General features: G+C 41.1%; 1 protein-coding gene across 2 annotated transcripts; it reads right to left on the bottom strand.

The window, feature by feature from the left end:
* Positions 1 to 8,467: 8,467 nt before the first annotated feature.
* SV2C (synaptic vesicle glycoprotein 2C) lies at positions 8,468 to 86,350 on the bottom strand. Of its 2 annotated transcripts, none has more exons than XM_044446478.1 (12): positions 85,771 to 86,350; positions 69,088 to 69,268; positions 63,999 to 64,150; positions 31,594 to 31,727; positions 30,214 to 30,303; positions 29,680 to 29,769; positions 24,459 to 24,565; positions 23,451 to 23,615; positions 20,856 to 20,989; positions 18,929 to 19,132; positions 17,111 to 17,270; positions 8,468 to 8,651 (listed from the first exon to the last, which is right to left on the bottom strand). In XM_044446478.1, the coding sequence occupies exons 1-12, from the start codon at positions 86,348 to 86,350 to the stop codon at positions 8,468 to 8,470; spliced, it is 2,181 nt and encodes a 726-aa protein (XP_044302413.1). The 2 variants fall into 2 exon arrangements, with proteins under 2 accessions (XP_044302413.1, XP_044302412.1); XM_044446477.1 differs by having other exon boundaries at positions 24,459 to 24,547; positions 29,659 to 29,769.
* Between the last annotated feature and the right edge of the window lie 57,829 nt (positions 86,351 to 144,179).

Here is a 144,179-nt window from a genome sequence, read left to right on the forward strand (position 1 = left end):
AAGGTGTATCCTGTGGATCCAAAGCCTCCCTCAATCTACCTGTGATGCACCTCCCGGCCCACCTTACCTCTATCAATATCCAAATTCAAAAGGTTTCCAAGTCAGGTTTTGCCTGTCAAATGTACACACAGAGATACAGGACTGCATGTATCACTCAAGGGGAATCTCTAGCCCACAGGATACATTTTGCCAGCCCATGTGAGTTTAAGACGAGATTCCTCCTTTTTGCCCTCCTCCACCACCCAAAAGGGGCAGCAGGCAAAAGAATAACTTAGCTGCTGTGTGCTTTTGTCACGCAGTGGATCCTGCCGGGATGGGATGAGGGTGAAGGGAAAAGTTTCTTTCTGCTTCAGAGCTTGAAAAGCCCCAAACTCTGGTAAAAAGGCAGAAGAATGCTTCTGAACAAATTAGGCAACAAAGCTAGCTAAAAGCATCCAATCAGCAAAAACAGCAAGTGCCATGTTGAGAATTATACTGAAAGCAACAGTAAAGTGAAATGGTAAGCATCATAATAATAGGTCTATGGAACATCCAGGATTTGAATATGGCATGCAATTCTGTTCTACTTGTATTTTTAAATAAGCAAAGAAAAACGCACAAGAAAACATGCAATAAGGCAGGAAAGAAATCTTCCTTATGAAGGAAGTATTTCTTTGCACAATTTACAATCAGCCCATGGCATTCATTACCACAGGAAACCGTGATTGCCACTAATGAGTGTCAAAATGAATTAGAATGATTCTAATGATTTAGAATTATGAATTAGAATGATTAGAATTAGCATGGTCCAGGATCCAGAGAGAGACCAAGGCCTATATGTGGGCTTGTATCAATTGCAACTTTCCCCCCATTTGAGGGATTCTTTTGCACAAAGTGCTTTTGAAATTCAGTTAGCAGAGTAGCCGCTGTTCCCATGGGTGTATGCAACTGGTCACATGAGTCTCTGGATCCTACCCATGGTGAAAAGATCTGTGGCTACTAATGCAACAGAATATTGTCTCATCACTAAAATATGTGGCTATACACGCCTAGGGAAAGAGATTAATTATCATCGTAACATCCTTCTAAACTCTGACACCCAATCATTACTGGAAGATCAAACTGCACTACTGCAGTAACAGTGTCACATCAGCTACTTTCTTATATTCATAAACTGCAAGTAAGCACACAGAAATCATGGGATAGGAGGAAAAGTTCAAGGAAGACTGCTAGTAAATATGTAACAGTGTTTCCTGCTGTGTTTCCTGCCTGACACGAACAGGGACCATTAATATGAAGCAAGAACCTGAATTTTGATAGAGGATTGGTGAACAGGAAGACAGGAAATTCAAAAGAAAAGGATATGAGCAGCTTGTTTATCGTGGGTTTAAATGCTGACTTTCCCTACCCAGCAGAACAGCAACCTTTCTTGTACTTTCTCTGCCTTTTGTAATGTTCAGAGCTTTTAGAAAAACATTGTTTACATATGCATATTTTATGTATTTGCTACATTTGAAGAGCACATGGGGAAATAATGGAGAGTATTATTTGCACACATGACTCGCCTAAAGATGGAAATGATAACAGAACTAGAATGTGTAGACTTTCCTTGCAAAGGCAGAGGGGATCTGTTGCTGTGCTTGTGGTTTTCAGCCAACACTGGCAATCAACCAACATGAAACATGTCACTGCAGTGGGAGCAATGCTCCATTGACTGTCCCATTCTAGAAGAGGTTGTTGCACTCGGTGCACTGGCCAACGTCAGCTAGTTGCACTAGTGGTTGTTTGCAACAGCACAGGGGTAGCACTGGATACTGTCCAAAGGTCGACCAGTATCACGGAGATGGAATGTGGATGAAACAAACAATCTAATTCCCCTTCTTCTTCCAGGGAGTAATGAACGAATCATTTAGAATAACTGCAACAGAATGCATTATTGTCTGTCTGTGTGTACATGAGTGAGAGAAAGGGAGAACAAATTGCAGAGATATGAGCCAGAAGACAGAATTATTCATGACTTAGCTGGTAATCCAAAGCCACATTTGTCCTGGGCTAAGAAATACTGAATTCCATGGGGCATACCTTTGAACAGACCTATATAGGAATATAGTAGACTCGTGGCTAACTTAAGTGACCAGCACTCTCAGGCAACCAGCATGCATGCATGCATAAACAAACTAACTTTACATGCAAATTAAAGTAAAACCACTTTCCAAGTTTAAACTTGGTGCACCACACACTGTGATTAAGCCCACATTTGTCTCCTACTCCTGCCAATTCACCATTTGTAAAAATACAGATTACTGGGATCTATTGTTATTCAAATTTTGTGTTCTCGCCCAACCTTAAGTATACCAAAACAGATCCCAAGATGGAAATGTGCAAGAGGCTTGAGAAAGGTGAGTCCTGCAGTGCCTATGGAGGAATTTAATGTTGATTCATCAACAATCTATAACATTAAGGCTCAGTGTCAGAAGATAGAAGTTCGTCTTTGTCTCAATTTCAATTACTGTATTTCAATATTAATATCCAATCAATACAGACTTTATGGTACAAGATATAGTATTAGTTAGGCTTATTTTTAACAGTAACTCTCAAAGCAACCAGAAACTACATTTATCTGGCATCTACCAACCCCCATAGGTGCTGGTTAACTGAGAGTCTACCGTACATAGATAGCACTGTGATAGATAATTTAACTGGGCATTTCAGGGTGCTGATGATGGGAATTGGAAGCACTCATTTCAGTGAAACATTAGACTAATGTGATTCAAATGTGATTTAAAAGCAGTATGATAGATTTCAGATGTGATATTTAACATGACTTTGGAACACTTTCCTATGAATGTGCAAATGAGAAGGACAGAAATAAGGATTTCAGTATATTCGAATCTTTAAAAATGTGTGATCCTTTCAAGAAGATATCTTTATTATTACACTGCAACCTTCCTGTGGTTTCTGTGACTTCATCTCTGATACATTTTTAATGTTCCATCCCTCAACATTTTCCACAGAATTGTGCACACTTCCTATTTTTTCACATTTTAATTTATCCTGCCCAAATGAAACAATGCAGAGAAAGGCATCAGTTTCACTGGTGCAGATTTACTTCATTGTCCCAGTTCTCTGCTGCTCGTAGAACTACTAAGTTTGGGAAAGTGATGCCTAAATAATCTGTATTTTTCTTTCAAGATGAGCATATGTACAGAATTTTATTAAAAAGAAATCTTGAGAAAACATAGGTAGAAGAGTCCCCCCTTCCAACTCTATCACTTTAATTGGAGAAGGAAATAATAGCAGGTTGGACTTGAAAAAATTGTGTGAGAATGGATTTGAGTCCAGTCATAGAGCAGTATGGACCAGTATGCAAAGTAGGCATCTCAGTTAGTGCTTTCCCAATAATGTCTCATTCCCCCATCCCTATCAGCAGTCTCAAAATGAGAATTGGGCTTCTTGTTTCTTAGATCAGCACTTCACTGAATTAGTGTGTGTATGGAGAGGCCACAAAACGAAGAAGGGGGTGGACAAGTGTGCAACAGAGCCGAAAGAATATCTTCTTCTCCCACAGAGAAGGAAGAGTAGGCAGCTGAAGACACAAAGGGGGCAGGGGAAGAAAAGCTTCCTGCTCTTCTGGTGAAGATGCAGGTTGTCTAGTATGGGGGATGCTTCCATGGGAGTGGAGATGGGAGGTGGAGGGGCTGGAAGGCCAAAGAGACAGAACTGAGCTAAGCCACAGCCTCCACGAGTGAAACATGGGGCTTCATGGCAAACTCTGAAATGTTTCCCAGCTGTTACAACAGCTGAGGCAGGAAGACCATGCAGAAGTCAGGACAAGATGGAGGATAGCAGGGATACTTGGGAAAGCACACACATGTTCTGGCCACAAAGAAGACCATAAGAAAAAAGCCGCTGCTGTAACAGCAACAGACTTGGGGGTGGGGGCTGCTGATGTAATGGCAACATACCTGACTCTGCTGCAAAGACTCCTGGGATATACACCATTGCCTATTGGAGATCTGAGGGCAAAGAACTGAAGATGGGAAAGTGCACCCTGAGGGAAACTCAATCATCTCTTGCACGCTGCCACAAAGAAACCACAGTCCATGGCTAATAAGCCCCAAAGACTTAACAGTTATGCAAACCTGCCCTATGGTTTTTCTTGCACCAGATGGAAAGGTGGGCATGTCATTTAAAGTGAGAAAATTTTAATTTGTAAGCAATGGAAGTGCGCATCAACTTAAGTGGAATGATAATTACCGAACTGTACATGTAATTTCAGTCAAAGTAAATGCTTTGTATTATAGTAACATTTGAACATCTGGTACTTGAACAGGCCATTAGTTGGAGCTAACAGCGTGGCTGCTCTGTTTTTATGCAGTTCTAAATCAAATGAAAGGCTAGAATTGATACTAGTACTTCCAAGGATTAAACACAGCAGTGCTTCACCCAAAGATAACAAATCTGTAACTATGCATGCTGAAAACTGTGTGTTGAACCCATAACTAGCACAGCGTAAGTCAGAGGGAACACAGACTAGACAGCAGTAGTATTGCAAAAGACTGAGATGCAATGTGTGAAAGAATGGGCATGAATCTGAAATAAAATGCCCAAAGGATAAAAAACGCTATAGGTTGCATTTGCAGAATTGTCATTTCTGATGTTGAATGCAGTCTGGAGAAAAATGTAGCTAATACATGACTCCTCTTTTTCATTTCCTATTTAACATGCACAATAGCAAGTTACACATCTCTTTTGCAGTATGATGTATGTTCCACATATTCTGGGAGAAATCCTTCTTTGTACAGGATTCAAATCCATTATTCATTATAACTCTGCATGTTACACAGGAAAGGTGGATAGCAGCAGTAACCATTTGTCCCATCTTCTCTCCCAACTTGTTTATATCATGTGCACCTCCCTAAGAGCATATCATAAGATCGCCAGTGAAAGGACAACACATGTGAATTATGAACTGCAGCAGAGACATAAGCAGCTCTAACTATTCAATTTTTATGTGAAAGCTGGACAAGAACTACATGAAAGTGGAAATCATAGCTCAAGCAAATTTAGTTTTCCTTATGACCTGTGTGCGCATGTGTGTGCATGCACATGTGCGTGTGTGTATAGCATCTAGGTAATTAAAGGACTAATATAGCAGTAAAACATCTGGATTTATACCATAGGTTGCCATCTGGTCAGATTATGTGTTACAAATATCTTGCAGCAGTGCATTCTCTTTTTCCTTGAGTTTTCCAAGCCTTCCTCTGCCAACTCACATTACAAGTTCTTCTGTGTTCCCTTTGATTCATTAAACACTGCTGTTCCCCATTCATGTAAGAAAGCAGGGAAACATGGCCCCAGCAACATAGTTGATCTGCCAGTAACATGCGTCACACACTTTAAACAAGACAATACTTCTGTCTTTGGTAATTTTTATGCATTCTCTTCTTTGTACCTTAGAACTGTATTTTCTTTTATTGACTGCATTATGTCACAGCTACATGATGCGTGAGAGCTCAGCCTGGATTCACAATATTTTTAGATTCTTAGACAGTAACACAATGATTACAATAACGAGATTTTACCATGGAACTGTTGTTTGCGTTCCTTTTAAAGTTTAGTTATGGCTCTGGATTTTTCAGTGATTACATTCATGAAGGAAGCAGACAAAACACCACATCAACCTAAATGGACACCAAATATCAAAAGCATGGTTTACAGTGGCCGATTTATCACCATTCCCAATCAGTACAGAGGCTTCAGATTTAATACTCAGGAAAAAAAATAGCAAGTGTTCTACAAGACTAAGAGCAGATTAAAAAGTTCTTCCCCTCAAAATGAAAGAAAAGCTGTAGAAGTCCAAATGTCAAATGTAGCACTGATCACAAAAGGCCACTTTTACAAATTAAAGTAGCTTTAAGAATTCTGCCACGCTGGCAAAATTCAGAGAAGTCAACAAGAATGTTGCAACTCTCTGGGAAACAGTCTAACAATAATAGAGCTTAAATACTATGACATGAATAGCTACATTTTAAGAAATACTGGAAATCTAAACTTCATGGGCTCAGACCAAAGAATGTTAGCAACTCTTACCTTTTTTTAGATTGTGCCTTACATATTTCTTTCAGAAAATCTGAATTTAGACAGTGTAGGTAATTGAGCCAAGGGTATTCTAAAATGGAGTGAGGAAAGCAGAGCAATTTTTTTAGTGGTGCACCTGCTCATTTTTGCCTCTTTTCACTGATTTAATTTGTATGTCCTAGAATGACCACACCTTTATCAGGACAGAGGTGCAGCAACTGATGGAGAAAACTTACTCAGCCTGACAGTAAAGACTGTCCATAAATTTTATCTCTTGCAACTTTATCTAGTGACCCCACCCAACCTGATGTTCTCCAAACAGGGTGGATTACTGCACCAAATCTACTACCAGACGTGATGCTTCTCCCTTTTCAAAGTAAACTGTAGAATCTCCTGGCTAAAAGAAAAAGCCACACAATATGTATTCCAAATATTGCAATTATTTCCTTTATACATCAGTTCTTTTTTCAAAAATATCTATTTTTATCAAAACAGGAAAGGGGCTACTATTATTCTGCACTGTAATTTTATAGAAAATTTAACATATAATGGGGAGCATGGCATGACTTAAAAACATTCCTATTATGCTTTTACTTTGATATTAGCATTAGAAGCTTGGCAGCAATGGTTTAAGTTATTTAATTGTAAAACAAATTCAACTTCAAAAGGCAAGCTGCAGCAAAGATGAAAGACAATGCCCCCACATTTTTTTTTCTTAAGAAAGCAGGAAATCTACATTTAAGTACGCTCATGCAGACTACTCTGTTTTATGCTGTACCTCATGATGTATGTTAGATTATGATATGTTACTAAGAAAGTTCTCGCTGATGCTACTTTTAGTAGTTTAATGTTCAGTTCTTGATCTTCCAGGTACAAGATGGGACTAAAGCAACAGAATAGTTTTACATACTGTAGTTTATTTAAGTTGATATATGGCTAAAAGCGGGTTTAGATGTGTAGGAGTTCCCTCACAGCCCTGTATTCCTGATAAAACAAAAGAAGGGTGGCTACAAGGAGAAAGGGCTTCTCTGAAGTGGCACCCAACTCTAGAATCAGCTTTCCAAAGAGGTTTGCCTAGCACCTTCTCTTCATTCTTTCTGGTGCCAGGTGAAGACCTTTTTATTTACCTGATATCTTAACTGTTAGGATAATCATTAAAGTTTTATAGTATTTTATGGTATTTATGACATCTTAATGCTATTGTGCCTTTTACTGTGTTTTCTCGTAAGGACTGAGGTTACTGTGATATTTTATTGCAGGGTTTTGATGTTTGTTGTGATTTTTAGTGTTTTATATTTATTAATATTATTTGATATATTAGGTATATTATTATTTCCTGTAACCCACCCAGAGAGCCATTTTGGCTAAACAAGTGGCATATAAATCTAATAAATAAATAAAATACTCAGGCCACATTTAAGGAACAGCTTGGGCACATGGATGATCTCCACAAAAGGAAATGCAGCCATTATTTTGTTTCAACAACCATGTTTTTTCCTTAGAACACTTAAACTGTAAAAGCAAGGAACACTTTAAGGGGGCAATTCACAGAATTCCTACCCTAGCATAAACCAGATGAAGCCAGCAAGACGATGCCTGTTGAATTTAGTACTCAACGGACCTTTTAACCTGAAGCAGAAGGGACAATGTAGAAGGTCCTCTAAGGCGTCAACGACAGCCCTCTTCAGAAGTGCCTCCATGGATTCACTGAATGCCCATGGCTATGCTTGCTCGCTCAACCCCCAGTGCATGGAGGCAGATGGCCCCGGTCTGGCAATGTATTCATTCTAGCTTGTAGGTTGAACTTTAATGGAGATGTCCATGTAGCTGAATCCTGTCCTCCAAGTTAAGTACAGCACCATGGCTACCTCCTTAAAAGTTCAGACTACAAGCCAGAGTGGAAACACTGCCCTACTGGTGTTGCAGCCCCTCCCCCCTCCACTGCTTCAGTGTCAATAGGGTGTCCTGGGTTCCATCCCCTCCTTTCCACACATTTAAGACAAACTAAAGCAGAAACCCACTCACACACAAATGTATGCACATGGGCTCTTCCATGCAACTAAGCCTCCACCAGGGTTTTCAACTGAATGGAGATGGTTTGCCCCTTCAAGCTTTCACTGAATGCATAATAATCAGGAGATGGAACTGATAGGATATGCAACACTGGGAGTTGGGCCAGCAGGCACTGTTCCTCCCCCCTCCCCATAATGTGTTCAATGAATGCATAGTACCCCTCTGAGGGGGGCTTATATCAGTTTACTAGTTTTCCATAACAGGACTTCTGCTATACAGGCACCTTCCATGCAATGTGAATCTGAAACCTTTGCCAATCCAGCCAGGAGATCTGACACTTGGAAAGAGAGGAAAACAAATAATAAATGGCTTTTTATCCACAATCCTTCCCAAGTTACATCAGCACTTGGGTTCTGGTGTCAGGGAGTCGAAGTCCTACCAAACCTCCACATACTAGAACTGTAGATGCCAAAAGTATTGGGATTGATATGGCAAGGACAACAAAGGAACCAAATATTAAATTTCCAAGAACAGCTGCTGCTTTGCATAGTGCATTTAAAAAGCCAAAGCCTGTTGCCCTGGAAGAGAGAGAGAGAAAGAGAGAAGTTAAAACCAGTGGAAATAAGCAAATCAGGGGGAAAAAAGCAGAGTGACGATAGAAACAACATATTAGTTTATATGCAATTTCTGGAAAGGGCCAGTATGCAAAGATGTTCAAATCCTTTCAACTAACATAATTGGTGAAATATGCTTCTTGGAGATTTTGAACGTTACAAAGTAATTTTTACTTGAGGCTGGAAGCAATTTTTTTTAAAGAAAGGTTGTAGATATAGCAAGGATTGGGGAATTATTGGGCAAAGCCAGTAATTGGAGACTTTCTGCACCATGACCTTCCAGAATGATGGCAAAGGACCCTGATACATTCATTCACCCTCAAGTTCCCCAATCCACTCCAGGTTTGCATCCTCCTTTATGCAATAGCTAGAAACTAGTGGAAGTGTAAAAATTATAGAGGGCAGTGAGGATTGTCCATTCAACATTTAAAAAACGAAGTTGCCACCCCTTTTGGTGCACCTACTTTTGCTGCTTTTCAAAGACATCCATGGGGCCCAGTCTCCCTCCTGCCTGTGGGGATGAAGTAGACAAAGGATGGGAGGGAGGAGATTTGGAATGGGCAGTCTCTTGGATGGAGAACACCAGCCTCCTGAAGACATGGATCCAAGGGTCTGTCAGCACAGATGCAGGCTGGACCAATTAGGGGCTCAGAGTGCAGAACACAGGTATGCCCGGTTCCACAGTGCCCCTCTTTCCAGAGACAGGCTCTGAAGAGTTCATAAGCAAAGCTTTGGGTGAAGGGGGGCAGACAGTGGTCAACACTTCTCCTTGTGTATGCTCAGACGCTTGTGAATGCTTAGAGTTTTCTGTGTAGAATAAAGACTCTTACAAGAAGTGCTGGAGAGACTGTCTTGCTTGGAAGGGAACTCATGACACTTCTTTTTGAAAGTTGAAACTTATAAAGTCATTGACAAAAGTATACCTATCGGGCAGCAACCTGTAAAAGTGCATACTTGGTTTCCGTGAAAGATCTTTCCCACCCAAAAGGAGAAGCAAGGAAATGACAGCAATTCCATGAGCACTGGTGAGGATGCTACCCCCTGGCAACAACATGGGCAAGACCGTAAAGCCCAGCAAGGGCTTTTGCTGCTTTTGTCAAGTGGTGTGCTAGCCGCTCCCCACAATCTGATGGAATTACGTCTCCTGGACTTACACTGCACAACAACCAATAGTGGGTCAAACTACCTCCAGAACAAGTCATGGGATGTCAGAGTAACCTGTTCAAAAATAAATCACCTGTGAGAAGCAATCCTAAATCAGATTAGGATTTGGCTACTTATCATGGGCTCTATCATGAGAACACAGTCCACACACAAGGAGGGAAACAAGAATGAAACTTAAATAGGTTGACTACATTTAGTCTAGCTGGCCCTACCTCCACACTGACAGAAGCTTCATCTGTTCAAGGTGTCTGATCTGTTTTAGTAATCTCAGGCTGTGACAATGTGCAGTGGCTGGAGTAAACTAGTTTCCTCATGGTCCATCAGAAAATAATAATGCAACCTCCCCTGGATGCAAGGGAGCCAACCCCTAGGATCTTTCTGGAGAACTGTGCCCTGGGGAGGTGAAAGCCCTGTGCTATCTTTCCATAGCAAAGTCATCTTCCTAAACCATCTGGAGCCTCTTCTGAGGACCAGAAGTCATGATCTTCTGAGGACAAGAGTCCAGGGTCCTGCACTGTAACAGGGCAAGGCATTACAGTAGTCCAAACAGCATATAAGTAAGGCATGGGTGAACATGGCAAGGTTGTACATCTTTAAGAATGGGCAAATAGGCATAGTAGTCTCATGGTACAGTTAAGAGCAGCCATGGTTCAGTGGTAAATACTCAGCCAATCAGTGTGGACAGCACTGGATGGACCAATGGTATGACTCAGTATAAGGCAACTTCCTGTGTCGCTAAAATACTCTCAGCCACAGCAGAAACCTGCCACTTAAGTTCAGGGTTATCATACCAAGTGTGAGTCAGAGTCTTCGGGGAAGTGCAACCTCATCCAACACAGATCGTGTCTCTATTCCCTGATATGCTTTTCACCTAATCAGGGCCACCTCTGCCTCGGCATCCAACCCAGGAGTCTGCAAGTTAAGCTGAATACAGCCAGCAATTTTGTCCTCAAGTGGAAAACTTATCACAGCAGGAGTAAGATGATTCGGTCATCGGGGCAGATTACATGAGAGAGGCTATTTAATGAGGAGAACACAGCTGATCAAGAGTGTGTCTGTGTTCTTACTTGCAGCAATGGAAGGATGCCATGGGCATGATTTTATGACATGGAAGGACTTCTATAGAGGAAAGTTGTCCTATAAAATGCCCACATAGGGAGCCACAGATAATAGGAGTCGTAGAGATTTTGCATGTGCAGAAGCATCAGAAATTCCAACACATGCCAATCTATATGCAGTCTTTATGCATTTTCCATACAGAAATGCCTGATGTATGAAGCATCTCTAAGGCACAAGTTCTGTCAGGTCAAACTATTTGTAGCCCAGTATTGCCTGCTCTGCCTGGCAGCAGTTGCTTAGGACCTCAAATAAAGGTTCTGGATGTCTCCAAAACTGAATGAAGGTCAGAAATGAGATAGTTTTCAACACTTTTATGTTTTCTGGCTTGGCTGAGTCCCTTGCAATGAAATGCTCTGGAAAGTTGGTATGATGGGAATTAGTTGGTTCTCATTTTAATATTAATTAATTTCACACTTTCAAACTGTATGTGAACTTAATTATCCTTTGAAATCACACTTCTCCAAGCAAAATATGCATACAAAATAACTATATTAGCGAAAAATAACATTGAAAATGTATTAAGAAAACTGCTTGCAAAAATGTGTCTATTAAGCAAAATGGTGCACTCAAATTATTAGTATTTGCTTCATTTCTGTACCAACCAATAGCCAAAACTCTGGGTGGTTTACAACAGTTCCTAAAACAGGCCCATAGTAAAACAAAACACTGTATTTTTCCCACAATTAAACAGCTAAAACAGTATTTGATACAAAGTAGATCTGTTAAAAACACTTGACATTGGTGTGCCCATCAAAGCATTAACTATCTTTAGAAGTCTTTAAACATTTTGGCATAGAGGGCTGTTTTAATCTGGCATTGATGAGAGAACTGGCACCATCTGAGCCTCAGTGGAAGATCATTTCACAGCTGGGGGGCTGTCACTCAGAAAGACCCACCCTTGCGGCCCTCTGAATCTTCCAAGTATACTGCAGATGAGAGAGCCACTCCAAGTATTATGACCCCAAGCCACGAAAGGTTAAAACCAACACGCTGCATTGGTCTTGGATGTATAGAGGCTGCTGATGCAAGCAAGTTAGAACTGGTCTTATATTTCCAGGCCTCCTGGTCCAGATTATTATGCTGGGGGCCACATTTTTCACAAGCTGAAGATTGACATGAGATGAGTTGACATGGAGAAGCCCAGGTAGAATTCACTGAAGCTTGGAGATTACCAGAGTGTAGTTTACAAAGGCCAGACTCTCTCTGTCCAGGAAGCAGCTTAGTGGGCCACCTGGGCCTCAAGTGACAAAAATGGATCCAGGAGGATCTCCAAGCTATGAAGCTGGGCCTGCTTCTCCCAACACCCAGCACTCTAAATCCAAACTGGAAGAAGAGGTACAGTCAGAATTCTTAGCTGAAATGCCAAGGCCAGGGAGAGAGTCTCTCTCCTGCCTGGCCTCTCTCCTTTTCCCTTCCCTGCAGATCAAAACAGAGGATTTTAAATAGTCTTTTATGTTAATGTTGCATCCCTCCCCCTATAGCTGTCCTTGTTCCACAATGTCTCCTCACAGACCACCTGGCTCATCTTGAAGCTCACAGGCTTTGGGATTTCAGCTAAGAATTCCAACCCCACCTCTTCTTCCAGAGTTTAAGGCAGAAGTCCTCAAACTTTTTAAACAGGTGGCCAGTTCACTGTCCCTCAGACTGTTGGGGGGGCAGACTATAGCTTGAAAAAATATGAACAAATTCCTATGCACACTGCACATTAAAAATTAAAATTAAAATTCATTAACAAATTAAAAATAATTAAAAATTAAAAAATGTTTGCTCCGCTCCCTCAGGCTGCAGCAGAAGCCCAAGATGAGGTGGGGAAGAGCATGTCCATATTCAAGGGACATAGCTACAATGTCTGCAATTGTGCTGGGGGTTAGACAGGCGCAATCACGGGCGCACTCGGGGGGGAGATGGGAATGCTCGTGCAGGGAAGGCGGGCACGATCACGGCCATCTCCCCCCACAAGCACGACTGCGATCGCACCTGCCTTCACTGCATGAGTGTGCCCGTGATCGCAGGCATCTCCCCACTGAGTATGCCTGCAGAGCTTTTGGACTCGCTCAGAGATTGTGTTCTCCAAGCCAGTCCAAAAGCTCTGAGGCAGGCCAGATAAATCAGCATGGTGGGCTGGATCCAACCCGTGGGGTGTAGTTTGAGGATCCATGGTTTAAGGTATCCACCTTGGAATGCTGTATTAGGGACAAGTAGGCTCAGTTCCTATAGAACCTGCTCTTTAAAGGAAAGCATAACCTCATCCTCAGCAGGCTGAACACCACCCATGCTTGTGTTAGGAGAGCTGTACACAAAACTGCATGTCCAAGTCTCAGAGTTTTGTGGGAATTTAAGACTGAAAAAGGAGAAATTTAACCTGACAGATTTGCCCATCTATAGTTGGAAGTTATCATGGTGATTCTTATGTAATCTACACACAGTTGGTCAAAACTGCCTTCTAGGGCACTTGATGAATGTTTATTTAGATCCCAAGACTTTGGACTGGGATTGTGTTACAATTTATAAAAATCTAATCTTTGTGAATTGTTTCTTTGAAAAAGATTTATTAGAGAGGTTTCTGGCTCCTCAATTAAAAGACTAGAGCAGACAAATTAATAAAATTAAAGTTTCTTGTATTTTAAAGCCTAAAAACCCTGTACCTGCCAAGCTTATCTGCAATCAGCTCTTGCAGAGTGCAAGTTGGAGGCAACAGACTGAAATAATCAGGATTATATTACATATAAGTCTTTCTTGAGATCCTATCTGAAGTAAAATATACTGCAGTAGCCTACAGATAAAGACAGCCAGAAAGATTAGGGAGAGCAGTGGCTAGATAAGCTGAGTAAAATTCCAAACTCAGCCTGCTTAGGCAAAAGGTGAATGTAATTAAAAAAGAAGGAAAGCAAAAGGGTACAATGTGGTATGATAATTTTTTTTAGTACCAGTTCTGCAACCACAGATGAGGAAAAGTAGAAAATCGGGCATAGTTCCAACCTGAGAAAGCCTAGGCTATTGGCCATTATAGAAATGAATTAAATAAATTAAACAAAACAAGTATAACTCTACGGTTTTCAAGACACCAGGAGGTGAAATGTAGAATAAATGGTGGAAAACTTAAAAAATGTTGTAATGTAGTAATGTAATGTAGTAATGCTGGCAAGGGTTTAAATGCATCCAGTTAAAAGCTATGGCCAACAGAACTTCTGGAATGTATATTAGAGCTCATCTCACAGAAGAACGTGATTTGAAAGTAAAGAGGCTGAATAAAACAACAAAGGAGATACCAGTGTTGTCTCTGGGTCGCTTAAATACATGCCAAGGCTGAAAAATAGCACTGGAAAGTTAATCAAACTGTTGAATAAATTGTTAATATTCTTTCCACAGGGTGGCAGTAGAAACTTGCTAAGCTTATAACTATAAAATTATAATATTAGACCATTCTTTTTCTGATAGAATTGAACACAAGGACCATAAGCAGTAATTATAACTTAGCAGAAAGATTTCATTAAAAAACCCTAAGAAGCAGGTATTGGAGGAAACCCAGCAACAATTAGAATTTTTTTTTTTTTAAATTGGGTGGAAGAGTGTGGTAGCCAAGGGCATGATGTCTGAAGCATGGCTAGTTGTGACATGCTGGAAGTTAGAGGCCCTTTTCTGTACTCTTAGGCTGCCATCCTATGGTTCCTGGATCTTTCTGAGGTTAGATGGAGAAGTATGGTCCACCCTCGGAGTGAGAGATCTGACCTTAGACGTCTCCTCCATGCAGCTGCAGGAAGGTCCCTCAGTCAATGCTCCTCATAAGCCAGAGCTCAGCTGCCAGAGAGGGCAAAACCAGAAGAACTCCTCCTGTTCTTCTGACGTGATCCCAGAATAGGGAGAACGTATGGCTGAATTTCCCAGAGCTGGGATAATTTATTTTCCTTGCCCTGGAATCAATGTGAAGAAAACTGTCTGTTTTGTTTTTTAAGCAAAACTTTAAAATAGGAAGGAAAAAGTCTCATGACCATCACTTCCCTCTTTCTGTCAGGAGTTTTCCTCAATCTATGCTCAAATTTTCTCTCTGTCTGTTCCATTGCACTCAGCTTGTGGAGCTGTATAAACCCTGCAAATCTGCAGGAGGCATTCAGAAACTACTGTGTCAGCTGCATCTGGATCTGACAGATTGACCAGGTCTTCAATAGGGGAACCAGCCTTACTGTCTTGAAAAATCCCTCTAGCCCATCAGAAACCACCCAGATCATTAGCCTCTGAGGTGGACTATCCTAATAGGTCCCCCAGACCTGACCACAAGCAAGGGACCAGTTCCAAGCCTCACATGTTGAGATCCCCTCTCCACAGTCAGCTGGAAAAACCAAGTCTACACTGGCTCTGATCCATGAATCAGGTCACTGACACATTTATGTATTTGACATGCAGCAAGAAAAAGAACACTCACGTGCCTGGACCTTTACTCAAACACAGCAGTTTAGAAACATAGATAAATGTTTCTACAAATACATAACAAGTATGGCATCCATCTTAACACACTGGCCAATATGCCAGAGGCCTGCTTTAATGAAAAGAACTCTCTACCTGCTGACAGAAGGAAATCAAGAGGGAACAAAGCAGTCTCCCTTGTCAGGGAATTCCGTACATTGGGACAGTCAGCAAATCAGCCAGATTTTAGAGAAGTGACTCATGCTTTTGCATGATCTGGGCAATGGCTTTCTAACTGAAAGGCTTTATTAAGTTAATGCTGACCAGCTAGGCTGGATTTGAAGTATAAATGAAGAATATTGCAGAAGTCAATTTAAAAAAACAAGCAAAGTTAGGTCATATGATGTTATCTATTATTGTTTTATCTATTTTATCTAATTATTAATTGCTTCATTGTATTCTGTGTATGTTTTTATGCTGTTTTAAACCACCCAGAGAACCTTTGGATTATGAGGCAGCATAGAAATGGAATGAAATGGAATGTAAATTACCAAATGCGCAAGTAAGGGCCTTCCCCAAGAAAAAAAACAGTTTGCTCAGGTTATCAGTTAGCCTGGAAAGGCTCTTTGCTCTTCACTATGCCAGCACCCCCACAACAACGGAAGTAGCCTGACAGTGGAAGGAAAGAATGCAGAGCAGGATGCCAGATGGTCAGACTCAGTTCACTGGCTCAGCATAATGCCTTGCCCATTATTTCAGGCTTGATTTCGGAAAGACCAGTAAAGATAAAGACCTTCTCTAACAATAAAGCACAGCTGGTTTAATGTGTGTATTCAGCATCATGTTCATAAAAATCTAAAATAAAAAAGGTGGATTTTAAGGTCTTTGCTACATGGGGTGTAATTTCTACATGTGCTCCAAATTTCCTACTCACAGTTGTTTGCACTGTGAACCTTCAATTTCACTTGGGTGTCTAATGAGCACTTTTGGCAAATCTTTTCTAGAGTAGGGAAAATGCAATATTTAATTGTAAAACTGAAAGAAAATGGTTTGTGTATTTGCAATATCTGCTATACCACAGTGCCACCTATGGGTTAGGTAGTGAAAAAGCAGAAAAAGAGTGTTTTTGGTGTAGTGCCTGGACCTGGATCCTGCAACAAAAGGGAAAGTAGGTAGCAGCTGATTAACAGTCTTGTGTAGAAAATCCCTGAGAGAGCTTATTTTAATTATCCATTAAACCTTGGTAGTGGGACAACTGTTATCAAAAAGATACTTTTTTGAAACATAATAAAAGCATAGTGCCATAAATGCAAAGTGCTCTGGGTTTATAAATAACCATGGCAAGAGAAAACATTGTTCATGCGAAAGCAAAAGGTCAACGTTTGTTGCTTGCTACGCTGCTGACTTAAACAATAGCTGCTCTGGGGTTCATCCAAGTAGACAAATGCCTACTTTAGTACATTGTCTCTGACAGTGGCCAATGTCAGATGAAAGTCGTAGGAAATATTCCTTGCTGTTCACCCCCATGCCCAGATTCATAAAATAAATTAAATAGCAGCAGTCCTGATGCTGACTGCTGGGGACTCTTATGCCTGATGAAAACTGTTTATTCCTTTAAAACACACCCAAATCCATTTAGTAATGAATAGGAGGATCTGTTCTTCTCATCAATAATTGTCAGGTTTTCTAAATTATGCGTTGGAAAGGAAGTAAAGCACAGCAAGAATATAAGCGCATACCTCCTGTCTGTAGGATATAGCTCCACGGTAATAACATCAAGTGAGTTCCATGCCGAGATGGTGAGGCCATTGTATAGACACAGCATGCCTATCATCATAGATTCACTTGTACCAAACCACAGAAAAAAGCAACTAATTCCAGAAAGAATCATGGAACCACCTGTAAGTAAAGCAAACAATAAGAATTACCTCTGATTTTTTCCCAGGGGCTTTGCAGAGCAGTGCCATGCCACCTTACTGCAATCCCAGCCACAAGGAGGGATCTGGACACCAGCACAAACGGTTCAGGCACATTGAGTGTCCCAGTTGCAGAAGCTGCAAAAACCCTGGACCTGGGTCCTGACAATAAGACTGAACAATACCTGAACTAGATTCCTCTCAGGTACAAGCACTCAAATGGACCCCAAAGGAATGCATTACCTGCTGAGATCAGTCCAGAATGCTGGATGACCTGTCTCTGACAACACTTTCCCCTGGTCCACAGATTCCAGACCTGGGCTGGTTTAAGTTGGGCCTGGGCTGCCCTGTTAACAGCAAGGGGTTGGACCCAATGACCTTCATGGCCCCATCCAACTCTACTATTCTATGAAGTACCTGCATTCCTATCGAGTGTTCTTACCATCAACCTGAAACCTCTGCTTGGCTCTGGCTCCTCTAAGTCCTTCTAGGTCTTACCAGAAAAAGATAGGTGTCTTTGGTAGATTATACCCTTGAAAAAGTGACAAAGGACTCATACAGAGGGTCAAACTGGATATATACAGCAGATGTTTTAAAACCCCTTTCTTCTGGCCATTTCCCCATTCTACATGCCGCCCCACAAACTGCTTTTCTACCTGCAAAACGACAGGCATTCTCAAATCATTCCAACTGTGGAAAGAAAAGTGAGGGGGGTTGCATTAAAAAGGGCTGATTCAGACTAGAAGACAAATGGAAAATAAATAGTAAAGCTGTAGTCCTATGCCACTCCCCTGGCAGCAAGCCCAAATAAAAGAAAACAAAAGGGCAAGTAAGTAAGTGGAAGCAAAATTATGCATGGTGTGGAAAGAGTGAATCGGGAGACCTTTTTCTTCTCTCTTTATACTAGAACCTGTGGACATCCCATGAAGCGGATTGGTGAGAGATTCAGCAGAGGTCAAAGAATGTACTTCTTCACATAGCATAGTCCAACTATGGAATTCATTTTAACAAGATGTAGTGTGTGACACCAGTTTGGATAGCTTTAAAAGGAGAGCAGACAAATTCATGGAGGAAAAGGCTCTTAATGGCTACCAGTCATAATGACTATATGACAGTATCAGAGACAGCATACCTATGTATACCAGTTGCTGGGGAAAATAGGCAGGAGGGTGCCTTACCGCTCATGATTGTGGCAGGAGGCTGGTTGGCCACCATGTGAACAGATTGCTGGACCGGATGGAAATCTGGCTTGACCCACCATGTTTCTTATTTTCTTAAGCCCATTAAACATAGTGGAATTTACCTCGGAGTAGACATGCTTAGAATTGTGCTATTAGTAATTCTTGCCCCATTCAAGATGACCATTATGGCAGTTATTTTTCACTTCAACAAGCAAAGCCAATGGAAGATTTGTTATGTGCATGTGATGTATATCATCAAAGCTGGCTGTGAACTTGTAAAAAGAATTGGCTAAAGCTTCTTTCCATCTACTTGCACAGTTGACAGATAATTTCTAAAGTAAAAAACGAAACTTCTCAAACCCCCTCCCACACAACCACCAACTGCAAACCCTAAAAAAGAAAAAGGAGATAAGACTGTTTAATGTATTTTTAAAAATCCATTTTAACACAAAGTTCATACCTAACATTGTTAAACGCCCAATTCTGTCCATCAAAAGAGCTGAAACGATATTCCCTGGTAATACTGCAAGAGTCCCCAGGAAATTAACAAAGTAAATCCAATAGGCACTGTAATCATCATCAAAGGAAATTTGACATCCTGTCTTGTTGTGAAAGAATCTGGGGTTTATAAATTCACTGCCAGGGCATTTAGATGGTTCAATATCTAAGGAAACAGAAAAAGTGACAGAACAATACCAAGAGGAACTCATGACAGTATCTGATTTTAAAACATATCAAATACTGATAGTCTCAATGATAACTGATTCTTCAACATATTACTTTCAAAAAGCATAGGGAGAAAGCAAAATAAATATTCACACTGACTTCAGTGTTCTGTATTTTAAACATCTGATGAGGCTATATTACATTTCATGAATGTTAACATGAATCCCCCTTTCCATTTAAAAAGAACATGAATATTATATTATCCCTTTACACTGGAAATATTAACATAGTTTTTAATGTTTTCGACTGCTGGGGTGAAAAAATGGGGCAACCTGAATCAATAAATCAAACAACTATTTCTTCAGTAGGATAACAAATCAAGTATACTTATCAATGTGTTTCAACAAATGTTATATACGAAACTCAGTGGACTGAATCTGCAACATTACTGCACACAACCCATTGTTAGAAAGCAGCTTGGTTCTAGATAGAATCAAACAAACCCCATCTTGACTACAGAACAATAACCTTGGTTTTTGTCATCCTTGACCGTGGTGATGCAAGAAAACACAGATCCAGGCCACTGCAGCTAAATCACACACATAAGGCTACTCTGGACACCATCAGAAGCTGAGCAAACTTGCAAATATGCATATGTCCCAAAGGGAAAGGATAACATCTTTCCCTGGTTTTGCTGATAGAAAAGACTGCAGCTGAACTCCCCTTCTGTGGTTTTCCTTTTTTCCCTTTCTTTCAGAATTTGATGGTCTTATAATACACTCTGTCTCCTAACAATTAAGTACTATGGTTAAGTAAAGTTGATGGCAATATGGACTCAAGTGAAATAAAGGCGAATGTGCAAGATACATTCAGAGTGAAGGCTACAAACTCCAGTGAATGAATGCCAGTTGTAGCTGGAATCCTATTAAGTCTAGCTTCTTTCCAACCTATACATTTCTATTTCACTCTCATATTCCTTTCTTCTTCTGCCCCCATGAACACTGCATCAGGGACTCTTGCATTACTGAATCCCTTCTTCCTTGTGCTATAATGCCAATCCACCCATCTCTCTACAGAAGAGACTGTGCGTGACCAGTCATGACCGAAATGACTTATTTCGGATTTTAGCTAATTTAGCTAGTTAGATAGAAACCTAGCCAATTCCTTCATGCAGAGAACAGTTGTAAATGGAGGCTTGTAGATTTATTACCATATTTTTGCCTGATGTTGCTCTATCGAATTAATTCCCCCCAAATCAATTTGTGAATGTTGCCTGGGTTCAACGTATGTGCTAAATTGAATGCTCTCCCAGCCCTCTCTCCGTGTGTGTGTGTGTGTGTGTGTGTGTGTGTGTATCCTTGGGTGGGAAGGTCTCCTCTTAACCGCAGATACTCTATGAACAAGGCCTAAAGGTCTTTGTTAGGTTTAATGAATGTGTGTCCATGAAAACATGGACAAGGAATATACTCATCTGCACAAACAGAGAGCACATTAGGTAACAGCATACATTTGCTATTTTCTAATCTTTTACTAGATTTATTATTTAATGATTTAGAAACAGCATTTTCTCAAACAAGTGTGAGGAGAGGGGGTTACAATGACTCTAAACTCATCTTAGATTCTACTGTAGCTGTCTATAACTGCAGCAGTCAAGAAATGCTTGATAAAATGGGACATGCATGGAATTGGATAGCAAAACAATGAATTTCCTTCTAGTATACCTGTGTTCCTGAAGGTGGTATTCAGGAAAGTGCAGTTCCTAAAATACGTGTTCAGTGTGGTAACATCTTCAAAATTACAGTTTTCAAAGAGAGTGTCTTGAAAAGTAACTGTTTTGAATTTCATCATAGTAAACCTGAGCAATAGAAATAAATATGAAGAGTCAACTGAAAGCAGAAGGAATAAAAAGAGGCCTAATCATACAATCTTACATTGGGTTAGTGCAGTAGTTCCCAAATTGTGTTCCAAGAACCCTAGACTTCTGCAAAAGCCTTGCAAGGGTTCTGTGAAAAATCTGAAAAACCAAATGTAAAACAGATTTTAAAATGAAACCACATGAAGCCAACCATTTGATTGTCAGTTGGCATCCAAGGGGCAAACAAGAAAATGCATCACATCATTTGGTTCCTAGGACTCTATTGCGTAGTGTTGGGAATAATCAAAATAATTCATTTGGGTTATTACCATATATTTGCTTTATTCATTCATTATATTTAAACTGTTTTATCTTTATTTCTAAACCTACTACGTTATGCAAAGCACTCAGGCAACAGAATCAGATGAAAGAAGGAAGAACATTGTGGGTTCACACTGCTTAGTAAAAATTAGGGATACCGGTAGGGTTCCGCAGGGAAAAAAAAGTCTTCAGAAAGTTTAGGAACCGCTGGGTTAGTGTGCTGTCCAAATCTGGGCTTTTCCCACAAGGTGGCTAGTCTGTGGCAGTAATGACCCATGACTTCTTCTAGGGATTACTGGACCCACAGAGAATGTTTGTGTTGTCTCAACCCAAGTGACTCTCCCCACTATGGATCCAGAAGTGGTAAGTGAACAATAAATTTTCCTGTCAAAAATAAATGCAGAAATTTGCTAGAGTTTTTAAAAGATAGACCTTTCTTTTGATGGCTATCAAAAGAATTGTTTGGAGACTTGGAAAAGTGAGGTACAGATGGAAGCACTGGGAACTACAAGGGGAACACTAAAAGCCCTGAGAATTACATTAATGTTTAACAGGTTCTTTTGCTCAATGTCTATGGTTGATACTTGCTGACACTTAATAATGCAAGCCTCCCCCTTTGTGCAACTCTGGAAAACTTAAAAAAAGAAACATTATGAAAATAGTGTCACATAATCAGTTGTTCACAAAACCTGTAATAAAAATAAGCAGAGAACCATTGGCATCCCCTTGAGTATGCTGCCTGGGCACTTTAGAAGGACTGTCAGTTGCTGTCATCTCAGAGATAGTGACAAGCAATCTTTGGGGGGCAGAAGAACTGCAGAGAATGCAAAATGGCTTTTGATTGTGGGATAAGATAGTTTCACCCACTGTGTCCCTTGGGATATCTCCTGGGGAAAGGATGGAGGGGCAACCCAAGTGATCCCAACTGGCAGATGCATCTTTGGTTGATCCACAGATACCTCACACTGTATAGCTCATTCACAGAGTAGGTTGCCATGTCATGGAAATTTATCCCTAGTTTGAAAGTATTTTTCAACCAATGCTGCAATAGTATGATTCAATACAATTGTAATGTGACATTCCAATCATCCAAACCCTGTCACAATATCTTCAAAGTCACCAGTGTTAAACTAAACATTATTTGGCTTGCTGCAGGCTTACACATTCATCTTTTCCCTCTTACATCTAAAGTTCCTCCTTCCTTTCCTGGTCTGGAAAACCAGCAACATATTCATGTAGAAACATATTCATATAGAAACAAGAGCACGTTAGAAGGAGCCTTCTGGGCCATCTAGTCTCCGGGCAGCTCTACTCATGACATGCCTACCATGTGCATGTCCAGCCTATCCTTGAATACCCTCACCCATGGGGCTTCAACCGTATGTCACATTATGGTTAGCATTAACAATGAATGGCCTCCAGACCATGATTTAAAACCAGTGTTGACTAACATTTATCTTATTTTATACAAGTTGGAAATCAGGGGAACCTATGGTTATTTTAAACCTGGAAAGGAGAGAAGGTATTCTAAGAGAAATATGGAAGAGAGGGGCTGTGAACTTGTGGCAGATTCTCAATCCTGCTATATTGAACCTATATCCTTGAGACCCAAACCTTCAAAAAGAAAACCCAGTAAGAAAAAAGGCAAGGCTACATTATACAATGCAAGTATCTCATTTTCAGTTCAACCAACTCAAAGGGTTGCTAGGCACATAAAATGTGATAAACCAGTGAACACTGCCCTGTGTTTTTTAGACAAAGGATAATAAATAGGCAGGAGAAGTGAATAGCAGTGTAGCTCCAAAGACAGATCGTATGATGAACTCAAGTTGGACCGGTGTCCAAGTCCTAAGTCAGTAATGACCTGAGGTAACCATGACGTCATTGTCTCTCAGGCTGAGATTCTGACTCTTACATGAATTTATTCCCACATCAGAGCTAAATCTGTCTTTTGGTCTCTACACAGTGCTGAGGAATTGTTTATGGACATGGATACATTATTAAGAATAAACTTCCCCAAAACAAACATATCAACTATTAAGAATGAAGACCATGGGGGATGAGGAAGAGGCCTGGATTTTAAAACAATGCACACTACCACTAATTTATTTCCAAAAGTAAACTGATTGTTTCTCTCAACCTGTCATTCAGGAATGTTCCATTGAAGTGCATCTGATTTTCCAAAGTAAAGTTAAATTCGAAGTCTGCAATCGTCTGATTATAAAAATTCTTCCTTCTAGAAGCATATTCATCTGCTTGTAGTTGCTTAATGACATCTGGAAACCAGACTGACAATCCATAGTAGCTGTAGAAAGGAAAAGGTATAAATAACTTCAACAGTTTAATCTCAAAAAAGTATGTCCAAATTATCGTAAAGGCAACTAAAATCCATGACACAGAACTCTGAACCGTAACGCAGCCAAACTATTTTTTGAAAATCCAATGATAAAAAAATGAACATTTTAAAATGCAGTGGCTCCATTTCAACATAATGCTAGTATTACAGGAATAAACCTAGATTTCTTCTAGATCTATGTGTCCTCTCGCATTTCTTAAGGAGCAGCTGTGAAATTTGTAGCTGTTGCTTTTATCTTAGATTAACCACAGCTAATGGTTAACAGTAACTACAGTTTTGTCTGAACTGTAGTTACTCTTAACTGTGGTTATTAAAAACTAGTTAGTTTCATAAAATTGGTATAAAGCCAGCTTGGTTCCACCAACTACAGTTAAGACTTATTGTAGTTTGTCTGGGTTCAAACCTCACAGCTGAAAAAATGTGCTGTAAAATGGAAGTGAACACACTGAACTCAACGTGAAAGAAAAATTAGGAGAATGCATGAGCCAGGGAGAGGCTAAGCTTATCATTATAGTGTTAAAACCACAGTTTTGTATAAAGTTATTGTATTTATTTTGGCTGCCTTTCTTAATGGTCCCTAAAGCATGGGATTCCTTCTGTGGTTCAGTGAGTAAAAGCAGTACCGTACTCACCCAGATATAGCAACTTGAGAATTTCACCTGTCTGGAAGTCTCTTCACCAGGTAAAACTAGGCAAGTACAAACCACTTTACCATGTACTGATGTGTAAGATGTATGTGCAACAAGTCTAATGCAAAGACATTTAACTTGATGTCTGTCTTGTACACCTTACCCAAAAGAAAGAGTGAACCACACTGCTGCAAGTTTGGTCGTATTGTCCTTTACTGGATAGGTGAAACATCTCATAAACGTTAACCAAATCTGTGATAAAGGAAGAAAAATAGCATTTATTTCAAAAATTCCACTTAGATCAATATGCAAAAGACTTCTAGGCCTAGTGCTTAGAGTGACAGGCCATTAACCTGCTACTGGTTCTGTGAATGATCATCCGCAAACTCACACACATGTTATGTGCCTGTGCAGAACAGTCATTTGAAACAATACAGACTGAGCTCGATAGGCAGGAGCCCGCCTACCTCCCCTGCACACACTCTAGGCCAGGGGTCTCAAACTCGTGGCCCGCGGGCCAATTGCCAGGACGGGTGGGGCACAGGGGAGGGGCCCTGCGGCCTTCAAAGCGCCGGTGGCGCCCGGGCCGGCTTCCAGGAGCGATGCGGGATGAGCAGCCCCCCACCACCGTGGTGGTGGAATACTTGATGCAGCCCAGCCTCACCCAGACTCTACTTTCAGTGGCCCCCAGGTAAGTTGAGTTTGAGACCCCTGCTCTAGGCACAGTTGCCACCTGCCTCTCGGTTCTGACTTCACCTCAATGGAGGAATAAAAAAGGCAAGGAACAAAAGCAGGAAGGATAGTGGATTGTGACTTCACAGAAGATGATCTGAAGAACCACTCTTATAGGTAAATAACCTGCTCTCCTTCCTGGTCTCTGTGATTCACACATATGGGTACCCAAAATGCAAGTTGAGGAGAAAGATGTCAAGCCACAGCTGAAGAAATTGCCACTCTGTTAAATGTCACTTCAGTATACGCTCAGATATTCAGACAATAATGTTTGATAGAGGTGGAAGTCTAAGCCTCTGTGTTCAATTCTACAACTGTGCTGCACAGTGGAAAAGGCTGCTATGGCTCTGGTTGAGTGACCCAGTCCTTGTAGAAGGGATGGTAGACGTGCCAGTCAGTAGGTATGGCTGACACCACCCATCTGGCAAAGCACTATGATGACACAAGCTGACCCTTTTTTGGTGCTGAATGACAGATCAATAAATGGGTTGATTTTCTAAAGGACAATATAGAAGAAAGTGCCCTTCTGAGTTCATCAGGGAAGTAGGCTGAGGAAGGTAAACTGGTAGTACAGTAACTTCAGCTGAATAGAATTGTGAGACAACCTTTGGAAGGAAAAAGTCAGACTGGGCGTAGCAGTACTTTGTCCCTATGAAAAGAAAAGAATGGTTAGTCAGAGTGCCTTATAACTGCCTTGTTCTTTGTGCCGACATGATAGCAACAAGAAAAAACACTTTCACCATGTGTTCCTAAGGTTGGCTGTGGCCACAGGTTGGAAGTATTTGACTGTTATCTGAACCAGTGCCACTGATAGACTCCACGCTAGGACCAGAGTGGGGCTGGTTGACACAGGATAGGAAGTCCTTTAAAGAACTGTTTAATGTGAGGTTGTGAGAAGAAAAGACATTTATAACAGTGCAATGACTGGCCAATACAGCAAAATAAACTCGCATAGAGGAAAGAGTTAACCTCTAGATTTGGTAGACCAGAGGATTTGGGGTCCTGTTTTGCTGGAGTGAAACATGTCAGGAAAGCTTTCTACTTGGCAGTGAGTGAGGTCCAGGAGAAAAGTCTGTATGAAGCAGGGATTACTTCTAGGAGCTCACTGGAGGTTCTCCACATTCCATGCAGCGAAACACCGAGCCTCCAGGAGCCTGATCTGCACACTGTGAAGTGATTTGGGGAGCAAGAGAGATGGAGAAAAGTTTGCTTGTACAGGAGAGGAAATGCGGCAAACCATGTTTGCCTCAACCACCATGGTGTTACTGAAATGCAATGAGCCCATGGTGTCTTACTAGAAAGGAAGGGGCAAACATATATATTAAAGAGTCTCCACAATGAAGAAGGGAAGTATCTCTCAAAAGCTCTGGATTGTGACCATTCTGTTGCAGAAAGACTGGCATTTTGTAATCATTTTTTTTATCAAAGAGGACAATAGCTGGGATGTTCCAAACAACAAGAAGTTTTAGCATGCCTGTAGGAGAGAACTTCCACTCATGACCTGCTGAGTGAGTTATCAGTGAGTTACAGCACTGGATATTTCTGTAAAGTGTATGACAATTTGGCAACATGCCAAGGAAACACTGAATGCTGCTTGTCTGGCATTGGGGGACAGTCTTCTCGCGCAGGGTCATAGAGTGTCTGCTCTGTCCCCTGGTAGGAAAGCACAGACTTAAGTGGAGTTGAGAGGTGACGTTATGAATTGCTATATCTGCAATGGGATGTTTCTTTGTGAACCTGTAAGCACAGATGCAATAGATACTATTGATCTTGGTAGTAAGGCAGTGGGGAGATGCAGCTATGAAAAGCCAGTTATGTATGCAAGAAAAAATGGTAATTCCTTAAAGTATCAGGTGTACCACCACGAACGCTGCACACTTCAAAAACAACCTTGAAGCTATGACTCAGAAAGCTTGAACTGGAAGAGTTTATTGCTTTAGGGGAATCTGAGAAAAAGATAAGAAACAGGTTCTAAAGCAATGTGGAAGTAAGCAACATGATCTATTGTGAACCAATCCCCGCAATGTAGGAGAGGAAGACTGGATGATAGTGTAGACATCTTGAATTTCTTTGGAAAATGCAACCATTTACATTCTCACGTCACATCTAAATTGAAAAGCACTGTCTTTTAGGGGCTCTGTAAAGTACTCAGAAAAGAAGCAAGTAGTCCCTTGAGCAGTAGTCCTTTAAGAATGTTCTGTGCTCAACATGGGAGTCATTCTTCTCTTAGCACTAAGTAGGGTTACTAGAGCAGAAATTCACCAAAAGATGGGGTTGGTATCTTGAATTCAGTGCAATAGCCTTGGGTAATGTTAGAAAGCACACATTTGTAAGGGATGGACTTGCAAATGCGGAAAAAGAGTTTGGGTCTGTTCTGGTGAAAAGGTTGGGCTCCACTGCAGAAACTAGGCAGATGTCTTCATTTTCTAGATGCAGTCAAGAGTGTCATCTGTGAGCCCTTCACTGTCAAATGAAAGAGCCTCTACTCTTGATCTGGCATCCTGGTTGAATCCTGCAGTGAGATGACAGGTATGAACTCTCAAAGACACAGAGGTTTCTATAGCTTTGTAGCTGCAGTTGGCCATGTTGATATGGTGACTAGGCTTCAGCCTTGAAAATCATCAAGGATTTTTTAAAGAAGACTTTTAGGAAGAAGTTTCTGAAGCCAGACCCAGTTCTTTTCCCACAAGAACTGCTTACATGCTGTGCTAAGGCTGCAGTGGAATGTATCTTGCATCCCACTGAATCAAGCTCAGAATGGAGAAAGCAAGGCAATCACAATCTGGCTTCAATATTATTAGTTAAAAATTATGTTACTTGGAATAACTCATTTTGAGGGCTTTGTTATATTTGCAGATAAGGACCCATGAAGTACCTCTCTGCGCAGAGACTGGGTGCCTCAAAATGCCAGATACTGGTAAGAATTCACAGCATTTGTGCAAAGTGTGCCACTACCAGATATGGACTTGTATGCTCTTTCCTGAATTCCACAATGTTGTAGCTGCTGCCTGGCCTCAATCAGGGGAATATCTCATCAATACCAGGGTTCAGAAGGACCTCAGAAACTACAATGCAGTGACTGCATCCATTCTGCTACTCTTAGAACACAGCTTCTAATTAAAAAGCAAACAAAACAAAAGCAGGTCATTCATCAAGAGCACTGAGAGAGAGCCCTCAATTGCAGCACGTTCTGGTATAGATGAAAGGTTCCACAGAAATTGACCCATAGTCAACCAAGGGACCTCAATCAGGATACTACATATTTTTGACATACACAATGTACAGTAATCTACCCATTTCTCTTTCTGGGGAGTGCTGATGGTGTTACTCCCTCTTTCAGCAGTACATGCAAGAAAGGGAACAAGTCTCAGGAGTCCAAGTTTTTCCTCTTCCCCTTGCAATGTGCGAAATATTACCTTGCAGGAAATTAGAAGAAGCTCATGCCCTGTTTTCTGAATTAGCTGTCGTGTTGCACCTAGAACTAGACCTCCGGGTGCAAGTTCAGTTTCCCACAGCTCAGAAGCCTGCCAAATTCAGGGAGTGGCAAGGAATGGGGGCCATGAACATCACCAGCACCTCGGCCGGCCTAGGAGTGTTGAATCTATTAGGCTGTTGCTGACCACCACAGACTTTCTTCTTATTAAAATGAAAAAGAGTAATAACAGAAGTGGTTGGCTGAGCATGCACATTGTTAGGTGTGTTCATTTTACTATTTTTACTTTAGAACACTTTTTCTTCCTGCTGGAAAGAGTCTTATTTCCAAGTAAATATTTTTAGCACCAGGGCATTAGTAACAATCTCCATTTTATTCTTGTAGTCATAATGGTGCTATGATTTAAGTGCATTTAAAATGCAAAACTGCACATGTTTGGAGCATTGCTACATTTTTTAAAATCAGGATTGAGAAAGTTCCCTCTTTTTTTCTTTTCTATAATGTACTGGTAATACAGAAATAATTGTAAAGCTTGAGGGGGTTAGTGAGTTGTGTACTTCACAACTGAAATGATATGTAATGTTGTCTCAAGGCTGCTCCCTCTTTCCCAAAATGATACTAAGTCATTTTGCCAAGCCATAAAGTCATAAAGTCATAAAGCCAAGCATTTATCATTAAGTCATAAAGCCAAGCATTATCTAGCTGTACCACTGCTTGGCGGATCTGCTGTATGCAATCATTCATTACTCAGATATACAAAGATAAAGAAAAACTGCAGTATCTCAGCCTGTTGTATCTACAGGACTACCTCACAGAAAAGTAATCTATCTTTTCCTGGAATATTCCCTAAATTTCACTGAATGTGCTTCTGTGTTCAACCTACACTGAAAAGACCTGGGTTCAAACCATAATTTATCTATAAAGTTCCTAAGGTGACTTTGGGCCATCTGCTTTCTCTCGACCTAAAGTGTTACAATGATAAAATCGGGATAGCACCACCTTAATTACATTTTTGGAGAAAGGGCAGGAAAAAGCAATGTAAGAAATACGATGTGATCATCTGGAAACTTCTACGTAACACAGGCACAGAATATTCCCTCCTTCCTTTTAAAAAATATGAAACAGCATTAAATGTTTACTTTTTACAGTTCTGCTCGAATTTCAGCCTAAATAACGCTATTAAGAGAATGCTACTTACACCATCCAGCTCTGTGCGCACTCTGACATAACATCTCCTGTACCAGGTTCCTGTATCACTTTCGATTTCTATAAGTTCATCTATCTGCTTGGGTGTTTTGATCCTGTTAACCTTTGCAGAACACAAGAAGATGTTTTTATGTTCTTTTCTTATCAGAAAGAGGAAAATATTTCATTGTAAAGGCAAGAAAACAACTTTTAGGACTTTAAAGAAGCAACAGCACCTCGAATTGGGCTCAGATGCTAACAGGTAGCAAGGAATAAGAGTCTGCGTGGCTGGACTGGTTGCAATTCTGTCCAATCCATTCTGCACTAGCAAAGGCTTCCAAAACAGTTTAATGTGTAATACTGCACAGAGCATATTTCAGTAATCCAACTGAAAGGTTACCAGGGCATTGAAGCTGTATTAAACATCTACCCAGTTTATTGTCAAAAATATTCTTAATATGTTTGTTTTCCTCAAGAAAAATGAATACTTTCCATACTCCTGGCAATTATCTATCCTTAGTGTGACTGGGGCTGGAGTAAGGAGGCATACCTTGATAAAAATACTTACTGTGAAAACTTTTTCAGGCTGACCACGAGCTCGCATATTTGTATCATGAATTTGTTTGAGAATCATCCAAGCTTCATCATGTTTCCCAGCCTATACATAAGAAATTTGGTAAAATATATACAATTATTACATAAAACCTATAGGAACAAAATATTGTAGGAATCCAGAGTGCTAAGAATTTATATTATTAATACTTCCTATTTGTTTCCCACCCCCATGATTCTTCCACTCGTATGCTGATAAGCAAATCTCTGTTGCCAGAATTCATCAGCCATCTATCTCAACCCAATGTCAACATTAAGTTGTAGTAAACTGATTACATGCCGCAGGTACTTGTCCCCAGGTGGCCTTGAGCAAGTCACCATCTCTCAGTACTAACCAATTGTTGAAAGGCTGTTATTAAGATAAAGTAATATCCCTATGCACACTATTTGGATCTCTTTAGAGTTTCTGGAATTTATATATTAAATTATTTTATTTACTTGGTTATTTTTATCCTGACATTTGAGGCCAAGCCCACACAAAATAAGTTTACAAAATAAGAAATAATATTAAAAATTATTCAGTTCAGTGTTATCATTTAAAACCCCCAGAGAAAAAATGTTCAATATATCATAGAAGTAAAAGTGGGCATTAAATAAGACAAAATGAGAATAATATAGTACTAACAAACTTAACAATAAAAACTGATTAGAAATATTTCGATAAAAACAATCCAGCATCAAATAAAACGTATGGATCAGATTAAAAGATCTAGAAAAAAACATAGTAGAATAAAATTATCTGTATGGAACAATCCCATGGTACCTAGTTATGACCTGGGTCGCAAAAGGACACTTTAGATTTCTGGATGTGAAGTCAAAGATTACATTCTCTCTTCCCTCCAGAGCAGGGAATCCAGGGAATCCAGTCAGGCTGGCTGTTTCTCCAAAGTCAATGGGTGAAGAAGGCTGCAGAGGTCTGAGCAAGACATACACTGCAGCCTCCATAGCTTCCTTCCTCCTACCCCAAAGCACCCTACCTACATGGCCAAAAGTGACCATCAAATGAAAATGCCGTGGGCAGGGTAGGCAAAATCACCTCTACCTGTCCTCCCGTTCCACACGGGTTGCTTGCAAGCCTCTGAGTTCAACGGCTTACATGCATCACGGGTTGCTCTAGCATCCAATGGGTTGCACCTTGGTGTCTTTTCAAAAACCACCAAAGAAGGGGTCAACTTTCTCAAGAGAGAGAACTGCAAAGGTATGGGGCCCGCACACAAAGGTCCTTCTCCATTCCCCACAACCTGATCCATTTTAACAGCAGAAAGAGCTCAGACCCTCCAAGGCTAACCTTAGGGCCCATGCAGATCGAACTGCCCCAATGATCAAGGCATTTTACCTCAAGCAAGAACCTTGGGCTTTCTGGCATGAAAGTAAGAGCCACGACCGCAGAAACACAGGGGAGGGCGCACATAACAACAAATACTCGCCAGCTGTGGAACTGATAGGCAGATCCCATGCTGAAACTCCATCCTGAATAAGGAGAAACACACACATAAAGATTATGTCTTAAAACATGACATAGTTTGGACGGTTGCTTTTCTGCATTGGATGTATACTGATATTCTGATCTGACCTAAGAAGTATCATCTTTCAGAGTATTTGCCTATTCCAGTAATTGCAGAGGCCACATAGTAGAAACTTTTTGCTGTAAACAATAAAATTATAGCTGGAAATCAAACAAAATGGAAAATTTACAAAGTATAGTCTTTTATCTAAAAATACTAGAATGCTCACTTATGTGCAACAAACAAGCACTGAACTAATACATCATGCAATTTACTGATTGCCTGCAGTTGGTAACCAGCCCTGAGGAATCAGAAAAGTAGCAATCTGCAGCACTGCTTGATTCTCCTAGCTGGTTTCTCTTTTCCCTGCCTCTTTCCCTTCTAAGACAAAAGAACAGAGTGTACAAAGTTCACTGCACACCAACCTGAAAGTTCAGCACACACAGAAATTATATTATATATAGGTTGATCAGGAGTTATATACCTATGACTGTATTTCTATGAATAACATGAACCCTTCTGAATTGATTATAGCAAAATTGCCAAGAGAATTCTTCATTTAATATTTTGATTCAAAATATAGTCTTCTTTAACATCTTATTAGAAGCTTGTGAACCTCTTTTTTAAAGAGAGTTAGTAACCTTGCTAAATATGAGAAATGTTCCATCAAATTCTGTATTTTCCTTGTAGTTTTTATAACAGCAATTAATCTATGAATCAACCATTATTTTTGATTCATCTGTAAGGGTGAAGCCCTGATATTGGACATCAGTGTTACAAACAAAACAAACAAAGTTCCAACATCTGAAGCAGGATTTTCTCAAAGGAAAAAGGACAAGCTGATGGGTAGAGATGGAAGAACAGTCATGAATCTGCTCACAGACCCACAAGGAGCTAAGCTCTGAGGCCAGAGGACCATTTGCTCAAATTACAACAAAGGAGGCTGTAAAACTGTTGCTACTCCCTCCTTCTCATCTAGAAGCTATCTTCAAAGCTTGTAATTACCTCTGCTATTAATTGCTTAATCATATGTTCACAAAAAGTTTTAAAGTCATTATTCTAATGTTAAACATACTGCTATAAAAAGGATCATGTTGATCTCAACACAAAGGATTGAATGCAAGGAACCCTTGTAGGTTTGCTCCTACAATGGGACTTCCCCATTCTTTCCTCTTCCCTGCAGGCTTCACCTCCATAAACCAAATCTGGTTTGTAAGGTTCCTGAACCCTCTAGACCACCCTTTAAAGGGCTCCGGGGGTTTATGAAAATCTGTTCCACCAGTGGTATCCTCTCGCAGGTGGACAACCAAATGTGAAACAAGCCACTATAGATGGACTTGTAATCATTGACACCAATAATTTAATTACTGATTTCAAAGAAAACCATCTAAGATCAAATTACTGAACTGCGAATAAGAGCTAAAATGAGCCAATGTCTTAGCTTTAATCCAGCATATTACAGTGGTACCTTGGCTCACAAACTTAATCCATTCCATGACTCTGGTCGTGACCCAAACTGGTCATGAGCCAAGTCAAATTTCCACATAAGGTTCAATGTAAATAAGGTTAATCCGTTCTGTAACTATTTTTTTTTTTTAAATCACAAAACTTTGAAGCAAAGTGACAAAGAACAACGAAGATTATGGCCATCCCCCCCCCCCCCCCACGCCAGCATGAGCACGGCCATCTCCCCACCAGCACGGGTGCGCCCACGATCATAGACAGGCAATCGCAATCATCACCCAATGCGGTGTTTGCAATCCAAGTAAATTTTTTTCTTAAAATTTTGTTCGTGACCCGATTTGGTCATGAACTGAGGAATTCGTGAGCCGAGGTAACACTGTACTATGTATCTGTATGAAATCTATTATGTAGGTGTCCACAAGCTAGCAAATCTGTTTGTTCTCATAACGTATGATCAATGCTACCTGTAGACACATTCTTATGAAAGTTCTAAAACTGTGAAATCCATATTTAAAGCATTTATCTCTATTACACAGTGAAGTTATAGCAGTAAAATGGAGGCCCTGCTTAAAATGTCTATTTTGGGCCTATATTTCCAGATTCACAGAATCAATGGATTAGATAGCACTGCCACAGGAATTAGTTACAGCAAAGTATCTAAGTCAGGATTATATTTAAGTAATGTCTATCCCTACTTTCATTTATATCCTTTGTCATCCTTTTTTATATTCAGTCGCTTCTTACAAGGGGGAGAAAGTATTAAACCTGTCATGGTTGTTACTAAAAATGCCATTCCTGTTGCATGTATTGCTTGCTTGCTCTCACTTTGCAATGCCGCATTGGTAAGCTGGGAGTTCCCAGGCACTCAGTATACATCTTTGGTTGCCCTCAGCCAGAAAACTCATGAAAGCATGAAGCTATAATACTGTAATTTTACCTGAACATTATGGGAACAAACACACCACTTACATTCCTCCAATATTGACACACTCACTCAGCATAGAAAAACACACTGTGCTGCTCCAGTACAGTTGTCTATACATCCTGACACTAACATTGCAGTACTTCTAAAGCCAACAAAATTATTTTCACTGTTTCACAAAATGCATTCTACATTCCTCTGGATCACAGTGGGGCTGCACAGGGACTGAGGAAGCAATTATGTATTTTTTCCAGACATATCCACTTCTTCATGCACACTTGCCGTTCCAGAAAGCTTCATCTTCCATTAAGCAGTATGTAATGTAATCAGCCCATGTAGACTTGAATCCAAACTGAAACTTCTGCTCCTTCTCTCACTTTCAGGGTGGCTCCTACTGCTTACAGACTAGACAGTGGGAATGCCTGACACTTTGTTTACCTAACTTTACTCGGTAACTTTGAAACTGTCAATTCCCCTACCTCCCTTGCTTCTCCTTGTCCTCCTCAGAATGGGATAAAGTCATCTGAGCAGACTGTAAAGTGTGAGAGACAGACCCCTCTCTTAATATTTAATTCAATCCTTCCTTTGGTTATTTCTACTGCTTAGAAGACCCCCATACACATTTCTATAGCTTCATGATCAAGCTTACTCCACAATGCATTTATCTTTTATGAAACCTCAAGATCACCTCCTCTGGCTGCGGTCATTTTAGAATTAGTTCTAAAAATGCATTATGAACAGCTTTAAGATAAGCTCTGATGCCAATGTAGGAATGTTCTTGGCTTTTGACCAATTTGCATATACCATCCCTTCCCTGTGAGGGAACACAAAGATGTATGCGTTCTTTGTCTGATCCATTCAGATGGGCAACAGAGCTCTGCAGAGTTAAACTTCTCTGCAAATGCTAAAATCCAAAGTCATTAATCTTGAAAACAGCAAGTTCCAGGGGGCGACAGGTTGCTAAAACAATAGGCCCAAGTGCATCTTGGGAACTGTTTTCTCAGGCTGTGGTGTAAAATAAAACCTACAGTAACCACATTTTTCAGTCTCTGCAGCAGCTTCACATTGAATATCACCTTCTCACTCTACTGATTACAAGAAATGACCAAATGAATCATCCAACCTGCAGTGACAGATTACAAAATGGTATTAGCGTAGGACAAATCAATGACAAAATATACAAAAAATCCAATTTATATAGCACCACATATTTAAATATCAAGATGCAGCCAGAGTAAACTGCTTCCCCTTCTCCCAAAACTATGCCTTTCATTTTCAGCATTTTGGGGGGCTACTTGTGGGGCTATAAGAGCTTAGCAGAGTCACTTTGGGCAGGCGCAAGGCAAATGTTAAATAGGAAATAAAAAACACTATTGAATTTACATCCTGAGATATTGCTTAAGATAAAGGGAAGCTTTTCTCAAATTGGCCATTTCAAGGCAGCAACTCTACAGCCATGCCACCATCTGCTACTGCTCATTTCTCTCTCATCCCGACTACAACTTTCTTGCCATGAAAGAGTGAGCAAGCAAGTTGGTAACAGCGCCTGCTCTTCCTCCTCATCACCAAATCTGAGCCAGAGTGAGAGTTAGGCAAACATGCTGTTTGCAATGGCAAAGAGGTGGAGAGCAACACCAGAGAGACCAGTTGGAGTGGGGGCCCTTGGCAGGTGCCCAAACTTGCCTATCTTTGACACTATCCTTTACCAAAGGTGGTAGAGAAAGGTCTCCACTTAGAGTGTGGCTGATTCAACCACACAAAACTATACACTCCCAAGTAATTATTTATATTAAGGCTATTTGCCTTAAAATTTAAAAAAGCAGGTTGCTTACCTGTAACTGATGTTCTTCGAGTGGCCATCTGTGCAGTCACACATATGGGTGCTGCGCCTGTGCAGTGCCTTTGGCCGGAAGATTGCAAGCTAACGGTTTCTGGCGGGAAAGCTCCGCTCCCCCTCCCCCATAGCCTATAAAGAGCAGAGCATCCGCCATTTTGTTCAGTCTTTGACGACTGAACGTATGCCCCCACGTGGAAAAAAATTGCCACTATGAGATAGGAAAAAAGATCGGTACCATGAAAAAAGGGAAAACTTTCGGTACCGACGAATATGTCCACTCACCAACACCGAGCGGGGCCGGTGGGTGGGTTGTGTGACTGCACAGATGGCCACTCGAAGAACATCAGTTACAGGTAAGCAACCTGCTTTTCTTCATCGTGGCCTCTGTGCATCACACATATGGGTAGATTAATAAGCTTACCATAATGGAGGAGGGGAGGTGTCCTCAAGAAGAACAGATGAAAGAACGACTCTGCCAAAGGAGCAATCTTGCCGAGCCCGAACATCTAGACGATAATGTCTGGCGAAAGTACAAGGGTTCGCCCAAGTAGCAGGTCGGCATACATCATCAATTGGGACCCCCAATGCAAAGGCAGATGAGGCTGCAACAGCCCTAGTCGAATGGCTTCGAGGGGCTGTAGGTAATTCAATCTTAGCCAGTTGATAGGATAAAGTGATAGTATGGACTAGCCACTTGGAAAGTCTCTGCGGAGTGACTGGATCGCCTTGATCTCTGGTGGAATATTTAACGAATAGTCTATTTGAGCGTCGAGTAGATTCAGTCCTTGATATGTAGAAGGCTAAGCAGTGCCGAACGTCAAGTGAGTGCAACGATCTTTCTAACGGTAGTCTACGGCGACGGAAAAAAGGCAGGTAAGATAATATCCTGTCCCATATGAAAAGATGTAGCCACCTTAGGAAGAAAAGATGGATCGAGGCGCAAAACGACCTTTTCTCTGTGAAAATTCAGGTAAGGAGGGTCTATGTGGAGAGCGCAGAGCTCACTGGCCCTTCGGGCTGAAGTGACCGCAACAAGAAACACTGTCTTCCATGAAACCAGACGTAAATCAACTGTTGCCAATGGTTCGAAAGGAGCTTTCGTAAGTGCTTGCAGAACAACAGAGAGACTCCATGCAGGCATTACTGGCCTGATTGATGGATTAAGATTATGAAGTCCTTTAAGAAACCTCTCAACAGTAGGTTGAGAGAAGATGGTTGATCCGTCAACCAAGCCACGATGGTAGGCTATTGCTGCCGTATACACTTTAACTGAAGACGGTTTCAATCCAGAATGGTGCAGTTCTAATAGGAACTGAAGGATTTGATGTATCGATGATGTAAATGGAGAGAACGAACGAGACTCGGCAAAGGTAGAAAATCGTCTCCATTTAGCCACGTAGGACTTCCGTGTGGACGGCTTCAAAGCAGAATCAAGGATGTGTTGGATATCAGGATGAAAGGCTGTCGGATTCGACGAATCAATCCTTGAATCCGATGGTACGGAAGAAAGAAATGAAGAGGAAACGCCGAACCCACTGGATTCGACGGCAGGATTCGATTCAATTGAAGTTGTTGTCGATACCGCTGGCGCAATGGTAGCTATCAGATTCGCCACGCTGTTAAGTTCAATGACAGTAAATCTGGATGGCGAAGTGTACCGCCCTGTTGGGTTATGAGGTACGGAAGCAGTGGTAGATGGAGGCATTCCCCGTGAGAGATGTCAAGTAGTGTCGCAAACCAAGCTTGGCGTGGCCACCAAGGGGCAATTAGTATCCCCGAGGCTCAATTGTATACTATCTTCGCTATTACTCTCATCATAAGAGGGATTGGAGGGAAGGCATAAAAGATCAGGTTGTTCCAGGGGATCATGAATGTATCCCCTAGGGATCCGTCCCCGATTCCCGCTCTCGAACAGTAAGCATTGCACACCTTGTTCTGTTGGGTGGTGAATAAGTCCACATCGGGGAACCCCCAGTGATGAAAGAGATGGTCGTGTGTCCGAGGATCTAGTTCCCATTTGTGAGAGATGAACATGTGCCTGCTGAGGAGGTCTGCTTGCACATTGTCCGTACCAGCCAGATGGACTGCCATCAGTGTAATGTCTCTCGAAATGCACCAGTCCCAAATTTTCATTGAAAGTCTGGCCAAAGTCGGGGACTTTGTTCCACCTTGTTTGTTCAGATAGAAGACGGTGGCTATGTTGTCCGAAGTTATCTGAACGACCCGATGTTGGAGAACATCCTCGAAAGAGCGTAGGGCCTTGAATACTGCCAGCAGCTCCAAGAAGTTGATATGATTCGTGGATTCTCAATGATTCCACGTACCTTGGGTGTATAGGCCGGAGCATATCACTTCCCATCCCAGAAGAGATGTATCGGTACCGAGGGTTATCAAAGGACATCATGGCCTGAAGGGAACCCCAACAGTCAGATTGGCTGGTAAAGACCACCAGAGCAGAGAATGGAGCACCGAGGATGGGATTTGAATCAATTTCGATGGTGGGTCTCTTTGTGGGTGGAACATCTTGTTGAAGAGTTGTTGTAATGGACGGAGTCAAAGTCTTGCATGTGGCACCACAGCAACCGAGGAAGCCATATGTCCCAGGATCCTCTGGATGGACTTTGCCGGGACCATCCCGTCTCATCACATTCGATGGATGTAGCGAGCAAGAATCTGTTGTCTGTTCCGAGGAAGGAAGGCTTTCCCCAGCGTCGAATCCAGGCAGGTTCCAATGAAGGTCAGCGTCTGCATCGGAAGAAGAGAAGATTTCTCGGTATTAATGCGTAGGCCCAGATCATCCAACAAGGCACAGATTGTACGGATGGATGCAAGGAGTCCTTCCCTAGATTAGGACACTAGCAGCCAATCATCAAGATACGGGTAAATTTGTATGCCTTGGAGACGTAGGAAAGCGCAGACAGGGGCCATACATTTGGTGAACACTCTCGGAGCAGTGGCCAGTGCAAAAGGTAAAACTGTAAATTCGTAGAAATGGGGTACAACAGCAAAACGAAGGAAACGCCTATAACTCGGGTGGATCGAAATGTGGAAATAGGCGTCCTTCAAGTCCAATGAGGCGAACCAATCCTCCTTCCTTAGCAGCGGCAAAATATTTTGAAGGGTGGTCATTCGAAACTTTTTTGTCACGATAAATCGATTCAGATTACGTAAGTCCAAAATCGGACGTAGACCACCATCCTGCTTCAGGACCATAAAATACCTAGAATAGAATCCGTGGAATCTGTCAGGTGGGGTTACTTGACGAATCGCTCCTTTACGAAGAAGTTGTTGTATTTCATCGAGTAGTACCAGCAAGCATGATGTAAACCGGATCAGACTCGAAGGAAGAACGATGTCGAATTCTATCCAACAGCCATGTTGAATGATGGCCAATACCCACCGATCAGATGTGATGGACTCCCAAATGGGGAGTTGGCTTCGCAGCCAATCCCCAGATGAAAGGGGGGTGGGTATGGAAGGGATCAGAGGAATGGTTCGCCAGTCCCGTCAACGCTGTCTCCTATTGTCGAAATGGTGGCGGTCCTGCTGATAGCGTTGCTGGGGCTGTGGAAGGTGCTGCTGCTATTGCTGCTGCTGTCGGTGCTAGGGATGCTGTCTAGGCTGGTAGGGCTGCCTATAAGATGGACGAGTCCATGACCACTTACGCCTGGTCTGAGTCTGTAGCTCCATCCTGCGTGCTGTCATGCAGGATTCATGTAGTTTCTTTAACTTGTGGTTGGTGCGCGAGTGGAAAAGCCCAGACCTGTCGAAGGGTATTTCCTCTATCCGACGTTTAGTCTCCTCCGGGAAGTTACAATTTCTTAGCCAGGCGTGTCTCCGCAGTGAAACGATCAAGGCCCTCAAGTTTGTGTCCACATGGTGCCCGGCTGTGGACAACTGCTGGACAGCAACTTGCATCGCCTCCTTGATGAGGACCTTGGCCAGGTCGCCCTGGTGGTCCGGGAGGGTTGAGGCAACATTGTGGAGGCGTTGCATTATGAAGTATTGATACCTCGCCAACATCGCCTCGTAGTTGGAGATACGCAGCCCCAGGCCTGAGGCAGCGTAGACTCACCTGGCCAGGGAGTCGATCTTTCGGCCCTCCTTATCCCTTGGTGCAGTGTGACCTCTCGCCTCTCTGCCCTGGGAGGACTCCACCACGACCGAGTTCGGCTTGGGGTGGCAGAGGAGAAGGGGATATCCTCCTCCTGAACCCGGTACATGGATTCGTACCTCCGAGACGTGGATTGAGGGTGAGAGGGCAAGTCCCAGGGCTGCATCATCGCCTGCCATAAGGTGGTGATCAGCGGCAGGACGATTGATGTGGACAGTTCCCCGCGGACGACGTCGCAGAACTTGTCCGTAGCAGGTCCCAGACGCTGGACGGCGTCGATGTCGAGGGACTGGACAAGCCGGGACATCAGCTCCACAAAGGAGACATGCGATTCATCTGGTGACGCAGGGCCCTGGAGGTCACAGCGACGTCAGGAGAGGTTGAATCAACCTCCGAATCGTCGGAGTCAGCACCATAATACAGGGGAGCCGATGACGAGGACTTCACCAGGGAGAAGGAGCGGCTACTTTCAGCCCAAGAAGGTATCAGGGATGCACGCCTCAGGCCCGAGGACTGCAGTTGGTCGTGGGACGGTGGCAAAGACAGACCCCTAGGAGCACGATAGTACCCGATGGAGAGCAGATCGCCCCAGGTCTGATAGTATGAGCGATGCCATCCCTCCGAGCGCTGCTCCATGGAGCGACTCCTCTGGCTCCTAGGCGGGGACATCTCTACATCCGCCTCCAGAGTGGCTGTGGGCATAGGTGTGGGTGACCTAGCCCTGGGGGGGGGAGTCCTGAATTTCCCCATCAGAAATTGAGCCTCATTGTAGAGTTGGAAGTGGCCCAGCAGGAAGGTCAGCCACACAGTGAGGGGACCCTTGAGGGGTAACCCTCATAGCCACCTGAAGCACCGGGTCGGGTGGAGTCGGTATGGTAAGTGCCGCCGGTACCAAGGGGGTCATCGAATCCGAGTCCCGGTGTTGAGGACGCTCCGGATCCTTCGATTTTTTTGAAGGTTTAGGAGCCTTCTCCTTCCTGGCCTTCTTATGGCCTACCGATTTGTCAGGTTCGGCAAGCTTGAGCTTCTCGTGCTTTTTCTTGGGAGAAGCGGGTGGAACCACTGTAGCAGACACGCCTTTGTCTGAAGGGCGTGAGGATGGAGCCACTGAAGCGGAGCCAGGTTTCGGAGCAGCAACAAGCGGGTCTGACTGCATGAGAGCCCGATCCCACAAGAGTCTCTGGAGGCGATTCTCACGGTTCATCCTGACCTGCTTAGAGAAGGCCAGGCAGTGAGAGCATTTATCAGTCCTATGCCCCTTCCCAAAGCAGAGGAGGCATAGGTCATGCGGGTCGGTCGGAGACATTTTTGACCCGCGCTCCGCGCATTTGCGGAAAGCCACTCGCTGCACCATCGCAAGAAAGAGAAAAAAGGGAGATAGTACAGAGGGTAAGTATATATTTTTGGGTTTGTTTGTTTGTTTGTTTTTTTTTGACAGAAGATTGAAAGGAAGGTAGAATGATAAAAATAACTACAAGAACTATAAGAACTATCAGGAACTAACAAGAACTAGAAGAAATACTGGGGCTATAACAACTGGGAGAACAATTGAGAAGAACAGGCTAGACGAGCAACGGTCAGAGCGAGAGCGAAAGCGGCACGAGGCACAGCGAACGGCGGTCACAAAGACTGAACAAAATGGTGGACGCTCCACTCTTTATAGGCTATGGGAAAGGGGGAGCGGAGCTTTCCCGCCAAAAACCATTAGCTTGCAATCTTCCGGCCAAAGGCACTGCCCAGGCGCGGCAACCCATATGTGTGATGCACAGAGGCCACGACGAAGAACAAATTGTTCTATCAAACTCTACAAAACTTATGTCTCACCTCTTTGCTGTAGGCACAAGCATGTGTGCAAAGGAATTTTTGGAACTCCTCTAAAAGATTCCTAAAGGCTACCTTGCAAAAACTAGCAACAAGCAAACCCTGCCCATCTTGATTTAGAACAGGTTGGATATTTCTGGGTCTGCTGTACTAGATTCATAGACAGCGCACACCTGAAACAATTCTGATTGCCTAGACTTACATTACTGGTTAATACAGTCTGGCTGAAAATGTTCTAATTGAAATTTGTACTGCTCTCTTTCACTTGTTTGCAATCTGTTTCATATTAAGAAAAGTAAGCCACTTTGGCTTATTTCCACTTCCACCTAATGCAGTGGAAGGAAGGGATCACAATTAATCAAGCCTAAAAAATTGTTTGTTTTAACTGGTCCATCATCCATTTTGCCTTGGTTTACATCAGATGGTTTTAAATCCATTCTTCTTCTATCACCCAGAGTTTCTTATAATATTTCACTCTAGTGAGTACAAATTAAAAAGAGAAAAGAGGATTAATAAAAGGAACATTTTCTAATTTATTTATTTAACCAGGGAGGTTAACTGAGCAACCACTGAATGGCACCTTTATAGCATTCAGCTATAAACAATCAGTGGTGATTTTGACTATTCAGTGAGTGGTATTAGGGTACTGAATCTGCCTTGGTCACCCTGTATGATGACCTGTGCAGGGAGAGAGATGGGAGAGTGCATCCCTGTTGGTTCTCCTGGACCTCTCAGCGGCTTTCAATACCACTGACCATGGCTGGCTTACTTGGAAGTAGGAGGCACTGCGTGGCAGTGGTTCCATTCCTATCTGGCTGGCCAATTCCAGATGGGACTATAGCTCTGCGCTATGGCAGCTTTGCCATGGGGTTCCGCAAGGCTCTATTTTGTCCCCCATGCTATTTAACATCTACATGAAACCACTGGGAGAGGTCATCAGGAGGTTTGGGCTGCAAAGTCATCAGTATGCTGATGACAGCCAGCTCTACCTCTCATTTACATCTGCTCCAGGTGAGGCAGTGGCTGTACTGAATCTGCACCTAGCCGAGGTAATGGACTGGATGAGGGCCAATAAACTGAGCCTCAATCCAGATAAGATGATGCAGATATCCAGGTAGGTGATTTTGACCCAGTTCTGGACAGGGTAGCACTCCCTCTAAAGAACAGGGTCCACAGCTTGGGGGTACTCCTTGACCCAGAGCTGTCACTGGAGTTCAGGTGGCAGCGGTGGCAAGGAGTGCTTTTCTACAACTTCGACTGATCCATCAGCTGCCTCCTTACCTGGATGAGCACTCCCTAGCAACAGTGATACATGCTCTGGTAACTTCCCGCTTGGATTACTGCGACATAATCTACGTGGGGCTGTCCTTGAAAACGTTCCGGATACTGCAACTGGTACAGAAAAGAGCTGCCAGGCTGCTGTCGGGGACTGCCCATTACTCTCACATAACGCCGGTCCTTTACCAGCTCCACTGGCTTCCAGCTGAAGTCCAGGCCCTATTCAAGGTGCTGGTTTTGACCTATAAAGCCCTAAATGGCTTGGGACCAGGATACCTGAAGGAAAGTCTCCTTCCTTATATGGCCTCATGCCCCTTAAGATCTATGGGAGAAGTCCTACTTCAGGAACCCTCTCTAAGAGAGGTAAAAAGGTCATCAACTCGGAGTAGGGCCTTCTCTTTTGTGGTGCCCAGACTCTGGAATGTACTCCCCAAAGAAGTACGCCTGGTGCCATGTTTATACTCTTTTCGGCACCAGGCCAAAACTTTTTTATTTAAACAGTATTTTAAACTTTAATAGTTTTTAAGTTTAGTCACTCTGTTTTGTGATTTATTGTTTTGTTCTGTTTTATTATTTATTAAAATTGTTGTTTTAATTGTCTTTTTAAATATTGTAAGCTGTCCTGAGATCTTGTATAATAGGATGGCATACAAAAGCTTTAAACAGACAAAAAAAAACTGTACAAGATTACTCTTGATTCTTCAGCAGCTCTGCCCACATGATAACCTGAACAACCCCTTTTTGTTGAGAATGGAATATTCTGGCATGGTCAAAAGCTGAGAGACACCACTATGGGCATTGCAGGTTTTCTGAGTTTTCTCAAATACTACCAAATTAAATGAAAGTGGCATCAACTGAGTGAACAAAGAACTTCAACCAGAACAACACTAAAACATGATTTTAATTACTTTAATGATTCAATCATTTAATTCAATACAATGATTTTAAATGATTCAATAAGATGAATTTGAATAGCATCAAGGAAGCTTGTATTTTGGTTTTCTTGTGCAATCCATGGAATATACACATCCCCTGGACTGGCCATAGAGCTTCACCATCTGCCACATGGAAACATGGCTCCCCGAGGCTGTTAGAGAGCTATGTGCTACAAGACCAACGCCTTAACTGCATCCTCCCTCTTCTGATGCAGCATCCACACAAACAAGGGGCCTCAGGTGGAATAGGTAAAAGACACTGCACAAGCCTGGAAACCACTGACTTCTCAGCAGTTGTGGAAAGAATGCATGGACATATAGGAAATGCAACTCACTAAAATACCAAGTGAGCTGAATTTGATCCATTGGCTTGAAGTTCAACACTCTTTACTAGTAAAGAGACATCATTAGGTAAAATCCTTTTCATTTCTGGCATTTTCAACGTCCCACATTCTTTGCAACAACTTTGCACTGTTTCATAACCAGTGGCCTGAGTGACACAACCGCAGGTGGGAATGTAAACCGCAATGGTTTCTTTCTCCCACCAGGCATGTTGGGTGTGTGCCAGGGGATGAGTACAACTAGCAGCACAACTTCTCGTAATTCAGCCAAGGTGGCTTATTGCGACAGGTAACAAACTATTCAAAATCCATGCACTGCCCCCATAGTTGATCAATTGTGTGAATCAGCACAGCAATTGTGTGAATCAGCACAGTATCTTCAGACTGAAAAGCCTTTTTGTTGTTAGTTGCGAAGTCGTGTCCAGCCCATCGCGACCCCATGGACAACATTCCTCCAGGCCTTCCTGTCCTCCACCATCCCCCAGAGTACACTTAAGCTCACGCCGACTGCTTCAGTGACTCCATCCAGCCACCTCATTATCTGCCGTCCCCTTCTGCTTTTGCCATCTATTGTTCCCAGCATTAGGCTCTTCTCCAGGGAATCCTTCCTTCTCATTAGGTGGCCAAAGTATTTGAGTTGGATCTTCAGTATATGGCTTTCTAAAAAGCAGTCAGGGTTGATCTCCTCTAGGGCTGACCAGTTTGATCGCCTTGCTGTCCAAGGGACTCACAGGAGTCTCCACCAGCACCACAATTCAAAGGCCTCAATTCTTCGGCGCTCAGCCTTTCCTTATGGTCCAACTTTCACAGCCATACATTGCAACTGGGAGAACCATAGCCTTGACTGTACACACTTTTGTTGGCAGGGTGATGTCTCTGCTTTTTAGTATGCTGTCTAGATTTGCCATAGCTTTCCTCCCCAGGAGCAAGCGTCTTTTAATTTCTTGGCTGCGGTCCCCATCTGTGGTGATCTTGGAGCCCAGGAAAATAAAATCTGTCACTACCTCCATTTCCTCCCCATCTATTTGCCAGGAAATGAGAGGACTGGATGCCATGATTTTAGTTTTCTTAATGTTTTGAAAAGGCTTACTCCAGTTCAACACCCTAACAATGACCCATTTTTGTTAGACTGGATTCCCCTCCAATTTCATTCATTATGGTACAAGTCTTTTGTGCTGCAAATTGTGTATTAGTCATCTTAAGTGCATTACAAGCAGTCTGTCTTTCTGCTGTGGATCATGTATCTTACTACAGCACAGGTTTAAGATAAGTTTAGCCTATTATGATATGTTTCTCAGATGAGAGAGATATCTGAACCCAGGCAAATGATAATGTGTAAGTGCAATATCTACAAATATATATTATGTATATTATGAATCTCTCATATAATTTTGGCCATCAAAAGAATCCCCAGCCTGCTTTTTATCTGGCATTATTCCCATAATGATTAAATGGAGATCAAGAGATTTCTTGAAGCAAACAATGCCTAAACAATCTACTTCATTATTTCAGTTATGGAGTTAATTTTGGTGCAAATATGTCCATTTACATTTGAGAAACTTGGTAGTTTGCATTTGTAAGATCCTTTGAAGAAACAGGCTGCCATCTGCCCTATTTCAGCAGGTATAAAGGTAGCAGAGGTTGGTTAATCAAGGTATTAACATCTAGAAAGCACAAGGTGCTTTCTCCCTTCCTAGCTAGAGAAAAAATAACAATGTTAAAAGACTGGGGAGATAAGCCACAACTCTGAGATTGCCCTAATTTTCCATCTCTACAGCAAATCTTTTGCCAAAGCAATTCTTGCATATGTAGGTTTTCAAAGACAAAGCAAATAGGAATTGCTACTAAAAGCTACCATGAAAGAATGAGGGACAGTTCACCTTCCCCCTGTGTGTGTGTGTGTGTGTGTGAGACTGCCTTTTACAGGATTTCCAACTGTTTGAGTTTTATCCATCCATCCATCCATCCCACCCTTCTTCCAAGAAGTTCAGGGTGATTTAAATACATGTTTATTCTGGTCACATTGAAATTTATAATCTGCCCCTTTCCTCTTGTGAGGAACCCAATGTGGCTAACAGGCCTCCTCCATTCCACTGTATCCTCACAAGAACAACCCTGTGAGGAGGGTTAGGCTTAGAGCAAATTACTGTCCCAAAGCTACCCAGTGGAATTCATGGCTGAATGGGGACTAAAACACTTGGACTTTCCAGACCCCTTTATTAATCACAGAAATTGAAACTGTAGAGCTTTCCATGGCAGGGAGTGATCCATTATCAAGTCTCCTCTTCCACTGTCTCTGGCCATGGAGGAGGAAATCCTACCCCCTCAAATGCTATCTAAGGAAACACAGAATTGTTCTCTAAATCATATAAACTAAGAAATAAACACCAGAGCAGTTGCAGTTTTATTGGATTCATCTTCTCCAAATCGATTTTTACAGATTCCAAAACAGTCTCATTCAAACGCTGGATCAAAACCAAAGCTTATGGTTGCAATCAATCAATTCACAGCTTTTATAACACAGAAACATGAAGCTGGACTGGAGATTAAAGCCCAAGAATGCTGCTTAAGCCCCAGGGAACTCAGTGGCATGTTGTCAATGAACATGCCAATGAGCTGAAATGCCAATGCAAATCTTAAAGTGCTTACTAATCTTGAATATCTCTTCTTATATATCGTAGCTAGATGGCCATGCAAGGCTGTTGCCATGTGCTACATTCAATAGACATCAAGCTCAAAACTTGCTATTTCTGACAGCAGCATCCAAAAGCTGAATGCTGGCTATGACAGATGATAGAAAGAAATTACTGGTCATGGACTTGGGAGTCTTGTCTTTGTCAAATATTGCTGCAGAGATATGTTTTAATTTGCAATCAGTAAATTAGCCTGGTAACCTACTGAAAGGCTATGAAAGTTAATTAAGAAATCAGTTATGGAGCAAGTAGTGTTTCAGGAAAATGAAGCCATCTGCATGTGTAAATGTTGAGCTATATCAATAATACCAGCATAATACGAAAATAAAAAAATAATGCACTTGGTAATGGCTGGAATTATTTATTTATTTATTTATTCAGGTCACTTTTTGCACAATTTTTCTTATGTAAAGGTGTGGTAAAACTAATAAATAAAATATTTCTAAGGTTTATTAGTTACTCTATAGCAAATGTATTTTAAAATGACATGCAACAGAAGAAAATACAAATAAAACCCAAAAATTATTTGTATCAATCAGACACAGCATAATGAAATTATCCAATAAAAACAGCAGAGGCTGGAATAGGAAACATTAAAACAGGAATACAGGATATCTAGAATATTTCAAAGACAAAGCTATTCACAAATAAGGGCAGAAATAGAGATATCTATAAAGCCTGAGAAAATTAAAACATATTTGCCTGGTATCAAAGGATAACAGAGTAAGGGTCTTTCTGGGGAGAATATTCCATTAATGCAATGTCACTGCCTAATGGGCATCTTCTGAGTAGTCAATTGCAGTATCTCAGGATTTGAGGGCATTTAGAGCAGGGCCTTTCATGATGATCTCAGAGTTTACAAAGGGATATACAGGAAGAGGTACTCCATTATGATGATGATGAGATGTTGTTGTTGTTAATTTAACTTATATTCTGCTATACTAGTCCAAAGACTTTCTTCAGTGGATTACAATGTTACATAAAGTAACAGTATTACATAAAAAAACAGTAAGAGAAACAACATACAAAAAAACAGAAACAGAGCTAGTCAGAAGGGGCCTTCCGGGCCGTCTCGTCTGCTCCGCTCCACTCATGACATGCCCACCATGTGCATGTCCAGCCTATCTTTGAACACCCTCACCGATGGGGCCTCAACGACCTCCCGTGAAAGTCCATTCCACACCCTCAGGGTCCTAACTGTCAGGAAGTGCTTCCTGGCATCTAAATGGAACCTTGTTTCCCTGAGTTTTGCTCCATTGGAGCGCGTCCTGCCTTCTTCTGCAGGGGAGAACAGGTCTCTACCCATCTCCATGTGACATCCCCTCACATACCTGTATGTCGCCAACATATCCCCTCTGAGTCTCCTCTTCTCCAGGCTGAAGAGACCCTGTTCTCTCAGTCTCACCTCATATGGCATCCCCTGCAAACCAGCCACCAACCTTGTGGCCCTACGCTGCACTGACTCCATCTTGGCTATATCCTTTCTGTAATGAGGGGCCCAAAACTGAACACAATACTCCAGTTGCAGGCACACCAGAGTCATATAGAGTGGCAGTAATACCTCTCTTGATCTAGAAGCCACACTTCTGGCTATGCAACCAAGGGTGGCATTCGCCCTCTTGACCACCGCATCACACTGCTGACTCATGTTTAGCTCACAGTCGACCAGGACCCCGAGATTCTTTTCAAAAGTGCTGCTCTCCATCCACTTGTCCCCTAACCTGTACTTATGACACCTATTCCTATGCCCCAAGTGCAAGACCTTGCACTTATCCACATTGAATGCCATCCTGTTGTCTCCCGCCCACTTCCATAGTCTGTCCAGATCCTTTTGGATCTGGAGTACCTGCTCCTCAGTTGTGTATCGTCTGCATATTTGATCAGCAGACTGTTCACCCCTTCTTCCATGTCATTTATGAAAAGATTAAACAGGACTGGGCCCAGGACAGAGCCCTGGGGGACCCCGCTTGTCACTGGCCACCATCCCAATGATTCCCCACTAACGGTTACCCTCTGCTTTCAGACAGTCAATTATATCCTAATCCATCGGACAGTGCTTTGGTGTATTCCAAAACTCCTCAGTTTCTCCACCAGGATATCATGGGGCACTTTGTCAAAGGCCTTGCTGAAATCCAGGTAAACCACATCCACTGCATCCCCTCCACCCAGCCATCTCGAAACTTCGTCATAGAATTCCACAAGGTTTGTCAGGTAGGACCCGTTTTTGTGGAAGCCGTGTTGTGTGGCTGCCAGCCTCCCTTCCCTATCCAGCATCACTAGATCTCTCTCTATTACAAGCCTTTCCATTGTTTTTCCTACAATGGACATAAGGCTAACTGGTCTGTAATTTCCCATGTCCCTTGTACTACCCTTTCTGAAAATTGGGACCACTGATGCCACCCTCCAGTCCTCTGGAACATCACCCGTTCTCCACGAGGCCTCAAAAATGGAGGCCAGTGGGCGTGAGAGAACCACTGCCAACTCTCTATGTACTCTCAGGTGTAACCTGCCAGGGCCTGGCGCCTTTGTAATGTCCAATGCCCTGAGAAGCCCCTCAACTTCAAGGGGTGACTCTAATCTCTGCCCCTAGGTCCCTGGTGTCATCTAATCTATGCGGATCTCCCCTGTCCTGCTTTGGGGAGAACACAGAGGCAAAATAGTAATTTAGCATCTGTGCTTGTTCCTCATAGTCACTGGATCGCCTTCCGGCTTAGTGGTCCCACTACTTGTCTCCCCTTCCTCTTCCTATTTACATGCTGAAAGAAACCCTTTTTGTTGCTCTTGATACTCTTGGCAAGTCTCAGCTCGTAATTAGCCTTAGCCTTGCGAAGAATCCTTCTGCAATGGGCCTCCTCCTCCCGGTATACCCTTTTGCCTATTTGCCCCAGTACCCATTTTCCTACGGAGGTTCCTCTTTTGTCTAATCCCTCCAACCACCTCCTTTTGCATCCATGGCGGCACTCTCCTCTGCCTCCCCACCTTACTAACAAGAGATATTGTCAAGGCTTGCGCCTCCAAAACCTCCCTTTTGAGTGCCATCCATCCCTCCTCAACTTGCTTACCTTCCAGTAACCTATCCCAGGAGACTTTCCCCAGTCTGGCCTTCAGTTGGCCAAAGTTGGCCCTCTTGAAGTCCCAGCTTCTAGTGCTCGACCTGCTGCACGTCCCCAGTCCCCTGATCTCAAAGCAAAGGATGGAGTGATCACTCGCATCCAGAGCTCCCCTACTCCGTACTTCATCTATCAGCTTCTCTCTATTGGTCAAGACCAAGTCAAGGATGTTTCCCCCCCTCGTCGCCTCAAAGAAATATGCAGCGGAGGTCAGATATAAATAAGTTTTAACATATATTAAGTTTAAAATATATTAAAGCTAAAAACAGAATAAATAATATCCAAGTATAAAATCAATTGTTACAATATCTGAAGAAGAGGACAGTTTTTGCCCGGTGCCAAAAAGACTGTAAAGATGGCACCAGGTGAACTACTTTCAGAAGGCCATTCCATAAATGGGGTGCAGCCACTGATATGGCCCCTCTTCTATTTGCCATGTTCTTTTCTACCTCCTTAAAAGATGGCTCTCTCAGAACGGCCTCCTCACCAGATCATAGGAACTGGGTAGGTATATATGGGAGCACAGGCAGTCCTTCAGGTATCCTGGTCCCAAGCCATTTAGGGCTTTACATGTTAGCACAAGCACCCTTAACTTGGGCCCAGGGCTCAACGGGTAAGCCAGTGTAACCAATATAATATTGGGGGTGATAAGGGCATACAAATTTGCTTGTACCAGCAGTTGCACTACCGTATTCAATACCAGTTGAAGTTTCTGGACTGACTTCAATGGCAGCCCCACGTAGAGTGCATTACAATACTATCCTTTAGATACTTTGACCTCAAATCATGAAAACCAAATGTATCTGGTAGCACAGAAGCAAAGTGGTACTCTGTGAAGGAGATACAATACTGAAAATAATATAGTATCAGTTTAAATCAGCACCCTGCCTGCTATAATTTGTTCTAGCAAGTTCTGGGCCATCTTCAAAGGCAGTTCCATTGAAAACATCTTGTAGTGCTCTAAATGAGATGATACAAGGGCATGGATCACTGCTGCCATGCTTTCTCTATCCAAACAGGGACAAAAATGCTCGGATGTAGGGATGTATGTACATATGATGTAACATCCATTATAGATACATTTCACTGATTGCCAAGTACTTTGCATTCTGTTGCTTACTCACTGATGGAACTAAATTTTGCAGAAATGCATATTCACAAGTGTGTGTGCAAATTTGCAGGTGAATAATTTGTACCACCAAAATATGCAAGTCTCCTCAACATGCATAAATCTTCCCAAAATGAATATTGTCATGCTTTAACCTGTAAACGAAATGCACTGTTGGGTTATTTTTTCTGTATTTTTCTATAACTAAATTTGCATGAAATTATGGAAAGCTTAAAAAATGGTCCACAAGTCCAGAGGCTGCACAACATAGGAAAAATGGATCCACTGTGGAATCCACAGGCCGGGAATTCAAAATCATCTGAATCTGTTGCAGATTTCTCTAATATCTCCACCTGAGTTTGATGAGCTACTACACTCTCATGCATCTTACCTTCAAATGGGATATTATCCTTACATTCATTAGGCCTATAGTTATTCAGATCCACTATTTTTTCCACAAGTAGCTGCACTACCGCATATCTTAAGAAAACTGGTACCATCCCCTTCCATAAGGAGTTTATAACAACCTGGACACAACTGGTCAACCATGTGGTGCAAAAGGCAAGCAAAAAGACTGAGCAAGCATGTTATTCACATTTTTGAGATCGAAAAACTGAAAGTAACACAACAATAACTGTCCAGGCAGTAAAAAGAAACTCACACAGATTAAACTTTCTGAACTATGGAATCTTGCAGCAGATACAAGCGATTTTGACTTTGTGGACCTACTGAGGTTCCGTGAGATTGCTTACTGGCCAGAACACAAAACCCCAAACCACATGGAAAAGGTCCACTGGATGACACTGAGAGCATGTAACAGCCAAGAAGAAGAAATAATTTGTCACCTCTATCACGATGCTTGATTGGATTTGAGACAAGTTTCTCTCCACTCAGATTCCAGTCATTTCAGTTACTACTGTATCCCACCTTTCCACAGCAAGTCTAAGTATTTTTTAATTATTATTTACTTATGCAGTGCTGTCTACATACCTGATGCTTTCCAAAGAATGAGAAGACAGTTCCCCCAAGGCACTTACAACTGAACTTAAAACAGGCTCTAGTGAAACATTGGAGAAATGAAACAGAAATGGAAGCACAGGAAAGAATATACAATTATTTTAATACCATGTACTGCAGCTTATTTTATAGCCCCCCGTGTTAATTTAGTGAGCTCCACAGTGATTCAAAGATTTGTTTCCAAGCTCATATCCAACAGTACTCTTGTCGCTCACTGTATCACACCAACTCTGAGGAAAAAGCTGCAGTCCAGTGATTGAAGGTTTACACTGAATTTTCTGTAACAAACAGTTCAAAGCAGATCAGAGAGGACAAGAACTCGGAACAGTGACACTCTAATTATACAACAAAAAGGCTGAACAGGCCACTGTGGGTTAATGCCAAGCTGATACCATTGAAAATCTCATTACAATGACTGCACCTAGTAATTGAGCTGACTATACGGCTGAGTGAGTCAGTGGCCCCTGAGATTTATATACCTACAACTCGTATCTGCTGCAGAGTCCTTGACTGGGTCTGGCTCAGCACTGCTCTTAAGCTAGAGCACTTGAAAATGCATAAAAATAAAGATATATGAAGCAGCAACAAACCAACAAGAGGAATTTCAACTTATTCTCCTCCTGCTCCTTGCTTGTCATCACAGAACACAAGCAGTTTTGGGGGGAAAAAAAAGGCACACATGCATGGATGCATGAGAAAAGAGTGAGGCCAGAAAAAAACTCGTTGTTTTTAAAAGGCTGTCTAAACTTCCAAATAAATCATTTGGTTAACATAATTTTTGGTTACTGTATTTATTTATTTTTTCTATGCTGTCATTAAATGTGCCTTTCTGGTCTGCTAATCATCTTCTCTACTACTACATGGTATTATTATTAATATTGTTATAACTACTACTACTGATAGAAATGAAATGCAGTCATTTTTCCTTCAGCAACTTCATCTTAATTTCATACACTTCAAAAACAAAAATATAACCTCTCAATACGACCAATTCACTTAGTAATAACTACCTACAAAAAGTATGGACAATATTCTAGCTCTAAACCAAAAAAAATCAATCTAGTTTCAATGACAGCAAGCATTTGTGGACACTTAGAACAACAGTATTTAATCTAACAATGTTTTGTTTTTACATTTACTTAAGTATTTATTATAAAATATTTCTATACCAATTAATTAATGAATACTTCTGCAGGGCATATCTGGCTGGCTAGCATTAAGTCTGGGCAGGCTGGTCATGTCCACGCGGCCAGGGATTAAGAGAAATGCCTCTCCAGAGTTCCCGGCCCAGCCTCCCAGATAGTTCAGCCTCCCAGGTAAGTGTGGGAACCACCTGAATTAAAGCGTTCCAATCAATTCTCATGGCAGGAATTTCAACCAGCAAGCAGCTGTCATCACTACTGGTCACCAGGAGTATAAAAGGGGACTCTGCCATGCTTTCTAGGTCAATTTCCCTATCACTATGATCAAACTTTATTCTCAAGAATAAAAATAGTTTTTTCCCTCTCACTCCTGTCATGTTTAATTGGGTGAAGTGTGCCAAGGTTGGACCCATTGTGTCCTTTATTTCTATACACATGAATGAATATTAAGCAGCTCACAATAAATGCATATGTAATACAGTATGTAATAAGTAAACAATAAATAATAAGTACTTGGAGGAGGGCTTTCTCTGCGGTGGCGCCCAATCTATGGAATGCGCTCCCCAGAGAGGTCTGCCTGGCGCCGTTGTTATTTGTTTTTCGGCGCCAGGCGAAGACCTTTTTATTCAAATGTTATTTTAATTGTTAATATTATTTATTCATTTTATTTTTTGGCCAGAGTGACTTAATTTATATTGTTAATTTATATAGTTTTATTGTATTCTATTTATTTATGGTTTGTGAGCCGCCCTGAGGCTTCGGCAAATGGGGCGGCATAGAAGTCTCCTAAATAGAGAGAGAGAGAGAGAGAGAGAGAGAAATGTTACAGCCAGAAAAACAAGAGTAGAACTGGGTAGTCATAGTCTTTTATAGGTCAGGGAAAGGTGGTGTAAACAAATATGTTTTCAAGAGGCATTTGAAGTTTGCTACACTAGACATTTCTAGACATTGTCTAGAAAGTCACGGGATAGGTCAGAGTCCCAGCCCCAGTATTGGAAATACTTTCCAAGGCCAGAGCTAGGGCTCTGAATCCAGAACACCCTCCATCTGGTCGCACAGCCAGCGTATTTTTTCCACACCAGCTGAAGCTTCTAAGTTGCAAATACAACTTCAAAGCTGACATGGGGTGTGGTGGGCTGGGGTGGAGAATTAGCCATCTATGTAACACAGCAGAAAAAACCTACAGTCCTCTTGATTCAGAGGGCTATGAGACAATTCAGAGGTTTTATGGGCAGCCATGTGGAATAGCACTCTTTGTATAGGACTTGAGCACAACTAAGAAACACAGAGCTCCAGCATTTAATGGCTCAGTGCCATTTTAATTTATTGTGATACAAAACTTTGCCTGGATTATGGATCAGGCTGTAAACCACAGAAATTCTTACATGACTCCTTTGATTCAGTCCCACTTCATGCATTTTACTGGAAGCACAGCTGAAACAGCATGGTGGCAAAGCAAAGCTAACTCCTTTCCAGCATACAGATCTGGTCAATCATGTCCCTACTCTAGTCCCCACTCAGCCATGGATGACTGGGTGACTTTGGGTCAGTTACACATTCTCAGCCCAACCTACCTTACAGGGTTGTTGTTGTGAGGATAAGATTGAGAGGAGAAAAAGAATTATGTAAGCCACATAAAGGAAAAAATGTGGGACATAAATATAAGAAATACATAAATAAACTCCCTTCTCCCCTGATATTAAGAGGAAAGAATTCCATGAACTGCAGTAGGGCCCAAATCACCCCAGAGAATTTGTGGTGGATAGGAGAATTTGTGCTCTTCACACATTATTTTGCCAGTGCCCCCAGCTAATAGCATGAATGGTGGCAAATGCACTATCTCCAGAAAAAAAACTATTAAAAAAAGTGCCAAGAACAAAAGAATTGACACAAAATGAGGAACTGTGCTTGTCATCAGCATTTTAAATACAATTATAAACAACAGGGAGAAAGCTAAGGCAACCTTCTTGCATTTCAATGAATATACTATGAATATGAAGATACTAAGTCATAAAATGTTGCTCAGAATCTCAATCTCTTCACTTTGGTCAATTAAAATTGTAGTGAATTCTCCACACATAAAATCTGGGATAGATAAATATCATGATTTACTGATTATTAGCTGTATAACTTTAACATAGTATTAGGCCATTGTTATCTTTGATTAATTCCTTCTTTTCCTGAACAAGTTTGCTCTTCAAAACATTCATAAACTGCTATTTATTTATTTAACATTGTATACCACCCCATAGCCCATTGAGCTCTCTAGGCAATTTACAATTTAATCAAAAATATGAATGGATGGTTCCCTGCTAGAATATCAAGAATAAAGCACCTAGGTGACGTGCAGGTTTAAAGCTGGTGGCGGAGACATAACTTCTGGGGTGTTAGAAAGAATGCTGCTACAGCAAATATGGAAAGGTGGGGAAGTCTCATTGCTACTTCCACTTTTCAGGTAAAGCACTTCACCTGTCCAAAAATGTACTTTTTCTTCTGCCTCTGAAGATGGCCTGTCTACAAGTCCTCTTGCAATTCCATGATAGTGTGGAAATTACAGCACAGCTCTTCTGGGTGCTATCCACAGGTTGACTGTAACTGCTATTTTATTCACTGTTTTATTGTTTGTCTTTAATGTCCTCAATGCTATACTGCTTTACATTTTTAGACACATCATTCAAAGAACTTGGGTTACTGAATAGTGTAAAAAGTGTAACAAATAGGCAAACAAAGGAAAGCCAATAAAAGACAGAAACCACCCAGAGCTGAGGTTCTATGTTACATCAGTGCAGAAGTGTGACTCTGGTTAACCCCATCCACACCACGCCATTTTCCTGGTATGCACACACAAGCAAGCACCAAAGCTGCTTATCTGCACCACTGTCAGAAGCATTTAAAGACCACAGGGGCACTTGCAGGTCTCCCCCACAAAGGGCAGTTTTCAGGAAAGAGGTTTAAGATGAGGAAAATGGCATGAAGGGAAGCGTTAATCCCTCCTGGAGTGCCAAAGACAGCAGTGGCTGCTTTTGTTGTCGTCTTTGTCATCGTAGTAGTCTCTGTCTCCTTCTCCTTTTTAATTGGGAGGTCTAATTATGGATGTCCAACTGTCCCATTTAGATTGACCCTGAAACTGCCAAACACACTGTCTTTTATCTTTAGTAGGCTTTCAGTCTCCTATCAACCTCTGGGTAAGCAATTCCCCTTTTATTTTCTAGTCAGTCTACAGAAACACAGGAATTGGTAATTAATGAACTCACTAATGAAGTATCTTCAACGTTCATTAAGCAGATGCAATAACTGCCACTTGTAATACTAACCATTGCAAAGACAAACATTTAAATGACCGCAGGAGGGGGAGGGGAACACCCTATAACTCAGCATCTGGGCAGAAGAAACCTCAGAAAGAAGCAAGCAAGGAATTTAATTTTGGTCTCTTATTCTAATTTACATAAACATTTGTTCCAAATTTGGCTGGGTTCTTGTTGCTTTCAGTATTTTAAGTGCATACACAAAGGACAAAATCCTGTATTAGGTATCCACTGGCTGAGAGGCTATTGCAACTTTTCCCAACTTGGCACCTTTCAGTTGTGCTGGCTGTGGCCATCCTAGCTGGGAATTATGAGAGTTGCAGTCCAACAAATCTGGAAAGGACTTGGCTGGGGAACACTGGTCTACAAAATTCAGCAGAAGCTTTGTGACACTGGCCAAACACCAAGTATTCTGCTGCTATAAAAGATATGCTGATGGGCCATTCTGTCAGCAAAGATACAGCAGTGAAATAGTTTTTAGAAGCAGAGTTGTGAACTGCAATGGGGAGTATGCACTGAAACAGAGATCGAGCTAATTAGAGTTCAACAATTTTATCTGTCTGGATGGGTGTGAGTTCCTCTACCAAGTGATTCACTGTCAAGCCAAATATGGAGACCAACTAATAACAGCCAATACTCCCACTGTCTGGCCCACAAGCAGCACAGATCTCTCTGAGAGTGGAACCAGCTCCCTTTGCAGGGGAAGAGAAGAGGGATTCCATTTGAAATCCACTCCTGACACAAGAGCTAACTCTACCAAGCAAAGGAATCACTACCTTGATAGATGCTGCCTGTTAACAACTTTATTCTATATAGCAAAGCCAGGCCTGGCTGGTCAGTCTGGCCCAATAAAGGGTTGTATTTTAGAAGTCCTTTGCCTTGATCTGCTGCAATGGATAAAGAGGAAAGACACAGTCCTGAGAAAAACATAAACTCCACACATGAAGATCACACCTCAGATGGCAGCGTCTGTAACATAGCAGGACCCCTTTCTGGATTCAAGTCATGCACACTTAGAACTAACAATGAGGAACTGTAGTGATGGGAACAGGGGAAAAGGACACTTCTATTGTTCTTAATATCATGCAAGTTTTATGAGTTATGCTGTACAAATACTGAGAGAGCTTCTGCCCTGAAAGGCAGCCAAGAAATATTCTAAATGAGTAAATATACCCGACTGCCTCACTCAAACATCAATGCAATCTCCACTTGAGCCACTGCGAATGCAATGACAGATTGCTCCATAAAAGCAAGCAATGGAAAGGGGAATTTCTATTGAAATGTGTTACTGCTGTGATGCCCACACAGTCTTATGCCCACCAGCCTCCTTCACATGTGAGTATATTGTCTTGTCTGAGCAGTATTGCTGCAACACTCCTGCCTACCAACGGCATGAAGCAGTGCCCCCTCCCCCCACCCACACACACAATCACAGGGGACACGCTCATTCCATCACCAACACCACCTTCATCATCACATTGCACCTGCATCCCACCTTTCTTTCCCTCTTGAGGGGAAACCAAAGTGGTTCTCCTCAATAGGCTACATGGCTGAGTGGGGGCCAGATCCCCGATCTCCCAGATCCCCAGTTCAACACTCAAGTCACCCCACCACACTGGCTCTCAAAGCAGGAAAACTCTCATTTGCTGCCACCTTACAACTGCTGCTCAAAAATTTACTTTTTTTAATTTAATTTTTAACAATCCTCTCATTACAGCATAAACGTAACCTACTAACACCAGTAACAAGAATTACATAAAATATACTCGTATATATATCTGAATGCAGCCTTATATTATCCTCTAATTCTATATCATACTAAGCAAAGCTGTTTGAGCATTTGTGGGATCACAGCCTGGTTGTATGGAGTACAACAAACATATCATTACTCCACCACAGCACTTCACTACAGCCCAAAAAGGGAAGGGTGCATATGTTCACAGTCACTGCAGTCTTCCCTTCACCCCCATGGGAAGAATATGACACCATTTCTTTCCACTCCAAGGAACCTACATGTCTTCATTTCCATTTGCAGTAACCCAGTGAGGTAGGTGAGGCTGAGAGTCACTGACAAGGCCAAGTGCATACTACAATCCTGATCTTCCAAGTCTTGGTCTACTATATCCCACTGGCTTTCCTTGTTCTTTGTATCTCACTCTGGTCCTCCCTTATGGACTTATCCATGACCAACAGCCATTAACCATGTTGAAAGATCAGTTGTGCTGTTGTTTTCTTTATAATCATTAATGCATTATCTACACTTCTATACTACTGATCAGCCAAAGCTCTCCGGGTGGTCCATAGCATAAAACATGCAGAAAAGTTTAAGCCTTAGAACATCTAAAATAAGTTTTAAAAATGATGATATAACTACCAGGACCTGGCTAAAAACATTTCATCATATGTATTCAAATGCCAGAGAGTAAAGTTTTCACTGGGCACTGAAGAGATAACAGTTTTGGCAACAGATGGACCTCATTGGAGAGAGCATTCCCCACTGGGGAGAGGGGGAGGCACCACCAAAGAGGCCCTGTCCCTTGTTGCCATGTTCTGGTATGGAACACAGTGTTCAGGCAGGTTCACGCCAGGAAAGAGGGTCCACCGGTCTCTTCCCACCAACTGTACATCATGGTTATTCCCAGAGAATGTCTGCCCACCTGGGGAGTCTGACCTTGAAATAAGTGGCTCTACAAGAACCAGTCTAGCACACACTCACATAAAGAGGAAAAGGAAAAATAGTACTGTGTGTCACCAGCATAATGATGACAACACACTCTAAAATTCCTGATGGTAGTGGGAAGTTTTTTTCCCCTGCTTTGAAGTAGTTTTTAACTACGGTGACCCGTATGACTCCTTCAGGTGCATTATCTGCAAGGACCTTTTTAGAACTGAACATTTCATCTACAAGGATGCATGTTTGTACATGCTGTATGTATGAAAGACAGTTAATTTCAACATGCTAAGTACATGCCAAATAAAATAATTGCCCCCGGCCTTGGATAACAACTATATAAATATAAATAAATACATGGATGACTTCCTTCGATTCGCCAAATCTTAAAGTTTCCCATGTTAGTGTAGCAGCAACTGCAGTTAATCATCCTGCCACACTTCTCCAAGGTGTGAAGTAGCTTTTGCTACTATCTCTTTGGCACAGTCACTGTTGTAACAGCAGGGTGTGAAATCACTTCTTCTTTTATTAAGGGCCATGTAAGCATATCTCTACTTTATTACTAGCTGGATGCTCCATATCAGAGGCATTCTAATCTCTCTCTAGGGAGTACCGCAGGAGGACAGAAAAAGAACAAATGAGTAAGAATTCCCCAAAATGAACCCATGATTTATAATACTTTTATAGCCTACTGGAATTCCTCAGGGAATAGTGTCACTGCCATAGCTTGTGAAGACAGCATTATATCAAGCACATGCATTAGTCAAGTGTGTTTATATTCAAATTGAAAAATAATTGCTACACCATTTTCCTGGTAAAACTGTGTCATGATTTATAGGCTTTCATTCAGATTTTAAATTCCAAATGTTTATCTGATCAGTAATCATGACTGACAATTTATAGAGATGGAAGTTGCTGCATAGACTGATTTTGTGACCAGCTATCCTACAACTTACTTTAGCTACATGAAAACAATTAATACAGACAATTCTTTGTATCTATCCTAGGTGGTGTCTCTGCACCACTCAGACTCATAGCCTCTTGAGCAAGGCACTCAAATGATATGACAACAAAGATTTTTACCTCTTCTAAGGTCAAACTATATGTGTGTGTTGCCCTGGCCACACACATTGAAGTGATCCCAAGTAATTGGTAGACTAGGTACAGGTTTACTTAAAAGGAGACTTTATTGCTGCAACAAGCAAATCATTAGCTAGCTTGGGAAAGCATTTAGCAGCAAGTCACTTACAACACCCCGCATGGACCCTGCAGCTGGAAGGATGGTCAGTGAAACCCCCTTGAGAATGTTGGTGTCTGAACCCTCCAAAGAGGAAAATGGCCAGCTTATACAGACTACTCATGGGAAGGGCTGTTACACAGGTGCAGTGACTAAGTGCTACATTAGTCTAATGTACTAAGTGCTAAGACCTGTACTTCATTAGCAAGCTGAAATGTATACTATAGGCAGCTCCCCTTCGTTGGACTCCACACCACATGAGGTTTCCCATCCTTGTTAGCATGTCTCAACCCTTAACACATTGGAGGTTTCCCATCCTAGCCAGTCAAGATTCTCATAACTTCAGAGTTTTATTCCCATGGTGTGTTCCAAAATGATAGGAAACAATAGCATAAGATAATTAAACTAAGTATAAAGCAAAGCACAGGCTCATTAGTAGGTTCAATAAGGTACACTCTCTCAAAACAGAGAACAGCTACCTGTTTGTGCTTTGGCCATCATTCTCAGGGTCAGAAAACAACTAAAATTAATTAAGCTAAGCAAGGTTAGTACGTAGCGTGCAGCATTTCACTCATACTAAGCGTGCCTCTACTTTAGGAGCCAGAAACCAAAGTCTGGATTTTATAGCCCAGGCCCAATACCATGAGAGACTAGTTATGTAGCACCAGGCTTAAATACAGAAGCGAGTTATAAATACAGTAAGACTGTATATAAAGAGACTGTAAGATTCACCACACGTCCTCCAAGCCACCAGTAAACTGTGCTGAAATCCAATGGTGATATTTGCTAGACTGAACAGTAGACCAGAGTGCCATGACATAGTCCAACATAAATGCATCATGAAAGGAGTGTGGAATGAGATGTTTTGCTCATTCATGTTTTGCTCTCCACACTTGTGTATATAGGTATGCACAACACTAATCCAACAGAAAAACATGTGGACATCCCTATTTAAAACTCCTCCATAGTTACATTTCTATTGCATCTCCTGTTACAAATGATAATCAGTCGAGGGGATCCTTATCAAATAAAGAGCCTTGCACATTCCAGGTTGCCTCCCACTGAATTGATATTGTAATGGACAGAAAAGGAAACAGAGAGAGGCAGAAATACAAAAACCACCTACAGGACCTGCTCCAGCCAGAGTTTTCATCTCACCCACAAGGCCGTCTATCATTATCTGTCCTGTGTATAGGATCCTTGGAGAGAGAAGGATGCAAGCAGGTGAATACCACTACACAGTCTGTTCCATCTCAACTGTGAGCACTGCCAGGACAAAATGCAAAAGCTTTGCCATTACATGGCTGCTAAAAAGTCTGAAATTATAAGAAAAGCTTTAGACTTAAGAAGGAATTCCTGATCTGATCAGGAATTCATGTTACAAGGCTTGCTTCCCACATACACTTTAGAAATGCTAATGTCCCTGTCCTTTGGGGCACACCTTATGCTAATATCTGCTTTTCCTGAAGGTTCTTCTCTTTGCCTTGTGTTCAATCCTACTGCTTTACCCTAATGTGCCTCTAGCATACTGTGTACTTGATCTCCCTCCTTCCCTCAAAGTTTGTATGCAACTGATAGGTTATAGAAGTATCTTATACATACCCCATTTTGGTAGTCACTTCAGGGGCTGCCTACATGCTGCGTATATTTCCAGTATGTCCAAAAAAACTGCAAATGTTCTTTCAATTCTACATCCCCAGTGGTCTCTCAAATGGTTTTTTTTTTTACTCTTGTCAGCATCAACAGGGCCATCAGTGGCAAGGACCATCACTACTTTTAAAAAAGTGCATTAATTATCTTTAATTAGTAGGAATGCGTGAAGAATCTGGTCGGGATGCAACATGAATTCCTACCTGTCGATGCAGTGCAGGCACTAACTCATTCTGAAACAAGTTAAGCCAGAACGTGGTCTTCCATTTTTATGCAATTTGCATTTTGTTTTTTTAAGCCAAAGCCATCTGAATACATTCCATCAACAACCAGAACTCATGCATACTGTGGCCAGAATTTACATCAATTTCCCTGGCTTTACAAAAATAATGCACAGTCTGCTTTAAAAGCAGAAGTCACATAAAAGTTTTAACTTGGGCAGCTTTTGCTTCTTGACTCTGCAAGATGCTAAAAGTCTACCATACTCAAGCGGATGCATTTCTCATGTCACCCCTCTCTATGTATAAGCTGCACTGGAAGGAACTGTATTGGGAAAGGCATGATAAAAATAAAAAAAATTAAGAAAGCAGTGTCTGCAGCAGTTCATTATCTGAGGTATGGTTCAACCAAAGAAGCTACCCCAACAATTGCAATTACCACATGACAAACAAGGATTAGATCCTAGATGCTGATTATTAGCACTGAGAAACAATGCAGGTTTGACATAGCCATGTTTGATATTCCTCACTTTTCTCAACTGAAAAAGAAAAATAAGTGTACTGTATTGAAATAATAATATTTGAAATATTTATGACTATCTTGACATTTTAAGTTACAAAACAACATTGCAGTAAAAGTACCAAACTATTTACATTAAAGTGAAATGAAATAACCTTTGAAAGCAATTTATTATAACAATGTACAGAAATGCCTTAAGGTAAGTATTAAAAATGCAATCATTTAAAAGTCAACCAGCGTCTATGCACTTTCAGTCATTTAAAAAGTAATTTCTAATTTCTTTTTTATATTAATTTTTACAAAAGAAATAAAACAATGATCAAACACATCAGTATATAAAACTTACCTTCTCCATCATGATTGTTCATTTGATAATAATAAGGCATGCTAAAAAGCATGCACTCCTTTACCTTCGTACTGCTTTTCTCTTGAAAACTGTCTCCTCCCATGGGGGTGGACATTCACTGATAGATTTAATTTAGCAAGGAAGAGAAGCAGAGTGGCTCAAAGAAACACGGACAAGCAAATGAATGATAACAACAGCTAAGAGAAATGCTTTTTGGAAAAAGTTTGGGGCATATATTTCAAACAGTATCATTAGAAAATCTTTTTGGTTACAGTTCTGCAAGACTGGCCACTAGGTTTAGTTTTCTGACAACTTTTTATCTGAAGTAACAGGAATGTGAAAAAGGAACATGAGCAGTATCACACCAGAGCCACTTGCTGAAACATGTATGCATACATTTCGATTGACACATCACTGCAGCTGAAATTCTATCACAGAAATGTCACGATATTCAAAAACAATTTGATTAATATTCACAATTTATTATAGTTTAGTAATTCTTCTTACCATAGTGAGGAATGATTGCCCAAGCCATGGCAGAGGCATAGATGCCGCCAATCATCCAAAACATGCAAAGCCAACTCAAATGTTCTCCACGTTTTTCTCGAGCAAGTACTTCAGCAAAATAGGAGAATACAACTGGAACAGCTCCTCCAATCCTAGTCAAATACGGGGTATAAATTAATTAACACAGAAACACAAACTATGATCAAGAATAGATTCCATGAACCTGGGGGCAGAGGTTCAGGACAGATAAAAGGAAGTGCTTCCTCACATAGTACACAGTTAAACCATGGAATCCCTTGTCACAGCAGTGATGGCCATAAGGTTTCAAATTTCACTGATGGCAATTTCCCATCCAAACCAACATAAATGGATTCTTCAATTAATGTTTCAGATCAACCAAATCAGTTCCTCTTCTCTTTCCCCGCTTCATCTCTGAAAGCCCTATTTTACAGCCAAAATCTAGTATATATTTTAACCTTCAATATTTAATGCAATTTTCTTTTCCATTTAAATCAGTACTGAATTATTTTTGCATACTGAATTTAATACAGGATGCAATAATTAACTAGTTAGTATTATGTTTTCTTGTAATGAGGAAGCTTTCCAAAAAGACAATGTTCAGAAACATATAGGATACTGGGGAGGTGTGCCAATACACCAGAATTTGGACTAAGTAGACAAGATGCCTGCTTTGTGAAAACAACTTAACAGTTACCAATCAGAAATAGGGATATAGAAATGCATTCTTCTTTAAATGCATGGAACACCACTGCTGTCATTGTTGGGGTGAAGATTCATATAACAACATGATTTTAGGAAGCAAGTTGTATTAACTAGAGAGAACCTGCAGCATATGTTCAGAGGCAGCATATATTTGATTACCAGATGTTGGAAACAAATGGAGAGGACTGGTCCATCCATGTACTCCTTGTAAGTTTAAGAAAAAGCACTATAGCCATGGATTGCTGGACTATAAATCTCTTGTCATCTTCTTAACTACTCACACATATGCTGCCATCAATGCACTTGGCTACCCATGTTAGAAATCCTCACCCAAGTTCTTGTGTACCATAAAAACAGGAATTGGAAAACACTCTGGCAAACAGTTTGCAATGTTTTATGTCTTCCAAACTACTTCTCAGCAGTTTCCTTTACATTGGAATTGGGGAGAAATTTATTCATATTCGTATTAGTTCTGAACTACTAAAGAAAAAAACCCAACATGCTGGTATTATTCAGTATTTGTAATTCTCTCATCATTGTGATTACATTCTCTACTGAAAAAATACCTACAAAATTGTGTATATTACAGAATAGTCTGTACAACAATGTATATATTAGTAAAAAATAACATCTGAAATTACCTTATATTATGGACAACTGCTTGCAGAAAATGTGCATATTAGGCAAAATTGTGTTAAAATGTAGATGAGAAGAAATGTGCATGTCAAAGCATAGGAATTTTTTAAAAATTGCAAACAAAATGCAAAGACAGGCTGAACTTAAGACTGGAAATGAATTTCTGACTCAAAGATGGGAAACAAACGCAGCATGGAAAAAATTAGAAACTGAAATTGGCAGGTTCATCAATCTCCACTCAAATGGCAGAATGATTGCCTTTTTCTGTTCCCTCCTTTCCTGGCTCAGCTCATCAAATCAACCCAGTTTACTGCTCTTTCTGCCAATTTCCACAGGGCAGGGAGCACTGATATGCACACAAAACAGTACAGATAAAAATCTTTCTTAATAAGAAGCTTTCTTGCCTTCTTTTACATCTCAGTCTATTCTCTATTTAACACAAATACTTGTCATACACCAGTATTTAAATCCCTCATCTTCTTTATCAAAAGGGGGCTTTTATAATTTCATGACTGATTTTGATCTGATGAACAGTGTAAGCCTGGAATATTAGAGTATTTCTTCATATACATAATATTAGTTTCCTCACCATTCGCAACTCTGCTCCAAGGCACAACTTGTATTTGTATATTATAGGAGGTAAATTATCTTGTTTGAAAGCAGCTGCCCATCTCAAGGTAATACTTTTGCTGAAATTATAACAACCATGCCAGGATTGCTGTAATCATCCCTGAGAAACTTATTTCCTACATTATAATGTTTTCAGATATAAAATTTTCAAATACGTTGCTATTAGTTTTTCTTGAAAATCTTCAAGCTATTGACTGTATCAGTATGTCATCCTGAAGGAATAAAAATAGCAATTTTTGCCTAGAAAATTTTTGTGCGGGTTAGGTACTTCATATTAGAAGGGTTCATATGGTAGGAAAAGGAATTTTGTAGAATAGAGACATAGATTGTGCTCCAGTTAGAAGGAAGGCTCCAGTATTTGAGATTGAGATGCCCTGTCAGGCTGTTCTTGGGATGGGTGAAGGCACAATGGAAGCAATATTTATTTTCTAGAAAGGCTTCTAAACCTATCTAGAGGTGCTCCTGACATGGAGGTGGGCCTGGAGTGGCCAAAGGTTTTAATGGCTTCTCCCATCTTCTCCCTACAAGAATCACCCTCTTTTCCTCTCCTTGAAGTTACCTGTGACTTCAGGAAGCAGCTGCCAGTTATTTCTGCAGTGGGTATGACATGGTGGAGAGGTTATTGGTTATAGACCCATCTGAAAAAATAATGAGGTTATAGACCCCCCTGAAAAAAAATTATGGTTACTGGAACCAAAAGTATTGCTCTGCCAACTTCAGGAATTCAAAGACTTCTGGATAATTTGTGCAATGTATCAGTGAAGAATACTTGGCTATTTACAAAATGAGAAAAAGTATAAAACATAAATGAGACATCAAAGGATAAAATATGCTAGTTAGATAAGGAAAGAAGGGACACAGAAACATTAAAGGATATTGTTAATTGGAACAACTTCTCAAAGGAAAAGTTTGAATCAGTTGTAAAGTGGTAGACACAAATTAGGACTGAAGTTACTAGCAAGATGCAAAATAATGTGGCTTTTTCAAGGCAGAGGATACTGGCAGCACAATGTTATATATCTCTACTTTGAGGAAAACACCTCCTAATTCAACAGGACTTACTACCAGGTAAGTGCATAAAGGGTTGCAGTCTGAAAACAGTCATTAGATGAACACAAATAATGAATTAAAGATATATTACAATGCTAAATTGAGACATAATAATGTATTATGCTTCTAAAACTGAAACTGACACATCCATCCATCTCTACTCTCCACTCTTGCAATATTAAATTCTTGCAATCATAAAATACAGAACTATTCAAAATGATAAAAAAATTATAGCAGGGGAGACAAAGTTCAATTAAATTGAGATCTCTCCAGGAGGAGGGCCTGATCACTCTAAGACAAACAAGGTCTTGACAGGAATATCTTAAGGAAATTTGGCAGCTATGTTAACTCAGAAGTATAAAAAAGCTCTAGCAGCAATTTAAAGCTCAGCAATTTGGAATGAAGCTGATATAACTGTTATATCAAAAGACAGAGCAGATTTAAGATGTATGATTTTTGTACAGGCCCATTTAGCCAATAATAACAAAAATGACAACAGTCTTGCCTATTCGTTTAAAAACAAGCTTAATTTAATGTCATTTAATGAAAGAGGATGTGGCAGGGCTTACCTGAGAAAAACTGATGAACAAGATAATTTAATTAACATATTCATTTATATTGAACGCTTAAAGAGTGGTAGCCTTTTTAAATGCCTCACAAGCATTTGACTCTATGGAATGAATTCTTCATAAGATGACCTTGAAAATGTTTGATGTAGGTAATATACTTAGTAAATGAACCTATTCATTTTCAAAAATACTTAAGCTCAACTGGATAAGGATATAAAACAAGTCCAATGAAAGAAACAGCATTTATTAAAACAGTTAAACCTGATGACAGACAAACAGCAGACAAAATTAGAAAGGATATCTAAATTGCTGATGAGCAATAGTAAAGTATGGCACTTTTTTTGACTGAAGCAGCAGGGTGTTTAAAGAAAGAGTAGGAAATACATGGGAGTCCACATGTAATTGTAAATGAACTCCCATTATCCTCAGTCAGCACAGCCAATGTCTGAAGATGATGGTACGTAGTAACAGTCTAGCAAGAGCTAAATGCCCTGAGGTTCCCTATCTCTGCTTTAAAAAAAGTATCAAGCAACTTATAATAGTAAGAATAAGCGATCAAATTATAAATGGGAACTATTAGGACTTATTTACAATGATTAGGACTTAGTTTGAATAGAAAATCTATTCCATTTGGTTCTAGCATGAGGCAAGAAATTGCAGTTAAAATTTGTGCTAAACTGCCTGTGGATCTAAAAAAGTGATTTAACATAATGCTCTAGTAATAAAATAAATATTAATAATTTGAGCAAAGTAAATTTAGGATGGATGAGAGGGATAAAGTGTTAGAAAAATTGTCTTAAGCTGCTTTTCCAGTTCCTTATTTTATGTATTATTTATACTGGGTAAGATTTAAAATGCCTGGAGGAATGTTGTCCATGGGGTTGTGATGGGTCGGGCATGACTTTGTGATTAACAGCAACTAAGACTTAAAATACTGGAATAGTATGTGCACTGATCACATTGAGTTATGGAAGTGGATCTATAATATCTAGAAAACTTGTAGAAAACTGGGGAGGAATCACTAAGGAGGTGGGAATTTAGCACAACCACAAAAAATAAACATGTTGTGAGTCTCAATGCTTTTCTGTGCACTCATTTTGTGTATACTTTCTTCCTGGGAGCACTCTGGACCACAATTGAACCCCTCACCTTCATTCTGATAGGCTTTCCAAGAGACAGTAACCCATGTGTGGGTGTGCTGCCCCCCTTTTAAACTTTTTGAATGGATCAAAAGAAGACAGGGTCCCCTTTCTTCCACTATCCCTTCCTTAGTTGGATTCATCCTGAGCTACAACACACCACAGGGACATGACGAAATTAGACTGAAAAACTCCACCTAGCAAACCTGTAGCCCAGTCACAGTATCTTGGAATTAGGTCTTCTGAAGGCAGGATGGAAGCAACCATTCATGAGCTGTCCCCTAGGTAGGGAAATATACATTAAGTTAAATGAAAAATGAAAGGAAGCAAGGAAGAGCTTACCCAAATCCAGAAAGTAATCGACAGAAGAGAAAGAAGCCATAGCCCTGGACAAAGGATGAAAGGAAGGCAAAGAATCCATTGACAGACATACATATCAGAAGAGACTGTCTCCTTCCTGCCTTGTCTGCCAGGCCTCCCCAGAAGAATGCCCCCACCATCATCCCAAGGTATACTATGCTACCTGCAACACACAAAAAATAATGTTACAGTATTATGGACCACACAGTCCCAATATCAGATCCTAATGTATTATTTCTCCAACAATTTACTTGTAGAGTAGGAGAAATACAGGTGGATAATTTGCATATAACTGGGCATACAACAGAACTGTTGCAAAGATTGACTACTGAGCAGCATAGAAATGAAATAAAATTAAAAATAATACAATTTTACCGAGGAAGCAAAACTTTCCTCATACATACATATTTCATGTTCAACTTACTGAAGATTTAATATTCATGAAGTCAGATACATATAGTGGCATAAAAACAAATATGGAATTGAGAAAAATTTCCACATCGAAACACTGAACACATGACTAATATTTCTACTACTCCACTACTAGCAGTATAAATATATCTCAGCAGAACTGCTTTTTCTCCAGTTGTAGTTTTATCTCTTTTAAAAACATGCGTACGAAACTATTTGCAACGGCCTTGGCGGCACACATTTCGTGAGTCTTCCTCACTGCTCCATCATCAAGTAGGATTTACAAGACAAGGGACCATCTTTATGTTATTTAAGTATCATTATAATAGTATTATAACTGCAATGAATTGTCTGGTAGTCTTATTGTTGATAGGAAAAGTTGACTGGGTTTTTCAGTATGAGTAATTACTCATTACTCATCAATGGTATAGGTGGCATTGTAACTGTGGTCCAGTATAGCTCTAAGCAATGGTTCTTTATAAGTTTAATCATAAAGGGGTTTTTTTGTAGTTTTGCTTCCAATAGCTTTCTGTTTAGAGCAGCTGCAACATGAATTATACACTGCCACCTACTAAGTCAGTTCCTAATCCTGGTGGAAGGAAGGGAAGTCTCAAAGTTCTGGTTTCCTTTGTTTCTTCCTTTCTTAAAGATAGCACTATTTCATAATAAAAACAAAAAGACAATACTGAGAGGAAACCAGTAATTAAAGGTCTCTTCTGAAGAAAAGGAACAGATTAATTTAGTACATACATGTTGCTGTATAAGTAAACAGATAGTGTAATTCAGAAATATTTTTCTTCAGCTTAATACTGTTATTATTCCATGTATTTATTTCTTAAGTGCAACCCTGTTCACACATTCTTTCCTGCATAGCCTAATACACGTCTGACAGAAGTGGACTGCACCTGGCTCTACATCCTATAATAGCCCCAGACATTCATGGGGTAGGTTACTTACCTGTCAGGGACACCTAAGCATGAGCAGCTCCTTACATGTAGATATTCCATGTAATCAGCACTTGTAATCACACAAGGCTCTTGAATGACTCACATGTAGGAAATCTGTGCTTAACACATGGATATCAGAGGAGAGCAGGTGACCCTGAGGTCAGAAGTCAAGGGATGGAGCTGCTGTGCCCTTTATGTAAAGCACAGGCAACAAGATTGCACTTTGGAAGCATCACAGCTGCCCTCCACATGTTAGCCCTCTGAGTGGAGGAACACATGAATAGGAAAGCTGCAGTGCCTCACAATGGAGAAACTAGATAGGGTGGGCATTGCAGAAACCTGATAGAATGGAGAGAAGCACTGAGCCATCTCTGGACATAAGTGTATAGGAAGGACAGGGAAAGGCATACAGGAGGAGATGCTGCTCTATATGTCAAAGAGGGTATGGGATCCAAAGATCTCAAAAACCTAAAAGGCACACACTTCCCCACAGAAATACTGTGGGTGATAATACATGGTTCCAAAACTAATTTAGCACTAGTAACATGGGATCATCCTCCAAAGCAGAACACTCACATCGATCTTCAGATGGAAAATGAAAATTCAGAGTGTGAGGAAGTGTTATAACAAAGAATGACTTCAAGTTCCCCCATATTAACTGGGTAAATGCATATTCCAGTTCTGACAAAGCAGTTCCTTCCCTCAGTGTCCTACATGAATGTGTCATGGAATCACCTGATGATGAACCTGATCACAGAGAATGCATTCCTGGATTTAATCCTAGGTGGGGTTTTCCAGGCCCTGACAGGAGAGACAAATGTTACTGAATATATTGAAAACAGTGACCACAGTGCTATCAGATTTAATATATATTTAAATAGAAAATGCTAAAGAGGTCTAATGAAGTCATAAAAAGGAAGTGAAGGAAGGAGTCAAGAGGATTAAATCCTTCCAAAATACTTGGAAATTACTCAAAGCCACAATAATAGAAGCTTGGTTAGGATGTATATCATAAATAAGGAAAGGTAGCACCAAGTCCAAGAGCTCACAAGCACAATCTCTTTTTATGTTCTTTGTTAATGATACAAGAAAAAAAATCACCCTTATCAACAGTATTATTTTCATTATCAGTTTTATCAGTACAGTTTTATGATGTGATCTTTTAACTTGCTTTTAGTAATGAAGATTATTTGGTAAAAAGAACAAACAGATCAAGAGATAATAGGCTTTCTGCATGCTGGGAAATTTGGTAGCTGCAGAAAAGTGACACACAGAGTGTTCTCAGTGGAGGTATCCTGCATGCTCACAGCTGTTTGCTCTGATAACAGCACATATTGAAGAACATAGCAAAGTGAGAACTGCTTCTGCTTGAGGAATATTTTAATTCCAATGAATATAGCTTGAAACGGATGTGTGTGTGGTCTCTCTCTCTCTCTCTCTCATATGCAGAGAGAGAGAGAATTATATACAGACATTGACACATAAGCAGAAATAATTAAGTTAAATCAAATGAAAATTAAGAAATGCTTAAAACAGATTCGTATTGTCCTCTATTAAAAGCTAGACCTCAGCCAATTCTAGCAATTCTGTAAAGGCAAATATATAAACAAGAAAGCTGAAAGCAAAGCTACATGCTATGTTCTAGAATAATGCACTGGTATTTTTTTTCCAAAATGAATTTTTATTAGCATATAAAGAGTCCTGAAATGATTGAGGACAGTGGTAAATGCACAGCACTTAATGCATTTACTTATAAGTCTAATTTATTTTAAGGAAATTTGCTTGATCCTATCTAGATGTCCAGCATCAAATTATGTTTTCTTGATTTTCTAATTCTAGAAAAAAAGAACTCTAGCACTCTGATATATTAGTCTGATCCCATCAACTTCTGCTATGCTCTGGAAAACCAGGAGTGCTGGTCTTCACCTTCTAAGGACTAATAGCATCCCTTGCATAGGTTTAAAGAGTGAACCTATTCAACTGCATTGCAATGGATAGGGGGTGGGGATGGCAAACTTTCTCTTATAGGTAGATGGTGATTTCGTTAGGCCTCTCTCAAATCACTGATAAACTACCACCACTGGATGACCCATTCCTGAACATTCTGCACTGTCCAGTGGCTTCAGGAATCCTAAATCCTATTACCAAGAATGCCTTGAATCAGCCCGGCTTTACAATTACTACTTCTTTTTAAAAGAGAGAGATTAACTGTTGTTTTTAAATCAATCAATCCATCAATCACGGTTAAAACAATTTCAGCAAGCATAACAAATAGGCTATGTTACAACTGTTTCTGAATTGTTACTGTTACCCACACCATGTTCCATCTTTTAAAAACCTATTAAAGCATCACAGTTCATGGCTACATCTGGGTTAATTTTTAGCTAGCTAGGTAAAAAAATAATCACTTTCATTTCTATAGCACCCAACTGCCAAAACTAACCAGGTGGTTCACAATTACAGGGCTTAGACACTGCTTCAGCCATCATATGCTCCTAGAAGAATGTTCATAGTTTAAAATCCAAAATCTGCAATTTTGGCAGCTAAATTGTATTAGGACCAACCAGATGCCACTCTAAGGCTTCATTAGGCTAGATCGCAACAGTTCTTAAATGTACAAAGTTTTTCTTATGACCAACTTGAATGGAAACAGCTCAGGGAGTGGAAAAGCAAAAGGAAGCTTGTCTCTCCACTGAGCCAGCAAAATGGTTCCTGTTTCTCATCTCTCCTCTCCAGCAGCAAGGAGAAAAGACATCCTGTGTGTTATTATTATGGTCTAGATGCAGTCATTACATTAGCGATCCGTGAACTCAATAATCAAGTACAAAGAACATCTTTGACATGAGAAAACGGTGTTGCAGTTAAAAAGCAGATACTGCAAGTATAAAGCGTAATTCTTCAGAACTGCAAATGTGTTGGAAGCCATATTTGCACCTGTCTAGCAAGAAGAAAGAAGAAATGTGAAAGGATTCAGAGGATAAAGAACACAAATTCTGAAAAATCGAACAGAAAGACAATCTGCCACTGAAATGGGTAGATTTGTGCTCCTATTTTAGAAATAAGGTTATAAAGGATTCATATTGTACAAGAAGTAGAAGGGAAATGTTTACAAGAGCTGAGAAAAATTTACAAGAACTAAGCAGGGCTGTCAAGGGCAGGACATTTTGAAGGGCATCTATTCCTTGGGTTGCTATAAGTCAGAGACAATTTGATGGCACATAACAGCTTAACTACAAAGAAGAGAGAGAAAGGCAGAAATGGACCATAAGTCCTTTAGATGAACATGTCATGAGGATACACATGGCCTTCAAGGAAAATTAATTTGAGCAATTTAAATTGTTATTTTGAAAGCCCATGATGATAGTAAGACTCAATAAAGCAGTTTTAGAGGAACTGGGGGAGGGGATAGTATCAATTTACATTTCTTCACAGGAAATATTCACAAAAGATCTACTGAAATTTCAGAGTTGACTTGTAGTCATATCTGTCCATCCCCAAACATTTTAGAAATTGTGATCTTTGGAAATTGTGGCTTGCACAGAATTTAGCATGAACAAACCTAATCTAATGAGTGCACTAATGTTTTGCTTTATGTATAGTGTTCAACTCCAAAGGAAGTTAATGCACTGATACCAAACAGATTTTAAAATAAGAGGTATTTTAACCCTACATTATGAATACATTCTAATAGAACCAGCTGCCTCTTAGCAGGGCAAGAGAAGAAACAATGCAATGATTAAAGCACCAATAAATCATGCCACACTACTATGCTATACTTCTGTTGCTTGAATGTCCAAATTAACTACAGCATTCATTCAATATACACAAAGAGTGTCTTACTGTTACAAATAAGACAGCTACAGTTTGGCAAAACTATATCTATCTCAAGTTATTTAACCATGAGAGAAAAAAACACATACACCTTCTATAAGAATGAAATGCTATGATGCAGCAACTACAGAGCAGGGTTATCAAAAACCCAATTAATCCCAGATAATGATTGGAAGCTGCTGACAGATTTCCTTAGTACTAGTGCTGAACATATTATTTTGAAGATATCTTCTCTTATCCAATAGTTTCTTCAGGCATTAGACAGAAAATCCTAAGTGACAAGCCTGAGATAAAGCATACTTTGTTAAGTCTTTGTAATACCTGTAATGCCTTGGTTTGACTTTTCTCTGCAACTGAGGTACTGCTGATATTTTTCCCTTTCAGACTTTTGATGCTAAATGAAGCAACAGCTTTCATATAGCTCTAAACTGACCCTTTCATGGTAGCAAATTGCTGTGACTCTGCAATTTGAAATTCACTTTTATAGCAATACTCCAGACTGAGAGTAATTATGAATGGTACATGTGACTGAACGGGACAAAGTGTTTCCCATACAATGTTCTGAGATTAATTCTTTGTCATAAAAACAAAGTTCTAAAGCCTTTTCACTGGCCGTAGGACCATCCTAAAGTCGTGGTCTTACATTATAGTAAAATGCACTCTCTTTTGCATAAGTATTTTTTTCAATGAAGGAAACTGTCTCTGTGTTGGCACATTATGGACACCATTGCTTCTTCTGTCTTACTAGAGTTTCCAAATTTTTAGGCAGGCTGTAACAAATTGATCTGGCAACAGGACCTGATGGATCTCTCTGTCAAGAGGGAAGCATCCCTTCCATGACAGAATCAGGGAAAAGAGAGAAGAGAGGTGGTGGATTCTTTCTAACCTATCTTTATTGCACACATATCCACACTCTACTTGTATTACAAGTACTGTACTCTAAATGGCCCTTAAGGTAGAGTAGCTACTGTAGCAAGTTTGAGCCTTTTATTCGTAAGCATATGTTCTGTACTTTAATCCATGTTTTCCATCTGTAAACCCTATTTTTGTCTATGATTACATAAGTCCCATTTTGGGTTTCTAAGTGAAACTTGCAGCAAAATTTAAAGATTCCTCCCCATGCAAGCTTCCCCAACATTTTATCCTCATCCCTGTTTACCCAACTCAGATTTACAAAGAACAGGATACTCGCAGCCCAACCTGAGAGGTACCGCAAATAAGGAGTACGGTGGCAAGTGAAACTACTTAGCGGACTTTGGGTATGGTTATTTTTTCTTAATACTGGATGGGCTTCTCAGTCATAGGAGAGGTGGTATGCAAGTTACAAGGACATTCTCCAGTTCTTTATCCAAGGTTAAGTGGACTGAAAATTCCAGAAAACAAGCCTGGAATCCTCCATGCACGAAGTATGTATTTGTCATGGCCCAGGACCAGGAGGCCTTGAAGATTAAGCTTCCAACAATGGTGAATCTCAGGAAGAGCCAGAATGGGTCCCTGATTCTTCTGCACTCACTGCCTTGGCTCCGGTATCCTATCTAAGAAACACCCCATTAGATGCTGCTCACCCCAACTGTCTTGCGCGCCGACTCAGAAGAGGCCTTAGCGTGTGCACAAGAGGCAGAAACTTCCCATGAGAACCAGAGGGCTGAGGAGGATGAGTGTCTGGTGCCAGCAGAACAAGCTTCACTCCCCAGCAGCACAGATGATGGGAATGAAAGTTCAGAAGATAAAGAAATTCAGGGAGATGCCAAAACTATAGAACATGCAGAAACCAATTTGGCAGTTGCTGAGGAAACAATTGCACCAGCTGAAGATATGGAGGGTGGGATTGTAGGAGATAAATGTTGTTGAGGTGATCGAGGATGCTCATTCCCGCAGACACACGTGCAGATTGGGACAATTAAAATTGAGACTGATTGAGCGACACAGGGAGAGAAGTCAGAGTGACCCGCCCATGGAAAGGCGGCCCAGAAGAGTACAAAAGCACTATGTGAGTTGAACTTATTCAGAAAACGAGGACAACTTCCTAGCTTACGTGACTGTAACTGTAATGCTGTGTAGAATAAAGGCTTCTGTAGCATCAACAGGAGTGATTGTTTTCGCTGGGAAGGAGTGCCAGCCTCACAACACTGACTCTGAGGAGTGGTCCACAAACTCTTCAAGTGAACAGAAAGACCCTGATGGGCAGTTCCCAACCAGTTTCTCATCCCCTGATCTTTACTCTCTCTGAGAAGTTGTTGCCTACAAGAAAAGACATCACAACCTTTAACAAACACAGCACCTGGGGAGGTGGAGCTTCCAGAAGGATCTCCTGGTCTGACTATTAATCCCTGCTGGTTGTTAGTGGAACTTTGAGTACTTTGTCAGAGATAGAGTTCCAGGACTCTCCATGGACCCGAAATAAATTCAGTTCCCAGGTGTAATCCAGCTCTCTGTGTTCTGCATCTTCATCCAAGCTGTTGCCCAGAGCAGTTGACAGAAGCCCAGATGGCACAGGATGCAATTCTCCTGAGTCTCATATTACAGCATAATTAATAGATATGATTGCGTGTGCATATATAGTTCTGTAAAAACTGCAGTGGAGACAACAGATATCATAACTGGTCTAAAACAATAAGGGGGAATAAGCCTATCTGCAAATCTCAGTCCCAATAAAATCTCATTGCCCACTCCTAAAGTTTCTATTGTCCCAGGATAAATTTATCCTCTAGTGTAAGAAAATGGCAACTTGGTGAGGAGAATGCTGTTGGAACTGTGTTTCAGGGAGGAAGGATTGAATCCTCTGTGTCATTGTCCCAGTACTGACAGGGGCAGTCTCATGGTTTCTATTTAAAAATAACAACAGATTTTTGAAACAAAACCATGTAAACTTTACATCAGCAGTGCACTTCATTGTTACCAAGTTGCTCATTCTGGATCTACCAAATCAAAGGATAGTTCAACAAACCCTTGCACTATTTTGTTGTGTCCGTGTGGTTTTTAACTGGCACATTCACTGAAGAAATTCTTCACCCATAGAACTTGGATTATAACCAACCTTCAGAATATCGTATTTCTTCTTTCTCCCTGTCTTCTTCTCTGTGAAATATCAGTGCAGACTTACTGAAAGCCAAAGCAGGATTGACTCTCCCATAGTACAAATTCAACCAAGGATATGTAACACCATACTAGTATTAAACTCTTTGTACTGATAGCTAACTTTGCTCTCCTTATCTGTAGAATTAATTATAACACTGCCTGATAGGGAAAACAAAACCTTACATTTTCTTATGCCAGCAGGTATAGTAAAAGCTGAGGTTTTTAACTGCATTTATTCTGTCAAAGAAACAATCTGCCAGAGCAAGCAAGCATGGGACTTCTTTAACTTTGAAAATGTACTCCTCTTAGGTAGTAAAATGTTCACTACAATAAATATCACAATCTTTGGCCATAATTAATAACGCAAGTTGTATAATGCCACCTCTTCTGAGCAGTGAGGGTGTCCACCAGATAGAACCGTATTTACTTGTAGATGTTTGCATGATGAGCAGTAGATTAGCAAGGATTTCTGGTCCCAAAATGTTTAACTATATGGCAACTGAATAAGAACCTCTGTCCCCACACACACATGTTAAATTATACTGCTGAAATGAAGAAACCTTGGAGTATGGTTTTGTGTGAAAGGATTTTGTTTAGTTACTGAAAATGAATTCCTAGGTTCAAAATTCTTTAATTCTATTTTTGTGTCTTTTGTAACAGGTTCCTTTAGGTGTATAATGGATTCTAATAAAAAGCAAACAGATCTCCCACAAGCCTAAAGTATACCCATTTCTGCTCTACAGTACAATGCCACAATGAAATTCGTTATATTTCAGTGGCAAAACACATGCACAGTTCTGCATGTCTGTTGGTGCATCTACGCGAACAGATAGCTTGCACACACAAGCAGAATGGCATATACTTAGCTTACATCCTGTCCTTTTTTGAAATCACTCCTTCCCCATACAATACATATTTTTAAAATCCTTTCAATTACTCTATCATTAGGAGAACAGCCCTTCTAGACTACAGCGTGACAGTCTGAAGCAGGTGTGCACGTGTTGTGCAGCAGTGAACATGCAGCATTCATGGCACAGTGGCCACCCACCTGGTGGGTGTGCAGGATGTCCCAGGTTCACTTCCTAGCCAGTCAGAAAGGGTCAGCTGGCAGGTGATGGGAAAGACATCTCTCCAAGAGACTACAGGGCTGCTGCTGGTCAGAATGGAAAGACAGGGGTGGATGGACAAATCCTCTCACCTAGTTGGTATGAGGCACCTTGTTGTGCTGGAGGGGCACTTACTATTCAGCGGCAGTTTCAGCCCCAACAGCAAGATAGGGGTGGGATCTCAACATTCTAAGAGCAAGTGGATACAACTAAAGGATTGGAATAAAGTTAAGACTCGACATGTAGACTCTGTCTGTCTGTCTGTCTGTCTGTCTGTCTGAAAAGGCAACCTTCCCATAGTGCATGATCGCCATCCAACTTCACTACCGTGTTGAGGGCTTTGTTTTTCACAGAGACCTGTTCCACACTTACAGCACGGTGGTGGCAATCCCTAGAGGTTAAGTAGCAGTGATGAGGATTACTTACCATGGGAAGGAAGTTTTTGGTAGTGTTCACATGACAACTGCAATCTGTGCTTGAGCCTTCATAACTGCTTTTTAGTTTCGCTATCTGGAGAGTGCTTCTGACTAATAGATTATTCATATACGACCACTCATCATGGAAACACCCAAAGCAGTTGTGAGATTTCACAACTCCACAAATTTGAGAGAGATTTAAAAATAAATGGATAAGAAAACATCATAGACAAAAATTGTTATGTGTAAGCTGGTACAGGTGCAATGCCTCAAAGGGCAACTTCTTCTGAAAAATGTAAAGTGAAGAAAGAGAGAAAGTCAAGGAGGATAATAGAATATGTAGGACACCCGGGGAAGTCAGGTAATTTAGCAGTCCTATTTCCCTTTAGTAAACAAGAATAAGTTAGTGAAGGTACATTCAAGAATGAAAATTCTAAGACATTTTCTACATTGAGGAGCAGCAATTCAAAGACTTTAGCAAAGCATCTGACAAAGTGCCCCACAACAGCCTGATAAACAAACTAGCAAAAAGTGGGCTGGACAGAACTACTAATTATGCAGATCCACAACTGGCTACACAAGCTGATTACTAATTATGCAGATCCACAACTGGCTATACTAATTATGCAGATACACAACTGGCTAATTATGCAGATACACAACCTTCTCAAGCTGGAGAGAAGTAATAAATGGGGTGCCACAGGGCTCAGTCCTAGGACTGGTGCTCTTCAATATCTTTATTAATAATACAGATGAGAAAGTTCAGAGAACAATAATTAAATTTGCAGATGATACAAAACTGGGCAAAATAGCTAACACCCTGGAAGACAAAAAGGAGATCCAGGGTGACCTAGACAAGCTAGAATGCTGGGTGGAAAGCAACCAAATGCTATTCAACAGGAACAAATGCCAAGTTCTCCAAGTGGGGGGAAAAAACAAATGCATCAATACAAGACAAAGAATACTGGGCTCCATAGCACTGAAAAAGGCCTTGCAGTTGTGTAGACAACAAACTAAATATAAGCCAACAATGTGATGCAGCTGCAAAAAGGACAAATGCTATTTTGGGATGCATTAATAGAAGCACACAAGAGTTCCCTTTTATTCTGCACTAGTCAGACCTCACCTGAAATACTGTTTTCAGTTCTGGGCACTCAGGTTTAAAAGAGAGGCTGAAAAACTAGAGTTCAGAAAAAGAGGGTTCAGGGCCTGGAAACTAAGCCCTATGATGAGAGGCTGAGAGACCTGGGCCTGTTTAGTCTTGAGAAGAGAAGACTACAAGGAGATATGTTTTAATAAATAAATAAATTAAAACTAAAAACTAAAACTAATAAATAAATTAAAATTAAAATAAATGTTTTAATAAATAAATAATAAAGCATAGAAATGTCTAAATATATGTATGTATGTATGTATGAGATTGCACTCCACAGTATCCAAAGCCTGTCACACAAAGAAGAAGGAAAAGACCTCTTCTCACTCATTTCCGAGTGTAGGACATGAACTTAAACCATAGCACACCAGATTCAGGTTAGACACCAAGAAAAACGTCCTAACTTTCAGAGAAATACGAGAGTTGCCAAGAGAGGTCGAGTTGCCAAGAGAGGTCATGGGCTCTCCCACACTAGGGACATTCAAGGCAAATCTGGAGAATGTCATCTGAATCAGAAGTCATCTGAATGGGGTGGTGTGACCTGGCAACCTGTATCAGCAGGGGGTTGAACCCGATGGCCTTCTTGGCCCCTTCTGATCCTACTTTTCTATGAGTCTATGAATCTAAAAGGTGGAGTTTGCAATACAGCAAAAATCTCCCATTTAGGATTGCTGTCAGCAGAACACAGTATTATCTAAATAAAACAGCAAGAATGTTTAAAGGATAAAGGTAAAGGTTTCCCCTTGACATTAATGTCCAGTCATGTCTGACTCTAGGGAGTGGTGCTCATCTCTGTTTCCTAGCAGAGGGAGCCAGCGTTTGTCTGCAGACAGTCTCCGTGGTCATGCGGCCAGCATGACTAAACACCAAAGTGCACAGAATGCTGTTACCTGCCCACCGAAGTGGTACCTTTTTATCTATTTGCGTGCTTTTGAACTGCAAGGTTGGCAGGTGCTGGGATGGAGCAACAGGAACTCACCCCGTTGTGCAGATTCGAACCAGCGACCTTCAATCTACCAGCCTAGCAGCACAGCAGTTTAAACCACTGCACCACCTGCACCCCATGTTTACAGGATATTTGGTGATAAAAATTATGTGCAAATCCTGCCAACATTTTTCATGGCTTAGAGGCAGTTCTGGCCTCAGTGAATGGTAGAAGCTCATAAAATTTGAAGCTATAAAAACAGAAGAGCTTTAGAAGAGTCATGCTGGAGCAGATCAGGATCCATGTAGTACAGGATTCTATTCATACAGTTGCTAACCAAATGCCTCCAGGACACCCACAAGGAGAACTCATATTATGTTCCCCAACAACTGATGTTCAGTGGGTTTGGCTTTGATCTAGGCCTAGGAAAAGCAGCCCCAAATAAGAAAATTATAAATATTTTTTGGTTAAAAAAAGTTAATAATGTGAATTAATTTAACAATAGTCATTTGATCCTTATTCGTGTATTCATGAACACTTGTATTCTTGCTTCACATTCATCTGCTCAGGGGTGAACATTTATCTATGCTTTTAGTCTCAAAACGTAGACCTCTCAGGAACTAAGAAGATCAAATTAAAAAAAAAAACATTTTGACAGATGACGTTGTGTAAACCATGATTTATCTATCTTACAAGTTCAGCTAAACATGAAACCTGTGGGGAGTTCAGTGCCATGTTAAAGATCTTCAACTCTCTGTAAAAGTGGATGTGGCAACTAATGATTTAAACTGTGATGTATCTTCAGCCAAAGAAAGCCAGACTGCTAAGGCGTGTAGACAAAAGTGGAGACAACAGTCAAATCTGTCAGCAAAGTCAACATGGCTGGCAGATTTTTTTTTAGTGAAAATATTTTGAACACATTTACATTTCTACCAGACATGACAACTTGCTAATAGAATTGTAATTGCTAGCAAAAAAGCAAATGTCATTTTATACATGTTAAAATAACTGGGGTGGGGCAGGAAAGACACCTCCCTTATGGGTTACAGTTTTGTTTTGTTTTTTTTAAGTGTATCAGTTGTCTTCCCAAAAGAAATCTAAATACCACTCATGTAACAGACATATCAATATCACAAATATGTAATATAAAATCAGTACCATCAAATACCAGACAAAAGGAAAGAATCACATTTTCAAAAAGGTTGAATGGAAATAAAAATGTATCTAAAAATAAGCAATATGTTGCCTGTCCAAAAACCAATTTGCTCAAAAGTTTAAAAAAGAAAAGCCTTTCTTTTGACAATTGTTAAAAGAATAGCTTGCAGAAATGGGGCAGCCTCATGACCATCACTTTCCCAAGCAGCTTGAGCGTTGGAAAAGAGGGGAATTGGGGGGGGGGCATTAAAAACCTTAAGAATCTCACTGCAAAGGGGGGGGAGTTTCCACAACTACCCTTTTAAAGCAAAGATCCTTGCAGCTTCGCTTTCCCTTGAGAGCTCTCCATTTGACAGCCGTGAAGTAATTACAAAAGAACAAAATAACCTATTTGTAGGCTTTCTTGGTCAATGTCCATGGTTTGCACCTGCTGCACTTTGACAACAGGAATTTATCACAGCATTGCCCAGAAAAGTCTTCCCATTTCAGCAAATCCAGTTCCCCATCCCAATTATTGTGCATGACAATTGTGCAAGACATAAGATAAATAAAAATGGTGAATGACAACCCTTCAGTGTTCCACTTGTGCCCTTGAAGGGGCTGTCAGTGGCTGTCACATCAGAAATCATGAAAAGTGATCTCCAAAGGAATGAGGGTCAAAGTGAGGGGTGAGCCTCAGGAAGTACAAAAGACCTTGTGATCAGAGAGGGAGAAGACAATGTGACTTCTGCTGCCAAGTCCCCTGAGATAGCTCCTGAAGGACCAAAGGGGAAGGCAGAGGAGACAATCCATTCTTCTGTTGGGCATGCTATGGGTTCCTTCCATGAACAACCTCCATAGTGTAGCTGTCATATCCTGTGAAGTCACCCTGTTGCTTCGCTTCAGAGGAGGTTTGGAAAGACAGACTGCTCCTCAAAATGTGTACATTCTTCTCTCTTTCATTTCTAGTAAGTACGTTTGCAGGTTTTTGTTTCTACTAAAAATCACAGGACAGAATCAACTTAAAGCTTCTGTTTTCACAAAGAAGGGGAACAATTGTCAGCAATTACCTTCTATGCCAGATTAGTGGGTGTGATGTACAGGCTTTCACAGAAAAGGAAGTTTGCTTAAAATTATCCCCTCTTCATTCTTCTAACAGGTCCTTCTATTTTCAGATGGAAATTAGCAGGATTTGTCCCCAAATACATGTATGCACACACTCTAAGAAGTACATCTTTTCTAGTACACCCGTCTCCCATCCTTAATAGGCATGGTTTGGTTAGCAAAGGTGTGTTTTCTTTCCCCATTGTTGAAAGTTCCTAACAAACAGAAGAGGGCTGGGGAAACTGGGTTACTCCCAAAGGGCAGAAAGGGAGCAGAACTATTCTGTCCAGCAGCTGTATCTATTATCTTAAAGCAATAGGTCTTTCTTTTCTTTTTTTTTTAGCTGTAGATGATCTCCTCTGAGTATGCAAAGTAGGTTGTTGAAGGAACAAAGAAACCACTGATGCTTTAAAATGATCACAAAAGCATCTGTGGAGGAACAGAAATTGGATCAGCAGTTCCTCCTGCAACTTTCTTCTCCCTAATGATGAATCAGCTTAAAAACTTTTGCTGATTTGCTGACTTTTCTGACTGCTGATGGAAGAAATCTCAATTCACTTCCTCAGAATTCCAAACGAATAGAAAAGGACCCATATCCCTAGTCATCTGGGAAAATTCTGCAAGTGAGTCAGGAGTTATGCCAAAACACCCTTTGTAGTATCACACATGATCTTGGCATGTACTGCTTGCTATGTACAGTGCAGTCATGGGGACTAATGTAGAATCTTGAGCCACCCCTTTCAGGCTTATTTCATTCATCCAATCATATAGAAAATTTCATAGAAACATAGCAAGCCAGAAGGGTCCTCCTGGGCCATCTAGTCTGACCCCTGGCTCCAGCCAGCTCCACTCATTACATGCCTACCATGTGCATGTCCAGCCTATCCTTAAACACCCTCACCAATGCGCTTCAACCACCTCCCATGGAAGCCCATTCCACACCCTAGGGGTCCTAACAGTCAGGAAGTATTTCCTGGCATTCACCTTGAATCTTGGTTCCCTGAGCTTTGCTCCACTGGAATGTGCCCTGCCCTCCACTGCAGGGGAAAAAAAATCACAACCCACCTCTCCATGACACCCACTCACATACCTGTATGTTGCTAACAGGTCACCTCTGAGTCTCCTCTTCTCAAGGCTGAAAAGACTCAGCTCCCTCAGTCTCTCCTCATACGGCTTACCCTGCAAACCAGCCATCATCCTTGTGGCCCTTCACTGCACCTATTCCAACCTTGCTATATCCCTCTTCTAATGAGGAGCCAGAATTGAACACAGTACTCCAGCTGCAGGTACACCAGAGCTGTATAGAGTGACAGTAATACCTCTCTTGATCTAGAAGCCGTGCTTCTGGCTATGCAACCAAGGGTGGCATTTGCTCTCTTGACCACTGTGTCACACTGCTGACTCATGTTTAGGCTGCAGTCAACCAGCACACCAAGATCCTTTTCACAAGTGCTGCTCTCCAGCCACTTGTCCCCTAACCCATACTTATGATACCCATGCAAGGTAATAATCCTTATGTGATCACAAAATCTGAGGCAATCACCTCCCCCACTTATTCTATCATAGATTACAATTTGGCTAATATTACTGAAGCTGAAAAAATATATTTGCTCAAAAATACTTATTGTAACCATGCCACCAGAAAACCATTCCTTGTAGAGGAGCACAGCTTGTTAATGTTTTAATAGTCAGCTGTAAATTCAGAGGATCAACTTATTCAATAAATAATATCAGAATACACATGACTGCATCTACAAAACTATTTTCAGTATTTACATGCATAAAGTAGACAGAAAGGGTGAATGATGATGAACATTGTATGAATGTTCTCCAGTTTTCAGACAAAGACCAATGAATGCTGACTAATGCTCGACATTTTATCTCTAAACTTTGGACATTCACAAATTTGTCTGATACGATTGGCATGTGCCAGGATGCACTGAGTTTATTCTTAAACATGTATATTGTTTTTAGCTTTTAAATTAGTAAATATGTTATTAAAAATAAATTATTAAAATACTATTAAATATAAATACTAATAAATACATATACTATTAAAAATATGAACACAAAGGTTGCAAATCATTTGTTTTCCCATATGTACAGCAGTTCTGTACTCTTAGCAGTCTCAAACAGCTTCCATATATGTACTTAAAGAGTTCTCGCACAAGTCCTACTGAAACAAAAATGTCTTCAAATGTCCCCAGTAATGAGACATTTTTCCAGCTGTACATTACACTGCCATACCTTCTTGGCATGATGTTATGTATCTAACTATGAAAACCTTTATTGCACATCTAAATCTTGGTTCATTTTTTTACACTAGGGGGCAGTTAGTGCTCAGCTACTTTATTTATTAGTTCTGACAAAATAAAACAAAAGATAAACAACAATTTTGCTTCAGACATACAGAAAAATAAAAAAGAACCACAGCAGCATCTTATGCTTTGCAAGCCTCACATGAAGACCTAACAGAGCAAAGAGCAAAGGCATAGCTCTGGCACATGTTTCTTGACAATATTTGTCTAAAACAGTCTAGACAGAATAAAGTAATACTCACCAAGCCATCCCGATCCAGAATTAGGAATGCACATGTCTGTCTCAGCACTGGGCAATACAAATCCAACCACAAAAACTTCTACCCCATCTGCCATTAATGCCATGCCAAGGACAAAGAAGAGGGCCCACTGAAAACGTCCATGCCCACATTCTTGAATGATTAGCTCATACTGCTGTGCTAGTTCTTCTTCATCAGCTTTTCTCTCTGTCTCTAGCTCAAGACGATCTTTGTAGTCATCTCGTATGGGCTGCCCTATGGCTGACATCCCATCCTTGTTCTGCGCTGTATTTGGGATTCCCTGATATTCTCCCTCATAAATCTCATCATCTTCATCATGTCCTTCAGTTGCTTCACTTGACCCTTCATCTTCATTTGCGTCTCCATCATAATTTCTTCCTTGTGCATAATACTCATTTGTTTCTTCATGCTGGAATCTATTGTGTGATTTTTCGGTATACCCATCTTGAGCTTTTTCTACAGCTCTATTCACTTTTGCTGTCTGCTTCTTAACTTCCTTGGCAATATCCTGAGCCCCTCTCATGAATGAAGTTCCATCTTCCACCCTGTAAGCTCCATCCATCTTGTATTAATCAATGTGTGAAAGAATGATTTCTGTGTGCTAGAGAAAAGCAGCAGGAGACTCCAAAACACATTCGGTTTCAAAACAAGATCTGAAAGATAAATATAAAAAAAGATGGAAGTGTGTTCATTCTTCATAGAATCACTCTTGCCCAAGAGACAGGACTATCTACCCACCAATTCCCCACAGATCGACCAAAGTACTAACCAGAGTGCACCACAAGCAGAGAACTGGTGCACTGCAGAAAGGCTTCTGCAGAGTAAATAGCTCCAGATGACACAGGCAAGAGAGCCAAACAACACACTAAAGGAGAAAACATTTTTTCAGGTTCTTTTGCTGGTATCCATAGATTAAACACTAAAATATGAGGCCCACTTGAGAAGTAGATTTGATCTCCAAACCAGAACTTTCCGATGGACATAGGCTTGTGTGTCCTTTACACATATGCACAGATCCATACATGAATTATAAAATGTCACAAGAATATTTCCAGGTAAGAAAAGTCATTTGGTTCTATAACATTCCTATCAGCCCTGACATTTATTATAATTAATGGTGTTACTGGGTCCTGTAATTCCTGCTTTGGAAGAATTCAGCTCAAGAACTGATAATGTTTGCTTCAAAATAAAGGGGAACAATATAGGCAGACTTCTCAGGCTTAGATTGTAAATCAAGCTGGAGAAGTCAACTGCTTTCTGCTTCTCCCTTCCTGCCTCATACCAAACTCTTTGAGTGGGAAGAGTTTCTTCCTTCATCTATCTTTGCATCCTGTTCCCAGTATGCTTCTGTGGCTGCAAGCTAGGCATCAAGAAACCCTGGGCAATGTCGTTTTCCCAGTGCTGCTCCTCAGCACTTCTGTCATTTGGCTCACCGCCTTAGAAAAATGCTAAGCATCAAAAGGGGATGACAGAAGAAACCTGCCACTGGAGCAGTAAAACAAGCAAGGTAAGCAGCTGAATGGATGAGAGAGGGGAGACCTTCTGGGACTGCTCTGAGGTAGGTGCGGAAGAGCCTGCACCCCATCATACTCTGAACGTTATCACAAAGGCAGAAGAGGGGCTGATCCAGCTCATTACCAGGTTTGCAATAAATTTACGTATCTGTGTGTTTCAACTATTTTCAGGCTACCTTCACGGTAAAATCTCAAGCAGTATGTAAGATAAAAATCAATACAAAAATATTCAACTAGGCAATAAATACGGAGTAAGGTACTAGAAAACACTCAAACAAATTGCAAGAATAAAACCTGTAGCCCACAGATTATGGGAAAACCTAAGGACTTACGAAGGGGCCTGACAAACCCCTGGTGGAAGTTGATTCTAAACTTTGTACCTGCATCAATGCCCTTGGCAGCCTCTGCTGATGACCTCAAAGTGCCAGCAGACCGGTTCAGAAGCTGGCCCTTCAGGTAACTTGGGCCCAAACCATTTCAGGTATTAAAAGTTAAAACCACCCATTTAAATTGTGCTGAGGCATGTACTAGCAACAAATCCAACTACTACAGTATCACATGAACAGCTCACTGCAGTCTAGACAACTGCATTCTGCAGCAACTGTTTTTTCTGTACCATCTTCAAAGGCAGCTTCTCATAGTCCACATTATAGCAGGTAAGATCTTCTATCTCCAGTTGGCATATCAGCCTAAGCTGCTAAAAAGCACTCCTGATCCCTGCCACAGCCTGAGCTTCCTCAGTTAACACTGAGTCAAGAGCTATGCCCAAACTGCACACTTAGATTTCTAGTCTTTGATGGAGTTGTTGTTGTTTCTGTTGCACTCTCCAGTACGTATTCCAATATCCAGATCAGTTTCCTTACCCATAGTGTTTCCATGACTGCCCTCATCCATTCCAAGATTGTCTTTCAGATACCAGTTCAGACATTCAAGTCAGGAAGAATTCATTCATTTTCAAAATTCAATTTTGAAATTCATCAAGGATTCACACTATCATTAATCATAATTGTAGTCCTTTCCAGGTTTACTGAAAATATGGAAGGGATGGCAAGATAATTTGTGCTGTCCCTATTCCCAACTCCCTATGTTCATACCAACAGAGCATATGCACTTATAAAATTGTATCTGCTTCATCTCCTTCTGATCCTGCCCCCAACCAGAGGGCACCAGGTAGCCTTGTCAACCACCCCTCGGGTCTGACGGTGCTGCTGCTCAATGCCAGGTCGGTCAATAATAAATCTTCCCTCATCCATGACTTGATTGTGGATGAGGGGGCCGACCTGGCTTGCATAACAGAGACCTGGGCGGGAGAGGGAGGGGATGTTGCCCTCTCCCAGTTGTGCCCGCCCGGGTATCTGGTTCAACACTGTTCACGCCCAGAAGGGAGGGGAGGGGGAGTCGCGTTGGTTTACAGAGCCTCCATCTCTCTCACGGGTCTTCCGGTCCCTTTGAGACCAGGGCTGGAGTGCCTCTACTTGGTGTTGGGCGAACGAGACAGATTGGGGATTCTATTGGTGTACCGTGCACCTTTCTGCCCAGCAGTCTCCCTGTCTGAGCTGACAGAGACCGTCTCGGATCTGGTGTTGAGGACCCCCAGGATGTTGGTCCTGGGGGACTTCAATCTCCATGCCGAGTCTGGACTGACCGGGGCGGCTCAGGACTTCATGGCCTCTATGACGGCCATGGGCCTGTCTCAACACGTCACTGGCCCTACCCATGAACGTGGACACACTCTGGACCTGGTATTCACGACGGGGCAGGTAGAGGATGACCTGAGGGTGAAGAACTTATGTTTGTCTCCCCTGTCATGGTCAGATCACCTCCTGGTGAGGTTTGTGCTCGAGAGCGGCCTCTCTCTCTATAAGAGTGCGGACCCGATTGTATGGGCCCGCCCCCGGAGCCGGATGGATCCGGATGGATTCCTGGGGGCCCTGGGGGAGTTTCCGGCTGACAAGACTGGTGCTCCTGTCGAGGCTCTGGTCGAACTGTGGAACGGAGAGATGACCAGGGCTGTGGACACGATCGCTCCTAAGCGTCCTCTCCCACCGGGCAGAGTCCGCTCTTCCCCTTGGTATACACCTGAATTACGGGCGATGAAGCGAGCTGGGAGACGGCTAGAGCGTAGGTGGAGGAAATCACGGGATGAATCTGACCCAACACACTTGAGAGCCCACTATCGGGCCTATGCTGTGGCGGTGAAGGCGGCGAAAAAGAAGTTTTTTTCCGCTTCCATTGCCTCCTCACAATGCCGTCCAGCGGAGCTTTTTCGAGTGGTGCAAGGCCTGGTTCGCCTGGGTCCCAAGGAAGATCCGATGCCACCCTCAAAGGCCCGCTGTGACGACTTTGCCAGGCATTTCAGGGAGAAAATCGCTCAGATTCGTCACGAGCTGGACTCCACTAATGAATCAGAGGTCTCCGAGGAGTCACCAATGCCACCGTCTGGTCCAAAATTACTGGAGGAATTTCAATTATTGCAACCCAATGATGTGGACAAGGTGCTTGGAAGAGTACATCCCACCACTTGCCTATTGGATCCTTGCCCGTCTTGGTTAATAAATAACTCCAAGCACGGGATTGGGACCTGGATTTTGGAAGTGGTTAACGCTTCTCTGAGGGAGGGTCGAGTGCCTGCCCCTTTAAAGGAGGCGGTAATACGACCGGTCCTGAAGAAAGCGTCACTGGATCCAGAGATGGCCACTAACTATAGACCTGTGGCCAACATCCCGTTTCTGGGCAAGGTGCTGGAGCGAGTGGTGGCGGGACAACTCCAAGCACTCTTGGATGAAACTGATTATCTGGATCCTTTTCAGTCCGGCTTCAGACCCGGGTACAGTACTGAATCTGCCTTGGTCGCCCTGTACGACGACCTGTGCAGGGAGAAGGACAGGGGGAGTACATCCCTGTTGGTTCTTCTGGACCTCTCGGCGGCTTTCGATACCATCGACCATGGTATCCTTCTGGATAGACTTGCGGGATTGGGGGTTGGAGGCACTGCTTTGCAGTGGTTCCGCTCCTATCTCGACGGTCGATTCCAGAAGGTAGTGCTGGGGGACCATGTCTCTACGTCATGGCAGCTATGCCATGGGGTACCACAGGGCTCCATTCTATCCCCTCTGCTATTTAACATCTATATGAAACCGCTGGGAGAGGTCATCAGGAGGTGTGGGCTGCGGAATCATCTATACGCTGATGATACCCAGCTTTACCTCTCATTCTCCACTAATCCAGGTGAGGCAGTGGCTGTGCTGAACCGGTGCTTGGCCGAGGTAAGGGAATGGATGAGGGCCAATAAACTGAAACTCAACCCAGACAAGACGGAGGTCCTGTTGGTTGGCGGATCGGGTTTCGGAGAGGGTGGATTTGACCTGGTCCTGAATGGTGCAACACTCCCTCTTAGGGATAAGGTCCGCAGCTTAGGAGTACTCCTCGACCCGGAGCTTTCTTTGGAAGCTCAGGTGACAGCGGTAGCGAGGAACGCCTTCCTTCAGCTTCGGCTGATTAATCAGCTGCGCCCCTACCTGGAGTACGACTGCCTGGCGACGGTGACACACGCGCTGGTGACTTCCCGCCTAGACTTCTGTAACGCGCTTTACGTGGGGCTTCCCCTGAAGACAGTCCGAACACTTCAATTGGTGCAAAACAGAGCCGCCAGGTTGCTGACGGGGACGGGGCGTCATGCTCACATGACTCCAGTCCTCCATCAGCTTCACTGGCTTCCCATTGAAGCCCGGGCCCAATTCAAGGTGTTGGTGATGACCTACAAAGCCCTAAACGGCTTGGGTCCTGGCTACCTGAACGAGCGCTTACGTCCGTATATGCCCGACCGCCCTTTGAGATCTGCGGGAGAGTCCCTTCTCCGGGAACCCTCCATGAAAGAAATTAGGAGAGTAAGTACCCGGAGGAGGGCTTTCTCTGCGGTGGCGCCCAACCTATGGAATTCACTCCCCAAAGAGGTCCGCCTGGCACTGTCGTTACTGGTTTTTCGGCGCCAGGTAAAGACCTTTTTATTTAAACATCATTTCAATTGTTAAAACATATGATCTGGCCTGGGCAACTTCTTCTTCCTTCTCTTTCTCCTCCTATATTTTTATTTTATACTGATAATTTTAATTTTGTATTTGTAAATCAATGTATTTTTTGTATTTTTATATTTAATAGTAATTTATTATGTACTATTGTATTTCAATGTATTTTATCATGTTGTAAGCCGCCCCGAGGTTTCGGCAAGGGGCGGCATAGAAATGTTATAATAATAACAATAATAATAATCTCTTGGAATGCTATCAGAAATCCTGCAAAAGACAGGATACCCATCACCTGTATACAAAGTCTTCCAGTACAGGATTTCCTCAGGCTTTAAGCTCTGCACACAGAAGTCAAAGGGGCAGAACACAGTGTACAACCCTGCTTTGCCCCTTCCATCTGTTCAATTAATGTGGTATTGTGTCAAAAGGCCTTACGTTTATCAACCTAAAATCAGATGACAAACACATTTGAAATTGAATCAAATGTGGATTTAGCTTCCATCCTGTAAAGTCTTTAGTCCACTCAAGAATTCCATCTTGCATTATTCTAATGGATGATACATGAGTCACTCTTTCATCTGTAAGAGATCAATGACATTTGAAGGCCAACAGTGAAGGTCAACAGCAATCCAATTAGACAGAAAACCTAACTTTACTCCAAGGACTGTGACTTTAGTCCCAAATGCTCTTATCACAATGATTTAGCAATTCTGCTAAGATAGGAAAGGAGTGGATTGTAACAACACAGCAACATTTTTCAGTGATTAAGCGATAACATATTCTGTTCTGAGAATCATTCAGGAGTGGGGCATATTTGATTTAAAATCTGCCTGACACTATTCGAAAGCATCTCATGAAAATGACACTTTAAAAAGGTGACTTCAGCCAGTAGAATTACATTCTACAATATATCATGTAAAGATGTGATTTCATATAATTCTCAATTGAAAGATTAAGAGTGATAAGAAAACTGAGGAAGACAGGAGAGGGAAGGGGAAAGGTTGATTCCTTGCAAAACATATATTATACTGATTATTACTGTCCTATATTCTCTCCCTGTTGCTAGATTAGTTTGTTTTCCACTGTGTCATTACCCTTCAATGTTTCATAAAAATGACACCAGCAGTACCCCGTTGCTCTGCTTCTCTGTATCCTTGTCATATATAATTCCCTCTCATAGTAAACTTTGATGGTCAAGCGCCTAATGTATGGTTGTGGCAAACCTCCCTAAAAAGTTGTGCTTTGCCTACATGAAGGAGGGCTACCAAAACGTGGATTTCATAAAGGCTTGGGACAAAAAAATGCATGGGGGACAGAGGTGACATTAGAAGGAAGCTTATTGTCACAGAGCAAGATAGTATCTGTGCTTCCCCACGCCACACACAGAATATTTAAAATCTGGTAGTAGCCACTGTGTTGTGACAGCAACAGGGACAGAGCCAGGTCCAACTCTGCCAAGCACTAAGTTTCCAGCCTTCCCACAGCACTCTAGCAATGTGACAAGGCTGGTCACATGTCTGCTCACTCTTCCTACTTCTGCCGTCAGCAGAGCTAGTGTCTTTTAAAGAGGTGTTTGTTTTTTAAGAGCGGGGGAATGACATAAACCTGCTTTTGTTGCCACCGCAGTGAGCACATCATTGCTCTGCAAAACAGCCTCATCTCTCTCAGAAGCATTTAGTTCGTGCACCCCTAAGAAGTATCAATGCACTATAATTCATCACTTATGACCTCAGGTGGAAAATTAGGGCCAGCCATTTCAATATAATCCTAGATGAGTTTGGAAGCAAGAAAGAGCTTGCTTCCTGAAGGAGGAGTTAGGGTCAGCTGGATCTTGCAGAGTAAACCCCTTTACACTAACCTCTGTTTCTGACTCCAGGATCCTATCAGTCTTTCAAGCACTCTGGGTCACTCTGAAATTAAATATGTCTGGAAAAGAGGATTAATTAGGAGTGGGGAAAGTGTTGCCTTATGACTCACCCATTGAAGCACTCTTTATGATGGGATGGAGGCTGGAACTCTAACAGAATTATGCATCTGGAGAACTATCATCAGTGTTATACAGAAATGTGCAGCAAACAGGGGAACCCATATTGCTTAAAGTGACTACTTAAGCAGTAAGGACAGGGATCCACAACACAGCACCTGCATGGACCTCCAAAGTGTCTGTGATACTCTCTACTCCTTGCCATCATAAAAAGTTGCTATTAATAGAAAACTTGAAAAACGTTGTGCCAAGTTCTCCTTTCTGTTCCTGAATCTGCTTCCCATCAGCTGTTCAGCAAGCAGGAATGAATTGTTTTTTGACTCCACTCAATCTTCTTCCATCCATGCAAACCTTTCCAGTTTGCTCTCTTTCTCCACTCCCCACTTCTAGCCTTGATATTTCTCTCTCCTTAGCCCCTTTTCTTGCTATTTCTCTCCCTTTCCCTTCCCAAGTCCTTTTTTCTCATACTTTGTCTCTGCTAGCTTTCTCTTTTCTTTCCCACTTGTCCCTTTATCTTGCTGTTTATCTTCGCTTCTACCTGCTGCTTCCCTATTTCCATTCACACACCTCTTTACCTCGCTGTTTCTTCTACTCCAACTTCTAGCCAGGCACTTTCTCTTTCCTCTGTTCCTTTGCACTGCCATTTCCCCCTCCTTCCCAATTTCTAGCCTTGCTATTTTACCCACACACACATCTCTGTTGACCAGCCATTATGTGAATGGACTCACCCTTCATGGTAGCCATTTTGTAGTGATGGCAGGCCCCACAATAGTTTCTAAAACTCCCAAGGGTTGAAAATAGTCCTTCAGTTAGGAGATTCCATGGTCAAATTCATACAAATATATTTTTCATTCAGATTTTATCCCAGGACCCAATCCCACACAAGCAGGCATCTTAGGCAAAAAGTAAGTGTCTTTGCAAATACAGTCCCATGGAAATATTCTTAAAACCTTAAAGTTCCTTGACTGGCGATACTGTATCCCATAGTTTATAAACAGAGTGATAATTTTGATGGTGTCCAGGTGGCATTGCTTATCTTGGCATACAACCTATTCCAAAAGATATATCTCAAATTGAGCCTAATGTGAATAAACTGATTAATGAGATTTCTCATGATAGTTAGATGGCCAGCTTTAAAGCTGAATTTGTGGTGTAAGATAAATATACTCAAGACAAATACTATTCTGGATTGTGGTATACATGGAATTCCTTTATCTATAGCCAGAAATATTTTTAGAAAGCCAATGTTTTGTTTTGTAAACTTCCCTCTTCACCATGATTCTCTTGGAAAGCATACTTATTTCAGTTATAGATGGTGGATTTGTTTTTCTGAATTTTGCTGTATGTCACCAGGCTTATTATATTGACTTCTACTGAATTTTGGTTTCTCTGGTCTACATCAGATTTTCTAACTTCATCATTTTGGAATCTTCTTACCTGGTTCTTCTCTCTACACAGCTTCAAGTTCCAGGCAAGTGAGGGCCTGTCCCACAGTTTTTAGTGTTAGAGATGTGTAACATATAAAGCCATGTCAATTGTTAAAAATGGTTAAGAAAATGTTTTTGTGGTGAATATGGAAAGGTAACAAGATAAAATATTGAAAGGTGAGGTTTTTTCTTTGAATAAATTCGTGGAGGTGGATGATGAGTTCTTGACATTTTCTATCCTGCATGCCAAATACTATTTGCCAAGTCCTGAGTGCCAATACTTGCAATTTGAGCATATCTAGGTTTGGTTCTAACATTTTTCCAGCACCAGAGTCTTCAGTATTATTCAAAGTATTTACTGATCCTGGTCAGTAAAAATGACCCATGATCCACATCTATAAATACTTGTCATTAGTGAATAAATATCATATACAAGGTTCTAGACCAGAGGTCTCAAACTCGCGGCCCAGGATGGGTGGGGCATGGGGGAGGGGCCCTATGGCCTTCAAAGCGCCAGCGGCGCCCGGGCCGGCCGCGGGATGAGCGGCCCACCCCCACCGCGGGGGTGGAATACTTGAGGCTGGGCCGCCTCACCCAGACTCTACTTCCAGCGGCCCCCAGGTAAGTTGAGTTTGAGACCCCTGTTCTAGACAGTATTCTAAATAAAGAATTTAACTGCTATTTTTGCATATATATCTGTCTTATTCAGTAAAAGTTTTGTTTCATGCCCATTGGACACTGTAATTTCTCTTTACTGTTTGTCAAATCCAGGTAATTGCTGGCAGCATAATACAGTTACTGCTTTTTTACACAGAGATTTTGGCAATGCCAAGCCTGGGAGGAGGATACTATGCATATAAATTCTGTATTGCAGTAGTCTTTAATATTCACTGATGTAAATGCTCTTTTAGGTTATCTATATCCTTCTTAGAAATTCACAAATAATCAGCATAAATACTGGTTTTCCCACATTCTTTTAAGAGCTAGAAAATCCAAATTATTTAGCATGCGTTTATCAATATTAATGCCACAAAAACAGGTTGCAGGTCATAAACCATGCTGGGATTAGCCTGAGTTCAGGAGGAGAGACCCACTATCCTGGGCTAGCCAGCCTGAATGAGCTAAGAACGAACAGTGAATTACGGTGAATTACGAATGCTGGAATTCTCGTGGAGAAAAGATCAGGCATATGACATTTCCCCTTAAAGAGATTAGCCGAAACAACCCTGCAAGGACTACCATAGTCCTGAGACAACTGGAACTCACCCCATTGATAGCAGCAAGCAGAATAAAAAATCCTCACCTTTTTACATACATGGTCATGTAGCAAACAGCAATAAATAAGGCCATCAAGCCCAACCAAGCACCCATCCGACAATTAGATGCATCTGGGCAACAATGGGAACCTTCCCATTTCCCACAGAAACAAGTACAGAGGGAAAGAGCATAAGGACTGAGGACTCAGAAAATAGAGAAGGCAGAGCAACCTCTGAACTCTTCCTGAGACCCAGCCTTGAACATGAACTACTTGCATCCTTCCTACCCACAAAAGGAACTGCTGCTGAAGTCTTCTGTGCAGGACAAGTAATATAACCAGGCTTTCCCTCTTTCTGTTAATTTCTATCTATAAGGCCATTAAGCAGAAACCTCTTTATCTCTTTAGAAAAGTAGATTAAGATTGGGGTGCAATGGGAATATTTGCTGCCTAGACAACATTGAGTGAAAAGCTTATGCCTGCTCTGTATTTTCTGCTGCATAAACTTTCTTTGTTTTCTAAGTGGTGTGCATGTTCAGGAGAATGCAAAGCTAGGCATGTTCTCTCTAGCAGTTTGCATAAAACACCAGCAAACAATCCCAAACCTTTCAAGGGAATCTGGCACGCAGGCAGCTCGTTTTGAGCTGTAATGCTTCCGAAGAGTAACTGGTGTAACAATTACACAGTTTGAAGGATGAACACTCAGTTCCTAAAATGCAATGGACTAAGTACTTTACAAGATGCAGAGCTTTCAGTATTTGAAAAGGTAGCATAGATGCCACCTTCAAATGCATTATTTGAATACCGGTTCCACTTTTGTTGACATTTATGTATACTTTCAAGAAACTTGTTTTCACATTTATGCATTTCATATGTATTCACCAATAAACATATATACAAATCTATGTACATATGCTTTCCTGTAACTTGTTACAACAACTGCTTTGGAAATCAGGGCTTTTCCAGATCAGATTTTAATTGTTCTCTCATGATTCCTCATTTGCAGATGCAAATCATCCCCCAGTTTCTCCCCTGTGTTTTCTAATAACTTTCCCAAGTTTGTCAGGCAAGGGGGGAGGGGAAGGAAAATACACTATTTCTTGGAATAGTGAAACATAGCGTCATTCTACTTTGTTCCATTATAGCAAAAGGACTTATACATTATGTAGCAGGACATACCAAAAGGCACAGAAGGGGGTGGAATGTAAATGTAGAGATCTGACCTTAATTCTGCAAAGAACCCAAAAATATCAGTCCCAGGTTAAAAACCTTTGCCTAGAAAATCCCTCTGTTGGTACACACAACCATAATCACTTGTCAGCAACATACTGTTTTTGTTTTCTTTCTGAACCTTTATAGATTCAGGACAGATTGCAAAAGAAAGCCATCTGGTTCTGACTGTGAGTATAAATGTTTCTTAGAGTTAACATTCTATGTCCAACTGTGAAACTGACAAGTTCCTAGTTGTGTTCTCTACTAGTTATTCATTTTAAAGTTGACGGAAGCATGTGTTTCATTGTGATGACTAGAAAAAAATAAACCTCCCAATCCCTGCATGTTTAAAAAATATGTATACGATTTATTTACCATGTTTACCATAAATCACATTTCTTGAATTGAGTAAAAAAAAATAAAGACACTCTCCAAGCATATTTGCTTGAAGCATTAACATTTCAGTTATAACACCTTATGCAGACAGTAAGATGGTGACAGATGTGTGCTTCTTAGAAATACAATTTCTCTCTGCTGTGATAAATATTTGAACATGAAAAACGAATAAATTAAAGACATAGATTTTAGCAAACAGAATGCCAAAAGATTGCCTTTACTGTACCATAAACTTATTTCCTGATGTCTTAGTATTTTGTTGGCATAATCTTTCCTAGTCATTTTTTCCCTCAGTGAAAAAGTTCCATTTTCACAATGCAGTTCACTTCCTTGCTACTACCAAAACTCAATGCATCATTCACGTGTTCTATACGAGGGTGTGAGCGGTTTCTTCATGGCTTCATCCAAGGCTGCTGCTACAGCCTCCTAAGGCTGAGCACCATATGGATTAGATCCTTTCCACCTGATTATCACCAATGGAGATCAAAGATAACAACTGAGTTTGTCCATATGTCTGGACTCACTCCTTTACACCTTATGACAGCAATGTGGGATGAAGCAATGCATATAACTTTCACGTTGTATGAAGGGCATCTTGGTCATATCATATCATATCTCATAACCATTAAACATAAAACTGCATTTCCAGAAGCTTCGTTATGTCCACTGAGTGAAGACTGTAAACATAAACTATCCTGATAACTTCCAGGATAGCTAAGCTTTCTGCCATCACATCCCAGTCTTTATTGAAAAAAATTTGCAGGCTATTCTCACTTCCACATACCGCACTTGAAACTTTGGTGCTAACAACTCAGCCAAATATATGAATTTACTACACCACAAACTGAGTATTTCAGTTAATATCTGGTAATTTGAGAGTTTTCTATATGGCAATTAGAATACATAAGCAATCACTTGGTGCTACCATCACACTTTCTTACTTTGTACAACAAAACATTGTTGGTATATGATGGGGCTTTTACTGTCAGTTATCTTATTAGGTTGTGGTATTTTACTGTATCTATTTTCTAGCTGTTTAAAATTGCTTTTAAATTTTGTATGTTAAATATTTTAAATTATGTTGCTATTATATTGTACTACAGGTTGTAATTTCTGTAGCCTGCCTGGAGAAGTTAGGCTATTGGGTGGTCTAGAAATGAAATGAACTGTTTGAAAAAAGAAATTAGAGTGAACTGGTTAGGCTTCTGTTCTCAAACTAAATTAAACTTAATCTAATTTAAAGCAACCTTTCATGCCCCAGGACATTAACTCTATAATCCCTACTCTGGACATGCTATTTTGTGTGGACCAAAGACATCCTATATGAACTTAAATAGTGCCTTTATCCAATTAAGTCAATTCATGGCACAATCCTATACAAGTTTAGGCAGAAAAAAAGGCCTACAGTTCCCAACATGCTTAGAATTTTGCTATAATTGTATGAAACACAACTGATTGTCTTCATGTATCTACATATGATCAAAATATGAATCATTCTGAAGCAAAAAGACTTCTCAGTTTTTAGAATATGCATACATTTTGCAGCTGAGGCAAAATGTGCTTGCAAAAATAGCAGAAGAGGCATTCATTTCCTTCTCTCAATGTCTCGTTCTACGATTACCACCTAGAATTTTAGTAAATATTCACATTCATCACCTTAACAATTTTAAAAATTCTGCTGCTTGATTAACTGGATTTTAATTTTAATTTAATTACTCTAACACACTGAATGTTGCAGTGCTATTTTCCTATTATTTTCCAGTTGCTATGAGTAACAGATAAAATGGATATTGCCATAATCACCCAACAATATCAAAGGGCAAAAACTCCACAGCATTCCTACTCAGGAGCCTAGCAGAAAAGCAATGGGTCAACTTTGTGTTTTGATGGCATTAAGTCTGAGACTAACAAAAATACTGTGCCTTTCAGTGTTATAATCTGCACATCTCTAGACAGCATAAGCTACCATGAAAGTTATCAGGATGCCTTAGGTATTTTATATTGTCATCTTTCTTCTCTTTCCTTACATGAATTTCAGTAAATCTGCCCTTTTAATTGGATCTCTGGAGTTGACAAAGTTCTTTGCTTGGCTACATGACCTGGTCTTACTCAGATCCTCTGGACTCTCTACTGAGGTCAGGTAGGCTGGCTTCCTCTTCGACGTTCTTCCTATGGTAGGCAGAAACATTCTTACTCAAGGAATCCTTTGGTGTCTAAGCAGGTCTCTTGGCTTGGATGTTATTGTTATCCTGTTATTATTGTGTTTTTAATTGTGCGTTGATGCATTTATTTGTTTTAATAAAGTTCCCTTTATTGTAATTGTAAATGTCATTTTCTTAGTAGAAAGGCAGAGTGTAAATCAATCCTGGGAAGGAATGAAGAACATTGAAAATCCTACTCTTTTTAATCTCTGGGGAACCTCACAAGTAGAGGGAGGGTTAAGTCCTTCTGGAACACCTGAGGATCTTCACATGCACACAGATAATAATCCTTAGTACAGAGTACAACCAATGGAAGTGATCAGATCCATGTCGCTGGGAACCATTTCCTCGTTTTTGTTTTCCCTGCCACATGACAGGAACAGCGAGGAGAGAGAAATGACATCCTCTAAGGACTTGAGGGAGAAGCTCTGGCTACAAACTGCTCTTTCTAGCTATCGGCATAGCATGGCCCATAAGTATTCAGATAACTTTTCCGAAAGGGACATTAAGGCACTGATTTTACAGTTCCAAATGAGTGTTTCTGCACAGGATGAAATGGGCCTCATTTCTATTTCCTTTAAGCAATAAAACAAGGATAACCTTTACAATGTGCTTGTGGTCTTATTTGGAACATGTGTTTCCTTGCCATACTTCTCTCTCCTGCCCTTTTAATTTAAAATACTTTCTTGTCTTTCTTCTTAAAAAAACAGTGCTGGGTTTGTTTGTCTGCCTTTCTGGTGACTGTTTCAATGATGCAAAGGAACCAAATGCCAAGCAAACACGCACACTGGAAGGGGGAAAAAAGGATGGTGAATTAGGCAGAAAATAGAGCAAAGTACATGAGAGAATGGATCAGTGGCTGTCCATGCATAGAAGGAAACAGACAAAGGACAAAAGCATTCTTTTTCGCTCCCAAGAAAGAATGGCATCACTGAACAACTTATGTAACAAACTGCTAAACATACAACTAAATAATGAGTTGCTTTAATACACAATTGTTATAAAACTAAATATTTTGCAGGCTGAGTTTATAATGCAATTTCTTCCAATTTTACAAAAAATAAATGTGTAATTGATTGTTGTCCAAAGAATAATCTACAGAAATAATATTTTCTTGAAATTATCTACAATTAAAATATTTTCCATTTGAGATCTTACTCATGGTATCTTTATCACCACTTATATACATATGTTCCATTTACATGGCTTCTAGCACTTTTTGCTGTAGGTAAAATTAGGTTAACGGTTTTGCTACCACTACAAGGCATTACAGATCTATCTTCTATAGTCTTGTGCCTCTCCATTCCCATCTGTGTTATGCAGCATGCTATTACAAGACAGCAAGAATCGTGTCCAGCTATGTCTATTCCTGACACGTACTGAGTTTATTTACACCACCACTCTCCCTCTGTTCTCCTTGCAACGGAAGTTGCCTTATAGCCAGTTCCCATCAGCATTACAAAGAAAATATGCATCATAGTTTTTAAACCTCCAGAAATTCAGCCATGAAGGCATAACATAATTACAATTCTAAAACACCTGAAAAAGTAATAGGAGCAATGTCAAAATGCTGTTAAGTCAGGATTCTGGTTGTACATCCAAGGGCGGCATCCACCTTGTCACACTGTCATGTTACATCGCTGGCTCATGTTAACCTGCTATTGACAAGTACCCCAAGATCCCTTTCACACGTGCTGCTCTCCAGCCACTTGTCACCCATCCTACACCTATGGCATCTATTCCAGAATCCCAAGTGCAAGACCTTGCACTTATCTGCAGTGAACACCATCCTGTTGTCATCCACCCACTTCTAGTCTGTCCAAATCCTTTTGGATCTGGAGTATCTGCTCCCCAGTTGTGACCACCATTCTGCTTTGGTATCCTCTGCAAATTTGGTCAGCAACTGACTACCTTCTCCTTCTGCAGAATAATCCTTGTGCTTCGAGCTGGTATACCCTTTTTCCACTTGCCCCAGTGCTCATTTCCTGTGGAGATCCATTTCTCTTCTAATCCCTCTTACCACCTCTCTTCTCATGGTGGCACTCTCCTAGATCTCCCCATAGCTTAAAGTCTTAGGATAGGCATTTCCACCTTCTAGAATGGGGAAAACTACAAAAAAAGTCAGTAAACCATGAACACTTGTTGGTCTGGACCAAGGGAGAGCAATGGAAGGGGCATGGCTTGGACTGGGACCCCAGAAATCCTGTTTATGTCCCCTGATTCCCTACCCCTGATTATAGCTCCTCTCACAACCCTGTAATGAAGTACCTGTCAAAAGAGGAGAAGTACTGATGGCCATCAAGAGCCTCATCCAATGTCAGATTGAAAGCGGGATTAGTACTGACTGTGCTACTATGGTTTCATCTTCACTGTGCATTAGAAAGAATAACAACTTCCTATCTATGAAAGTATCTGCATCAAAGTTTTTAAATCACATAGCTATAATTCATTAGAAATGGTGTGACAACAGAAAACAATAGTAATGACAGCAGATTCTCCTCCATGCAAAGCAATTGTGGCAGGATAGACTGATTATATGGATAAGAACAAGCTATGGCAAGAGCAGTGATCTGTCTATAGAGACAAAACATGAAAGCTTGGTAACAGAATAGATCAGAAACACAACAAACATATTCTAAATATTTTACAAAGGTTTATGTTAAAATGATTAAATTGTGAGGTGTTTCTCAGGAAAAAGAACCCTCTGTAGGTTAAGACAGGCTAAGTTTAAAATACAACTGCAATTTAACTGCAATAGTATCTCATTCAGGATATTATCTATTTTTATAGGTATTTATCACATAGCATCAGTTATGGATGTTAAGGTAAGCCTAGAATGTAGTAAGAAATATGTTCTAATCTAGGACAAAAGAGGAGAAGCTCACACACTTAAGCTGAAATTACCAGAGAAACAATTCAAACAAGAAAAGATGTTGATTTCATTTTATCTTTTCATTACTCCTTGTTTTCTCCATTTCCATTAGCCATTGCCATTAACAATAAAACAACATAACATATGATTTTACAATGAGGAAAAACAATGGTATATGGCAGTTTGTCTCAACCTGGGTTCTTCCAGGTGGACACAGCTGGCACAAGATAAAGCCAGCAAGAGGTCTCAGGATGCATGGAGATTTTTTTCTTTAACACCCCATCCCTTGCAGGGAGTGAAATTTAAAGTCAAAAGCAAGAGAAGGAAAATCTTAAATCCCTGCCTCCTGCAACACCATGCAGGAGGTGCTGCAGGAGGCCTGGTCTGACGGGAATGTGGCTATATGAACTGAGGGTAAATTAGTCAATCACACACAGCTTTGCGAGGGACAAATGGAAGACCGTCTAGTTTAGTCCTGACGGTGATCAAATGCATAGTCTTAACATATGGTCACTTCACGCTTGTCTTGGAAAAATGTACTCCTATCTATCTATCTATCTATCTACCTACCTACCTACCTACCTACCTACCAACCTACCTATAGAATTTGTATGCCGTCCATTACTTGCATCTCTGGACAGCTTACAACATAAATCAAAATGAAATAAATTGACTATTCCATGCTGGCTGTAGTTAATAAAATACAAACAATAAAATCCAGTTACTACTGATATATATTAAAATATTGATTAAATAAAAAGGTCTTGACCTGGCGCCGAAAAACATATAATGACAGCGCCAGGCAGACCTCTCTGGGGAGCTTCCTTCCTTCATTCAATGTGGCTTCCTTCCTTCTTTCATTCATTCATTCATTCATTCATTCATTTAAAACTTCTATACCGGTCCCATACTTAGAAATCTCAGGACGGTGTACAAAAAATTAATTCTAACAATAGAAATAAAAATAACAGTTGCCCAGCATCCAATGTTAAAATATAAACCCACTAACTAAAACAAGTTAACAATTAAAATACTGGGAGAATAAAAAGAGTTTTGCCTGACACCAAAAGGAAAGAAGCATTGGTGTCAGGCGGACCTCTCTGGGGAGCATGTTCCACAATCGGGGTGCCATCACCGAGAAGGCCCTCCTCCGGGTAGTCACCCTCTTGATACTCTTAGCAAGTAGGTATATCCAGTTTTGCAGATATGGCTAACAGTCTGCACCAATTATACTGCACTGCCTTTACCTTGTTTAAATGTTTGCACCTTCTTTTTACTGTATCATACACTGCTCAGAGAACTTTGGTCACTGGGTGGTTTTAAAGTAAAGTGACTAAACAGATCAGTGAATAAAATAAACCCCTAACAATTTCTAACTGAGGTACATATCTAGAAATATGGCAGTGAACCTATAAAGCCCTAAACGGCTTGGGTCCTGGTTACCTGAAGGAGCGCTTACATCCGTATTTGCCCAGTCGCCCCCTGAGATCGGTGGGAGAGGCCCTTCTCCGAGTAGCCACCCTCCTAATTTCTCTCACGGAGGGCTCCCGGAGAAGGGCCTTCTCAGCGGTGGCGCCTAAGTTATGGAATGCGCTCCCCAGAGAGGTCCGCCTGGCGCCGTCGTTATTTGTTTTTCGGCGCCAGGCTAGACCTTTTTATTTAAGCAACATTTTAAATGCTAAATACAATTGAATTTTATCTGGCCAGGGCGGCTTATTTTATAATGTGTGTTTTAATTAAGATTATTTTATATGGATTTTAACTTATTGTTTTATCTATGTTGTAAGCCTCCTCGAGGCTTCGGCGAATGGGGCGGCATAAAAATGTTTTAATCAATAAATAAATAATAAACCTAGTAATGTGTGGTGGCTTGGATCCAAACTGCCCTGTACAAGGACTAAGACAATCTGGCTCACAAATCATGGTCTGTGATTTCCACTGATTTTCCATCAAAGTGTAGCCCCTGTAACTTTCTTGAGAGTTGCCTGAGTCTGAAAAACAACATTTGGAAGGTGTAAGGGACTACAGTGAGGAGGAAACAAAGGGTGCATTGGATTCTTTGGATCTAAGCCAATGTCTTCACCTACAAAATCTGCAGTGCAGCAGCACAATAGTAAAAATAATTATCTTTCTGTCCATCTAACATGACTGTTGCATAAGTCCTACCGAAGTAAAGGGCTTTCTCAATGGAAGTGTACAAACATCAACATGGGAAAACTTAAAACATATCCATATTAAACATCATGGCATACCACAGTGGTCAATTTAGGATTAGAAATAATCAACAAATACATTGTAGCATAGCACCAATCCCCTCTATGCAAAAGTTAGTCTAATTCTTAGAAACAAGCTGTGGAAAGGTCAGCAATGCATTGGTCTGTTTAAACCAAACTGTATTTCTTTCTCCATCCCTCCTGTCCCCGCCCCTGCACATGCACACGTATGAATGCAGAACTGACTGGTGTAGTTAGAATGGCTCCCAGAAAGACTGGAGGAAATCCTTGCTTCCCCTCAGCCCCTCACAGCACAGCCTATTTTATTCTGCAAAGCCCCCTGACCATCTGTGTAGCACTGGGGATGCTGGAGGGGCCATCATGGGAAGGTGGGGGCTGCTTGCACCAGCCACACTGCAGGTGCTTAAACCTGAATCCAACCCACAGTAGTTCAAGGGGTGCATTTTTAATTTTAAAAATTCTGACAGAGGAATAGCATGATGAATTTGGGATTTTAACTTTTATTCATGATTATAAATGCAGACTAAGGGAGATGTGTTCCTTAGTATGGATTAATTAATACAGAGCGGAGTATTTGACTTTGCATGTGGAAATTGGAAAGGTCAGTGGTGTTTGCTTCCTCTGTTTTTATTCCTCCACCAATCTTCTTTTTTCTTTCACTGAGTGACAGCTTTGTTCCTGGTAGTAATTACAGATGTTTCCTTCTCTACTTCCTTCTCATAGAAACTTATAATAAATACAGTTGGGAAGTCCCTTTTTGCTCCCCAGGTACAACAGTGAAACTGAAGTACTAAAACTCCCCCAGTGCAGAAGTGAAACTCACATGGTTCAGATCAGTCACAGTCTGGTATAAGAAAATGCAGTGGTTGATTTGTTGCTTTAAGAAATTCATGTAAAATATGCTCTCCATGGAAGTACAGTCCTTTGTCATTCATATCCAACTATAGTACACAAAGGGCCAAACTAGATGAGATTCTATTCACATGATTAGCAATTATGTCAACTGTGTTTTAAATAAATAGGTATGTGTACTGGGGGAGAGGAGGCGGCTGACCCAGATCAGGACCCTGGCATGGGAAGACGGAAGGAGCAACTTCAACACTTTTCCCCTGCCTGCAGTCCCCATCTCCCTGAGATTCTCACACCTGCACTGGAAGAAAAGCTTCTACTGGTGTAAATGGGAGCTATTCTTCCAATGCAAAGGACAAGTGTAGAGGGGGACTCTGGATAAAGACTGCAGCAGGAGGCAAGGGATTAAAACTCCTCTGCCACCCGTGCCAATATCCCAGCCTGTTCCTGGCATTTACTTTTCGAAGGCATCCATGCAAATGCTAATTGGCTGAATGGTATTCTGTCTCATCTGGTCCAGAGTGTGACCATTTCACTGATTTAAGGCATACAATAACTCCAAACATTTTGTGTGAAGTTAGTAGGAATACTGTCTTCCTCTTTATGCATCAGATGTTAGAACTGAGTGATCTTTGCCATTTCCTAGATTTGTAGTATTTAAAGCCCTTAAATGGCTTGGGTCTTGGATACCTGAAGGAGCACTTTCTTCCCTATGTGCCCTCTTGTCCCTTGAGATCCGAGGGAGAGGTCCTTCTTCAGGAGCCCTCCTTGAAAGAGGGCTGCTACCAGGAGGAAAGCCTTCTCTGTGGTGGCACCCCGACTGTGGAACATGCTCTCCAGAGAGGTTTGCCTGGTGCCAATGCTTTTTTCCTTTCAGTACCAGGTGAAAACTGTTTTTATTTTCCCACTATTTTAATTGCTAATGGTCTTAATTGTGGTTTTATATTTATTACTAGATACTATGCTGCTACTTCTTCTTTTCTTGCTCTTACTGTGAACCATCCCGAGACATCAGTGATGGGACAGTATACCAAAGTTTTAAATAAATAAATATTTGGTCTGAATCACTGGTTTTAATCATTCTGTATTGTTGCATGCCATCAAGTCAACTCTGGCTTATGGTGACCTTATGAATGAATGTTCTCCAAAATGTCTTATTCTTGGCAGTCCTAAAGCATACACCAAACAGCAGGCAGGAATGCCTTTTATCTGTATGTTATATTCTAAGCTAAAGCAGATAAATTGGTTCTTTGCTAAACAGGAGATACATGTGCAGGGGGTTAAGGAGAATTAGTTCAGTAGGTTCATTTTATTATGTATTTTTAGCGTCTTCACATCTGCATAACAAGTACAAACAAGCTTTCTTTCTGTTGTGAACAAACTAATTTGGCCTCTTAATCTTCTTGGATTTCTTCTGCTATTCTTAATTGCTAAGCCCAGGGAGTTCAGCTTTCTAAATAATTCAGTGTGTGTAAAATTGTATCAGCTATAAGTAAACGATCCATCTGTTCACTCCTACTTCCCAATTCATTGTATATACACAGCAAGGGCTTGAAGCCATACCCTTAGTTCCACAACACGCAATTCAAAACATACTCTGTGCAACCAAACAACACTATTTCAGTTACGATTTAACCTACAATCCTATGTACACTTCAACTGAATTCAGTGAGACTTACTTCTGAGAAGACATGCATGGGATTGCACTGTTGTTTTTGTATTATATAGTTAAGTGACTTATAACCTGCTCCAAATATCTCTGAAAAGATCAACCTGATTTCTAAGCTAGCAGATTATTAGATGAAAATTGTATTAAATGTAAACATACATTCTCTTCCCAAAAAGAAAACATTTGTTATGATCCATTGCAGCACTAAAGACAAGTAAGTTAAATGAGTCAGCATTGTGATACAGTGGTCAAGAGGGCGAATGCCACCCTTGGTTGCACAGCCAAAAGCATGGCTTCTAGACTAAGAGAGGTATTACTACCACTCTATACGACTCTAGTGCACCCGCAATTGGAGCATTGCGTTCAGTTTTGGGCTCCTCGTTACAGGAAGACTATAGCCAGGTTAGAGTCAGTGCAGCGTAGGGCCACAAGGTTGGTGGCCAGTTTGCAGGGAAAGCTGTATGAGGCAAGACTGAGGGAACTGGGTCTTTTCAGTCGGGAGGAGACTCTGAGGGGATCTGTTGGTGACATATAAGTACATGAGGGGGTGTCACACGGAGGTGGGTAGAGACCTGTTCTCCCCTGCAGAGGAAGGCAGGATGCACTCCAACAGAGCAAAGCTCAGGGAACCAAGGTTCAATTTGGATGCCAGGAAGTACTTTCTGACAGTTAGGATCCCGAGGGTATGGAATGGGCTTCCATGGGAGGTGGTTGAGGCCCCATCGGTGAGGGTGTTCAAAGATAGGCTGGACATGTGCATGGTGGGCATGTCGTGAACGGAGCCGGCTGGAGCCGGAAGTCAGACTAGATGGCTTGGGAGACCCCTTCTGACTCGCGCTGTTTCTATGTTTGTAAACATGTTTCTTGGGAGCACAGGTAACTTACTTTATTCAAATTTATTATTCAAATTTATTATTCAATTTTTTTCTTCGATTTGTATCCTGCCTTTTTCCTACAAGGGGCTCAAGGCAGCTTACATCATTCTCCTCCTCCATCTTATCCCCACAACAACAACCCTGTGAGGTAGGTCGGGCTGAGAGTCTGTGACTGGCCAAAGTCACCCAGTTGGCTCCATGGCAGAGCGGGGACTAGAACCCAGATCGCCTGAGTCCCAGTCCCATGCTCTTAACAACTACACCACAATGGCTCTCTTTTTCCCACAGAAATTATTCTTTTTATATCCCATCCATTTCCACAAAAAGCTAATAACCTTCATAATTACACACACACACACCATTAAAACTCCAATTCTAAATCATAAATATAACAAAATATAATAAAACAAATAAGAAAAAACTTCCAAACAATAAGCAGTAGCTTTCAGAAAAAATCATTATTCAACTTACAAGTGAAAGCATATGTCTGAATGCTCTTCCTGTTAAAAACAATACAAAAAAGCAGCATCCAATCATTTACTTGTACTAACTTAAAGTATGTTGCACTAGCCTAAGAGACCTGTAGCTCAATGGCAATGGGATTAGCTGGTACAATAGGAGTTTAGGGTATTGGCATACCAGCTAATGCTATTGGCTGTGTGTAAGAGATCTCTTATGCTAGTGCAATATAACTTGCATAAGTGCTGGAATCAAATTGAAAACTGCCTCACATAAAAATTGTTTTGTCAGGAATATGGGTTTTAATACAGTATTCTACCCGACAGGATAGCTTTCTACAATAAGCAATGGAGGTTTTTTGCTTTATGACTTTAGTGCCATGAACCTAATCATTTCTGAATGGACAAAGTAGAATTCTCTTTTAATTGAGTCACCTAAGTGACCTAAATTGGACTTTAAAGTTTGAACAGTTTTCCCAAATGCATTTTTTTCATGATCATACACTGCAGCCTCTCCCCTTTCAGCTGCAACTTACTTTGGAAGAGTATTTTTGAATCAGAAAAAAAGCAGCAGCATACTGGTTGCTATAATCAGCACTTTTAACCCCCACAGCAGATGGAGTGGGCGAGGTTACACATGCAAGCAATGACCAGTCCAATCCTGTCTTGAATCCTGAAGTTTCCCTAATCCTGCCCAAGGTAGCACCCACGTGGCCCCCATCTTTTTTTTAAAGCCAGGGTGGCTGCATGTGCTGAAAAACTAAATGTTGGCTGCCATTACCCTCCAGCATTAATTCCCTGTGTGTTGTACATCGGCCCAGAGGCATGCTTTAGAAATGAAGATAGCAGGTGGAGAAAGCCATGCCAGCACTTCACTCAGAGAGCTTATGAGGCATTTATCTTACCGCTTTACTGAGGCTTCTGTTTCTTTGTGAGATTCTTCTTTGGGATTCTTTACCTTTTTTTTACAGTTTTACATGTTCCTTGTTTTTCCTTGTTTCATTACACAATCACTAAGTGGCACTGTGTTATAGCAAAATTGAGCAAATACTTGAGTATTTCTTCCCACATTCACAGATAATACCAGACTTTCCTCAATCTGAAAAAGCCATGGAAGGGTTACAAAGAACAGAGCAGGCCCTGGAGGCTGGTAACACTGAGGAATCATAACTGCACAATAAATGCCTCACATAGGAAAGTTCCAAAGCATACCTGGCTGTCTACTGAAAAAGAAAGAATGGCCTCTAACATGTGTGCCACCTGTTAAACCTGAGCAGATGGGAAGAGCAACTGGGAACAATCAGTGGCTCTGGCCAGCCAAGAATAAGCAGAGCTGGGTAAGAGAATGAATGTGTGTTGAAGGGGTATGACAACGAATGGGTGAATCCTAGTGTGTGAACAGAAACACTAGATGTGTGGAATGAGCACAAGAAAGATTATGCACATATCTGAGTGCTGACCCAGGGGAAAAAACTGAGAGCCAGTGAGAGTGTGGTGTGAGAGCCAGTGTGGTGTGAGAGCCAGTGTGGTGTAGTGGTTAAGAGCATGGGACTTGGACTCAGGCGATCTGGGTTCTAGTCCCCACTCAGCCGTGGAGCCAACTGGGTGACTTTGGGCCAGTCACAGACTCTCAGCCCAACCTACCTCACAGGATTGTTGTTGTGGGGTTAAGATGGAGGAGGAGAATGATGTAAGCTGCCTTGAGCCCTTTGAAGGAAAAAGGCAGGATATAAATCAAAAAATTAATTAATTAATTATATACATACGTACATACCGGGTATGTGCATGTTTCCAGTGAACCTGAAGAGAGATAAGTGCAAGAGTGTGTTGAGTTGATCGAACAGGGATTGATTGGAGACAAAACCTGAGCAGGAACAAATTTGGGGGAAACTGATTTGGGAGTAATCTCCTTATTAATTTGCAGGAAATAAATTATTTTTAAGAGGAATTTGTGAAGAGATGATCAGGGGAAATAACCATGCATTCTGCAAAATGAAGCAAACACTGGCTTCAAGAGAGTGGTTTGGCAGCTGAAAATCCAGATCGGCCTTGGGCTCAGGATCTTGGAGAAGATTTGAGAAAACTTGTCTTGTAATTCTGCCAGTTTGTCTTCCAGTTTCAAACAAGTATTTTGTGTTTTGCGGTGCTCAGAGCCCATCTCTGTTGGATACTCAAGTTCCTGAGAAAGCTTTCTTACCCTTGCCATTTGCCTTCTATAATGGATGTTCTGTTGTTACAGAAAATATGAGTTTGAATGAGTTGTTGTAATTACTGGGGCTCTGTTCCTGCTTGTGCCTTATACCCAGGTTCCTTGGCAAATTAATGATCCTTTAGTCTCACCTGTTTACCACCAGCAGGTTTTGTTTTGTTTTAGCAATCAACTTAGTGATTCCCACATTGCCATAGCAGTCATTCTGTGAGTGATCAAGCCCCTGGCAGCCATTTTGTGGTTGTCTAAAGCTTTCTTAAAATTCAAAATGTGCTCTCAGGCTCAAAACGTTTCAGAACCTTTACCTCAGTCCCAAATAATCGGCTAAAGTAGAAGCCTGGAAATCTAGAAGAGATGCACAGCTTTGTGTGAGTGACCTCTTGCTCAAATCTTGTTTACGTAACTCTCCTAGCTTCTCCTTGTTCACATAATTCTCCAGGTCTGAAGGCACTGGGACTAAACCACTAAACCACCCATACAACCACTGCCCTGCACACAGAGACCAACAGACTTGTCCTTGGCCTGTCTTGTGCCAATTTGAATGCCCACCTCTTTTATCAGAGACCCTTTTCTCACAGTAACAGACTATCCCTCAGTTTGTTGCTGGCAGCATTTCATACCTGCCTTAGCATCTGGAGAACAGATACTTTGCTCCAATCAGCCTGCACTAAGTCACACAAAATATGAATTCTTAAATAATGCATCCCCCCACACAATGTAAACTGATATAGTCATTTGATGAAGACAGTCTCTTAGAAAATACATCATTCATGGAAAATACGTAATTAGGTCTATATGATTGTTTAAGCTAAACTACAAGGGCAGGCTCCAATTTTTTCAGTAATAGTTAATAATGCAGAAGTGGCAAGTGAAGTATGATAAATAATGAATAAAAGTGGATGCACAGTAAGCATTTTCCATTAGACACAAACTGAATATTTTAGCAGGTTAAACAGCCAAGCATGGTTCACTATGTTTCACAAGACATTGTTTTGTAGACTGAATAATGCATTGAGAAAACAAAACTGAACATGACTATTACACTCATAAAAGTGGACTTTGTATTTAAAATCAAACATACTGCCCATTCACCATATTGCTAATTGAAAGTTAGAACTAAGAGCTTTTTTCAACTCAAGTTTTTCAAGTTTGCAGAAAATCTTTCTAGTCGAGGAACCAAAGGCCTGCCTATAGTTAGCGCATGCAACTATTGCCCATTTCAGCCATAATGCTAAATCACTGTTGAACAAGGTGAATGAACACAAGTTGCATTAAAAATCAAATACCATGGGCTATTTCCTACCACATGTCTTGTGATTAATGAATGCATGAGTAAAATGCAGTACAGTATTTCTCTCATCTGTCCCAGCTTTCTACGACTGAGACCAGAATTTCTCTCAGGTATCTTTTTCTTTTCCAGTTTCCATCTTGGTAATGAAAGTTAAAATCACCAATCTAGTCCCAGGCAATCTTTCCTCTTTCCCAAGCTCAGGTGATAACTAGGAAAAAGGTGAGCTGCAGGAGGGAAGGACGGAGGGAGAGCAAGAGTGAGCAAGAGAGACAGGGACAGAGGGAAAGGTTTGTGTGCACGTGCTCATCAATGGGGTGTACATGTGTGTATACTTTTGGATTTGGGCTCCTCCACCATCAGATCTTGTCCTACCCATTGCCCTTTTATTTGTGAACATTTTAGCTATTCATCTTTCTCACACTTTTCACTATTTGCTGTATCTGTAGTCATTCTGGCAAATCTTCCTCCTTTATACATTTCAACTGATGATCCAGCTCAGAATTTCGCCCATCTTCTAATATCAACCCCGTCACTATAAGGCTGGTACTTTAACTCCAGTCTGATGATGCCTTCTCTTGCATAATTACTCTCCTGTTTCTTTTTTGCCTTCTATCTGGAAAACTCTTCAGTGCTGGGCCACTGTTCAATATTATAATTTCCATGCTGCTACCTAATTTAATTAATTAATTAATTTTCATATTGATTTATTTTATGGTACAGCTAAGCAATAATAAAATACAAGTTAAAAACATACCTTGATCTTAAAGATGAGGAAAGCTAATATAAGAGAAGCCAGTCTTTCAGGTAGCTATATGGATTTCCATGTCACACCTGCCAATTAGAATTGAGCCAAGGAAATGAACCTGTAGTCAGGGGGTTGTAACAACAGAACCATGTGCTCCTTGTAACCAGCCCCAATATGGTCACAGCATCAATGGAAATTTCCAAACAATTTTCAGAGGCAACCAAAGTAGAGAACGTTATTGTAGTCCAAACAGGATGTTAAGTAAGGTATGTGCGACCAAATCAGACATTTCTAGCTCTTTGTAAATCTGTATCAATCTAGTTTCCATTCTCACCATTTCAGTGAATCAGCTCTCATTCACATTCTTACTATTCTCTCACTTGGTAAACCATATTGTCAGTTTCTCTTTTTTACTACACAAAATAGCACCAACAGAAGGTGTGAAGTATTCTTCTTCCAAGCTTTTTGTTAACGTGATTTGTAACATCAGCAAGAATGGAATTCAGAATGTAACCAGGCCTCCTTAACTTTGGGCCTTTCAGATAATTTTTTCCCCCGATTTATATCCTGCCTTTTTCCTACAAAGGGCTCAAGGCAGCTTACATCTCCTCCTCCATCTTATCCCCACAACAACAACCCTGTGAGGTAGGTTGGGCTGAGAGTCTGTAACTGGCCCAAAGTTATCCAGTTGGCTCCATGGCCAAGCGGGGACTAGAACCCAGATCGCCTGAGTCCCAGTCCCATGCTCTTAGCCACTACACCACACTGGCCCTATAGTCTATAATTTAGACTATAACTGCCACAGTATGGTCAATTGTCAGGGATGATGGAGTTGCATGCACAAATTATTTAGAGAACACTGGGCTGAGAAAACTGAGTCAACTGTCAAGTTGTATTTCGAGCTGAAAATTCTAAATTTAAATATTTAGGGTTAGGTAAGCAAAAATACAGAGGATTGCAGTAATACAGTGGCTGGAGCTCAAGTTAGTTTAAATTAAGCAATCTATCCTTGACAGTAACCCAGAAGTATGGATAATTACTAGGATTTATCAAGACTCAACATGGAAGGGTTGCTTGCATTGCTTAATTTGAATCTGTTCTCAATAGAACTCAGCCTCAGGATTCTTATTTCTTTTGCTTTGAATATGACAGTTTATGACTTTCCTGACAGCAGTTTTCATGTGTTAGTTGGCTAAGAAAATAAGGGATTAAAATGGGAAGCTTACCCTAGAAGACAGTTGCTAGCCAACACCAAATATATATCCACCTGGGAAAGGCACAGAAGAGAATAAAGAAATGTGCATTTGTATACAGATCGGTAGATATGTAATTTACATCCATGCATCAAAACAAATGGCAAGAAAAAAAGCATGTCAAGGGGACTTGATACTGGCCAACTGTTCTATATCCACTGAGTAATTAATTGCTAGTACAAAGCATTCCACTACGGAATTCAAAAGGGCTGACAAGGGCTGCCAACAGCTGTCTCTCAGCTTCAGCTTTGATAACTGAAGCCTGAAACCAACAGGTAAGTATAAGGCAGATGTAATTACTTCACCTCTTGCTTTCATTAATTTTATTAGATGGAATGTTCAGCTTCCTCTCAGAGTGGAATACACTACTACGCTGCCTGTCAAAACAAAAGAGAAATGTTGTAGTACATAGCAAGATATAAAATTACATCTGTCTGAATTATTCCTTTATTTATTTTTATACTGCCCAGTAGCAAAAGCTGCCTGGGTGTTTCATAGCAGTTCACAGAACACTGGCACACTACAAAACTCCAAATGACCTCATTCAGTGTAGATGCTGAATAACATGGACAACATTTAGATGCAGTTTCTATGTCAAAACCCAGCCTGAAACTCAACTGAAATAAATTTAGGCAATCAATCTCATCTGAGAGTGCCTAGAACTGATTGTCCATCACCCACTCAAGGACATTACTCAGAAAAGGGACTTTTACCAGTGTCCTTAAGTTCTTAAGATCTTCCAGGTCCAGAGAGGATTCTCTCAGGAGTGCACTAATAACCACATCTCTCAGGCTGCATGGCAGCACTCCTTCCTGCAAAGAGGCACTGATCACTTTCCTGACCCACCTGCATGTTTTCTCCTTGCTGGCTTTTATAAGCCAGAAAGGGCAAGTATTCAGTATTAAAATATTTATTTATTTATTTATTTATTTATTTATTTAAACCATTTTTTTATGCCGCCCCGTTTGCAAAAAGCCTCGGGGTGGCTTACAGCCTTAATAAATAAGCATAAACAGTTATATAATTAGAGTTAAAAAACCGGAAACATCTTGGCATGTACATAAAAACCCAATAAATACAATTCATAAATTAACAATTAAAATAACTTTTAAATACAAAGGTCTTAGCCTGGCGCTAGTTACATGAGAGCCAGTTCAAGAGCCTGGTCCATGTCTTCAAGTTGTACAACTGAAACTCATTAGAGGAAACTAGATCAGGCTGTGCTATGTGTACTTCATCTAATTCAACTGCTGTACACTCTGGAGACTAGTCCAGAGATTCAAGAGATTTCGCCCTGAGAAATGTCAAGCAAATATGGCAATCCAGACCTTGGAGGTCTACAAAGTCATTGGAGCCTACATGTAATAGGCACAAACAATACTAAAAGGCTTTTGGTTTTCTAGAAGGAAGATTTAATGGAGGCAATGAGATGTTGTTTCTTTCCTGTCCCTAAGTTATACCTAATTATAGGTAACACACCAGGTTCAACTGTATCCACTAGAAAGGAGTTTTTCTCCATGTTCACTCAAGCTGCCACCTATTTCCTTCCATCATTCTCAGCTCCGAGATGTACAATCTGTTACACAACTAGAGAGAGGGTTCTCAGGAGTGACTGTGCCAGCTGCCTAGTCATCTTTGTGTTCCAGAGATCAGCCACTTTTGACAGGATCACCAGCCACGTCGGCCAGAACACCACCACCCAGAGCTCTCTGTAAACCAGGTGAATCCATTAACCTCTGGGAGCAAACCTTTTTAATAAGTCCTCCAGCCATGCAGAAGAGAAAAACTGCTGTTATACTAAACTTCAGCAGGCAGCGGCTATGACGCAGAGACTGAAATGAAGCCGCCACCACCCCACCCCAGACCACCATTCCCATGCCTGCCAAAACAGATCAGGTCTAGAGTGTACCCTGCACATATGTTAGGCCAATGGCATCTTGGGACAGTCCTATGGTTTTCATGGAGCTCAAGAAATCCTGACCAGCCCACTATGTCTTGATGTCTGTAGCATGGATTATTTAGATTATCCAGAGTATTCCAAAGATGGTGCTACTGCTGAATGCATAAACAGTCATGCTGCTGCCAAAGAAACTGCAGCTGCAATACTAAGCACACTTATTAGAAGTAAGTCTAATGAGTAAGCCTGGTTGGACACAATGGAACCTTACTTCTGAGTTTACACAGGACCCGAATGCAAGGCATCAATTAGAACCTGGTTGTCCTTCTGAGATTTCTCCCTAAATCAGGGATAATTGATAACCTATGGATAGAATATAACTGCCAAACAATTTTATCTGGTCCCTGGTAGTCCATAATGTTAACCCAAATAGGATAAAAACTTGCCCATTTTCACTTGAAAGGAAAATAAAATGTTTTCATTTCATAAGAAATGAACGAGATATTCTGTATTTTAAAATAATACACAAGTCTCTGGATTTTATATGCAGCTGAATATTTAATACTGTGCATAAACTCATGTGAAACATCTATTTCTGCAACTTCATTAGGCGGTCAGTCTTGCAACCACCTTCAGACCACTGTGAGAAGTAGATTACAGCTGCTATCGACGGGAACAGTTTGCATCCTCTATCCTAGATTATGAGTTTTAATTTTTCCCCTCTGACCATTTGTTGTATACACAATTATTAGTTACTGATACTGTCACTAAATAAAATCAGTCCTCCTCCTAAACAGTCCTTGGATGCCAGAAAAGGGAAGGGAAGGAAAGAAACAGAAGGACAAGGAAAGAGGTTGTGCAGTCATAATTCACTTTCACCATAAAGAAGGCTCCTTCTCTCTGTGTGTCTGCCGCCCAACTGCAGACATCATGATTATCTGTAAATCAGAGAAGCACTTCCTCATCAATAATGTCTCCTGTATGCCAAAGATAAGGTGCATTGTACCCTTATCAACACCTTAATTATACAAGCTCACAAAACAGTCTTCTACCATTCATTAAGATCCTGTAACAATTCATCATTTGTTGTTGCTGCTCTCCTTTTGTTTTACCTGTTAACGATCCCATATTAACTAATAACACTAATATGGATGTCTGCTGTATGAAAATATTGCCTAAATACCTTATGCATCCTTATTTCGGACAAACTTCAGGAACTAGTTGAACTGGAACATGAGTCACAATGAAGCTCTATTTCTATTTCAGTGCTACAATGAAAAGCAGCTACCTTTTACTCAGATGTGGCTTGCTGACAGCCAGAAGCAAACAGCTTGAAAGAAAGCTACCTATCATCTTAAAATTGCTAAATGCTGTTGTAAGTGACAGGCTGGACTTGTACATAAGGAGCTATGTTAAAGCATTAAGGATTAAACCCAAATTGAAAATCTGGAGCCAAATTATTCTACAAGAAGATATCACTCATAAGGGTAAGTCAGTTTCATGACTAGAGTATGTATTTGAAGAACAGAAATTATAGTGTACTTTAATAGTAACTGTATAGAAAACATGATGGGGTTTTGAAAATTCCAATTTTTCAAAGGAACTATGAATAGATGGCTAGGCAGAGGCACCTCAAACCTACCTAGATCCATGGTCCCCATCAACCAGAGCAGCTCTTAAACAAATGCTTTTTGGTACTAGTCTAATGACAGCACTGGCTTGAAAATCGTAAGGGCAAATCTTGTTCCTCTATGTAAATTAATTTGAGATACAGAACCACTTCAGACTCTGACATAAGCATGAACGTGCTCCTTCCCTTCAGGCTTAGTTTCTCTAGCTAACTCACACACAATTAGCTCCTTCTTCCAGAGCTCCCCTTCATGCTTTTTCCCCCTGTATTGCAAGGCAACTCTTCCCTTTCCCACTTGCCTCCCTCACCACACTTGGCTAAGCTGGCTAGGGGCCTCTGGCTCTGATTCTCCCCAAAACAATACTAGATCTCCCATTTGGGTAGGGTTGGCTGTACAGCTGCACAAGTGTTCTGCACTTATGCCTTCAAGAAGAGGGAATTGAGGAAATCTGAGGAACAATTACTTAAATCTGAATCCCTACCTTTAAAAAAGTGATTATGCCCTTTACAGCTATAGCAGTAAATATTTCCAGGGGAAGCTGGTGATTCCACTGCCAGTGGAGACCTCATCCATGCCAGCATTTCCTTTATAGGAGCTTTGTAGGAGCTATCCGTGGTACTGAACAGCATGCCCAAAACCGATTCACCACCATGAAGCACTGCAGATGGCTCCTACAAAGCTGAAAACAGCAGTGGCTATGGATGAGAAGCTGCACTGACAGAGGAGTCATCAGCCTCCCCTGGCTATTTCAGAGTGCACTCAGCTAGTCAGTCTAGTCTCTGCTTATATCAGTTGTGCTTTTATCCCATGTCCATCAATTACATGGTAATATTGGCTTAATAATCAAGCTTTAAAGAAATACTGCCTCCAGAGAGCCAGTGTGGTGTAGTGGCTAAGAGCATGGGACTGGGACTCAGGCAATCTGGGTTCTAGTCCCCGCTCAGCCATGGAGCCAACTGGGTGACTTTGGGCCAGTCACAGACTCTCAGCACAACCTACCTCACAGGGTTGTTGTTGTGGGGATAAGATGGAGGAGGAGAATGATGTAAGCTGCCTTGAGCCCTTTGTAGGAAAAAAGCAGGATATAAATTGAGAAATAAATATAAATAAATACAAGCTTGTACTTATTAACATGCCCATCGTCAAGTAATATTTGTATTTGAACTGTATGTTCTTCCTTGAATCCAAATAGATTTCTCTTTAGAAATCAAAACACTTCCTAGAACAAAGAATTCCATAAAAACAAATGCAAGAATCAAAGAAATCAGTATTTTCCGGAATTTTAAAAATTAGTATAAGGTTGCGATAAAGAATTGCAAAGACTATGAAATGGGAGCTTCTCAGTTTCCATTTGAAACAAAATACTAGGTGTATCAAGAAAAATAAAATTTTACAGGTTCTTTTAAAAAGGTATGGTATGGCTTTTATTTTCCTGAAAGATGTATGACAATAAAGGTCACAAGATATTAATACTCAGTAATGTCACTAAACTCTGGGCCTGAATTAAAGTATTTTTCCAGAACATATGAAGTATTAACTATACATTGGGTGGGTTCATAAAACACAACAAGTCACAGTGGTTTTGTGTCACTGATGGTCTGTCATTTTGTTCAAGCCCTGCTTTGGTATTTCAGTGTGGTACATTTGGTCTTTAGAAACCACAAACAGAAAGAACACTGTTCCATGGTTTCTTGGTTACCATGATGGCTTGCTATGTCACTCAAACCCACAAAACAACACATCATCGTACCAAGGTCAGGACCAGAGAGATGCTTGGCAAGAGTGGCCTGTTGCCGTTATTACCAAGCAGCTAACAAGAGACTATCACTGACAGCTGCCATTCTGTGCTTCTATCTAAGTATCTTCTTTGGGGCAGGAGGGGGCAATTGGTGGGACTGTGCTGCAGCAACAAGCAGCGCCATTCACCTGAATCCCTCACTGTTTCCACCACAAGCAACCCTCTTGCGAGCAAGTGGAAGTGGCAAAAATCAGCTGGGTGGTGCCGGCCAGTTGAGGGATGTACAGCTCAACTGACTCCCCCAAGGCCCCTCATTCTGTTCCCGCTCACCAGAGAGGTATCACCAACTCAGAACCCACAAAGAAGACTGTTGCCACTGGCCAGAAACTCAGGTGGATGGTGCACTAAGGACTCCTCTATGGCAAGCAGGAGCAAGAAAGCGGGATGCGCAGGGGAATCAACTGAGTGATGCTTACCCCAGTGGGTACCATCAACCAACCAATTCTCCTCCCTCCCACTCATATGTATGAGGGGATTCCTCTGGTCTCTCTCTCTCTCTCTCTCACACACACACACACACACTCACACACAGAGCAGAAGAGAAATCAACTAAGCAGCACCACTGGGCTGATTTCCCCTCCCTTTTGCCTGAGTACCCATCTTTCCTATTGCTGTAGTTCCCTCTGGCACAGGAGGCAAGAATGGCTGATCAATTCCTTTGTCTTCTCTGCTGTACTTTTGGGCATGAGCCCTTTTTGCACTGCAAAGACTATCTGACAGCCACAATGACTCAAACTTGGCTCACAATCACAGTTGGTGTCAGTTGTGTGTGTGTGCTCTGACGAGACTCCCAGGTACGCACGAGAGACAGCCTGTTTTGGTAGGACTGATAGTTCAGACTCTTGAGGATGATGCGGGGATGGCTGAGTCAGACCAGGCTCAGAGCTCACACTCTGATAACGGAATTGTGGTTGTAACAAACAGGCCTGCACCTGCACACTCCCCCTGCAGTGCCAGTCCGAGCCTGCTCTGGATGAAAGTAGTTCAAGGACACCCACACCCGCCTGTGGGAATGAAGCAGACGAAAGGGAGGAGGGGGGAGATTCTCAGATGGAGAACAAGAGTCTCCTGAACCCATCGACACAGCGTTCCTCCTTCCAGAGACCAGCCCTGAAGGGTTCATAAGCAAAGCTTTGGGTGAAGGGGAGAAGAGAGGGGTCAACACTCCTCCTTGTGTATGTTCAGAAGCTTGTAAATGCTTATAGTTTTCTGTGTAGAATAAAGACTCTTACAAGAAGTGCTGGAGAGACTGTCTAGCTTGGGAGGGGATGCCTAGCTCACCACAGTGTCTGCCTGGAGGACTGAGAGGGAAAAATCTGGCAGGAGAAAGGAGATTTTATCACCATGAGCCTGATCTTCCATTAGGCACATCAAAGCAAAAAAAGTGAACCATGAGATGTCTCCCATGTTGTGTGAATCCAGACATTGTGTATCAAGAATATATATGAGCATCTTTCTTCAGTGCTGCAGCACTACTAACCTCAATGGGGTTGGTAACCATCATCCTATTTAACTCGTGAATAGTATGGATACAAGTTTCATGTTAGTAGCTGGTGCATTAACCAGCCTGGACAAACTCAATTTATTGATTATGGTGGAAGAAAATAGCATTAAACATTCTGACAGACATTTAAACACTCTCACTTGGAAGCACTGCACGTGAAAATCAGGAGGAAAATTGATGAGAGTTACTCTGGAGTAAGCATCTACAGTAAGTGTGGACAACTGTGGAATGTACAAAGACTATTTTCTTCCCTGGGCCCCCTCCCTTCTATGGGCCACACTCTGCCAAAGTGAAGTAGTCACCCCAAAAAAATAATGTTTAAAAAGTGGTACCAAACTGCATCGTAGCTTACAGTGTAGTATAAGGATTACAGTATCTTACTTGTTAACTCAGATTTGATTGTTGTAGCACTCTATAGCACTACAGCCACTTTTGGGGATGTGAGGCAATGCATAGATTGTAGGCTTGTAGGCTTAGATTAAATTGTTTTAGATCTAGAATGGTCTAGATTGGAGCTAATGTGAATTTGACTTAAAACTTACAAATGAAATAACATATTGAGTCCTTCATGTTCCCAGAAACCTGATGATGGATGTGGGACTATATTAATTATACATTTTTACACTTTGATCCTAAAAATACTGCCTCAAAAATAAATTTCATTGATTTTTATATATAATGTGCTTTTTCCAATATGTCATTATGGTAACAGATTTACACCATTCATTATAAAAGATGCATGACTTGGGCTTGGAAAACATTTTAAATAGCTGGCTGCAGCAGACCCAAAGTTCCAAGCTGACTAAAAAAATGAAGTAGCTTTAAAAAATAGAAGTCTGTAACGAATAATGGATATTTGGGTGACACTGAATCTGCCAGTGTCTGGCAAATGTTCTGGATAGTTTTGTTTGCACAATTTTACTATTATTATACTACAGTAGCTCCTGGGGAAGGAGGGGAACACACAATATACTGTTTGGCATTTTAGCACCTAATAAATGTTAAACATCATGAGCTATACACTTTTACTTGGAAGTAAGTCCAAGAAAGTGTATTTAGCATCAGAGAAGTGAAATTTGGAGATAAGCCAAAATTGTAGGTGGGGGGGTGGTGACAGTTTTTTGGAAGAATTTTTGCCACCATGAAAAGTGGCCTATGGAAAGCACTCCCCAGAGAGGTCCATCTGGCACCGTCATTATTTGTTTTTCGGTGCCACACTAAGACCCTTTTATTTCAACAATATTTTAATAACTTTTAATATTAGCTATATAGGTTTTAATCTGCAGCCAGGGTGGATCTGGATTTTATTTGTATTATGTTTTATTCTATTCTTCTTATTTAAGCCATCCTGAGGCTCTGCAAAAGGAAGGCATACAAATATTCTAAATAAATAAAGTACTTCCTTTTTAGCACTTGGGGTTGTGCTGGCTGTGAACATGGGCAAATGTGTATGCAGGATGTGTTTCCTCAATATCTATTCAGAAACTGTGGTTAATACCTAATTGTTGTGTGCGCACCTACTGAGCACAGTCAATGAATGACCTGGTTCACACAAACATGAAGTAGTTAATAAGCCACAGTGGCTTGTTAATCCTGGCATGCATGCTGGCCAGCTATTCCTAATTACCTTGCTGGCATGGCTTGCCGTATTAGCTGAACCTGGATAGCATGACTTGTTTGAGGAGGTAGCACACTTCAACGGACCCATGGGTGCTGTGCTTCACCATTACAGATAGTGGTGTTATCACATAATTGCCCTACTTCATTTATGGAATTTTACAGGAGATCTAGACAACACTGTCCTCCACTTGTAACCATCTCTTGCTTTCTCACTGCTATTTATTTATGTTCTACCTTTCCACTAAAAAACAGTACTCAAGGCAGCTGACAGTGTAATCCGAAATAAAGTTGTAATCAAAACATAAAGACAAATACATTAAAACATTACTATAAACACAACAGTAAAAGAAATAAAGAGCACCAAGGGCAGTAGCCAGCAGCATATTGTACAAGTGGGTCTTCCCTCTAATTCTGTTGTGTGAAGAGTCCCTCATGCCAGTTCCATTTCACAACCAGGGCACAGTGCTTGCACAAAAGAAATTTAATGCATTCCAGAAGAAGTCTCCAAACAATGCTTCTGGATCAGGACAGGTCAGGGTGCATGTTTTACATCACACTAACAGTTTCACTGCTGTCATCCCTTATTTTCTTTCACCGGAGTGAACACAGACATTCATTCTAATAGAACAAAGAAGAGGCATATTTCTCTTCCTCCTTCTTCCGCAACTACTAAAGCCAAGCAGAGAAAGCAGACTTGAGCCCTGCCAGGAAGAAAACCTTTGCTCCCTGAGTTATGGATGGGCCAAGATGCTCTGAGAAAAGGCACTTTTCTTGGCAGACCTCCAGCCATGCTCTTTCCCTTCCTTCACCAAGTGAGAATCCTGGATGTGTCCAGTGAGAAATGGAGGTAGACCTGAAGATACAAAAGCTTCAACTGTGGATTGTCCACTCTATCACTTTAGCACCACCCATGTTGATCACAGTGGATGTGTCAAAAATGCACTTGGTTTTATATATAAATATGATAAAACTCCATGATCTGAAGAGGCAAATGCATAACTTTTTCTTGCTGAATGCCTTTCTCCTTCCCCACCCAACTGCCTTCTTATCTACACCTTGGATTAAACTGCATAAAATAGGTAGGAGCTACTAGTATGTGTCAGGACCCATGTATCTGAGGCAAAATTAGGTGCAAGATGTAGTTATTTTCAAATGGCTTTGGGACAAAACTGTATCTTATTTGTGCCATTTTTAGTATTTTCTAGAATGCGCTGAAGCCTAAAGACAAATTACTAAATAAAAAATATGTCTTTGACTTAATTCAGTCCTGGACATAGTCATGTACTTAGTAGATGCCTGGGTTGACGGAACTTTCCTCTCCGCACCTGGAAGTGAGTACATGTTTTTCTCATTTTAAGGTACTGATCCATTTCAAATCCATTACTAACAGGATGTGCAAATGGACAGAATAATAAGTTTTGTTAAGTAGTAACTTTCATTGGCTTCTGTGCAATGTTGACTTGCCTCATTTTAGCTGATTCCTAGCACCCCTATCTTTACTTCCTAAACTCTTTTGTGCTTAGATTAATGAACAGCAGTAGATGGGTTTTGTTATGTCCTGAAAGTATTAAACAGCATTCTCTTCCTTCCTGAAATAATTTCCAGAAGCAATTCATCATTACAGCTTTCAGATTTTTAAACTCTTCAGATGGTTCACAGGAAGTGCTCTCAAATAACTGGATGTTTTTATGTGTATTTTTCCCCCTACATGGTCACAAGATGGTGTGGTTTTGTTTATTCTAATTCCTTATATCTATTGCTGTTTCTTTATACATCTTAGTGGAATGAAGTCAAAAGAGTACTTTTGTTAACAGTAAAAGGAAACAGACTTGCTCCACCAAAACTTGAATCCGAGGTCAGAAATATGCTGTATGATGCTCAACATCTTTAATCAATTGCTTAATTTTAATTTTATTATTCCCAGCCTTAAAAGTAAAACCAATAGATTCAGGTTGTTCTGACATTTTTAGTACTACTTGCTTTCTACTAGAAAAAAACAAAGCATTTATCTGAATGACTGCTTTCTCCCATAATCACTTGTTCCGATTATCACCACTGTTTCCTCTCAGGTTAGTTCTATCTTCCAAGGTTAGATGAGTGGTGACTATAGTCAAGGGAAATGGCTTTTTCAGTGATCGTATCCATGCTCTGAAACCACTCCATAAGAATACAAATTTACCTTTAGTGCCAAGTAAGATGAATAGTAATTCATTGAACCACTTTTGGGAAAGGAAGAATTGAAAGACCTTTTAGCTGATGCTGATGATTATTATATTTCTATTTTATATTGCATTGCTATAATGCTCATAGCCAAAGCTCTCAGGGCAGTTTACAACATTAAGTCACACATCCAGATTTCAACCAGGCCCAAACTGCTTAGCAGCCAATATTAGGCAGGACAAGGCACTTCAGGTGATATGGAAGCTATTGTCAGTTATTATTTCAGCTATCTTGGATGGAATATGGGATAAAATGCTTTAAACTGTTTAAAAATAATGCTAAGATCTTTGTCATTTTAGTATCTATGGTCTCTACTTTAGAAATCATAAAGAACTTCAAAGGAAAAGAATAGCATATAGATGTATGATCTTACTATTGTCATCACCCCACACACACCCAAGCACAACTATACTCTACTATAAAAGCCATTTAGTTCAATTAAAATATATAATACTTGGTAGTCATAAAATAAAAATATGCTGAGATTAATTTATTTTAAAGAACAGTTTCTAGTCCTTGTTAATGTGAACTTAAGTCTGCAATGGTAGAACTGGTAGCTTATACAATCACAGATATGATATATATGCTTATAGGGATTTCAATTAACCAGAACCCCTTGCCCAAAAAATGGGCATTTGATTAATGTATACATATTAAGAGTTTGGAATGTTGTTTAGCATTGAGTACATGTGATCTTAATATAGCCACTTCAGTCTGGACTGTTCCAGCTTATGTTGCATATTAAATCATTAATGTAGGTGGACAGCAGACACACTTCCAAGCTGCTAATGGTTTTCCTAGCTTTCAAATAAGCTTTGTATTATGTGCACAAAATCTGCAGTTATTCTTCATCATATCTAACATCTTATTCTTATATTGTCATTAATACAAAAGAAAGTTTGCTAAAAATTACAGCAAAGAACAAATTAAATGTCTCATTTCAAACTGAGTGGTGTTCCTGAGATGCAGATTTTACATCAATTGCTAAAAGTTTGTCCAAATGTACACCTTTACAAAAGTCTATATATTTGTTTGACTCTAACTTGTAAATACTGAATCCTGATACAGAAGATTTAAAGTAACATGAAGCAATGTCTAAAAGTTCATTTTAAACAATTATCTGGCAAGAATACTTTTTACAAAGTACGGCTTGAAAGCATGCTTCAACTTCAATTCTAGAGTAGATTTTTCTTATCTATCTATCTATCTATCATTTATTTATAGAAATTTATTTTTCATCCTAAGGAAAAACATTAGAAACATAGCACACAATTTCTTTGTTCTAAGTGACCTCCAGTACATTAACTCAATATATCCCATGCACGTCAATAAAAATGTATTTTACATAGATGCACACAGACGCACACTCTGCAAATCCAACTAATGTGACATTTGAAAACCACCCCTGATCAGCTCCAGGATGTCAAGCAATGTGCTACATTAAGCCAATATTGCAGCAGCTGTGAGATCCCTTTCATGTTTGCAAATTCATTTAACTTAATTGATGTGTTTTGATTAAACAAGCACTGATATTCAGGTTTTGATAAATATATGTGTAAGTGTAATTTGGCTGTTAAAGGAGGAATCCTACATAAATTCAATGGGGCTTTCTGTTAACATCAACAAGACATAGATTGGGCTGGCTGTAGCATTTTTATTCAGATCTTATGCTATTTACTGGAGTCAATTCTGCTAAAGTCTGTGGTACTTTCTTCCAGTTCTTCCGATTAGTATTTGTACAAGACTGAGGTGTAACACAGAAAAATCTTGCATATTCTTCATTTTCACCTATTTTCAAAGTAGCACAATTTTGTTATCATTAGATCATTCCTTTTTCCAGTACAATCAAATTTTCCTGAGCAATAGGCCATTTCTGCGTATTCTCCGTATCTAAATTCTGAAAGAAACTGATTTTTTGAATTCCTTTAGAAATCTTATGTTATATCCTGCATGCATACACTGGAGAAATGTGATTCAATCAATATTCTGATCACTCTTATCACTCACCTTTTATTACATCTGCAATACAATTAGCCCAAGAATGCAGCTAAAGGCTTTATGGATGTTTTTTGTCCATTCATTTTCTTTTAAACCATATGTGATCAAAAGACATTCCCTTTAACTATAATATCATTTTTGACGTGAACATACAGCAACATTTATTCTTGTTTCTTTCCAAGGCATTTTTTAAACATCAGGACAGTGCTACAGAATGACAATAACTTTTATGTGCTTACTGATGCTCAAAATTAGCTTTATTAACACAGCAATACTATGTTGTTTACTCAGAAGTAAGTCATCATTAAATATAATAGGGATTACGCCCCAGCAAATGATTTCAGGATTATAGACTAAATTAATAAGAATAAAAGAAATGTGTAGGAATCTTTAACCTTCTTCATCCTTTGTCCAAATAAGTGTAATTCTAAAAGTAACGGTACTCATAAGATTTACCAGAAAAGTTAATTACTAAAATTTTATTTTGTCAAGTAAATTCACCTTTACTGCAGCAGGCAATCTAACAAGCATACATAATTTTCAAATCATTTTAAGTATTTGGAAATATTTCTGAATTTGAGGCAAATAATTTCTGCTCTCAGTTTTTTGTGAGTCTTCAAATACATTTTTTATTGGGAGGTGGAATATTTTTAACAAAATAATTTAACATGTAATGAAATGAATCATCTACATTTTGCTTCCAAATACTTTATATTTTCTGCATTTTGTTTGCTATAGAGAGATTCCAATGTTTTATTCCGGAAGCAATCATCTGCCACCCATATACCAAAATGCACATCTCAAACCAGGCCATTCACTTGTGTCAAAGCAGGACACATAAAAATAAAAGCAAAGAATTGTTGTTCATGGAATACACACAAGTAATGACCTGCTTTTTGTAGATAGATGGGGCATCCCAACAAATACTCAAGTCATCCTAAAAGGAAGGAATAGACACTTCTTTTCAGCCATGAATTACTGTATAGTTTTCCATCAGCTCCTTAAGGTACACACAGACACACACAATGGTATTTGTTTTTCCCATCTACAACCATATAAGACATCCGGTTTTAACTAATTGGCTCTGCATACCACCCTTCAGTTTTCAAAAAGACCAGAGGGATTATATAGGTTGACAGTCCCCTGCACTGCAGTGCAATGCAGCCCAAGACAGACTGGGCACCACCAGAAGCTAGTTTCTTCTCTGCATTTTGCCCCTTCACGATTGTCACCCGTATCTCCTTGTGTGCAGGAGGGCAAGCAGGCAACTCCACAGCGCAGGCGATTAGACTCTTTTCTAAAATTCTGATTCTGCAGTATCGTGCAGCCGAATGCGGGAAAAGGACCCTGGATCTCACTGATGACCAAAGGCTAAACTATCTCCACAAGACAAGGGAGGAAACTCCAATTTGCATGCCTGCTCTCCTCCTCCTCCCCCACCCACGCGCGCCGTCCGCTTGCAGCTCACACGTCAAAGCGGCAATCCCGAATACGTCCACGACCCGCACCACCGTCAGCATCCAGCGATTAGTTGCGCGCGCTCCCTGGCCGGTGGCGGGGAGGGATTCCCAGTAGTGACTCCGGGGAAACGCGCGCGCCCCCATTCCCACCCCCACCTCTCTGCAGCTGTCCCGGGAATTGCCCCTTATTGCCTCCCGGTGCTGCAGTTCCGCACGCCAAAGAAAGGGCAGGGAAAGAAAAGGAGGTTCTAGGCGAACTCCCGAAATTATTAGCAAGCTGCTCGTCCATTTTGCAAAAGTATTTGGAGATTTGAAGAACAATAAGCTGAATCAGCTCTCGCACCCGCAACCCCACCACTTTGCAAGCTTCCCAGGGAGGGAAGAATCTTGCAGATTCATTCTATAGAGAGGAACGTGATGCCTGGTGTTGGCGGCGGCATGTAGGTGTTAGGGTTCAATACTATGCACATTTAGACACCTAGGGAATTCTTGGAGTTGCGGAGATTTTTTCTGTCTAAACGTGCGTAGAACTGCACCCCTCAGCACTGACGGCTGAAACGCCTCAAAGCTTTTCCCGTCGCATCGCGCTGCAAAGGTCCGACTCGAGCTCTTGCAGCTGTCGTACACCATCCTCCCTTTCCACGCTTCCCCGCCACTAACGCCTGCAGCTTTCTGCTTCTACCGCCTCGAAGCACTTTATACCAACACATCCTCTTGTATATCATGACTACATCCCACAAAGTTCTTCTAGGCAATAGCGTGTGCTTTCTGGGGGAAAATAAGGAAAGAAAAGCCAAAGCAGGGAGATTGGAGGCGAGGCTTTGGAGAGAACCAGAGTCGATGCTAGCAGTCGGTCCGCCAGGACTGGAGCCTCAAATATTTCATTCGGAACCCCAAAAATCTGGCAGGCGATCTGCTCCATCACCCTATGGTCCATGGGCACTTGCTGAAATAAAGGTACAGGAGCCCCAAGACTCTCAGTTACATCTGTCCCTCCTGGCTTAGCTGGCTTTTTGCCCACAGGTGCTTCACCTCCCGCTTCCCGCCCCGAGTCTTTCTACCTTAGGTCTTTTTCTGATATGCCCCCTTCCTCTCTGTCCATAATCCCTTTGTATAAACAGCGGTAGCCTTAGGAAACAGGGTTCTTTAACAGCAAACATGCGGAGAGAACGGCTTTACACCATACCTAAAGTAGCATATGCAAATTTATGCTTCTTTTTCCCTGCTGCCTGAGCGCGAGATCTTTTCGGTACCCAGAACCGCTTCTAAAGAGAAACACTGCACGGTGAGAGGACATTCCCCACGTCCAGTTCGCCCTTTCCAGCTCCTAAGAGGAATTCTTTCCCCGGAGGTGGGCACGATCCTGTGCGCGCGCTTCTTTGGGAGCAAGCCCCACAGAGCGCCTAGCTTCGGGCTGTAGCGCAGCTGTGCAAAACCTACACCCACTTCTCCGAAACAACGTCCCACCGAACTCGACTAAAGTTCTATTTTTGAAGGACTGCAACGGGTTTGCTGCCGCTTGCTGCCATCCTTCCCCGCCGTGCATGCAGAACCGCTCCTTCCACCAGCGGCTTTACGAGGGAAAACTTCGCAGCGCAGCGAAGCCTCCTTTTAAGGCTGCTCCTGCACAAAACAGCGAGCTGATGGGGCGGGGTGCACATTATATTATATTATATTACATTGCATTACGTTCCTCAAGCCGGGAAGCTGCTTCACTTACCCGCTGGAAGCGCAGACAGCCTGCCACCGTAGCAGCCTGCAACGGTCGCTGTCTCCCCACGCTGCCCGTTCGCTTTTCAGCTCTGTAGAGCTCAGTGCGGTAGCGCGGCAGCGCCTCGACTCCTTCTTTTCTCCTCCCCCGCCGCCTCCCTCCTTCGCTCCCTCCCTCCTTGCCCGAGGATGAGCGGCGGGGCGTGACGGAGGCACGAGCACGGGCGGGAAAAGCGGCCGTGTGGGGTCCCCGGTGCGGCGCGCGCTCCCGCTGCTGCAGTGCCGGGGCGCTCTGGCTGAACGAGCGGGAAGGCGGGCTGAGACTTGCAGGCGTGGGAGGGTGCTACGTTCGGGCAAGCCCCTTCTCCTGCCCGAGAAAAACAGCAGGTGGGCGGCAGAGGGGAGAGGGCGGAGAGGCAAATCACTTACCGGGAATACGAGCAAGCGGGGGGGGGGGAGCGTCGGTGATGGGCAAGGCGTGCAATCCGAACGAGGGCCGTCTGTATGCGCTCCCAAGCAGCGGTAGCTGCGGCATTCCTCGGGACGCGGCCAAACGCTTTGGAGGGGGGCTGGATGTGTGGCCAGGTCTGAGCGTTCTTTGCTGCCGACAACCACCAGACGTGCCTCTCCCGTAGGCCTAGAAGGTGCGGTCGGGGTGCGAGCCGTTAGGGCTAGTTCAGAAACGCAGTGTGGGGGGGGACCTAACGACCTGGGATATGTAGCGGAGAAAGTTGGCTGCCACCGGCGCCGCCCTCCTGTTGGGATGGGAAACCCCGGGTCGTGACATAGGAATCAACAAGCGAAGCGTAATCTGCCTGGGGACGTTGGGAGTTGAGAGACTTCTCTCCATATAAACTGGTGTAGGCTTGCACCCTTACTTTGATGCAGCAAAAGCTACAGAGGCTCCCGTTGCTGCTTTCTTGAAGACAAATATTTGCATGGCATAAGATAAGATGCCTGTGCAGCCTTGGAATGGTCACAGATGGTTAATGTGTGGCAGGACTTTCTAAGTTGGAGAGGTCAGGAAGGCTTCTGTCACCTGTTGAATTTCATGTAACTGTTAAAGGCACAGCAGATGTTTTGAAAGGCTGGAGAAATGGTCGCTGGTAGACTGTCACTATGCTGTTCACAGCCAAACACTGGTTACACAGCCAGGATTGCACCAGGGACAGGAACTCAAGCAATAGCGTTGCAGGTTTTCTAATACAGATTTGTCAGCAATGCGCAGTAGCCGCTTCAGGGCTTTATTTAGGGGTAGAAGTCCAAAGCTCCCATGTAGCAAAGTGAACAGGAGGGGATCCCCATAGGACTGGCATGGCTAAATCACTGGCTATCAGATAAGCAATGGAGCCTAGGAGAGCTCTTCCAGGACATTATTTTCTTATCGCAGCGACACTGTAATTGAACACACCTTGCCTTCTCTCAAGCCTTCCTCCTGCAGGTTTGAGCTGAGCATTTATTTGGCATTCACCACCACAGTCAGTTCCTCCCAGCACCATGCTGGAAGCCAAAGAAATACTTGGCTCACACCTGCAGGAAAAGGAAAAGCCAAAAATGGAAGCTTGCATGTGCAGTGCAAGGCGAATCTTGCAACTGAATCTTTCTGCAAATTCATCTTGCTGTTACCTCTATTAGATGCAGCAGCACAATATTCTTGTATAATAAGCACATGTACAGCAGCAGCTACCTCATGCTGGCCATTTACGAATGTAAGAATAGTCTTGCTGGATGTGATCAAAGTCTTGTCCAGTTCAGCATTATATCCAAGCAGTTGCCTGTGGGAGTAGTTCATGAGTACAGCAGCATGCTCCTCACTGTGTGCTCTCAGTGGTAGGTATACATAGACACACTACCTCTGACACCACCTCTTCGTTAGGCAGAGAAAGATGGAATAGCTACAGAGTGCCTTTTGATTTCCTTGTGGAAGCATCCTGAGTATGGTTGTATTGGCTGGTCCTTTAAAGACTGCCGATCTGTAATTACCAATCTCAAATCAATACACTTCTGAGAAAACATGCATAGGACTAGGTTGCAAAAGGGGCTTTGGGTTGCCTATGAATCCCCTTTCTTAAATAACACATTCGTGCAAGATGCTAAAAAGCATCATGGCAGAGTGCTAAAAGGTCATAACAGTGTGATAAAATTGTTTGTCCAAGTAAGGCCTAGAGTTCTTGGAGGAGCTAACTTGCAAGAAAAGCATACATGAGATTAATTCCTAAATGTCATCCTAGTCTCCTATAGAGGTATCACTGTCTCATGATAACCTTTATTTGTCAAGTGCAGGGTAGCTACAGGACAAGTTTCATAAAACAATCTAAATGGTTTGAGCTAGCAAGAAAATCAGCCAAGGGCTCTGCCTCACAACAAGGAACATACATCTAATAAGATGCTGGATATTTGTGAAATAGGTTCAGATACAAACATCCCTCAGTCCTATGTTTGCATTCTTTTTTCCAACAGGAAACAAAAAAGCAACAGGTCTGGGATGTGTGGAAAGCTATCAGTACCAAGTTGTGTTTGCCAGGCATACCCAAGCTCATATAATGACCTACCAAGCTCCAAAGCACTGTTGTGATAGCTAGTGTGGCTTAGTACTTAGAATGTTGGATTGGGTCTTGGAAGTTCTGGGTTCTAGTCCCATCTGGATGACTTGGCCTACAGGATTGTTTAAAGATAAAATGGAGAAATGAGATAATGGACAAATGAAGCCATCTTGGGTTCCTTAGAATCATAGAAAAGTTGGAAGGGGCCTTGAAGGTCATTGAGTTCAACCCCCTGCTGTTACAAGACACTACATTACACCATCCCACTCAGATGGCTATCCAGGTTCTTTTTGAATGTCTGCAGTATGGGAGCGCCCACCACCTCTCTAGGCAGCTAGTTCCACTTTGACTGTGAGGAAGCTTTTCCTGATGTCCAGCTTGAATCTGGGTTACCACAAAGAATTGATTATTCCTTATCCTACACTCTAGCATTAGCAAGAAGAAATCTTTACCTTCCTCTTTCTGACAGCCTTTGAGGTACTTATAGAGGGATATAATGTCCCCCCTCAGTCTTCTCTTCTCAAGGCTGAATATGCCCAGTTCTCGCAGCCTCTCCTCATATGGCAGTGTTTCCAAACTCTGGATCATTTTTGTTGCCCTCCGCTAAACCCTTTCTAATTTAGCTGCATCTTTCTTAAATCTTGGTGCCCAGTACTGGACACAGTATTTCTGGTGAGGTCTGACTAGTGAGGAGTATAGAGGAACTACTACTTCTCATGATTTGGAAGTAATATTTCTGTTAATGCATCCCAAAATAGCACTTGCGCTTTTGGCAGCTGCATTGCTCATGTTTAGCCTATTGTCCACAATTACTCCAAGATCTTTCTCTTACTCAGTTCTGTTAAGCCATATATTCCCCATTTTTTATCGATGCCTTTGGTTTCTTTTTCCTAGGTGGAGGACTTAGCACTTACTGATTTTCATTCTGTTGATTTCAGCCCAGGGTTCAAGTTTATCAGGATCACCCTGGATCTTCATTCTGTCTTGTAGGGCATTTGCTATTCTGCCCAGTTTTGTATCATCTGCAAATTTGATTACCTTTCCTTGTACTTCCTCATCTAAATCATTAATAAAGATGTTGAAGAGCACTGGGCCCAGGACTGAACCCTGTGGCACCCCACTAGTTAGTTCCATCCAATTTTGAGAAGGTGCCATTGATGAGCACTTTTTGTGACTAATTTAGCAGTCAATTTTGGATCCACCTAATAATTTTTTCCACCTAGTCCAGTTTTTGCTAATTTGCTTATCAGAATGTTCTGTGCCACTATGTTGACAGCTTTGCTAAAGTCTAGGTAGATTATGTCCAGAGTGTTCCCTTTGTCCATTTGGGAAGTTACCCAGTCAAAAAATGAGATTAAATTAGTCTGACAGGATTTATTTTTGATAAATCCATGCTGGCTTCTATTAATCACTGCATTTCCTTCAAGGTGCTTGCAGATGAATTTTTTATTAATTTGCTCCAGAATTTTTCCAGGGATTGATGTCAGACTAACTGGTCTATAATTCCCAGGTTCATCTTTTCCCCCCTTTTTGAAGATAGGGAAAACATTAGCCCTTTTCTAGTCATCTGGCACTTCTCCTGTTTTCCAAGATTTATCAAAGATGATAGCCAGTGGTTCTGAGAATTCCTCAGCTAGCTCATTTATGACTCTGGGATGGAGTTCATCAGGCCCTGGAGATTTGAAAGTGTTTATTCCACCCAGGTATTCCTTGACCATTTGTCTGTCAATCTTGGATTGCCAACTCTCACTTCCAGCTTGACTTCCTCTTGACTGCAGATTTCCTTGCAGGAGAAGACTGAAGCAAAGTAGGAACTGAGCACCTCTGCCTTTTCTTTGTCATCTGTTATCACTCTGCCATCCACTTTAAGCTGGACACCCTTCTCTTTCTCATGTCTTTTGTTCTGGGTGTATCTGAAGAAAGCTTTCTTGTTGTGCTAAGCATCCCTTGCTATTTTCTGCTTTAGCCTTTCTGATGCTGTCCCTGCAATTTCTTGCTATTTGTTTATACTCTTCTTTCATGACCTGGCCCTGTTTCCACTTCCTATACATGTTCTTTTTTCCTTTCAGTCTGTCACTTAACCCTTTGTGGAGCCACGTGGGCTTCCTCTGCTGTCTTCTAAACTTTTTTCTTGATGGAATTGTTCATAGTTGTGCTTCGAGGATCTTCCATTTCAAGGGATTTCCCATCCCTCTTGGACACCTTTCCCCTTAAGGGTGTGTTGCCATGGCACTTCACTTACCATTTTTCTGAGTTTGTTAAAGTTGGCTTTCTTGATGTCCAGAATGCTTGTTTGGCTCAAGTTACCCTCTGTCTCCTTCATAATTGAGAATTCAAGTATTACATGGTCACTTTCCCCCAGAGTTCCCATGGTTGTTATTTTGTCCACTGGCCCCTGTTAGTATTAAATAGAATATAGCTTCCTCTACTTTCTACTGGAGAAAGTTGTCAGGACACATGTCAGGAAACTCGTGTAGGGGCCATGCTTGACAGAATTTGTCCCCCAGCATATATCAGGGAAATTGAAGTCCCCCATAAAGTTGCTTTTCTAAGGTTGCAAGAGAAAGAAATGGAATTATGCTAATGATATTCATATCAGTTCAGGTGTGTGTCCCTGACTACTTTATGGTAAAAACCACACTAGAGGTGGTATCAGTTATGTATATTGTATCCAGGATTTCCCGAATAATTGCCTAAGGCAATAGAATGCTCCCCTGTGTCCACCCATAGTTCTAGCAACACATTGTTGGGCATCTTGAATTGATGATCATGATCATTCACATTAACTGCAAGCTCTAATATTGGAGGTGCATCCAATTTGTGTGTGAAGGCTAATATTTAAGTACTTGCTGTATTTATATAGCTACCTCATAACCAGGGTTGGGGACTCAAGTCAAGCGACTCACTCCCAAGTCCAATCTAGGTCGTGTTAATGACTCAACTCACACTAGACTTGGGATCAACAAGCAAGTGACTCCACTCCAGATTTCTTCATTTTTTATGGATGAGTCACTCCAGGGCTTACAGTGCGGCAGGATATCCTTGAAAGCAGGCACAAATGCAGCAGAGGCAGTGGGAAGGAGGGAGTTTAAAGGGTGTGGGAGCAGGATAGGGAGGTGGATGTTGCAATAGGGGGAAGAGAAGGGAAAGCTTCAGCTCTTCTTTTTGGAACAGGAGAGGCAGTGGAAGGAAGAAACAATGGGCCAGGGGGAGACTTCAGACTTGAAAATCTCCTGCAATGAGACATGAATTGGACTTTAAAAGACTTGAGATGTGACTCAAGACTTGGAGTAAAGGACTTGAACACATCACTGCTCATAGCACAAATCAAGTTTACAAAGCAAATGCAACAATAAACTCATTTAAAACTGTTAAAATACAATGTGATTGAACACTGATTTTAATACTGAGAAGCTCAGATTAAGCCTAGGGGAACAACAAGCTACCTGGAACTGAAAAGACCACAAAGAGGGTCTCTTCATAACTGGGATGCCACTACAGAAAACCCTCTCCCTAATGGATAGGTCACCCAGCACACCCATTTGGTAGGAGTACTTAGAAAAAACCTCTGAAAATATGGATCACAGTTTTTCAAGTAGCAGCATAGTTTCAGTTTGCTAATCAGCTGAAGTTACCTTATTTGCAAACATGAGCATGAATGGGAGCACTTTTTCGGAAAGTTTCACACAGCATTGAACTTAAGATCCTTTTTGTAAAAATGCATATTTTTAAAAGATACACTTTGAAATGCACATTTTGAAAAAAATGCATTTTAATGCTTTAGTTATAGAGAAAATGCACACAGAAATGCATGCAAATGTTATCAAACCAACTGAGAAGTAACAAAATAGGAGCAAACTGAACCAAGTTTCAAGCTTTGGAACATTTTGATAAGCTCAAGCGTCTCTGGTTCTCCCATGCCTACCTTCAGGTAATTTAATTCCACAATAATGTAAGCTTTAAAGATTAAAGCTTGAGACACTGTTGGAAACAAAATGCTTGAATGCTTCCATACATTGGAATCTGATACAATCATAGAAACATATTAGATTCATACTACAGTCCAGTTTTCTGTAACTTTCTTAGAGGGCAAAAGTGCATTCCTGTTTGTAATTCCAGGACCTTGGAGGCATACACTTATCCTATGCAGGGTGGGAGAAGCAACAGCAGCAATCCTCACCTGCCATCCACACACCTTACATTTCTCCTGGAAAGGGTTGTCTGTTTGTCTAGCTGGAGAGTCCTGGAGGAGGAGAGAAAGAGGCAGCCCCCTTTTCATCCTCTCCAAGCTCATGTTCCTAGCAGTTGGCACAGGGGTTTTTTTCCACGATGGAGGCAAGGGACAGATCATGGATTCCCATATCTCTGATGAGAATCTGAAGAATCCTGCCTATGGTGCTTTGGGTGCTGTGTAAGGACCACAGCATTGCTCCCTGAAAAGTTTTTGCAGCACGATTCACATGGTGCACCAAACCAGACTTGTCATTGATCATATTGTGGGTCGCTGCACACTTGTATTTTCATTATTAAATAGGACTACTGGGCAGAATGTGAGAGCTGGATTGTAACTCTGGCATGGTCCTGACCCAGAGCCCCCTCCCTTCAGCTGCTATTAGTCCAGTTCTTGCCTATTTTAATGAATTTCTAAATTGTATTTAAATCCCCCACAAAGCAATATGCAGACAATGAAGAGAACACACTAAAATAGAAAAAAATCATTCTTAAAATATTTGCACAGACGCCTGTAAAACCAAGTGCAATAAAAACCCATGGAGTGGCAATTCATAAAATGCGGATAGAAAGAGGAAGCGTTTTGTTTTGCAGGCAGACACACTAGTAATGTTGGAACTAAAATCTCTCAGAAGGGGGATCAAATCTCACAAATTCAGGGGCAACTACTGAGATTGCCCTGCCTGCTTGTATCCACCAATCTAATATCTTTTAAAGATGAGTCGAAACTCTCAATGCACAAGCAAGTATGTATGTATGTATAGAGTCCTTCAGATAGCCAGGTCCCAGTATGTTTAGGGCCTTAAAGGCTAAAACCAGCACTTTAAATTGGGCTTGGAAACAAATGGGCAGCCAGTGCAGTTGGTGCAGAATAGGTGTATCCCAGCTCCCACCAATATCCTTGCTGCTGTATTCTGTACCGATTGAAGTTTTTGAACTGCCTTTAAAGGCAGCCCACATAGAGTGCATTGCAGCAATTCAGTCCTGATGAAACCAGAGCATGAGTCACTGAGGCAAGGCCTGCTTTCTCCAGATAGGATTGCAGTAAAAATTAGTAAAAAGTGTACCTGGCTGTGGATGACATTTGTACATCCATCAAGTGTGCTGAGTGTAGGAGCACCTCCAAACGATATATCTGATTCTTCAGCAAAGGGAAGATGACCTAAATTGGGACCATGGGAGAGACAAAGGAATAAAAGAAACTGCCTGCATAAAGCTTCCTTGCCTGCATACTTCAGTTTCATTCTGGAGCTTCCTTCCCGGTACACACAGCTGTGATTTAGTAAAGAAAACACACATGCAGGGGTCAGTTGGGGCATTAATGACAGGTCCACTTTGGCCCTGAGGCAACAGTTAGAAAGATAGTGCAGTTAGGATATTTCAATGCCAAAGAGATTTTCTTTTCTTTCTATCATATGGAAAACAATTCTCCCCTTTAAGAACACTCATCACGAGCCCTTCTCAGACCTGTCTCTTCAGCAGTGTGACATGATACCCAGAGCCTATGACATGTTGCAGTCCAAACCAAAATTGTGACAAGATATGCCTGTCATTTGCTGACAGCCAGGCCAAACAGTCACGCCGAGCACCAACCCGCTTCTCATCTTTTGTGCCATTGTATTCGCTCATGCATAGTATTCTGTTCGTGCAAAGTTAACCAAGTGGCGACATTGATAATCTACTATCAATCCAAGTCCATTTCTTTTCAATATGGTATCGAAGTGCTAAAAATTGGTTTGCTTTCCCATCTAAGTTTCAATGACCTTTGCATTTGGGTTAAAAGGAAGCATCTTCCTTTCACATTACCATTCATAAGCCTACTATACTGGCAATCCTTTGTGTGTAAGGGATAAAATGCATGCCCCTCCCATCCATGCCTAGGGTTACTTTATCCCACAACCCCAAACCTAGATAACCTAGTTGGCTTTTCAAGAACATTAATTAATGAATTTTTAAAGCTTCTCAATATAACCTGACTCTTTTGGAGGATACAGGTATGGCAAATACAACAAATGTTGACAAATTAGTATGTGATCTGGCAACTTGGAAGTGTTGTGAATGTAGCACAAATGCAACATGCATAGACTCTCAGTGGTGCCTGATCTCACAGAACCTCACACTGTCTGTTAGGACACCATAATACTGGCAGTGTGCTTGGAAAGTAATTCCTCCAGTGCAAGTGTTTGTGTGGAATGTCCTGTATGCCCAGTTCGGAATTAGAGAACTACCAGACAACTACTGTGGTGCTTTGGAAAGAGGTGCTACTGTTAAGATGCTCATATAAACACCAGTGGTAATGGCAAAAAGCGCAAAGGAGACTCGCCTATACTCAGCCAGGGCATTGGTGTATCTAGAACCATATTCTCCCCTCTGACCAGTCATGCCTTTCCAAGGACACAGAGCAGCCTTTGCCAAGCTTTATCTGGAAATACTAGAAATCTAACCTGCACTCTTTTACGAAGAGTGCCACTGATGGATTCTACCAGTGGTGGCAGAAGTGAATGCTAGACAGAAATACTCTGTAGGCATCTCAAGGAATATACTAAATGATTGAGGGGAAAGTACTACTACTGCCAATGTACACACTGTCAAATGAGAAGATTATTTGACAAAGCCAGTTTATCAATTAGTTTAGAATCGAGGAATTGGATATACCAATCACAAAATTGCACATTTGCTCCCTTTCCCAAATTAAACAGGCTTTCGCATACACTATATCCCATATGACTTCTCAATATACAAGAAGTATAAAATCTTATTAAATATTTTAAAATACATAGGAATAGAGAGACTGAAAATTCTAGCTAAGACATGTAATATACTTGGTAATATTATTATAAGATTTCTACAATGAAAACTCCAAGTGGATCATCAGTATAAATGTAAACTATTAAAACATCCCTTTTGGCATGTGGAAGACAGACAACAATACATGTGAAAGATAAACATATGGCATTTTATTTCTTGTAAGGATTGTTGTGCATCTCCATGTTTAATCACAAAACAACAAAATTAATGCATTTTACAGACATTAATACCCCAATATATCAAACATTCCTCCTCCATTAATTTCAATTGTTTTGCTTTTTAAATGAACATTTGAAAGGTTTTTTCCCCTTTCTGTTCTTTCTATTTTGGCTTTACTCTGAAGGTTTATGCTGCTGCCATTTTATATATATAATATATATATGTCCCTTCTCAAATAATGCTTGCAAATCACATTCTCAAATGTTCAATAGACCTTTTCCAATATAATTTGTCATGTCACTGATTTTAATGCAGGATCTGAGGTTTCATAATACATTAAAATGTATCAAATTATTTTCTTGTTCAGCCAAATATCCTTGGAACATGTTTGTCTAGAACAATTCTCTCTGCTGTACTTTGCCGACCTTTGAATTAGCATTCTTTCCTAATCTCACCTGTTCAATATAAAACTATGTTGAATTCCCTTAAAAGAGATTACATACATTTTAGAAACCATTATAATACAAAACATCAGAATGATTGTAAAATATCTGATAACCTACTGTAGACATTAAGTGCATCTCAATATTGATACAAAACTGAAACCCCTAAAGAAATTACATATAGGGAGCAGCATCCCAAAACAATTCTACTGTCTTTAGCTTTATGAACCATGGGAAAGTATTTTAAAGAACACTTTTACCCATTCAGTATGAAATTAAATTTATAGGCCACAAATCCTTCTGGTATATCAGATGTACTGAAAATTCTGTGCTTGACGTAAGATGTAGACCAACATTTTAGACCAACTACAAAGTAGTCAGCAAAAATTTATATGGCTGATTGCACAGGGCTTCTCTCTCTCTCTCTCTCTCTCTCTCTCTCTCTCTCTCTCTCTCTCTCTCAGCTGTCTGTATCAAATTTAATTGAAACTGTTTATGTATCATTATGAAGCAAAGTTTGTCTCTCCTAAACTGAACAGTTTTAATCAATTTTTTGTTGTTGTTATAGTCCAGGAAGTTAATTTAAATGCTGCCAAAGGGAGACAGATGTGAGCACATTTGGGCTGGAGATGCCTTAGGGAATTTTCCAACAAAAAATGAAAAGGGAGTTTTTAAAAGATGCAGACTAAATGTACCATCAAGCGAAGCAGCTTGCTCAGGCCATGCATGCAAGACCAGCCCAAAGTATTCTGCGGCCTGAGCCTGACTTTGGATAGTTTCTCCCGCAGTATCTGTGGGCAGCAGGCTAACTTAGAGGGCACAGAGCAATAGCATCCCAATTGTGATCTACACAGACACTACACTCATCTTCTGGAAACTTCCTCCAAGTGCTGACTCTGAGGGAAGTGCAGAGGCTGGCAACAAGGAAGAGGGCTTTCTCTGTGGTGGCCCCGTCTTTGAAACAACTTCCCTAGTGCAGCCCAGCTAGTGGCAAATCTGCCATCTTTTCTGCACCAGGCTAAGATGGCCCTCTTTTCCAAGGCCTTTAAAGACTCTCTTTGTTTGGGGGGGGGGGAGGTTAAGCTGTTTAAAGCTATTTAATGTTTTCTGATTTTCTGTTTCTTGTTGCATTTTTATTGTCTGTTTTTATGGATTGCTGTAAACTGCCCAGAAAGCTTTTGCTGAGGGGTGGTATAGAGGTGAAATAAATATTAGAAGATGAAGCAGAAGAAGGTGGCAAGTCTGTTCTCCAATACTTTGCAGCTGATTCTCTTTGCTCTGGTTATGGAATGAACTCTGCAAAGACATCTGCCCGAAAGTTCAGGGGTGCACCAAAAAATTGTAGCAGTTAATCTTATTTGCAGACCTTTTATATACCAAATTGTAAACTTTAGTTGTCTAGAAAAACAAAGCGAAGAGAAAATTAAGGGACTAGGCCCACCAAACACAACCCTGGCTACAGTCATCTGGCTATAGCTAACCACAACCTGGCACCAATCTTGTTATCTTTTTGGCAACCAGTTAAGACCTGCATTTTTTCTCAGGCATTTGGAAGCACAGGACAAGGTTTTAACTAGGTCTTGGATTTTTCTTCTTGATAGCGGTTTTAAATTGTCTGTTTATATTTGTACATATATGGTTCCTATGCTATGTTGTTAAGCCTTTAAGCTTTGTAAACTGCCCAGAGAACTTCAGCTATTGTATGGTATGGAAATGTAAGAAATAAAACCAAGTCCCTGTTTCTCAACCACTGCCTCACTCTGCCAAATGCTAGGACTGGACCTTCCTGCATGTTGTTTTGAAGAGAACTGAAGTTAGCATTTCCTACCCTTAATTGCCCTTCCTCAATCCTCACACTTAGCCAACTTTTCTCAGATGAATGAATTTCACTAGCATTGTCAGGAGGAGCAATTTGTACCACAGAATTGTTCTACCAAAATAGAAAACTCAGGACTTCATTGCAAAGACATCTTCACTCACATTTGTTGTCTGAATGCATAACTAAATAAGTTTTCATCTTTAGATAATTCTTGTTTGTTTGTGCTCATACTCTAATCAAAGCATATAAGGCCAATAAGTATTTTTCAATGACATTTCCATGGCCACAGATAGAGAAGAACCGTAGTATTGTGGCCATGGACACTGTCTAAATTGCCATAGGAAAGGTTGGGAGTTCCACCTCTGACTTCAGAAATGTGCGGTGAGGTTGAAGCACCTTCTGTCTGTTCTCACAACCAGCATAGTTCCTTCTACACTAGCTGTGACTCTGCAGATGAAAGACCAACCTCAGAACTGGTGTTGGAGAAGTTGTTCCAGGAGCCAAAGCAAGTGAGGTTCTGATGGGATCTGTTGTATCATGGAGCACCTCAAGCTGTCCTCCTCATGGTCAAATGACTAGGACTGCCCCACTACAACACAGGTGGCCTTGGTGGGGCAGAGTACCTTTTATCTGCTTAAGATGACACACCTACTAGATTGTTGCGATACACTGCATACAAGCCGACCTTTGAAAAAATGCAGAACTGTCACCTAGTCCAAATATGGCAGCAAAATAGTTAATAAGGGATGGATGATACAGAGTTCTTCTACACAAAATTGTTAATCCACTGAAGGTATTTTCAGGTTTGTCACAGAAATCTGAGCACTCCCTGAAGAGTGTTTCTTTCCCTGCTCCTCTGCTACATAACAGCTGTATAGTGCTGTAATAAAGTAAAATAATACAAATGTACAGGCAGAAAAAGCTCTTTTTTACTTTCAGAATAATACTGCATTCCCCTACTCTTTTAAAAAATATCCCTCATCAAATGTGCTGTTTAAAAACAGAAGCAAACTGAAGGTTCATAACATTGCCTTTAAAAATACATAACTAGGGAATGAAGAAGTGGACAATAAATGCCTCATGCAGAAAAAGCTTACAGTTACATAAGATACTACCCCTTGTCTATACAATTAATAATTTAGTGCAAATGCTCTGTCTGATCCTACATTTAGCAGACTTTTCCCTTAAGTACCACAGCAGCAGATACATCAGTAGATGGATAGATGATAGATTCACAAATATACATGTATGTCTGTAATGTGCACGCACGCACACACAGAGGCAGAGAGAGACAGACAGACAGACACACAGAGGGAGAGCGCTGACATCAGGACATTTAAAGGGAGCAATCCAAGGTTAATTACACTTCTTGACATTTGGAGAAAATATGAGTTCTTGGTGTAGTTCAGGCATGAAGGAACAGCTGGCAGTGAAGTGCAGAGCAGTGAAGAAACAATCAATACCCCATCACAATGGGAAAACTATCCTTTAAGCTTAATTAGTGAGGCACAGTAAAACTGGAAATGACACTACTGCTAGGTACAACATTATCTTGATTAAAAAGGAAGAACCCAAGTATTCTCTTTTTCTATGGGTAGCATCCAGGTTTTAAAAATAACATTTAGAGAATGATTGGGCAGACCACAGGATTGCAAGAAAAACTTGGTTTTCTCTTTTTAGCTGAACTCTAAAGTCCATCAACTAGACTAGAGCCAAATCAAAAATATTGGCTCAGGCAGAGCTGGATACCAAATGTAGCTCAGAGGTAATTTATCTACTGCATCTCATGAGCCATTCACCAAATGACCGCCTGCATGCATAAATTCAAATCTCCATTTGAGTTACAATAAACCTGATATTCTAACACCATTCTAAAACTGTTGAGCAGAGCTACACAAATTCCTGGGCATTCAATTCATACTCATATTTTACAATGAGAACCACTGAGGCTGAAAGATAAGGCAAGGCCAATCACAGCAGCTATTGCAATTTGGTTGTGACAGTGTTGGATGTAAGAAACCCTTGCCGATCTACTCTGTTTAGCCAGGACAACCTCCAGTAGTGGTCATTAGTTGTAACACA

Source organism: Varanus komodoensis, unplaced genomic scaffold (assembly GCF_004798865.1).
Source record: "Varanus komodoensis strain SLA01 unplaced genomic scaffold, ASM479886v1 scaffold5, whole genome shotgun sequence".
Taxonomy (NCBI): domain Eukaryota; kingdom Metazoa; phylum Chordata; class Lepidosauria; order Squamata; family Varanidae; genus Varanus; species Varanus komodoensis.

Excerpts from the sequence above, each read along its gene's own strand:
- SV2C (XM_044446477.1), bottom strand. The coding sequence starts at position 86,350 with ATGGATGGAGCTTACAGGGTGGAAGATGGAACTTCATTCATGAGAGGG. Across the intron at positions 69,269-85,770 it reads TTCTGGATCGGGATGGCTTG|GTAGCATAGTATACCTTGGG; the intron begins GTGAGTATTACT and ends TGTGTGTTGCAG. Across the intron at positions 23,616-24,458 it reads TGGTTCACTCTTTCTTTTGG|CTACTATGGATTGTCAGTCT; the intron begins GTAAGGTGTACA and ends TCCTTTCTACAG.